Source organism: Semicossyphus pulcher, unplaced genomic scaffold (genome assembly GCF_022749685.1).
Source record: "Semicossyphus pulcher isolate SPU_LCO1_2020_fin unplaced genomic scaffold, fSemPul1.0.p SCAF_17, whole genome shotgun sequence".
NCBI lineage: Eukaryota > Metazoa > Chordata > Actinopteri > Labriformes > Labridae > Semicossyphus > Semicossyphus pulcher.
Window position 1 is genome coordinate 22720733 of NW_027211681.1, and position 144179 is coordinate 22864911.

General features: G+C 42.2%; 5 protein-coding genes across 7 annotated transcripts; 4 read left to right on the forward strand and 1 right to left on the reverse strand.

The window, feature by feature from the left end:
• Nucleotides 1-820: 820 nt before the first annotated feature.
• Nucleotides 821-11258, reverse strand: akap8l (A kinase (PRKA) anchor protein 8-like). 2 transcript variants are annotated; one of them, XM_069666112.1, is made up of 13 exons: nt 11148-11258; nt 10297-10335; nt 9657-9897; nt 6904-7507; nt 6266-6377; nt 6130-6179; nt 5016-5040; nt 4793-4898; nt 4428-4569; nt 3650-3755; nt 3430-3560; nt 3210-3305; nt 821-1929 (listed from the first exon to the last, which is right to left on the reverse strand). In XM_069666112.1, the coding sequence occupies exons 1-13, from the start codon at nt 11170-11172 to the stop codon at nt 1462-1464; spliced, it is 2145 nt and encodes a 714-aa protein (XP_069522213.1). In that variant the 5' UTR covers nt 11173-11258; the 3' UTR covers nt 821-1461. The 2 variants fall into 2 exon arrangements, with proteins under 2 accessions (XP_069522213.1, XP_069522212.1); XM_069666111.1 differs by having other exon boundaries at nt 6266-6380.
• Nucleotides 11259-22795: 11537 nt separating this feature from the next.
• LOC138595348 (zinc finger protein GLIS2-like) lies at nt 22796-57247 on the forward strand. The gene is made up of 7 exons (XM_069666725.1): nt 22796-23199; nt 41341-41529; nt 43584-43780; nt 45064-45249; nt 46857-46990; nt 49076-49194; nt 55921-57247. Exons 2-7 carry the CDS (start codon nt 41364-41366, stop codon nt 56577-56579), a joined length of 1461 nt encoding a protein of 486 aa, XP_069522826.1. The 5' UTR covers nt 22796-23199; nt 41341-41363; the 3' UTR covers nt 56580-57247.
• Nucleotides 57248-65100: 7853 nt separating this feature from the next.
• Nucleotides 65101-71449, forward strand: LOC138595009 (beta-1,3-galactosyltransferase 2-like). Its single transcript, XM_069666325.1, has 2 exons — nt 65101-65201; nt 69891-71449. The coding sequence occupies exons 1-2, from the start codon at nt 65170-65172 to the stop codon at nt 70984-70986; spliced, it is 1128 nt and encodes a 375-aa protein (XP_069522426.1). The 5' UTR covers nt 65101-65169; the 3' UTR covers nt 70987-71449.
• Nucleotides 71450-77355: 5906 nt separating this feature from the next.
• LOC138594727 (beta-1,3-galactosyltransferase 5-like) lies at nt 77356-84393 on the forward strand. 2 transcript variants are annotated; one of them, XM_069665932.1, is made up of 2 exons: nt 77356-77479; nt 81059-84393. In XM_069665932.1, the coding sequence occupies exon 2, from the start codon at nt 81064-81066 to the stop codon at nt 82069-82071; it is 1008 nt and encodes a 335-aa protein (XP_069522033.1). In that variant the 5' UTR covers nt 77356-77479; nt 81059-81063; the 3' UTR covers nt 82072-84393. The 2 variants fall into 2 exon arrangements, with proteins under 2 accessions (XP_069522033.1, XP_069522032.1); XM_069665931.1 differs by lacking the exon at nt 77356-77479 and adding an exon at nt 78999-79071.
• A 16553-nt stretch (nt 84394-100946) lies between these two features.
• Nucleotides 100947-137029, forward strand: LOC138594193 (vasorin-like). The gene is made up of 2 exons (XM_069665201.1): nt 100947-101059; nt 132232-137029. The coding sequence occupies exon 2, from the start codon at nt 132253-132255 to the stop codon at nt 134377-134379; it is 2127 nt and encodes a 708-aa protein (XP_069521302.1). The 5' UTR covers nt 100947-101059; nt 132232-132252; the 3' UTR covers nt 134380-137029.
• Nucleotides 137030-144179: the final 7150 nt, after the last annotated feature.

Consider the following 144179-nt stretch of genomic DNA (forward strand, 5'->3'; position numbering starts at 1 on the left):
TTTAATAAAAGTATTGCTGAAATTCTTTATGCTACCTGTAACTAATTGTTTTGTAGTTCATTTATTTTATGTATATAATGTAAGCTAAGATAGTTATACAACTGAAGGATCTATGCTTTTTTGAACTGATGAATAAACCCTAATTGTACATAATCATAAATATCTGTCACAAAAAACTAAATCATATTATATATTTTAGCATCATTGGACTTCTCATATTTGCAATCTTTCGCAGGCTTGTAGATACTAGTTTAACATTTCATGTTGAATGTAGGCTTGTACATATTACTTTAATTTTTAATATTTAGTGTTTAAGTGTACATAGAGAGCAAAGTTAAACCGGAGTCAAATGCCTTGTGTGTGTACATGCCTGGCCAAAAAAGCTGATTCTGACAATCAGGCATTAAGGTAAAGGCCCGAACAGTAAGGGCTGTAAAAGATTAGGCACAGGTTGAGTTAGAGCCGTGCAGAAATATTACACCTCAATCTTCAAATAATTTTGGCATTTGTTTGACGCCATCTTGTGGTCAAGCATGTTGCTAAAACCAAGGAAGCCGTTTTAAGTAGACAATTAACAGCTGCAAGCTATAAGGTAGTCAACAATATTCCCTTTTAGACTCCACCTTTGAGGTGGTTGAATTTTTAGGTTGCATTTCTTCAAAACAATCTCAGAACTTATTTTTGACACTGATGGCATCCCTTTTAATGTTTTTCTTTGTGTTATTTTGGTGTTGTTTTGCAGCCCATTGTATAATTTTGAACTTTGATGCATTAAAAAAATAATACAATTTAAAATCAATAGAAAACAGTGAAACAGTCACATATTCAACAAGTTTATTTCCTACTCAGAGTGAGACAAGATGGTTACATGTTTGATATGAATAGTCCGTACTTCTTCTATAGTCACTGTGCCATCAATCATCTTGTCGTCTCAGCTGGAGATTAAAAAGCCCACACCTGGTACCAGATTTTACCAAAAGGTTGGAAAATCATTCATGCGCCATCATCAACACTGGACAGAATGCTATGGCAAGATGTTAACTCTGATAAAAAAAACAACAACAACACAATATCTCTCAACTTTACAATAATCATGATTTCTTAAGCAACCCGAAACAAAAGAATCTAAACCAAGAAAACTTTAAACAAAAAGGCACAAGAAAATATCTTAAGAAGAAAAATTTTGGGAAATACACTTGTCTATCAACACCCTGAAAGGGAGCTGGTAGGACTACATAAGACAGTTAAATAGTGTTGTCATAACTCAAGATAGAGAATAAGAGAATTCCCCAGAGTGAAGAACTATTCCTTCAACAGAAAAATACAATAAGATAAGCTCAGAGTCAATAGAGAGTGAAATGGGGAAGGAGAAGGTAGGTTTGTTTTTTAATATGCGTCAGGCAATGAAACAGGGTTCAATGGTACTGGATGGTGGTCATCGACTGGTCCGGGCTGCAAGAGTCATTCATCATTCCCCTCTTGCTCTTCTTCAGCCTCTGCTGCCTCCACTCCTTCCTCCTCCTCGTCCTCCACCACCTCATCCCCCTCTTCTCCCAACACTCCCTCTTCGCCAATCTCATCGTGAACCACAAATCCCTCCTCCTCTTCCTCTCCAACTTCAAAACCTTCCTCCTCTTCCTGGTTCTCCTGGTTCTCCTGGCTGCCCTGCTCCTCCTCTCCCTCCATGACAGGCTCCTCCTCCATCTTTTCCTCCTCCACAGCTGCTTCTGCTGCTTCTGCCGCTTCTGTTGCTTCATCCTCGACCGCCTCTTGGCTGGTCTCTCCCTCAGCCGCCGGCTCCTCTGTAGCTGCTGCGCTGTCTGTCTGGCCGTCTGCTGTCTCACTTGTTAACTCCATCTCAGACACGTCCATCACCATGGAGTCCTCTGGGTCCTGGTCATCTTGGTTACCAGTGAATGGGTTTTCACCCTGACAATAATAGAAAGATTTGTTAGCCTCTGCATATGTGACACTTGAACTCTACATTTCTGTGCCAGAAGTTTGTGTAATGTGTTAGAAATGCATTATATTTGCTGCTGAAGAATCAATAGACAAAGACAACAAAAGTATGGATCCACGCAAAGCGTCACCGTTTCAGAAAGTTCGCCATTACACACTAAAACACACAATCAAAAGATGCTGCTGGCCCTTTTTGTAGTTTTAAAAACCCCTGTGTTGAAGTTGAAAGTCGTCGCTTGGGACAAACGCGTCAGCTAAATGAAACTGTAACGTCGTAAGTTGTGGAAAACATCAGAGTAGATAAAAGAGCAACTTCCAGGTTACAATTTTTTACTACATTAATTAAATTAATTACTCTTGTCTGAAAATGACTGTGGAAAAGGTCCTGGATTTTATATTATTTACAAGACATGAGGGCACAAACTTGGAGGAAAAAGTGTCCGTTTTCAGTATAGCTGCTAAAAAAAGGCTCTTTTTCAACATGGCGTCATATTACGTAACAAGAGGGACTCGCAGTGTCCGACTCTGCGTTAGCTCAACGTGCAGAAGTAGGTGGTAGTGAGTCTGAGTCAGATATTATTTTGGTAGTCTAACATTGCATTTCACCAGTTCTTAATATTTGCGTTTGTGCTGGTTTCACAAATTAGCTTGACTGGACATCGAGCCCACCGTTCTCCTGACAGGAAGATGAACGGAGTGAGCTTTGTGCCTGGGTGCGTTTTGTGCAGGTGAAGAGACGGGACACACAAGCACCGCTCAAACAAAGTATCAGGAAACTGACGTCACTCTCTCACACACTCCGCTGTGGCACCATAAAGCGTAGTATGGATTTACAGTTATAGAAGGCAACACGAAACACAACTGATACAAGCTGACACTCGCTCATCAGTAACTAATGGTAAGCATTAATGCTCCCACTTGCTACTTCTCTTGATTTGTTATAGCCATTGGTATGCGATTAATTTACATTGTGAGCACAACGTTAAGATATCGCTAGCCAACACCGCTCACTCATCACGACGCCTGCCCAGTTCTCCACTGGTTCTCGTCGCTCTACAGCTCAATATCTGTCTGTCTGGTTTGATGCAGACTCCAGAAGCCACTGTACTGTATTAATTCATATATTTTGTTGAAAATATAATCACTAAATCATTGTCCTACACATTGATTCACTGGTGTCTCCAACCTGCAAGTTGCTCTTTAAAGCACCTATTCAACTCAGGTGTTCAGGTTCACGACGCTACACATACCTTGAGGTAGCTCTCCAGCTTCTTTCCAATGAGTTTGTGGTTGAGGATGCTGCGAGCAACTGACAGACTGGCCCTCTTGGACTGCTCCATCATGCCCTGGAATCACACAGTTCCCACAGTCACACACAGGACAGAGTGCAAAACATCCAAATGATCATTATAGTAACATCGGCCATGGTGCAGCTGTACCAGCTAGCTCTTTGTGGCGGTCTGTACATACCTTCTTGTTGTAGTTATGGTCAGGAGACTTGATGTGTTTCTGTATCAGGTGGGGCTGCATGGGAATAAATAGGTCACATGCTGCACAGTGGGCAGCCTCCACTTTCCTCATGAAGTGTTCCATACCCAGATCTAAACAAATGAGAGAAATATTTGGAATAAGCGCTTAAACTCTCTACATGCCACTTCCTGCGCACACGTCTGCTGCAGATGCTGCTTACCTCTTGTGAGGTCCTGCTCTTTGTACACCTGGCAGATGGCAGCACTGTGGTTTTCCAGCTGGCCTACCCTCTGCTCCGTCTTCTTAAACTTATTCAGCAAATACTCCTGTAAAAGCACAAGTGTTTGATTAGTTTACACGTCCTGTAATAATAGATTTTTCAACAGTGATGCTAGTAACCCTGCTGCGTGTATATGAATGTCATCTTTGATTCTTTTGGTTATACATCATACTGAGAGTCGTTTATACCCCTTTCCCACTGAAATCAGCGCGTTGACGCAGGTTTTTCAGACCAAGGAAGACCCGCTTATAGATGCCGATTGTCTCTTTTCCCATTGCCAGTGAAGTATCCTATGGTCAGTCTCTTTTTCTGCTGCATCACAGCAGAAACAGAGACGGGTGTTGCGGTGGTGAGGTCTTTATTGTATCTGTTACTCATTCAGTCTGTGTATCAAACTCTGCGATGTTGTACGATGTTCGAGCGCTGCTCAGACGGAGACAGGCGGAATTTGTAGCCGAGATGGCGTGGAGTTGCACAAGTTACTGACGGAGCGTAGCATCGCGCCGGAAAGGTGGCGGAGATTAGCGTGTCGACCTGGGTTTTGTGTTCCCATCAATGCCGATCGGAGCCGAGGCGATAATTACCCGGGTCTACTGCAGAGTCATTGACCCGGGTCTGATTGTAGTCTTTCCCACTCAGCAAAAAAAGCCGGGTGTTAGCGGGTTTTTTGACCAGTGGGAAAGCAGCTTTAGTGTGATGGTTTAAAGGTCTCATTCACCTGTAGGAAGTCTGTAGTGGGCTTGGACAGTTGGCTGGAGAGGAACTTGAAGCTGTCCTTGTGGAATCGACTCTCAAGATGAGTTTCCATTTCCTCCTTGTAGAACGAACGGAACTTGCACACTGAACATGCAAACATCACCCTGAAAAATAAAAAGAGGTCCATCAGAAAAAAAGCACAATGTGATGAGAAGTGGATGAAACAGTCCTGTTAAGTTCCTACTAAACCATGGCTGACTGGTTGAGTGACATGGGTCAAAACAAAGACAATAAAATAATCTTGGCATAAAGAAAGACTGCAAAGAGGAGAGATGAAGGGGTCAATGTTGACCCAGGGGTTAGAAAGTATTTAGTATGTCCTCTCACCTTTCCAGGAAGCCCCTCCTCTTCCTCATTTTTGGGTGCTTGTCCTGACCTGGGGTTGAGGTCAGCTTGCTCTGTGGACTTTTCTTTTCTTCCTGTTTGGATGAAGCTAAGCACAAGAACACAAGTTAGAAACGTCGAGATGTCCATGACGGGGTTAACGGTTCAAGACGAGTACTGACAAAGCATGTCATGAAAGAAGATATGGTAGTGTGGTTGAGCTCACCTTTATCTCCCTCAGCAGCAGGTTCCTGTGAAGAACAGCATCGCATTAGTCATTGTATTTAGAAAAACTTTGTTTTGTTTTTTTAAACCAATAGGCTCAAACTTAAGTCCTTCCATTAGAACATATTGTTGATATTAAAGAAATGCCGTTTCAGCTCGACTTTAATAAAGCCCCCCTCCAGTGAAAATCAAGTGTTTAATCTTGTGAACATCTCCATGTGGTGTTCTTCATGTGCTACAAGACATATCAGGGACAACATCAGCAGTCATCTCCATGGCTGGGCCTGTCTGCTTTTAAACTGCAGTGTACCAAGGACAGGCTGAACAACACGTTTTCAGATTGGCAGGTTTGAGACGTCACAAACCTAAGGAGCCAATCTCGTTAATGGACGGGGTGACGCTATGCATATCATTATGTGTAACCTATGGCAACCACTTTGGCGATGCGCGAGCCAGCTGTAACCGTCATCGTAATTTTTGCAAACTCACTACTGACTACTAACATTAACGTTACCAATTACTACATTTCAAGGTAGGTAAGTTTCAACAAGCTGCCACTAAACGATGGCAGAGACGTGTTTTGTTTTGGGTAATTTTACAAAAGGAGAATCTGTGAGCCCTCGTTTGTGACTTCGGGATTCAAAAATCAGAGAGATGGAGGGGGCGGTTGGAAGTTTGCATAGTGGGCGGGGCCTATGCAGATTCAGGAATTTTTAATGAGGGAGAAGGAGGAGATGCCTCGGGAGGATTTTTACAAGATAATTAAACGTATTTTGCAGGAAAAAAACATCGTACTCAATTTATTTTTTAAGGCAGAGCATTTTATATGTCTTAAACATGACTGGAGCTGGTCTCTAACTGAACTACAATAAAAGTAGTGAGTCTTGCATGGAATGACACCATGGCTATTGGAGAAAAATATCTCCTCCTAATTAGCATTTCCTTTTTCATAAAAATGGTTAATTATCTCCTAAAGGATACTGTGTTTTATTCAAATTAAAGTGGTTCATTCGCAGTTTTAGATAAAACATCAAAAGTCCTACGATCTCCAATAACAGAATACTTAAAGCTTAATAGGCCACCACATGCAGACAATGAATCAGAGTTCTTCTCACCACAGCTGCAGTCTTGGGTTCACTGGCATCACCATTTTTCTCTGCTTGTTCTGTGGAAACACAATACATCAACATCCGGCCATGTTGGACCTAGAAATGTCCTGTTTATCCTTAAATTACATCACAAATAAATTACCTTGGGTAGCTTCTGACCCTGCACTCTCTGTCTTATTCATCTTTGACTCAGGTTCATCGGCGGCAGTGAGTGTCTGCTTTCTCTTCTTCTGGACGTCGCGCTGCGGTTTCACCTGCTACAGTCAACAAAATCGATTTGCTCTCAAAAAGAAACAAATGGGCAAAGCAACCAGAACAGAGCAGCAGCGCCTGAATAGACTTGATAAGTGTTCCTTCTCTGGGCATTTCCTTAACAATACTCGTATCCTTATCTTAAGAGTAACCCAGGAAAGGGGCAAAAAAAGAAAAGGAAGAAAAGAACCAAAATAAAATCCTTAAAGTAAAATCATTCAGCACCCCCACAGGTAAACAAGACAAAGAATTGGGCCGATAGAATTCTCACTTTACAGTACAAAAAGGGGAAGTTCCATGAGGCATTCTGACCATGTTAAATAGGGGCTGGGCAGACTTAAGAGGGGCAAGTGATGTGTCAAATGTGTAGGGGAATATTTGTGACAAAACGCTGAACATGGCACATAGCAGGTTCTAGCACTTTATGCTGAGTTGCCAGTTGGTTGATGATACAGAAAGGAGGGATTCAGAAAGGGCGTAACGTTTGCCCAGTGTCTGAAGAGGTCTTATTTGGCTGGAGGTACTTACTTTGTTGAGGGGTCTCTTGCGGCCTCGCTGGCGGCCGGCCCGTGGGCCCCCTCCAAAATGCCTCCCAGGAAAGTCGTGAGGGCCTTGAATGGAGCCCTGGTGGAAGCCCCCACTCTCAGGGTACATACGGTTGGACAGGAGGGAAGGGAGCTTTCCTCTACCACCTCCTGGAGAGTGGCCGCGGTGGGACTGGCCACCACTACCACTTCCCCGCCCACCTCCGCCTAATGGAGTGGGGTCAGACCTGCGGTTTCCAAACCCTCCTCCAGCTCCTCGACCCCCGGCACTTCCACCCCTTCTGGGGGAACGTCGGCCCGCTCCAGCCCATCCTCCACCTCCAGAACCTCCTCCCTGGACACTGCTGAAGGACTCCCTCATATTCTGTCGCATTTTAGCGACTCCATAGGAGGAAGAGGGGCTGTCAAAGCCTCCTCCTCCCCCTAGCCCAATTCCCCCTCCAAAGCCCGAGCTTCCTCGCTGTCCCAACAGCATGTTGTCCCCACGGCCATCGCCATAACCATAGCTACCGCCGCCAGATCTGTAGAGATCTCGGAAGGAGCTGGGGGCAGAGGTGCGCGAGTCGAATGACTCGTACTGGTCATACCTGCGGGAGGGAGGGAGAGGGTTGATAGAGAAGAGCAGAGAGCAGGGGAGGCAGGGAGGGCAGTCAGGTTTGGATTTCTCCACCTGCTTTTCCTTCTCCTCCACGGTCTTGCTTCTCCATTTTTTTTTGTCACTCCCAGCTTTATTTCAGAGACCACAATAGATCAGAAATGGATGATCCAAAAACAAGTTAACACTCTGCTTGTGGTTTTAATCTGATATTTATGGTTTTCAACATATCTTTAAATTAACAGAAACTTATCCAACCACATTCTCTGTCAAGGTCAAACAATATCCTGCAGATTTGGGGGAATACAGTTTCTTTCGAATAGACATGAACATGGTCCTTCAGAACCAGGGATGTCTTGAGACAGGTGCAAGAAGTGAAGCATCCTGGGAAGTGACCGGATTATGGTAAATACTCAAGAAAGGGGGGTAAAACATAAATTGGGCCCTTCTTCTGCGAATAGTGTTTTACAGATAACATTAAGCTAACACCTGAAAACACATCTCTCTTGCGTAACCTAAAGCCAGAACACAGGGTTAGGTCACATGGGTGATGAGAGAAACAAAATGTGTGAGAAAAATAAAGTCAACACAAAGGAAACGTTCAAAGAGTGCTACGTAAAAGCGGACTGGCCTCGTGTGCACTGACATCCATCTGAAACAAACATTGGCCTGTAATTGCACCTTCAACAAGGGGCCATGCATTCTCATTAATTCTTTTGGTTTGGAAGAATCGAAACAACATTTTCTTTCCAGCAAACAGACAAACCATGACACAGCGAATGGGGAACAATCAAAGACTCCTCTGATGCCGACACATTCAAATATAGCCCGAGAGCAACACACATCCGTTTAATCCAGAACAGGAGTTGAGGAAAACACACTTTACCAAGGCTAAGTTTAACGTGTAAGGAAAAGCCTTGGCTGGATAAACAGCCTCAGTTAGCCTACATCATCCTTCTAAAACAGTAACCACCAAGTTTCCTACCATTGGCATTGTCTAGCACAAACTCGGACCTGCCTAGACCTTTTTCATTTTCAGATTACCAATAACATTAGAAGGCCGATGCATCATTTTATATCTCGGCAAAATGTCGGTCAAGACTTTCACCGTGTTTTTTAACACATGCAACATTTATAAAGGCAACATTCAGAGTAGGGCTGGGCGATAAAATGATCAATAGAGCGATCGAGAAAAAATTTGATAACGATGAGGGCAATATGTAAAGACCCAACAGCCTATCACAGAGTTAAGATATACGATACAACAGCCAGTCAATCCGCAATTTTTAGCGTGCGAGCCAGAACCTTACATTATATCTAGCTGGCGAATTACTAGCTGTTCTAAGTCCCATCATTATCGCTTTTTAGATCTGTTGTTTTTAACTACATCTTTCACCGAATCAATGATTTAAGTTAACTGACGTTTGGAAGTTAACAGAGAAATAAGGTGGCCGTGGCTCAGCTAGCAGCCCTTGAAGCCACGCCAAAGAGCATGGAAGAAACCCTGATTTCTAATGTAAAACTGCTTTCTTGAGTGTTTTTACCGGTATTAATCACCAAGTCTGTTGGTGAGGATAATTTGGTCTCAGTAGAGATAAAAACCCTGAACAACGAACACTTGAGTCCTAAACTAAAACTAGGCTTACATTGTTAGCAGCAAGTCACCACGCAACTCCCAGACGCCTTGTGTTCGCTAAAGAGCATCAGAGAAACACTGATATTTGACATGAGACATTAGTTTTAATTACTTTACTTTAAAAGCAAAGAATACAGTATTAATGATGTGTTGTGAACAACTTCAGCGCATGATGATAAATTAGGCTATATTCAAAACTTAAACTGACTGTTTGTTCTGTCTACTGTCCTTAACAGGATAATCCTCAAAGTGGCCGCATTATCAAACAACGCATCATGATAAATAGAAATATTGTTGTTTATTAAAAAAATCGTCGTCATATTTTTTGTCATATCCCCCAGCCCTAATTCAGAAAAGGTGTTCTAAGCACATGCCACATTTAAACACTTGCTTGGTTATGTAATGTTTTAATATAAAAGAAGTGGGAAGTGTAAGTCTCTGACTGGCATAGATGTGCGGTATGTTATTAGAGTGCTGAAGCAAAAAAAGGGAAAATGTTTATTACCTGTCACCCCGAGTCCCTTTCAACCCCCCCTCCAACTGAGTGAGCATGTCCAGGCGCTGATTGATCTTTGCAATGACTGCATCTGCATGTGTGCCTGTGGATGAGAGCAGCGACGCTCCCGAGAGACCTCTCTTCATGTGGCTGTGGCCGCCGCCGCCGCCTCCTCCTCCTCCTCCATAGCCCCCGAGCCCAGACATGGAGTCCTTATAACCTCCCGAATACAGGTCAAAGCCATCAGAACCTAATATAGTGAGGATTTAGAAGATGTTAAAACAACCACCTGGCTGATGGGAAATAAAACCTGATCCTGATGATAACCAATCACTTAATGAAACAGAATGAAATCATTTCACTCTACAAAAGCAAACATGGACAACCTTTGTGTAATTAAAAATGATGTTTTTTATGCAAGTTGTAAAAGGAAACAAATTATTTTATTTATTAAGTCTCTGAAATGTGCTGAAAACACTTTGCATTATCAAAAGCAGTAGTCATTCAAAATTATCATTTATATCTGATTTTGTTTAATTAACAGTTCTGGTTTAATAATTAAAACTTGGTGTTTGGTGCAGCCTTTTAATAGAACCTCGAGTTTGGGTTTCACTTTTCAGTACAAAGGTATATTAATTAATTTCCTCACCTCTGCTGGCGGACCCTCCACCTCCCCAGCTTGAGTAACCTACAAAAGAAGAGAATACGTTGCTATAAGCTGAATGGGTCAGAGAAGCTAACGTTCAGGCTTACACAGTCAATATATTTGCCATGACTCATCTTAAATTAAGAGGTAAATTATCAAGAAAATGAACTGTAGTTAAAAAACAAACAAACTTAAATATGTGTCAGGAGATGTACGCTCTTAAACAGCAGGCCGGGGCTTGGTTTCCTTTATACTTATTAGATAATGTATCTGCTAATTCCCATTTTAATGGCTGAGCATATTGCAAACTAGAATCAAACAGCAGTTTCACAGAACAAAATAAGTTTCTGAAGCAGCTTAGTTGGGGCGGCCATTTTATTAACTAGCCTTTAAAAGTCGTGCTATTCCCACACTGACTCCATTTTAATAAAATTGGGAAGCTGACTTAGGCAAATCATTTAACACGCCCGAAAAAAAACCAACAATGGGCCACACAGCCCTGTATGTTAGCATATTAGCAAATCAAGAGTATGACGGATAAGCAAGAAACCTAGCATGCTATTTTTCCCTAAATGTTGCAAACAGGCCTGATATGACGCTAACAAATGTTCTATGCGCTCTATGTTTTTTAATATGAATTTTACCACAACAAATAGGAAAACATTTAATAACAGTCAGCTACCACTTCTTTGTTCAAGCTGCAGCCGCCTGTTGTTCCTGCAAGCTAAAAGGTGGAGCTAGCTTAAACACTGCGGCTATGTTAGCATGCGGCTAACTACTGACGGTAAATGTTTCACACCACAAGTTAGGCTATATAACGTCAGTGCAATGCATAATATATAGTCTAGGTTTACCAGAACCGTAGCCTCTGCTGTCCATGGTTTCCGTGTGCTATTCAGACAATCCGATCGAGAGAAGCAGCAATAGCTCCAGCCGCGGTTACGCCTTGAAGCAGAGTATCGCCCTGTTACAAGCGGCGAGATGAATCTACTCGGTTAGTCACGCCAAAATCACGTGACCATCGAGAGCTGCGTACGTCATACGTAAAGAACGTACGCACCACGTAAATTTAGTTGATTCTCAAATGACTCTGTCCAGGATGTAAGCAGTCTGACACGAAGTTAATTGCAGGCAAATGGATATAATGTCTGAATATAATATAATTGGCGCTCGACCTAATAACTGGAGCAATATTGGATTGGACTGAATTTATTTCGAACATGTACAAAAAGAAGCAATAAGGTTATACACAAAATAATAATACTACACAAATATAAGGCATAATGTAGACGGTCAAACACTTCAGTTTACAGATCCGTAATGCAGTGGAAGAGGTACACACTTATTTAATCCTACCCGTTCTCCATAAGTCATTCTTAAGTCATTATCCAACTTCTTTATAAACCTCACAATAATTATTTACTTTAAATTGCCTAAATATATAGTTTTAATACAAATGTATTACTAATATGTTCACATTAAATATAGAATGTAATTATGTGCATAATTATTTATTGTAATCAAAAATATAAACTCGTTATTGATGAATTTATCTATCAAATTTATATTTTACATTTTGATGATTATATTTATCAAAATATACATCTAAATGTATACTTATATACAAAATACATGAACAATTTGAAGTTCTTTATATAATTATGAATATATTATTCTATATGTGATATACGATATATGATCATATAAATGTATACATATTTACACCCACATACCAAAAGACACATACCGCCAAAGTTATTTACAAAAATAAAATAAAATAAAATAGATGGCTATTACAAATATATATATACTCTGTAAATTTGAATGAAGAAAATGAATCTCTCAAAAATACAGATTCACTTTAAATCAAATGGTACATTAAAGCATATCAATCAATCAATCATCGTAAAATTGGGACATCTTCTGGTCAATATCAAGAATTGCAGATTGTGAAATACACCTGTTTTTTTATATTTAGTTTAATACAACAGTAGGCTACGTGAAATTAACCAAATAAAGGGATGAATAGTAAATCAGACTTTGCATTCAGCATTACACAATGTGTTCCTACTGATCTGCTGCTGCTTCTGTCTGTGCTGCAGGATTCATGACCACGAGAGGGATGCAGTCATACAGCGGTTCTATCTGAAGGGCACAAGAAACAAATGAAAAACTATATATATATATATTTTACATTTGTAAAAACAATTACAATACAATTGTTTTTGATTAATGTTAAGCGAATGTTTGTACTGATCGATAGTTTCATAGGGAACCCCACTTGTGAAGCCCCTTGAGGATTTTCTGGGTTTTCCCTGCATGTCTCCTTTTCTTAAAATGTATAACATTGTTGTTATTGTTTTTATATGTTCTAAATACATAAATGAAATCAACATATATTATTTATATGAATAATAAGATTATTATGAATTGTCATTGTTTAAATAAGACCTGCTTTTTAAGTACAGCATCACTACCTCCAGAACAAAACCATGCTCTCTTTAAATACTGTACATGCTAAACTGTCTTGTATAGCAATCTGATGCATATTTAAATTTGCACTCTCCATTGCACTTTTGTCTCCTGCCTACAAGTGTTATAGTTGTGTTTTATATACATACATATGTTAATACCTTTTAATATTCAATATATATTTATAACTATGAACCTGTATGTAAAATGTTTTCATATACATTTTAGATATTATTCCAAATGTATCTCCTATGTTTAATTTATTCGTAGTCTGTATGTGGCTGTTTAATTGCCCCTGGTGGGATTGATAAAGTTGTTTCATTGATTTCCACTCACCTGTTCAGATTCCACTTTCCTGTTAGGAAGCTCAGCAGCACTGGTCAGCGGTTTCTTCTTTCTGGATTTTATTAATCATATTATTCAAATTACTATCAATTAATTTATTTGATATTTATTTGCACTGTGGCACATGTGCAAAATAATAAAAGTAACTTTATTTATATAGCACCTTTAAAAACAGAATGTTTACAAAGTGCTTTGGCAGACAAAGCAAAGGCAGGAACTCAGGAAGATAACAGAATACTTTCAACAATGAGGCCAAAGAGAGAGTATTCAAGAAATTTCAACCAAAGGCAAGAACTCATACAGCAAAGGTCAACAAGAATAAATGCAAGTAAAAAGAATAAGAATGACAAAACAGAAACAAAGGCAGTTAGAGCAGTAAGCAATGCTAATAAAGAGATACATCTAGAAATCAAAGCAATGAAAGACTATAAAAGGTTATAAAAAAGATGATAAAAAGACGACATCACATGGGAGGAAGAGAGATAAAAGGATTGGGATCAATAAAATGAATAAGAGATAAATAAAAGAGTTAAAGAATAAATCAATAAAATTAAAATAAAAGCAGTAAATGATGGTAAGAATAGGAACAGATTAATGGATAAAAAGCATTTTCAAAATGCATTAAAAAAGGTGAACATCACATAAAAGCAAGTCTGTAAAAGTGAGTTTTAAGAAGTCAATAATGTTGTATGCCGGAGTCATAATGCCAAAAAAAAAGAGCTTTTATAGCCATTTATAGCCATCACAGAAGAAGCCCAAGATAACCCTTATAATACAAGGTACTAAAGTTAAAAGCAGACTTATAATGGGAGTTCTTTAAAGATATAATCTCCAAGATTTTCATTTACATAAATGTCTGTTAAGTCACTATCTATTGCTGAATGAGGTAACAATGGTGACTGAGCCTATGGCCCACTGATGAAAGCCTTTGCATTTGCAGTATATAGTATTATTGTTGGAAAGGCTGTTGACGGAGGTCTAAGCGCCCCCTTGTGGCGCCATTGGGCAACTACACTTAAAGGCACACGGTGCCGTCATTATTATGGACTGGTGCTGTGTTCAAAATGCCGTACTATACTAGCAGTACATACTGATTTGGCCAAATATATTTATGTCGTACTGATTCGAAGAAAATCTCCAGTATGCATCGGACCAGTCTACCTCGCCTACTGTATCCCACAATGCAAAGCGCTGGAACGTCACAGCGACAGTTGAGATGACGGACAGCACAGCAGCAGCATTCCAGCAGAAGGGGGCGCTTTAGCTAAAACAGCGGCGGTTATTGTTTACTTCCGCCTGGCAGAGCATACTGCAAAATTAATTTGAAAAGCTCATATTACATACTACCATCGAATGCAGTATGCATTATATAGTACATAGTATATAGTATGTAGTAGTATATAGTATAGCATTTCGAACACAGTAGGTGTCTGTGGTGATTTAAAGCGGAGGTAGGCGGAGCTAAGCAGATGCTTTTCCGGTCTGAACACACAAAGAAAAGATGGATGACTACAGATACAACTTCAAAAATAAGTGAAAATCCAAAGAAAAATAAACAAATTTGACACTCAGATGAAGGCAAACAGACTAAAAAGGAAAGCGACCGTCAGCGAGGAAAATCAACTGGAGCCAACTGTAGACATCTGAATATCTCGGACGTATACGAATACAAATACAAATTTTATCACCATGAGGTTATGCCAAATAGAATGAAACTGAAAACTTCGAGATAATATCTTTAAATACAGGAAATGAAAGTATAAAGAATTGGATAGCGCTGACGTTCTTTTACCTGAGTGTCAGATGGAGCAGAATCCCAGCAAACAGGATCAGAAATAAAACAGCCTGTTTTAATGCATTCACTGTCATGAGTGATTTCTCTACAGCTGGAGAGAGATTGATGTGTGATGTGAGACAACAGGGCTACACGTTTGCATACAATACAAAGTGAGACAGAAAATTTGTGCTTCAACTGTAAAACTCCTTTTAAATCAAAAAATTCTGATTTCAATCCATGCTCACCTTTGACCGTGAGAGCCACCACGTCGGAGCTGATGTTTTGCGGAGTTCTGACAGCACAGGAGAAGTTTCCAGCATGCTGAAGGCTGACGGGGTCGAGAACCAGGTGTTTGTTTTGGTTAGAGGTCAGAGGTCGACTGTTCAGGTACCAAATGTAGTTTGTGGTGTCAGTTAGAGGACAGCTGGTACTGCAGGTCACTGTGACTCTCTGGCCCTCTGTCACCTCTGCAGAAGGAGTAAACGTCGCTTTTAGACCTGAATGATGGATTGAAAAGTTAAATAAACAGAAAAAAGTGTATTATTTAAACCTTTGTGTGTCTGTTGAGCACTGAATTGTTTTGCAATCATCAAAACACCTGAAACAAGTTATATTTTTATGATACTTTATAAAACAATAGAAAAATAGTATGCAGGCCTCTGTATACGATTTAACGTTCAAGTTAATAAGCTAATAATATTTGTCGTACAGGCCTCTGAATTTGCCCATACAGGGAGCAGTTATGAGTTTTAAAAGATTACATAAATGAATAAAATAAACAAAATTCTATGAAAATGATACGTTCAAAGACATGTAAGACTCTCTACATGAACTCGGCAAGATTAAATACAGGAAGCAGTGACACCTTTGGATAAGCTTGTGTGCACGATGTTGTGTGTTTTCTCTTTAAGCAGGAAACCAGACGTCTTGTACAGACACAAATAAGTGTTAATATTTCAAACATATTCTCTCCTGAAAGATAATCATGCATCACCTGTGACCACTAAAATCACTCTTGGAAGATCCCGCTCCTTCCATACTCTTCCGTATTCCTGGAATTTTAATGTGTATTCTGCTGAGTCATTCTTTGTCAGGTTCCTCATTATCAGCATATTTCGGCCTCTGGTGTCGTCTTTGAATTCCACACGGCCTGCATCCTCAGTCAAACTTTCTGCCTCTTTGTGTCTTGTCAGTTTTTTCCATGACTTGGGTTGAGACTGCCTTCCAGTGTGTGAGGATTTGCTTTCAATATTCACTGATGAACCTTCCAGCTCGCAGATTCTCCTGCTGACGTAGTTCACAGTCTCGCAATTGGTATCGCCCACACCTGAGATGTACATTAGACAAAAGACGTTCACACCTTAGCTTACCTTTAAAGTACTCTTATGCCAGAATAACAAATAAAGATAGCAGCAACATAAACAGCCACAGCAACATATCCAAGACAAAGATCAAACTAGTTTACGAGTTTGTTTAACACATCATCAAATACTCCCTGAAAGATATTTTACAATGAAAGATCTCCTCCTTCTACCTCATTAAAAATTCCTGAATCTGCATAGGCCCCGCCCCCTCCGCCATGAAAACAAAACACGTCTCTGCCATCGTTTAGCGGCAACTTGTTGAAAATTAGCTAGCTTGAAATGTAGTAATTAGTAGTAGTGACGTTAACGTCAGTTAGTACTGAGTTTGCAAAAATTACGATGACGGTTACAGCTGGCTCGCGCATCGCCGAAGTGGTTGCCATAGGTTACACATAATGATATGCAGAGCGTCAGGTTTGTGACGTCTCAAACCTGCCAATCTGAAAACGTGTTGTTCAGCCTGTCCTTGGTACACTGCAGTTTAAAAGCAGACAGGCCCAGCCATGGAGATGACTGCTGATGTTGTCCCTGATGTGGAGATGTTTACAAGGTAACAAACTTGATTTTCACTGGAGGGGGTCTTTATAAATTATGATGTAACTTGTTGTCCTCTTACCTGCTGAATAGTTATACAAAAGCCCCATTCAGTTAAACAAGACCACAGGATGGTTTATACTCACAGGCTTCATCAGAGCGCAGATCTTCGTGGCCTTTTACAGAACAGGAGACGATTACAAACCTAGCAGTTAAAAGGGTCAGTTCTGTCCTCTCGCAGTGTTCGTGCAGCTGTTTGTTAATGTACCACCTGAAGGTCATTTGAGGGTCAGCCATCGGACAGCTGGTGTTACAGGTCAGTGTGACAAAGTATTCCTTCGTCCTTTCAACATGTATTTCTGTTGGCAGATGATGAATACATTTTGAGTTACTCACTGTGATATGTTTGGGGTGAGAGGTGTGTTTGAATGTCTATGGAAATGTAACCTCTGGGGTACGTGATGGAGCAGGGCTCGTCTGCTGTCTGCTTATAAGAACACATTCTGCCTCCAGCGTAGGTCACACTGAAGCAGTTCGACGTGACAGAATCTGGACAGAAAGATCGCAAGTTATCAAGTTTTATCGAGCGCTACACCACAACCAAAGTTCTCTCGTGACACTTTACACAAGAAGCAGATCTGGAGCGAACATTTGGACACAGAGTGGCAGGAAAACTTCCTTCTAACAGGCAGGAAGCTCGAGCAGAAGCAGACATCTGCTGAGACCAGACAGGCCGAGATAGAGGGAGACTGGTGGAGACAGGCAGAAGGACAGACAGACAAGCAGGCAGACAGGCAGACACACACAGATAGACCAATAGGGCTACAGACACACGCAGACAGGCAGGCAGGCAGAAAGACAGACAGACGGACACAGGCATTACAATCATGCCATTTATATGTCAGACAGACGGATAAACAGACAGACAGACATACAAACAGACAGACAGGCAGATAGACAGGCAGGCAGAAAAACAGACAAATGGACAGACAGACAGACAGGCAGACAGACAGACAGGCAGGCAGAAAAACAGACAGGCAGACAGAAAGACAGATAGACAAAAAGATAGAATGGCAGGCAGACAGAAAGTCAGTTAGGCAGACAGACAGACAGACAGACAGGCAGTCCAATGATACTATTTACATGTCATTTATATGTCAGACAGACAGACTGACTAACAGACAGAGAGACAGACAGACAGACACAGGCAGAGAGACATAAACAAACAGAAAGAAAGACAGACAGACAGGAAATGACAGACAGACAGAGGGAGATAGAAAGACAGACAGACAGACGAACAGACAGACAGACACACACACACAGGCAGACAGACAGACATAAACAGACAGAAAGAAAGACAGACAGACAGATCGACGAACAGACAGACAGACAGACAGGGAGTTGTACACACAGCAACAGTAACAGGCTTACAGAGACAATAAAGCCGTTTTTAATGTCATAAAACTGTTTTTGTAACATCACTCACCCACTGAGACTTCAGGGGCTCTGAGATCTTCGTAGCCTTTGATAGCACAGGAGTATCTGACTGCTTCATCACTGCTGACCAGCTGTTGGTACCAGTGAGACCAGTCCTCATACAGATACTCTCTGTTCTTGTACCAGACGTAGGCTGCAGGAGTTTCAGTCAGAGGACAGCTGAGGCTACACATCAGTGTTACTGTCTGTCCCTCTGTGGCAGGAATCACCTTCACCTGCAGGTCTGACATAATGATATATAAAATAAGAAGTGATAAATGGATGTCGTACTTAAGTTACTTGCAGCCACCGTACCTGCAACATGGAGCTCCGTACTGTGGTCCCAGCAGAGCTCCGGGGTGTCAGTCGTCTCTCTGCAGCAGTAAAACTTTGCATCACTCTCTCTCAGGTCTTTGATTGTCAGAGTGAAGTTAGTCTCCCCTGACATGTACCGCACACGATCTCCGTCTGCAGGGATCTCCCTCAGAACATATGTGGAGGCATTTTTGTGCACAGTGTACCACGTCATGTTTGAAGTGGGATTTTCAGCTGAGCAGGACAGATTCACGGATGAGCCTTTTAAAACACAGATGCTTCTTTGTTGCCCCTGAACCTCTTTAAGAGAAGGAAACAAAAAGCATGGGAAGATTAGTAATGATAACGGACGTTTACTAATTATGATGATGTGATACACAGTGGGACATTTGAAGAGTGTGTTTGTGAGGTGATTTTCCAGTGCACACTTCTGTTTAATGAAGTTAACTTGTCTTCTTGTTTTCATCAGATACAGTACATAATCATACATGCAATCGTTGCGCAATCATGCGCGTAGTTTGGCATTTTATAAGGAGGGAGAAACATTAAAGCATACCTGAGATGAACAGGATGAAACCTATGAACACACATCCAACTTGTGGCCGTATCATGCTGCCGTAGTCTTTCAGCTTCTATTCGGGAAATGGATTTTATGTAAGTGTTATTTATTGACAGATTTATTAACATTATAAGAAATAAGAGTTTTTACTCACCAGTGGAAACAGGCAGGCGAAGAGGATGGAACGGATGGACAAAAAGCTTTGCTGCAAAATGTCTCCTCCCTCTTCTTCTGAAACCTTCACCATTTTCACTGCATCTTAAAGCATCTTTTAATCTCTTCAAACTCTTTCCTCTTTGACTTTTTTCTGCATCCTGTATCATAGCATTAAGTATTAATCCGTGGCATGTAGGTGTCGCAGTTATCAGATTGAGAGCTCAGTGTTGCCGAGGAAAGTTTATCTGCGTTTGCTTTGTGGTGCAGAAAGCCGAGAGGAGGAAGTCACGGCAGAATCACCAACATCAGAAACCAGTTAAGTGGCTGTTGTTGCTACTGATGAGAAATGCAGGAGCTCAAATTGGTCTCTGCATAAATTATAAAATGTGTTAGATAATTATAAATGTTTAATATTGCAATAGAAAACAAAATCTGTCAGAGAAGCAAAACATTTAGAATGATCTTTTAAATTATAAGAATGAAAGTAAATAATTAAAGCAGTGACAAAAATATTCGTGAAAGTCGATAACAAAATTGCAGTTGAAAATGCATGAGGACATGCATGAAAAATGATGAAACACAATGATTTAAGCATTAAAAACGAGAAATATTTAACCTTTGAACTCTCAGCTTCGTTGTCTGCTGGCCTCAGGCCGGAGGTACAGGTCCCTCAAAGCACGCCAGCAGGCTGAGGAACAGCTCCTTCCACCAGGCCACAGGACTTTTAAACTACACTATACATTATTATATATAAATAAGGCATCTAAGGTGAATATATTCTGCTCTAAAGGTACATTTTCTTTTTTTCCTAAAATTATTTATTTATAATTATATTTTATGTCTTTTATATTTTATATAATAATAATAACCACATTTTTTTTTATACAGTGCTTTGAGTGCGATTTTAAAGGAAGGAAGTGAGGGAGAGTTTCTGAGGTGGTGGGGGAGAGAGTTCCAGAGGGAGGGGGCAGCGATGGATATGCACCCCTTTTTAAATGGAGCCCCCCCCCCAGAACTTCACACAGTTGTACTTGTATAACCGGAGTGACAATAAAGAAATATCTTGAATCTTGAATGAAGAATCAACTAATAAATAGTTGTGACCTATGATGGAGAAATACTGATGGTATAAGTCGAGAACGCAGTTCGCTGCAACCGTCAGAGAAAACTTCCACAATATCCAACTTCCTTGATGTACCTGCTCTCACCATTTGATGTGTTCTGATTTCCCTATGACCCTCTTACTTGTCCTCCTACATCACCACAGCCCTAACGGACATTCATAGAGATGTTACAATGTTACAGTCTCATTTAGCAGACGCTTTTGTCCAAAGCGACGTACATCTGAGAGTTAATACAACACAAGCAACGATTGAGACAGGAGGGAACGAAGTCAGGAAGAGCCAACAAACAGCTTCAAGTGCGATCAGACACTGGAGCCAACAGGAAGTGTATATGGCGTTTATTTTTGGTTGTTTGAATAATCATCATCATCAGCAACATCAACAAGATCAGTTTAGTCATCATCATCATCATGAAAATCCTAGTCAGCATAAACTACATCCTCAATGGCATCATCATCAGTAGCATCAATATCATTAAGGTCAGAGGTGTTCATAAAGAGCTGGGTCTTTAGCTTCTTCTTAAAGGTGAAAGGGACTCTGCGGACCGAGTGGAGTTTGGTAGCTCGTTCCACCACTGGGGGACGACTGAGGAGAAGAGTCTAGTTAGCGAGTTAGGGCCCTGTTGTGATGGGAGTACCAGGCGCCTTTCATTGGCAGAGCGTAGTGGGCGGGACGGAGAGTAGACTCCGTCACTGGGAGCCAGTGGAGGGATATGAGCAGTGGAGTGATATGTGCTGTTTTGGGTTGATTGAGGACCAGTCGCGCTGCTGCGTTCTGGATCGTCTGCAGAGGTTTGAATGTGCATGCAGGAAGGCCTGCAGTAATCAATGTGTGATATCATGAGAGCCTGTACCAGCAGTTGTGTTGCATGCTCTCAAAAGTAGGGTCTGATCTTCCTGATGTTGTACAGGGCAAATTGATTTAGAGACATCGGCAAGGCATGACGAGATAAGTGGCGAGACTGTAGTGTTGTCTGGTGGGAGTGACAGGAAAAGCTGAGTATTGTCCGCGTAGCAATGGTATGAGAAACCATGGGAGCGGATGATTGCACCAAGTGAGGTGGTATATATTGACATAAATGAGATAAATATCTCACGTCCTTTCAACTGTTTATTTCTTCATATTCATTTACACATCAGCAAAGTACATCATGAGCTTATCAGAGCTGCACATGGATGTGATTCAGGATGTGTCAAGAGTTCAACACTGCTGTTTGTACGATGTTCTTTTTCATTCTGTTTTATGTGAAGTCAAACACTTCATTAACATCAATATTTGGCTGTAAGAAATATATTTAATATTTGGCCCTAAAAGAGATTTTAGTTAGGTTTAAATAGATGATGCAAATTAGATCACAACCTTGCAGGAAGTAGGTTCATCTGCGAAAGCAAGCAGAGATTCAAGATGTTTATTGCCACTCCAGTTATACAAGTACAGTCGTGTGAAATACTTATGCTGGGGCGCTCTGATTAGAAAGGGTAAAATATGAATATAGAGACATAAAATAGAATTTAAAAAAAATATTAATGATAAAATGGGTGAGGGTATTGCACAGGGGGTTGAAAACAACATATAAATGTGTTTTCATATTTAAATTTATTTGTAGTGTGACAAAATTATTAATTGACATATTATGATTAAAGTAGTTTATACATTTCCATCAGTTAGACAGAGTCTGCCACACTGAGCTGGTTGATTATTATTGTGTGGACTCCGCTTGTAGTTCAACACTTAGAACCACTAGAGGGCGACAGAAAGCTCACACTGAATGGGTCACACGTCAAACAGCACAAATACAGCTCAGTACGGTTAACAGAAATGGCCTCAAGCATAATTTGTCAAGATTTAACAAACATACCCTCTTAATAACCTTTTATTATCAGACTTATTCCGGACTGAACCTGCTCGTGGCCACAGTGAGTGTCTGTCTAGTGGTTAAATTCGTAAAAGAGAGAAAATTAAACAGCGTTCTCTCTTTTTTTTAATTTAACATAGCCTGCTTTGGCAACACACATACCTTTGCCATTAAGGAAATTGAAATTGTCCTTTCTCGGTGACCATTTTTCCGTTGAGAAGACGTTTAAAAGACGACTATGGCCACCGTTGAAAAGACGCGCGCACACAGCATAACAGACTATCGTGAGAGTCAACAGCTGGCGGAGGAAGCTGGATTTCTGGTATTTCTCTCTATCCTTTCCACTCCTCTAAAGTCTCTCTACGCCCCCTCGCTCTGGCCCACTCATTTCCAGTGTCTCTCCACCGCTCTCTCCCTCTCTCTCTCTCTCGCCCACTCACACAGCCTCTTCCCTCCTCACCGCCTGTGGAAGCTCAGTTGACCAGCGTCGCAACTGGGCGATGCGCCTCCAGGAGAGCCTTTATCTTTCTGCGGCGGATTTGACATTAACATCGCAGCCTAAATCCTCACAGTCTGAATGACACTTAGTTTTATCCTCTCCTCAGTGATTTCGTTAGCTAACGTCGATCTAATTTGAAGAGAAAACTAATCCCCGGACAAAGTTTTCGGTTCTGAAAACTGACCGCTCGCAGCAAACATTTTTCCTCTTGAACGATCCCCTGTGGGAGGATTTGCTTTTTCTTGTTTTATTTTGAAACCAGATAGAGACAACTGATAACTTAATCGGACATGCTACGGGAAACGCCGGACAAACTGGCATTGTTTTGAATTTCTAAACCTCAGTCTGTGTGAGTTTGAGGCTCAGAGGCATCTTCAGAGAAACTACAGCGAGCAGAGGAGGCTGTTTAACTGCCTACAGACGTTGTAAGGTAAATCTGTCATGTCTTTTTTTTTATCTCAACAAAAATATAAACTTAACAATTCCTTAATGTTCCTCTGTCTCTGGTTTTAAGTATCTGTTCTGTTTAGCGACGAAGTTGTTGCAATTAGTGGTCTTCTATCTGCTGCGATGACATCACTGGATCAATATTATTCTGATTAGATATTTTATTGGGACTTATTATTTCTACTCTTGCTCTTCATATATCCTATGATTTGAAGTATCAAGAATAACAAACGTAAAATATGCAAAACAGCCTATTTGTGTGTGTATTTGTGTATAATGTATGAAAACTGTATGCTGGGTGTAAAATTTGATGTGTTCTCGTTTACCTGTAGTTTAGAAATATCTGTTAGTGTCCATGGCTGGTATTTGAAGTTGCCACGTGTTAACTGGAGAGTCATTTTTCCACTATTAGTTTTGATTTGTATCCAATGACACCATCCAAAATTCTCCTTATGTCTGCATCTCTTAATGTGGAGCTCCACAGGGCTCAATACTGGGGCCTCTGTCAATCTCCCTTTAAACTTATGCAAAAAGCTCATTTTTTAGTGATTCGTTCAGACAAAGGGGGGAAAGAAAGAACGTAGGGATATTTTCATTGGATTGTGTTTCTTTTAAGAGAAAAAAATCCTTCAGTAATTAAGCAGAAACAGACTTTTGTCAGACTCTTCCAAGGTTGGAGAGCAATCCTTGAAGCGCCAATTGAGTCTGCCAGTTTGAGTCCAAATTTTTGGTTGGATCTGGCAATAGGAATAAGAACAACTGGGGAGATTCTGGCAACGCTGGTTTATGCACTGACGCTCCAATTCTTTTGACTACTTGTTTCCAAAAACAAAAGAACAATCCAACACCAAATGAAGAAAAGTATCCACGTCTTCTGGATTCTTTGCAAAGTGTTCGCACGAGTTACCTCTGTGAACCCTCTCAGATTAAATAAAGATGTTTTTTTCTGCTTTCAATGGGAAATTTGATAAGATGGCTTATTTCCAAATAACATCTTTCATTGCTTTATAGAAACTTGTTGGTATGAAGAGTCTTGTGACCATGTCTAATGGCAAAAGTGTTTTATTGTTGTCGTGACTGACACACACTTGAGGCTGGGTGAAAAGCCAGTTGTTAAATAGAGCAGATAGATGCAGAGAATCATACAAACGGGACAATGGTGCTAACGGGGAACTAAAATAAGGAACTATGAGGAACTAAAATAACATTGAGCATCCGTTTTGTCATCCTTGCACACCTTGTCAGTTGCCAAAGTTGCAAAAATTGGGTGAGGCCACAGCTGGTGGGGTTTTGAAGGCCTCTGACTGGTGGATAAATCGTGCTTATGTTGGAGGGAGGGTGCATGGATAGGTGTGTAAAGTGCTCAAGTTTGATGGCTTTTACTTCAAAAGGCAATGTTGGTTCTTAGTGCTTATGTGTCTTCATTCTGCCAATGTGGGTGCAAGATCAACAAAATACCCATATTGGGACATTTTGCAGTGAGAAGCACCCTATTTATGTATGTATTATCATGCTCTGATCCAATGTGGGGCCTTAGTGTATAAATTGAACACAAGGCCGCCAAGTGACTAACTTTTGTGCCTGTAAAAAACAAGGTAAACACAACAGTTGACACACCACTCCCACGCTGCTCCCACTGGAAAAACAGGGCAGGGATGAGGCCTTTGGTTCTAGTGTTTACATCACAGCAGTTTGTTCCATCAAATCCTAAAGGTCCTCCTCCTATCAGCGTCAGATCGCCAGACCTCCTCATTAGAAAAACTTCCCTTCTTCAGCTGCACAGGATTTCATGCTTCCACTGAGGCTCAAACTCTTCTGGACCCAAGAGGCAGGGCAGGATCAGGGAGGGGCCCGTGAGTGCGTCAGCTTCACTTAAACCCCGTCTTAGTTCTCCGAGATGCATCATGGTGGTCAGGGTGAAGACATTTGGAGGATGTGAGGTTTTTGTGTGGAGGCAGCGATGTTGCAGGTTGCAGGCTGCTTGCATCATGCTGCTCTCTAAAGGTTGGACCCGAAGCCGAGCAAACTCCTTTTCCTGTTGTTTTTGGGTGCGTCTGACTTACAGACCACCTCCACCCACACTGTCTGCTGCAGGGTGGGAGGGTTGCTCATATGCCATATATGACTCCTCATGTGTGTTTGTGGGGTTTTGTGTGTGTGCTTAAAAAGTCTGTATGTAAGGGGAAGTAGGGAAGTAAGGAACCAAACAATAACGATTGAGACAGAATGGCAATAAGAACAGATCGAAGAGAGTTAGAAGAAAGTGGAGGTGTGACAGTAAATGTGAAGGTAGAGTAAATAAAGGGTGAAAGGAAAGGAGGAGGGAAGAGAGGATGTGAGGAAAAAGAAGGTAAGAAAATGGAAATGGGTGGAAGAAGCAAGGTGAGGAAGTCAAAGAAATAAAGGAAGAAAGAGATTCAAATAACATTGAAAGGAAATAAGAAAGGTGTTGATTGAAAAAGGAAGTTAATCAAAAAAAGGCAGGAAAAGAATGATGGTAGGAGAGATTAGATAGGACATGAAAGAAAAGAAAAAGAAAAAAAGGAGTGAGTAAGCAAAAGCAAGGAAACAAACAATGCCAGAAAAGAGGAATGATATGAACAGAAATGAAAGAACAACGCCAGCAAAAGGAATGACAGAAGGGATAATAAAGAACGACAGAAAAAAGGAAATATGGCAGCACGAAGAAATTAAGAAAGAAATTTGGAATTAGAGAAGGGAAAAGAAAGAAAGAACGAAAGAACAAAGAATGGCAGCAAGAAGGAATAAAGAATGGAAAATTTAAGAAAGAAAAAGGGAAGAAAGGAAGGACAAACAATGGCTGCAGGAAAAAGGGATGAAGAGCAGAAAACGTATCAAAAAAAGAAGGAAAGACAGAAGGCAGGAAACGAAAGAAAGAAGGAATAAGTAAAAACAAATGGAAAAAAGAAAGAAAGGAGGGAAGTAAAACAGAAAGATTGCACACACTGATGGTGTAAAGTTGAACAGAGACGAGAAGGAGACCCCTGATGACTCTCCTCTTCCTCCTCCATCACTCCCCCCCTCCCCTCCCTCCCCTCCCTCCCTGAAGGCCCCCTGTGTGGCTGCTGGCCTCGGCCCTCTGTTGTCTCCATACTCTGCCTGCTGTTTACACATGATGGGTTGAGCGGGTTCAGCTCAGCTATAAAAGCACCACTCCCCCACTTTTCTCCCCTGCGGCAGAGGCAGGAGTCAGGAGGCCTCGTATGAGAGGAGAGGGTGGGAGGTGGCGGTTGAGGAGAAGGAGGCCTCCCTTGGTTCTCCTCTCTTTCTACTGTACATAACTCTTTTTGCCTTTATTTTCTCCTCTGCTCTCGCTTGGCTCGCCGGCGGGTTGTGGTCTCGTGTTTGGGCCCAGCCCTGGACCAGACATTCATTTTTCTCCTCTTAGTTTCTAACCGCTAACTAACCACTGGCTCCCTGCATCTCCTCCCCCCCTCCTCCCCCCCTCCTCCTCCATCTTAGGAATGTCTTATTCACCTCCTCTCTCTGTCTTCCTTCCTTCTGATTCCTACATGCTAAAAAGCTTTCAAGCATCTGCGCCAACATCTGTAAATAAACACACGAATGTGCGCACATTCTTTGCCGACACACTCCAGTCGACTCTCAGACGCGCACACACACACACTCACATTTGGACACACAAAAGGCCCCCCCATCAGTATGTGCCGACCACCTGTGAGGGTACACACACATCCATAAACCTCCCTTTCTTCTCCCTCTCTTTTCCATTATCCTCCTGAGAGCGCAGCGGCGGGGCCTTCACTTCCAAACCAAACATAGACCAAATTCCGCAAACCCCACCCCGACATCCCCCTCCATCGCTGCCTCTCTCCCCCCTTCTTATTCTCCTCTCCCCTCCGTCCCTCCCACTCGCTGCCTCTCGCTCGCTTTTCTTTTTGGTCTGTGTTTGAAGAAGGAGGCAAACTAAAAGCTGGCCTCCACAGAAAACTTTTTTTTTTACCGTAAGCAGAGAAAAAGAGGAGAAATGTATAAAGAAGAAAAGATGTCTTGGCAAGGAAGTGAATTATGAGTGAAAAGAGGGATCAAGTGCCATGGCAGATGGGCGTAGAGTCAGATGGACGTCTCCTGTGTCCCAGTGGCTCATAGAGCGAACGTCAATGGAGGGACTGTTAGCTTATTACACTCCTTCTTTCATCATTTTCTTTGATGATGTTCACCCATTGTTTGACGTCAGACTCAAAAGTACTCAAGGGCCTGTGTCCACTAGCAGCGCCTATTTTCCATACAAAACCAATGCAGTTCAACGTTTTCAGCACAAAAACGTCAGCTTCTTGTTGTCGCTACGCTCTCAGTTGCAAGTAAACTCCCGAACACTGTCCAACATGCAGAAAAACATTTATTTGCTTGCAACGTTTCGGTACTCGACCTTCATCAGGCAAACAAAACTTTTGGAACACCTCAATGTCACTTCTTCCTCACCGACCAATCAAAATCAAGAAGGAGCGGTACTCCTGATATCAACTTTGTCAACAACAATGGCGGAGGAGAAGCTAATCCATTCGTTTTCTCGGTACAGTTTCCAGGTGTGGAGCAGCTGCTAAAGCCATCACACATTTCCTTTCCCTTGTTTTTATGTTTTCTTTGTAAAATGTCACCAAATATGAAGCATACAGAGCGATTCAAAACACTTAACGGTTACTACCAAGGGAAGCGGAACTGCCGCCAGACAACTTTTGTAACCTAGCAACAGTAAGTGCCGGTGTGAAGAAATCTGAAATTGAGGTCGTGGGCGCTGCCAGCGAAAAAAACGCTGTTAGTGGACACAGGCCCTTTGCTAATTGTAATCAGGTGGTAATATTATCATATAATCAATGATTCATCTAGTCAATAAAACGAAAGAAAATAGGGAAATTGTTATTTTTGTCCATCAGAGGATCCAGAGATCCAGACATTATAGATGCAGGAACCAGCCGAGGATGCCAACCCTAACCCTGAAGCCAGTGAAGTGTAGTCCCCTGTCAATCAATCAAACCATTATTAATTTTAGCAATATTTTACTTGGTGATTTAATTGGTTAAATTCACCATATTCAGCATAAATGGTTGCATCTTTTTTGGGTAACAGTAGGCATTATAAGTCTCCCTTTGATTTTTACAAGTAAAATAAAGATATTAAATACTGCAGATTGTAGTCGATGATTGGTGGCTTTGCCATATATTTACATCCAAAACCTACATTTCTCTGCTTTAAACAATATCAGCTACATGGTTCTGAAAGATTGTTTTTATGGATAATAAATTATTGTTTAGGTGAGGCAAGGGAAACTCATGGTTAAGTCTGTGACGTTCCACTAACCACCATCTGCAGTAGAAAAGTCAGACATGTTACTACCTCAACTTCCACACCTGTACTCTTCTCCTCGCTACATGAACTTCTTTCTGCATTGGACGCATGGATGCTAGACTGTGTGCTACTGTGGCTGCTAAGCTACCTTGAAACATGCAACTCACAATTGTAACGGTATAACTGACTGTTAGCCAGTTAGCAAACTCGGCTACCCGGAGTTAAATCAACACCATGCCCAACACAGTTCTTTCTCACTGTAGTGCTGCTAACACAGATTGAAATGTTGCACTCCACTGTTTACCAAAGTTGAACGTAAATCTGTTCATCACTACAATTCCATATTATGGTATGATGCTGTGTCACATTTGAAGACATATAATGTTACAATGTGGGTGAAGTTTCAAATCTGCAGGTAAAAGTATGTCCGAGTAATCCCCAGGCTTCTCAGCTCAGTCTGCAGGCTGCTGTGAACGCCAGGTTTCAGACCGTTTTGTGACATCACAAAGTGCAGCCTCTGCAGGCTTTGAAGAGCTGGCCAATCAGAAGAAAGTGGGCTTGTAGGGGGCGGGGTATCTTAAAGGGACAGACGACTGAGTCAGAGTATTTTAAACTGTAAATTATGCTAAGCTACTCCACAGGCATCACAGAGAGAAATATGAAGCTTGAAATGAGCATTATACCCCCCCTTTAATAATTCTGATGGAGAATTGTCTCTGGTCCTTAGGGTCAAATATCTGTATTTAACTTCTGATTACTACATTAAACGTTTCATTTAAATCAACTATTTTTTCTGCTGATTCGCTTTTTAAATCCACCTGTCTCTTACGCTTCTGTTGTTCGCTTTTTGTGTCTCTCTCTCACATCTCATTTTTGATCGACTCCTTCCTCTGCCTTCAGGTGGAAAACACAACCTTGTTTGGAAAGATTTGGCCCCCAAAACTTTAGTCAAATCTAGAGACTCAGAATAAGATTACTATGTTCCCAGTATGAAGAAACCAACTTAATGAGCAACTGTTTTTAGGATTTTTGAAGGAAACTTCAAAGGATAGAAAAGCTTAAAGTTGTTTGACTCTGAAGCCCCCAGTTGAAGTTCTTTTTTTACGTGGAGACTCCCAGATACCAGCTTTACAGGACTCATAATGTCAGTTAGGATTAAAACATCATTAATTCTTCCTGCGTTACTCTCCGCTGACATTTTTCCAGCTCATTACTTTGTTATTTCATGGAGCCTTTTCCCTTTCTCTCCGTCTTTGTTTCCCTGTTTGAGAATGAGAGGAACGGCCTCCAGTACAGCTGGGATTGGTTATTATTTACTGGCTTGGCACACACACACACCCACACACACACACACATATGCAGTGGAAACAAATTGGGTGAATCTGCTCTGCACGTAGGAATGTGAGGCGCATGTGTTTGTGTGTTTTAGGTCTGGATGACAGAGCTGAGGGAATGAAAGAGGGATGAAGAGAACGAAATGAAAGAGAAAGACGAAACAGAAAGAAGAGAAGGAAAAAGAGAGGTGGAGAATGAAAAAGGGATTGATTTTTGGATGCAGGCTGCTCTTGGCCTCCTCTGTCTCGCCTGAGAATAGAGGTTAAAAACACTTCTCTCCCTCAGTCTCTCTCTCCTAGAAGTCCCCTCCTCCCTTTCTCTGTCTTTCATTTCCTAATGTTCCTTCTCTCTGTCCTTCTGCCTGTCCTCATACTTTCAATACAACCTAGATTATCTGCACTCATTCTTTTCTCCATCTTTAGTCTCTCTCTTTCCCCTCGCTCCTCAGAGGGCAGCGGCGGATGGTAGGATAAAGGAGGAGGAGGAGGGATCTGTTGCTCCGCTGATGTGAGGAATTACAGGGAGGGAAAGCAGAGAGGAGAAGTGAAGAGGTTTCTGTGTTTACCTTGTCCTGCTGCCAAACGGTGGGATGGGGATGCAAGGGATTGTGGGTGATGGTCATGAGTGAGGGTAGAATGAGGAAGAAATGAAGAGACTAGACTTTGGGTTTGGAGAGGACTTAGAGCTCTAAACAAACGATGTGTTGATTAAACTACAGTGATAAACTGTTCTGATTCAGTGCACCAAGTAGGTAAAACTGCACTTGGGATCTAAGACGGTGTAAATGATGGGAACAGTTTTTTGACCTTTAATGTCTCTTTGGGACAAATGGAAGAACAGGGTAGCTAAATTGTTCTGTCTGCCCTAAATCCTCTCCACTTGTTCAACTCCGGTCCAGTAGGTGGCGGTAAAGAAACTTTAAACTGGTTTGCTAATCGTCCAATCAGCATGAATATAAAGAACTCCATTCCCCTATCTTAGGGCTAGGTTTAAAGGGAGAACTAGTCAGTTGCAAGAAGCAAATACTGTATGTTTCAAGTGGTAATCTCAAAGTTTTGTTCTCTTTGGCGGCACATATGGCGATAAATGGTAATTGCGGGAGCACACTTCCCAGATATCCATGCAGTGCTGCATGTGTGACGTCCACGGTTGGCGCCGGTTGTAACTCTTGATTTTCCTCGCTGACGGTCGCTTTCCTTTTTAGACTGTTTGCTTCATCTGAGCGTCGAGTTTGTTTCTTTTTCTTTGGATTTTCACTTATTGTTGAAGTTGTATCTGTAGTCATCCATCTTTTCTTTGTTTGTTCAGCCATAGTAGATTACTGTTTACTCGCAACACTTGCAGAGACCCGGAAAAGCAGCCGCTTAGCTCCGCCTACCCTCTCTGGCAGACCAACCACTGCTGGCTGATGGAAAACACGTCACTAACTGGGCGCCGCTTGGGATTTTTTCCGTGAAAGTCGCCACAGACACCCAGTCTGTGATACTGCAAATGCAAAGGCTTTCATCAGTGGGCCATAGGCTCAATCACCATTGTGTTACCTCATTCGGTGATAGATAGTGACATTTATTTAAACAAAAATATTCAAGATTATCACTTCAAATAAAATAAGCATCTAAACTCAAGAATGAAGCCAAATATAATATATATTAATTAATCCTAAGACCAACTGGTTGCCAAAATATGTCAGATTGCTAAATAGTGTTGAAGAAAATGACCCTTCATATATAACTTAGTAAAGATATTCCCATTCAGTAAAATAGATGATAAACCAAAGTATGCTTTAGGGCATGGTTACCTTCTGTTGGACAAGTTGCTACAGCGGCAACCTGTCAAAGAGGATAAATGCATGGTGTTGGATATCCATCATCTTGTCCAAATGTGGCCACTTCCAAAATGCTAAACATGAGGCTTCAAAACAGTCATGTAGAAACATCCTGATGACGTCATGGTGGCTACATCTGCTTCTTATGTAGTCTATACACAGTCTACATATCTGACATATTTTCACTACTTAAAATAGTTTTGAACATGACAGCAGAAAAATTGCCGATCTTATGAAACACAAAGCAATGCTGGCATTTATGTGAGAACATGTCCAACATGCACTCTTTTTCTTTCATTGTTCAACACCTGAGGAAATACCTGCCTTTTGTCCTTAGCTAGTTGCTAACTTTGTCAGTCTGCTGTTTTGTTCTCAATAGGCGGCAATCAGTGGGCTGTAAATTGTAAAATTGAATCAATGAGCCAAAAGATGCTAAAAAGTTTGGAGGGCTAACAGGAAGTGCAGAGTAAGGTCATACCTCTGTGTGTTTTTAAAAGCCTTTTACATAACATGCGGGAATGATATCTAATGTTATTTCTAAAGTAAGCAGGGCAGCTGTAAGACATGTAAATAAGTATGATTAATGAAGTCGAGGTTCTCAGTCTAGTTTTACTCTTTGGGAAATTTATTGAAACGTTTTTTTGCTCCATGAAGGAAGCAGCCACTACAGGGAGTAATACGGTCCATGCAAACTTGCTCCAAAATGGTATCAGCGTGGTATCAGTGTGTCATGACTATACATGGTTAAGTTCTTCTTTGAGCTACAAGGAGATAAAGTGGGATGAGTTGGGTTTATCCTTTATTACAGCCCTGCTGCATCACTCCACCGACCCCAACTGATCTCGCTCCCATCGGACTCAAAATACATCTTCTGTCTCTTTTTTTGCTGTTAAGATAAATGTAGCTCTGCCTCTTACTGAGAATGTAACCATGGCTGCAGAAAACCATCCGTTTGGAGCTTCTGTCAGCAGAAAATGTATTCACAATGACTGACAACACTACCATGTGTTCAGTGTTAACATGTATCAGCAGCCCATTCTCTTTTCCAAATTGTCTAAAAATGGCAGCTTGGTCAGTGTGCATCAAAATGTGACGCTGTAGCTACCTTACTAGCATCATTTCTGGACCCTGTCCTCTCGCTTATTGTTTTGGTGTGGTGTTAAAGTCAGGTGATGTAGTTTGAAGAGCACAAAAGTCTGCTTGGGATGGGTCAGGGGCAAAGGTCAAATACAGAACTTTCATGCAGAAGACCAGTTTGCGTTTTTGACAGTTGCGGGAACACATATCACAGTCATCGATCTTTTCTTTGTTTGTAACAATGCTACAGTCTCATTTAGCAGACGCTTTTGTCCAAAGCGACGTACGTCTGAGAGTTAATACAACACAAGCAACGATCGAGACAGGAGGGAACGAAGTCAGGAAGAGCCAACAAACAGCTTCAAGTGCGACCGGACACTGGTGCTGACAGGCAGTGTATAGGGTGTTTTTTCTTTGGTTGTTTTTTTTATAATAATCAGCAGCAACATCAACAAGGTCAATATAGTCATCACATCATCATCATGAATATCCTAATCAACATCAACACCATCCTCAATGTCATCATCATCAGTAGCATCACTATCATTAAGGTCAGAGGTGTTCATAAAGAGCTGGGTCTTTAGCTTCTGCTTAAAGGTGGTTTACTCGCAACACTTGCAAAGACCGGAAAAGCAGCTCCGCCTACCCTCTCTGGCAGACCAACCACTGCTGGTGTAAGTAGAATAACAAATGAGCTAATATTTAGGAGCACATTCAGTCTTACAATGCTTACTAAGAAAGCAGTTTTTGTATAAAAACCATGCAAGCAGACAAATTGTGTTTTTATGTTAGAAAAGTTACGTCTGTGTGCTGCCAACTGTTTTTAAAACATTAGCCTTACAGTGATGCAATAATTAGTTTAGGAATGTACAGAAAGTCTGAAACGAGCATTTTATTTTTTTTTTCAGAAGAACTAAATAATCCCCGTCTTGAGAGATTACTCCCCCACTCCTCCCCTGACAGCCGCCACCACTCCCCTCCTAAATGGTAAAGACGCCAGTGTCAGTGCGTGATACGCTCTACTGGTGGCTATTGCAGACTTGCTGCGCAGAGTTGCATCACTTAGCGCTGCTGAGACATAGAGAGAGAGACAGAGAGGGAGAGGGGAAATAATGGGAAAAGTGTGAGGGGAGGAAAGGGTGGGAGCCCACGTCTGCCTTCTACAATTTCTCTCTTTGCCTCTTTTCTTCTCTCCCATTTATTGTTTTTGCTGCGTTTCACCGCCTGCTCACTCTTGAAATTTTTCTCGTCCTCAGAGAAATTCAGCCTCCTGAATGCTGGCATTGACAACACGCTGTGAATCAGACCTGACACGATATAAAACGGCGGTTCAACGCTCACAAGCTGTGAACAGTGACAGTAAATTTCCTCTGGCTGCCGTGGAGGCAGAAACCACCTAACTGCAGTGGCGGTGGTTTTGTTTTTGTGACTTTGAAACGTGATATGGTCATTATACTGTTTTGGATGATCTTTGAAAGCTTGGGCCTAAACAAAAACATGATCTGTCATTTAAAAGGCACTTGGAGGTCAATAAGAAAAGGAGAACTTGTGTTTTTTGTCCTGTGAAAAATGTTTTGCCTCCAAGAACAACAGAATACGTTGTTTGTTTTCTCCGCCTAACCACAGTCTGTGATAAGAGGAACCTCCTGCTGTTTACTCCGTGCTTCGTAACCCCTCTGTATGTCCTTAAAATGCCTCTCTGCTCAATGCAAACCACTCGCTCTTCTTGCTTTTGTCCATTGAAAGGTTTGCTGTTCAAACAGGTGTTCAGTGTCAACCAATTCCAGCCATTTCCCATGAACGCACCTCAGCCTCTCTCCTCCTGTCTGTGCCTACAAGTCACGGAAACAAAGCCTCCTGTCATCCTCGCGGTTGCAGGGGCATTGCGTAAGACCATATAAGGACGTGGGATGGAAAGATCAAAGGATGTAACCCCTAAAAGAACTGGCCTGACATCATTTTTGGAGTGGTGGACCATCTTATGTCGGTCCTCCCTCCCACTGAAATCAATTCTCTTTCTTCAAAAACCCCCTAAAATACCTACTTTTAAGCAGTTCATTCACCAACCAGACTTATGCTTTGAAAAACTTGAGACACTGTGTCCTCATTTTCTTTTTTTTAATTCAGTGGACTTCTCATTTTATGTAATAACATCTGTGCAAGAGGAAGCAATATACCCTGAAGTGAAGAATAACTTCTTATGAAGCTCAGTGTTTCTGCTACGACAAAAAGACGAAAAAAAGGGAGTCCAAAAACATGCTCTGGAGAATAAAAAAATGGGAGAGAAGAAAAAGGAGTGGGAGGTGCAGAAGGCAGAGTATAGAGGGGAGGAGAACAGGAGAGGTATGCTCTGTTGGAGGACTAGGAGAGGAAAACCACAGGAAGGAGTGAGAGGGAGGGAAGTAAAGAGAGAGAGGGAGAGAAAGAGTAGGAAAAAAACATATCAGGGAGGGAGGGAGAGGCCACATCAGGGCGCTGTGGAAGCAAAGGTTTCCTGTGAGAGGGGGAAAGACTCCTGTGTGTGTTAATGTACGTGACACCCGAGGGGGGCATGCATACATATGGGATGTAAGTGTGTACAGTTTAACACATAATTGTTGTTTAACTTTTGGTATGTTTCTGTAAGAATGTTTCATAAGTTAGTACAGTGTGCACAAAGGAGCTCTAGTGCAGGTTATGCAATTAATAGTAATGGTTAAGAGTAGGGGGGGTTAGGGTCCTGGGAATGCATTTTGTAAACAAGGGTCCCCACAAGTGTAGAAAGACAAACACGTGTGTGTCTGTGCAAACTATATCTTAGATGTATTTATGCACTATCCAATCCAAAGAATAAATGCACATGTATTGTGTATGTGTGTGTGTGTGTGTGTTTGTATTTCTATCTTTGTGAGGACCAGTATAAGTTTCAATGAGGACACTCCTGCATTGTGAGGACATTTAAGCAGGTCGTCACTACTTTGAAAGACCATTTGAAGTTAATGTCTTGGTTTAAGGGTTAGACTATAATAAGGTGCGGGGTAAGGGTTGGGATGTAGGCAATTAGTTTTGATGATAAGTAAGGGGGCTAAGGAATCGTAACAAGGGTCCTCACAAGTACAGAAAGACAAACACGTGTGTGTCTGTGCTAACTACTTCTTGCATATGTGTAGAAGATAACTACATCTTACATATATTTAGATTATGCACTCTCCAATCTGAAGTATAAATGCACATGTATTACGTTTGTGTGTGCGTGTTCATATTTCTATCTTTGTGAGGACCAGTTTAAGTATCAAACAGTTGTAATGAGGACACTCCTGCATTGTGAGGACATTTAAGCAGGTCACCACTACTTTGAAAGACTGTTTGAAGTCTTGGTTTTAAGGTTTAGATTAGAATAGGTTTGGGGTAATGGTTGGAATTGAGGCATTCAGTTAGGATGATTATTAAGGGGGCTAAGGAATGCATTATGGTAACAAGAGTCCTCACAAGTACAGAAAGACACGTGTATGTCTGTGCCAACTACTTTTTACATATGTGTAGAAAATATACATATGTGTCGGTATGCACAAGTACATAATGTTTTTGTGCAAGCGTGTGAATAGTCAAAGTATGTGTTTTGCTAGGCAGTAGGGGATCCATAAGAGGGTCCGGGCATACTGCCCAAACGCAGGTCATTGAGGGAAAAGAGAGGGAGGAGCTGCTGGAGGTGGGGGCTCACGTGTGGTTATGAGATTCGAGCATGCTTGCTGGTGTGACTTCAGTCTGCTTGCGTGCCTGCATACATATGGTCTTGTGTGTGCGTGCCGTCACAATACCTCCAAATAAATGCGAGTGTGTGTGAGAGAAGTCAGCGAGGTTGCAGTGGAATGTGAAACCAGTGTGGCGAGGTAGCTGGCAGGCGGGCAGAGGGACCTAAACACTGACTTCATTGTGGTTTAGCCTCTGCCTCATATTATGTCGGGGGATCCTGTCGGTGATTGTGGAAGAATCTGTGGTGACAGCAAGTTTAGAAGTTAAAGAGGTGTACATGTAGCTGGAGAGTTGCCAGTTTGAATCCCAGACTGTGTTTAGAAATCCAGGCAGTGAAAGTAAATTAAGAATGCACTTACTGCCAGCTATCATTAAAGGGCCATATGGTGAGACACCCAAAGGAGCTTTTGCCGTTATGTCACAAATCTACTTGATACCCACGTCTGGCACGATTTAGGAGTTCCTGGAGGCAAAGACTCGCTAAATATAAAACAAATGGCCTGAAAACCAGATACCTGAGAACGTTTTTCTTTCGTTTTGGGTGCAAGGTTTCAAGTAAAAATCAAAAACTGCACAATGGATTTGTTTCCAACTGGAGTTAAAAGAGTTTGACCATTTTAGAAATATGTGCACTTAGTTTCTTGCTGAGAGTTGGATGGGAGATCGATACCGCTCGCATGTCTATGTGTAACATGGAGCCAAAACCACGAAGTGATTAGTTTAGATAATCTGTGGCCGAACTTAAAGCTGCACCTTTATCAACTCCCCTGTGGCAGAACTATTAAGACTTGGGTATGCACCTTTGGAGAAATCAGCGAGAGTAAGAAGAGATTTTTCAGGTATCCAATAAAAAAATCCTAAACCTTTGCTTCAGGCCTCCCTGAAAAACCACTCCCCCAAAAACAATATGCACTGCTTGAATACTGCCTTTCCTCTGCGATTCTTTCACGACTCCAGCTGGCTAGCTTTTGAAAGACTAATCGTGCACTTCCAAGGGAATAGTGTGCACAGGCAGGTAGTTGCGTAGACAGACAAGTGGGCCATCCAATTATTGCATGAGGGGTGAATGAAATGTTTGGACGGGCTCATTACCGGCAAGCCAGAGCAACAAATACCAGTATAATAAGTTGGAATTGGCAGCAATATCCGTTATTGTCAGGTGTAATTTACAGTGGCCAACAAGGGCAATCGCGCTGCACACGGTTTACATTAGAAGAAACAGGCTGCAAATTCAGTCTAAAACAAATGCAAATTAAATTAATGTGCTGCAAAAGGCCGAAACAAACATATTAACATCCGACGTGATGCAAATACAGACATGAGAACAGAAATACGCTACAAATCCAATCCACTCAACTGAAGTGCTCCAGACCTGTAGGAGCGCTCGGTGTAACAGCTTAAAGCTAGAGCTAAGTGTTAGCTACCATTAGCTATGGATCTAAGTTAGCTGTGCGGCTAGCAATACGATCAGCTGCCTGAGCACTCTGAGTGTGTTAGAATTCTCTCCTTAAACTGCCCCTGTGCTAGTTAGAGGAGTTAACACCATCACTTCACTGTGTTCAGAGCCTGACAATGGTCTAAAAATAGCGCTACCTGCACGGCTAATGCCAGGTAGCTTACAGAAGCTACACTAAGCAGTGGTTACTTTAGCAAAGCTATCTGTCGATCTGCAGCACGTGTTTTTTGGGTTTGTGTGTGTTTGACTTTGCATTGTTTCTCTATTTGCAGCGTGTTTGAAGTCAATGCATTTGTTTGGTGTTTTGCAGCCCGAGCGTTTCAATCGTTGCATTCGTTAGAGACTCCTGCATGTGCATCGTTTCTGAATTTGCAGCCTGTTTCTTCCAATGCAAACTGTTTGGGCCGTTGCAGCACAATTGCCCTCGTCTGCCACCGGACTATTTCCTACTAAAGAAGCTTCTGCCAAGTATATTCCAAGAAATATTTACTTAAAGATGGTAATTGAAGCTAGAGTGACTTGCAGAGACTATCTTAAAAAAAATAGATGTGGTTAGAGGATATGCCAGCCAGCTCTCTGGTGTGAATTAACAAGCGTGTTCCTTCAAGCATAAATTCACACGTTTGGTCCACTTCACTGAAAAGTTTCTCCCTTTTGCTTCCCTCCTGTGAGATTATTTTCCTTTGAAGCAGATATCTGGGTCTTGAGTCATTCGGTCTAACAAGAACTCATGAGTTGAGTCATAGAGCAGGGTAGCTTTTTATCTCATGCCTCAGCCAGGGTGTCATACCACGACGGGTGGAAAACTACTGCAAAATTTTGTGTAGAGCCTGACCACAGAAATGTAGAGGATCAGAATAACAAACCCACATCATAATGTTTTTCAGATTTTCTCTTCTACAGGAACTGAGCAACAACTAAAATTCACAAAAGAGGATTAATTTGTCTCAGATTGACTGAACTGGTCCAAGAATACTCGGAGGACAGGACAACAGCTTAATCTAGGCTCTTATGTGAAGGGGAAAAAGGTCTATAGTTTCATTTAGGTTCACATTAACATGGTTTTAATTATAACTTCTTTATAAATTAAACTTACCTTCAAGATGTTATCTTGAAGATTTCAGTTTCGTTCTCTTTGGCGCCTCTAACAGCGATGAATGGTAATTGCAGGAGTGCACTTCCCAATTTAACCAGACGTCCACGGTTGGCTCCGGTTGTAACTCTTGATTTTCCTCGCTGACGGTCGCTTTCCTTTTCAGACTGTTTGCCTTCATCTGAGCGTCCAATTCTTCTTCTTTGGTTTTTCACTTATTTTTGAAGTTGTATCTGTAGTCATCCATCTTTTCTTTGTTTGTTCAGCCATAGTAGATTACTGTTTACTTGCAGCACTTGCAGAGACCGGAAAAGCAGCCGCTTAGCTCCGCTTTCCCTCTCTGGCAGACCAACCACTGCTGGCTGATGGAAAACACGTCACTAACTGGGCGCCGCTTGGGATTTTTTCCGTGAAAGTCGCCACAGACACCCAGTCTGTAATACTGCAAATGCAAAGGCTTTCATCAGTGGGCCATAGGCTCAATCACCATTGTGTTACCTCATTCGGCGATAGATAGAGACTTAACAGACATTTATTTAAATGAAAATCTTCGAGATCATCACTTTAAATTAATTCGATACATCATCATACATCTGTTTTATAGGGGTCGAACAGTGTAATCATAGTGTACACATTAGTTGCTGAACAGATTTTGGTTGACTTAGATTACTTATGCCTATCCTACCTACGATCTGCATTTGCTGGTTTTACTTGATTTCTAATTTTTGATATTATTTCAATATTTTATTCTCTTCAAACAGAGTTTTATCTTCCTTTTTATTTTGCCTACACTGTATTAGTATTTGTATTTTCTGCTGCCTTGGGAAGCACTTTGTAACTTGGACTTTGAAAGGTGCTTTATAATTGAATATAGTTGTTTATGTAAAACATATATTTTAGTCAGAACATGTCACTTGATTATATTTTTTATTTGTGACTGTTTCAAAATTACCTTTAATTGTTATTTCTCCAATAGTAACTACTTAAATATTAATGTTGTTGTTAATTTGTTATAGTGCTTACTGTAGTAGAAGCTTACTGGTATTCATTCTCCCTTCCCCCCTGCCAATTTTCATGAGGATGGTTTCGTGCAAAATTTGTTAGTTATTATGAATTTATTTTATTTTATTTTATTTTTTTCAAGTTATTTGAATGCGCAATTTAGAATTTAAATGTGTTGTAGAAGGAAATCTGTGGCTGACACAAGCAGTCACTTTGAGGTATTCACTCTGCTTTAACCACAGCAGCCACACAGGCTTCCTGTGGTTCATTGTGTCTATAAACCACATTATTTGAATAATGACTTAACAGGATCCAAGTGTAGTTGTGACTCATGTTACTGGAGTCAATATATAATAGCTGAGAAGCCAAACTGATTGTTAGAACAGCAAACAAGTAAATTACGTTTCAGCTGTCACAAGGCAACAACATTTTTCATAGACAAGATATGGATGCAGTCGTCTGTTTGCTCGAGTTTTTCCTTAAGCTGCTTCAGACTGAACTCTGCGTTGCACTGAGTCTGTGGCAGACAGGTGCAAAGTTAAGTTACTGATTACAATGTAGCAGGCGTGTTATGACCCAACTTGACCAGTTCACTGTGAGGACAGGGAAGGATTTTTGCAGTTAACAGACACTATCAGAGGGGATAGAGAGAGAGAGAGAGAGAGAGAGAGAAAGAGAATTGTCACCCAACATGCGGTTGACCTCAACCTTTTGGAGCGTTAAGCGTCATTGTTTTGGTTTGATGGCCCACAATGGCCTCACTGCTCTAATTATCACAATTGCGAATCGTACCAAAATCATTGGACGGACACACTCAGCATTCGGCGGCACAAGTTACAGATATTTCTCTTATATGTGTGTGTGTGTGTGTTTGGGGGGGTGGTATTATGCTTCATATTTCCCTCTGTGATACCTGTGGAGTAGCTTTTTCTCACACTGGGCCCCTTTGCAGGCCCTCGTACAGCCTCTGCCTGAAACGACTCGGTTAGCTCTGTCCCTTTAAGAAAACCCTGCCCCAACAAGCCCACTTTCTTCTGATTGGCCAGCTCTGCACTTTGTGATGTCACATGTAGAAAAAACTGTGTGAAACCTGGCATTCACAGCAGCCTGCAGACTGAGCTGAGAAGCCTGGGGATTACTCCAACATACATACTACCCACGTTTAGTTTAGACATCCAACATTGTAAAATTATATATATGTCTTAAAACGTGAAACATCATAGTACCCCCTCTTTAATTATTTTTGAAACTTGACTGCATGGTGGTTCTCTCTTCTCAGGTGGGCTGAATTAACCTGCAGCCATGCTGTCCCTGGACGAGCCGCTGGACTTGAAGCTTCCCTCAGGACGGTCAGATGGTCCAGTGAGATTAGGAAAGAGGGCTTATCCTTCCTCTATCTGTGCCCCCCTCAGCGCCACGAGACCACGCCTCATATGCACGACGTTTCCGTCTCCACCTTCCTCCCCAGGTAAGCTGTAACCGAGAAGGCTAAACATGGTCTTCTTCTCAACTGACCCCAGCTTCTCCAGTCTACATGCTGAAGTGTCGTTGGGCAAGACACTGAACCCTCCAATTCCTCCCCTCCCCCCGAGGCATAGCCTGCTGTGTGAGTGCGTGTGAATGATTTACTGATCAGTGATGTGAGTGAAAGGGTGAATGTGACATGTCGTTTAATTTACCATTTACCATTCCTCTCTTCCACACGACGTGTCTTTGCTGATGGCATGTTGCAGTGATTAAGACTATGATAATGCAATAGTATATTAAGTGGATTCCGTGTTCTCAGTTTGCCAGTAACTTAATATTGTAAATCCAATGAATGGCAGCCCTCTTCTCTCCTCAGAGACAGACATTGTCCAGACATTTGTCAGGCTCATAACAAGGAGAGCATGACCACAACATGTCCTCAACGACACACGAAATGAACTGTATAACTTCATACTTCACAGCCTCGGTGCTTAAAGTGGCAACTCGCCCCTGGAAAAAGCCGCTGTCAGTGAAAGCTGGTGTTCTCTGTAATCAATAGAAGCATAATATTTTAAATTAGCGCCATAGCTGTGGCAAAAGTTGTACAAACTGCCCATTCTACGTTCCTACAACACCCAACATGCATTGCGCCCCTCCCTTAGAGAGGAATGGCCCAGCGAGAGATGCTAGTGTTAAATACTACAATTTTCCAGTCCAGGACATTGATTGCTGCAGGCATCAGCTCAGAGCGGTACAAAATCTAAAACACGATGAGAATATACCGGTGGATCGTCTAAGAAATCTTCAGGTCTGCAGTCTACATTTCAAACCTGATGATTTTGACCGAGTCATGACATCGGAGGCGGCCGTCCTAGACTGAGGAAGTGTAGTTTAGCTAGCTCCCTGGCCTCCGCTAAAGATGACGTGTTTTACGTAGTCTGGCGGAGGTTTTCCAGGGCCCATTGGAGAAGCGGATAGCGTCCTCCAAAAGGCACAGAGCGACATTGCATTTTTTTCCTACCATAATGGCATTAGCTCCCCATAACAGCATGATAGGACTGAGGTTGAAAATCAGCAAACTGGCCCTTTAATAGAGAGCAGAATGTAATGTGTTTAATGATGCCCTTCAACTCTCTCATTTGTGCACTTTCTGTGTTCCACTTTGGTTCTGTGAATCTAAATGTGTTAACGGTCCCAAATGGTACAAGGACACCATGGGTTCTTAAAGTATTTACCAACAAGCCAAACAACCACATGGGTCTTTAAGGTTCAAAGGGGTTCTATGCCCCGTCTAGGGGGGTCAGGACACAACATGAAAACGGCTGATTTCCCTCGAGGCCCAAGCAGCCACAGACATACAAACTTTAGGGTGAATTTAAGGCCAACATAACAAACAAAACATTTCTAAATGATAGGTAATCAAACTAACCCGACACTTACCTCCCTAACTAACAAAACAGGAGAAAATGTGGTTAAATAAACTGGCAATGCACCCCTACTTCTACTAACAGGACTATCAATGTACCTGCTCCAAACAAAGGATTGTGTGGTAGGTTGAGAGAGGAGGGAGATGGGTTCTTCCCCTTGGGCTGCACCGAAGCCATCTTGGTGAGCTGGAAGTCGATCCCCCAATCTCCTCCTGGGGCTGGCACACACCTATTTACATAGTAAAACACACACAGACACATCTAACGCAGACAGTTTGATCAAAGTAAACAGGACAGACGTCTAATTACAACCTACAGTCGTAACAGCGGCCTTTCTGAAATGAGTGACTCTACCGATGGCAAACAGAAATGTTAACCCTTTGGGACTCAAAAGGCATCAACACAACTTGGTTTAAAAAAAGAGATTGTGGTTTGGGATGGATATGTATGCTACTTACAGGTTATGTTTTATATAAGTTATATGTAACATAACTTTGACTTTAAAACTCGACCTATCGCTCTTTATACTAGTTACACCCCTTGTCCTTAAATGTTTTGTCTTTAGCACAAAAAGCTTTGATGAACCCAAATACACCACCTATGTAACATCATCCTGTTTTGACTCTAGATTCTCAGTCCTCCTCCCAAGAACGACCCGGGTCCTGCTTCAGCCCTCCAGCCATGGACCTCAGCCTGTCGCCTTCCTCCCGTCACGCCTCCTCTCTCTCCCCATCTCCTTCCTCCCCCTCTTCTCTATCACCATCCTCACCCCTCCTCGAGTCGCCTAACAGCAGCAGCAGCCCTCAGCCACATCTATTCTCGAGGGTGAGTCCAGACGTCCGCACAGTGGAGCCACACCAACAAATGCTGCTTTTCTAATTAGACAGCGTATCATTGGTTACATCTTAAACAAAAGCTACAATTGCATTTGTAATTTTAAAGCCAATTTAAGATTTGATTTCCAAGACTGAACTCCCATATTAGCGAATATTTCTGTGCAGGTGTGTAACTTCATGTCAGCAGTTAATCCTGTTCACGAACAAAGTCTTCTCAGAATAATCCAGCCAGCCGCTGATTGTGGCTGAATGTGCTCCGCTCTTCCTACAGGACTGAATTAAATTGGGATCCTTGGAGTGAATCTAATTTTTAGGTGCCGAGTCTGCACACAGCTGTCCAGTGACTCTGTCTAAATCAAATTCTAACCCCGCTTGAATGGTAAAACATGAAACACACAGCTCCTTTGTTAGAACGTCAAATCTTCCCTCTTGGCCCAGACTCATCTATTATCTCAGAAAGTACCCATTTTAAAAAGTCTTACACATCAAAAGTGGAGTCTGACACCCTCGTTATGTCCTCCAGAGATACTTTAATGATGTCTTTGAAACTGTGCAGCAGCCCTTTGACTAGAATAATTCACGTCAGCGAGTGGGGTGAATTTTTATTCCAGTTTTAAACATGCAGAACTTCAGACTATCTACACCTTCAGTCATCCATCAATCCCTGCAGAACAAGTCGTTTTCTTTAAGACTGTGGTATTTAGCCAAGCAGGGTAGCACTGAAGCAAAATTGTCAATATGACCCAGATTGTGAAGCTGTACTAACAAAAATAATCCTTAAAGTAAGTAGTATTTTTTTGTACAGCTTCCTTTTTTTTTCTTTCTTCTACCGTTGATAAATGATTGCTCTTTTCTTTAAGGTCGAAGGTGAGGTTCCACAGGGTAGAGCTCTAGGCCCAGTCCTTTTCTCATTCTCATTCATATGTCTAAGGCGACACCATGAACGGTGTCGCCTTAGACATATGAATTGACGTATGTTTTAACTGATATCCAAATATTATTCTGCCATTTTCCTGCTTAGATGTCATGAAATAAACAGCCTTGCCTTTTTTAAATGGGCTCTTTGTATAAGTGCTGGATATTTTTTTTTTTTTTTGCAGCCTTCCTATCAAAAATCCCTTCTATCTTTAAATCACAAGTCAGAGGATGACATAGACTGTTTTCCCACATGGCTTCTTATAATGGCAGTCTGAATGATGTTACATTAAGACAGCTTTATATTATCTTCCTTGGTTGATCTCACCGTTCTCTATCCTCCCCCTCATCCTTCAGGAACAAGCGCGTCATCGAGTTGTGGAGGGCGGAGTTTCACCGCAGGGTTATCCCTTTTATCTGCCGATTGGAAGCCCACCTAGGGCGTACAGCTTCCCCTCCTCCATGTTCCTCGCTCAAAGCCGAGACAAGCAAGTTTCACCAGAGCCCTCATTGGACGGTCAGCTGGCCTGCAGATGGATGAAGGTGAACATATATGTTTGAAGAACAACCCAAAGTGCATCAGATGTCACCTGAACCCTGCTACTTTATGTCCAAAACTGTACACATTCTGGTCTGAGGTTTTTAACACATTCTCCTACATTTGTAAAATTAAAAAAAAGGGTAGACCCATATTCTGTCGTCGCAACATTTGGTGTTGTTCCTAGCAACAGCGGGATACCCACACATCAATCAGATCTAATGTCATTCTCAACAAATCACCCACTCCTCCATCTCATTCATGCTGGGTTTGTGAAGTTATGTCAGATATACAGTCCAGAGCTCCTCGACAAGATTCACAAAGATTATTATGCTAACAAATTTGATGCAAACACTTTAGATTAGTAGGTCCCTGCATCTCTACCCCAACCTTTTCCCACCCTCAATTTGTTCCTTGCCTTTATTTGTTTGTTGTATTGACACTGCAAATGCTAGTAATTTGTGTGTGGAAGGTGGGTTGATGTACTGGATTTCTACTGTGAGAAAAAAAGACTGCAGCTATTACTCCGGCCACTAGGTGGTGCTGATGACAAAGATACATGAGACAGATGCATGTTCCTAAAATAATTTTAACACTTTATTCATAATTTTATTAACTTAAAGCCGAAAAATCCAGAATATTTTAGTGTTTCTCAGAATTTTTAACACCACAGGAATGTTGTAACAATGTGCCCCATAATAGTCGAGTAGCTCATAATTAGAAATTAGAAAAGTAAGGACAGGGGCAATAAGTTTCCAAAAAGTTGCCATAGCAGATCATCATTTTAACTCAAGATTTAAACTCACTTTGGACAAAATCGTCTTCTAAATGAAATTGTACCATTGTAACATTCTACGCTTAATCCGAAAGGCAGCTGGACTTGGTTGAAGTTCTTGAAGACGTTTCACCTCTCCTCCGAAAGGCTTCTTCAGTTCTAACTGAGTGTTAAAGGTGCTTTTTGACCAAAAGTACCAGGAACTTTTAGTTCCAGGAACTTTTCAAGGACCTCAATGGTTCCTGTGGCCCATTGTTGTCTGTGTTTCCACAGTGGCCTAAAGTCCCGGGAAGATTATGCAAATCAGGCCTGGTGAGTTGTTAGCATGAGCTGTGAACCCAGTAATGCTGAGAGTTGTTAGTACCCACTTGTGTTGATGGGTCGTCCTGAGAGTGATCTCGGCTGTTTGGGCAGAGCTGTTGTCTTAGGCCTATATTTCTCGCTCTGTCCACCAGTCAGTTAGAAGCCTGTTGGATGAGAGGTGAAACATCTTCGAGAACTTCAACCAAGCCCAGTTGCCTTTTGGATTAAGCGCAGAATTACCATGACCTGGATGACTGAGAACATTCACAGACACATTGTAACATAAACTGGTTCCGTTCAGTATAGTTGCCATGTTAGTGAAACCTCAATATATGCAGTAACTCTCTTATTAATTTGACCTTCATTAAGAATTGTACCAGAAACAAAAAGCTCAAGAAAAGTTAAAGACATTCTGGAACATTTAAATTAATAGAAATAACACAAAATCTTGTTGTCAAATTATAAAACATGCATCATGTGAGGAGCGACTGCTTGAGAGTATGACCTCTCTCACTCTCCCTCTCTGTCCTCTAGTGCCACCTGCTGTTCGACTCGCTGCAGGACTTGGTGGACCACATCAACGACTTCCACGTCAAGCCTGAGAAGGATTCTGGGTACTGCTGCCAGTGGGAGGGCTGTGCTCGTAATGGAAGGGGCTTCAATGCCAGGTATGTTTACATCATCAACACAGTGCACCTCTTTTAGATAATCCTCATGCAAATATCCAGCTTGGACCGGTGTTAAAGATCAACCGTCTTCCAAAGAAGTCGTATATCTACTGACTAGCTTATGTTGCCTTTAGTAAATACACTTCAAAAAAATTGGTTGAAAAAATACATTTTTCAAGCTGTTTTTTGCTGTATTTTTAATGTCAAGATAAACTAGATTAAATCATCATCTACCTTTTGCCTGCGTTCCCCTGTACGTAACTTAAACGTTGTTAAAATGAATTACTTTGATTTCATATCATGCTTTTTCTTCATCTTTATACCGACTACTACAATAATAATCCTCAGAATTTCATGGTTTACTTTTTGACTGCTACATTTTAACATCATTGAAATATTGTAAATGCTTTGCCCTTAAATCTATCCTAAAATAACTTCTCTTTTTGGAAACGTTTGGATCTTCACCAACTTGCAAACAAAGTTCAGAAGGATAATGACCATGCACAGAAGTTTGAATAAGGATTAAACACACACAGGCTTACCGGGATGGTTTTAAGGCTTTTTAAAGGCTTAAAGCTTCTGTTTGTTGTTTTATCTTTTGTCATGTGCTTTTTGTCTTTCAAATCTTCTGTAACTTAAAACGCCAAAAGGTTTGTTGAAACTAAACACTCAGATATATTAGAGCCAAACACTCCACTTCATCCAGTGCAAAAGTAGTTTCAAATCTGAAATACGAATGGTTTGGATACAGAACACAAAACAGGACATTTCTCCAAGCATCAATTTTTAAACCATGTAAATGATCCCAGGCTGCTTTGGAAGGTTTGCATTGTCTTTTGAACCATGAGCTGCGGCGGTAGACACAGTAGAACAAGACTAGGTCAAAACCGAGTACATGGCTGACTGCATCAGATCAATGTGCGCTTTTGTGGGCAACACTGGAAGCGTGGTGTGAGCCTGACGGCAGCGGGACGTGTTCATTTTCATTTAAAATGCATAAAAACAGATGAGTCTTCACAATGCTGGCGTGACACGTACGTATGTCGCGCGACTCACGCGCCGAAAATATAGAGACTAGAGCTGTGTCGGAATACAGGGGCTGCAGCCTTCGGAGGACGGATTTGAAGGCCAATTGCGTCACTGAAGCTGAAGGCTGTCCTAGTTCGAAGGCTCCTTCAGATGCGTCCGACAAATGCCTCCTCCATTTCCCCAGCCGCGAAGGATCCATCGCGTGCATCCTTTGCGGCCCACTGTATCCCGAGAAGCATTGCATGCCACATTCAAAAATGTAAAAGTTTTTGGTTTCAACTCAATCGAATGGCCAGTGTTACACATGTTTAAGAAGACTAAAGTTAAATTATCTTTAAAATAAGAGGTAAACTTACGTGACGTTAGCTATGCTAGCTAGTTAGCCTGCTAGCTACCTGTTGCTAGGTGACAGGAGCGGCGTTTGGTGACGCAAGTCTCACTTCAGTTCGGCTTTAACGGTCTACACTGGCTCTGAATGGAGCATCCTCCGTTGACCGCCTCCTTCTAAGGCTGCAGCCCGTGGATTGGGACACAGCTTAGGAGCCTCGACTATTTTTACGCGCGCGGTTCTCGGTAAAAATACACGGTGGAAATGAACTGTGATGAGTATTATTGATCTCTGACAGCAATAGTAACATCTCTTAGTGTAGTAAAAGTCACAGGCATGGAGAGTAAAGTAGGTCAACACTTCTGGTATGCTTTTTCAATGTAAAAGCCCGATCTGGAACTCTGACTCCCCTTGTTTGTGCACAATACTTTTATTTTGAAGTGTTTGCCGGGTCGTTGTTGTTATTTTTTTTGTACTTTATTTGGCTCTGAAAGTACCGTCACTCACTCGCTGACTTCAGACAGCCACATACAGACCCATGTGTAGGGCTGACTGTCGGTACTTGAAATGTCACTTTTCTAGTTGCGTCATACGGTAACACAACAGGTTCTACTTCAAATATCAGCAGCAACAAGAAAGAGACCGAACGTTTCAAAAAGGGCATACTGTGTGTGTGTGTGTGTGTGTATTCAACAAACATAATTTGTGTGATGTCCTTTGTTTTGTAGGTATAAAATGCTGATTCACATCCGCACCCACACCAACGAGAAGCCGCACCATTGTCCCACCTGTAACAAGAGCTTCTCACGCCTGGAGAACCTGAAGATACACACGCGCTCACACACAGGTGAGTTCACAATGAAAGACAATGCAACCAAGCAACTTTCAGTAACATGATAACTCCATTGTTGTCAAAAAAGAAATGCATCAGGTTCACGGGGTAATATGTGTAGCAGATTAGCCGCACATGTGATGTCTTGCTGCTGTAACTGCTCCCAAGAAGAGAGAAACATTTGCTACAACACTACAAGATGTTCTTTTGTGCACCTGCAGTCTATTCAGAGTGCTGCTGCAAGGGTAACAAAGTCTCACATCTCTCCCATACTTAGATCCCTTCACTTGCTTCCTGTTGCATTTAGAATCCAGTTCAAAATACTCATTCTCACTCACAGATCCCTTCATGGTCAGGCCCCAGAATATGTGGCTGAACTTATTCACCAATGGCGATTTTAGGGGGTGGCACGGGGTGGCCATGGCATTGTTGAAATGTCACTTTTATGGTGTCAAACTTTGTGGTCTGGTAAGTAAAGAGGACACACCTACAGGAAAGAAGAGTTATGCAGTCCTGTTTTCAAGGGCTTACCTCGTGTTAGAGACTCTGGTTTTTGTGGGCATTAGACAACTGACATTAAGCTGGATTTCATTCAGTCAGACATGACTCAAGAAATCTGCAGATTAAGTTGAATTAAATCAGTTAAAATCAATCAAATATAGAATCTATATCCTTGCAGGAAGTTAATTTCAGTGGAAAAAATATATACGCTTAACATCTCTGCAGTTTCAGTACTCGCCCAGTGACCTGTCTCACTCAGTCTTGTATTTGAGACATTAAAACAGGACGAGGAACATGGCAGGATGCTCTCATCAGGAAAGCTAAATATAAAGCAAACAATGGCGATTTTAGGGAGATCAAGTCCCAAAACGTGAGCGGAGCAGGAATACGAGGGCGTATGTTGGGATTCACTGCAGCTCCAATATTGGAACGTGTTCATTTATGGACTTTAAACTGACTCTTCAAAATGGCAACTCCAAATCCTTCAACCTACTAGCTATCAATAATTACGTTATAGTTATTAAGTCAATTATTAATCAGAGTCTATATTGATAGTCTAGTATACTTTATGAGACGGAGGTAATTAGATGGTTGTTTTCTTAACTTTAAGTGGTGCCCCATACAGAGGTGATTTAATGTAGATTAAATCATTTATATAATTAAAAAATATTTTTAATAATTGTTAATTTCTATTAATAGCCATTTTTAATACCTCCCTTTACTTACAGAATCTGACTTAGAGGCATAGTCGGGTCCCAACACATGTGAACGCCTCACGTGGCCCGTGAGTGCTCACAAACACGTACAGTGAACTTATACAGGGAGAGAAGGCAGGGACGGTTGTTACAGTGACAGCTCAAAAGCCTCTTATTAATAAGTAAGAGGAGAGTCTGAGCATGTGACAGGATGCAACAGTTATTTCTATATGTTGTCATTTATTAAAAGATCCAAACATGAACTCTGTAATCAGGCTGTCATCATGATAATTTAATGAATTACAGCAATTACAGCATTTGTATAGGAACTATTTTGTACCAAACCTAACAGCTGTTTACAGACTGGGCGGGCACAGAGTGTGCTAAAACACAAGAGGCACGAGATGGGTTCGCAAAATCATAAAAATATGTAATAATAAATATCAGTGTATATGATAGAAGAGTGCCATTAAAATGAGCCAGAAGACAATAAATGTGGGCTTTTAAGGGCCACCCCCTAGCTGGTTACTTTTCCCCAATGGCTGAATACTGCATATGTTTGTGGAAAGCCCCTAATAATATGAATATTCTACAATGTTATGTACTATTCATTTAAATCATAACTTTTCTTATACTCTTCATAATAGTTTTTGTGAAAGAAAATGCATAGCCAGCTGCGACGAGGTGGTGCTTTTCACGACTAACGTGCATACAACTTTTGGTTTTGGTGTGACACCCCAAGATTTTCTGTGGCCATCTCCGGCCACGCCCAGGAAACAAATCCTGGAGGCACCACTGTTCACCCCTACCTGTGAACTCGCCCCCTCAGGTCCAACATGCTCAATTTGCTTTCTGTTCCACGCACCAACTTTAAGTCCCGCGGTGATGGAGCTTTTCAGGCCATAGCACCCAAACAATGCTCTGCCCACATCCTTGTGGTTTGCTAAATCTGTTGATGTCAAATGTTTAGACAGACATTTGACTAATCAACCCATGTATTGTTATTGTACTGTGTATTTTATTATTTCTTGTATCTGGGATTGATGTTTTAAAATTTGTACGCTTTTATTTCTGTGGCTTATTTGGTCATTGTATCTGTCATGTTTTATATCTCTGTATGTGATGCCAATGTAAAGCACTTTGTGACCTATGTCTGTCAAAAGTGCTATATAAATAAGCTTTACTTACTTACTTATTATTAACCGACCTTAAAGTTATAATCTCGAAGATCCCAGTTTCGTTGTCTTTGGCGGCACCTATGGCGATAAACGGTAATTGCAGGAGCACACTTCCCAGATACCCAGACAGTGCTGCATGTGTGACGTCCACGGTTGGCTCCGGTTGTAACTCTTGATTTTCCTCGCTGACGGTCGCTTTCCTTTTTAGACTGTTTGCTTCATCTGAGCGTCGAATTTGTTTTCTTTTCTTTGGATTTTCACTCATTTTTGAAGTTGTATCTGTGGTCATCCATCTTTTCTTTGTTTGTTCAGCCATAGTAGATTACTGTTTACTCGCAACACTTTAAAATTAATTTGATCAAACAATGTAATCATAGTGTACACATTAGTTGCTGAACAGATTTTGGTTGACTTAAATTACTTATGCCTATCCTACCTACGATCTGCATTTGCTGATTTGACTTGATTTCAAATTTTTGATATTATTTCAATATTTTATTCTCTTCAAACAGAGTTTTATCTTCCTTTTTATTTTGCCTACACTGTATTAGTATTTGTATTCTTCTTAAAACCTGATGACTTCATGGCTCGTCTGTTATGCTGCCTTGGGGAAGCACTTTGTAACTTTGACTTTGAAAGGTGCTTCATATATATATGTATTAGTCAGAACATGTCACTTGATTATATTTTTTATTTATGATTGTTGCAAAATTACCTTTAATTGTTATTTCTCCAATAGTAACTACTTAAATATTAATGTTGTTGTTAATTTGTTATAGTGCTTACTGTAGTAGAAGCTTACTGGTATTCATTCTCCCTTCCCCCCTGCCAATTTTCATGAGGATGGTTTCATGAGAAATTTGCACGAATGTAAAGTTATTTGATCCAAGTGTAGTTGTGACTCATGTTACTGGAGTCAATATATAATAGCTGAGAAGCCAAACTGATTATTAGAACAGCAAACAAGTAAATTACAGTTCAGCTGTCACAAGGCAACGACATTTTTCATAGACCAGATACGGATGCAGTCGTCTGTTTGCTCGAGTTTTTCCTTATGCTGGCTCAGACTGAACTCTGCATTGCACTGAGTCTGTGGCAGACAGGTGCAATGCAATTACATTACAATGTAGCAGGCGTGTTATGACCCAACTTGACCAGTTCACTGTGAGGACAGGGAAGGATTTTTGCAGTTAACAGACACTATCAGAGGGGATAGAGAGAGAGAGAGAGAGAGAGAGAGAGAGAGAGAGAGAAAGAGAGAGAGAGAGAATTGTCACCCAACATGCGGTTGACCTCAACTTTTTGGAGCGTTAAGCGTCACTGTTTTGGTTTGATGGCCCACAATGGCAGTAGCTGACACAAAATGAAAGTCACCACAGACAGCCAGTCTGTAATACTGCAAATGCAAAGGCTTTCATCAGTGGGCCACAGGCTCAATCACCACCGTGTTACCTCATTCAGCGATAGATAGAGACTTAACAGACATTTATTTACATGAAAATCTTCCACATTATCACTTTAAGCAACTTTAAAAGTGAAACAGTGGAACCTAGGCCCTCTGCTAAGAAGATAAGATACAATAATCATGACTATTGTTTTAAAGAAAGGTTTGTCCTTGAAGAAGCCCGCGACATCACAGAGCTGAGCTGTGTTTCTACTGTTAGACACAACGTAACTCTTACCCAACTTTGCTATCATCTCTGTGTCAATAGCAAGGTCACTCGCTGTGTTAGATAAAGTTGGAATCAAGGAGGCAGGTTACCTCCGGCACAACTTCACCAAGTCAGGTCTTTTTTTTAGACTGCAGAGGAAATCAAATGAAACATGACCAAAACTAAATACTGAGCCTGGACCTTTATTTGTCTCAACAACTCCCTTTGCTTTATATCTAGCTTTCATGATGTGCTTGAGAGCATGAAGACATGAGAGCATCCTGCCATGTTCCTCGTCCTGTTTTAATGTCTCAAAACAAGACTGAGTGAGACAGGTCACTGGGCGAGTACTGAAACTGCAGAGATGTTAAGCGTATATATTTTTTCCACTGAAATTAACTTCCTGCAGGGATATAGATTCTATATTTGATTGATTTTAACTGATTTAATTCAACTTAATCTGCAGATTTCTTGAGTCATGTCTGAAATGAAATCCAGCTTAATGTCAGTTGTCTAATGCCCACAAAAACACGAGTCTCTAACAGGAGGAAACGCTTGAAAACAGGACTGCATAACTCTTCTTTCCTGTAGGTGTGTCCTCTTCTCTTACCAGACCACAATGTTTGACACCATAAAAGTTACATTTCAACAATGCTATAAAGAAACCTTCATTGCAACATGAGCATGATCGAGTCTTTACAGCTTGAAAGATCCTTGTGAAAGTAATAAAAGTACATTCCTGCAGTTACCTCGGCTCAGCTTGTGCAAATACATCTTTCACAACATGCGGTGAATAAAACAGGAAGCCCGGCGACCTTAGCGCGACTTAGATGACCTAGTATGGGGCAACCAAGATTGCTGCCACTGATGTGGTAGTTGTGCGTTACTAAATCATGTCATGCCAAACATCAGTGCATGGTGTTGGAGGTTGGAACTAGCTACATAGCTTAGCAGCCTGACCTACATCATAGGTTTATATGATGGGCAGTAGCCTTCAGAGGCATCTTGGTCTGCGCCCCCTTGATAAAACGAGGTTTCAGAGGTTTTTTAGAAATGCTCTGGTGATGCCGGGCTCGGGGAAGACTGCACACGCTGTACATTTGTTCGTAGTTCAAATCTCTCTCCTTCTCTAAGGGACGGTCTGAGTTCAGCTGCGATAAAGCTGGGAAGCAGTTTCCTGGTACATGTATCCTTTGTTATTGCAGTGTTGTTTTAGTTTCCAATTTTCTTTACACGTAAAATGTACAATATGTTAAAAGTTTTGATCAACTAAAATGTAATTGACAAAACAATCTCATCCGTGATCATTTCAGTGTTCTGGAGCTTTTCATCATATCTCATGATCCCTATCAGACAGTTTGTCCTTTTGTAATTGATTTAACTTTTTTCTTGGCAAAAAGCAGCGTAGCATTCTCCTGCTATAGTGGTATTCTCCTCAAATTGCACCTTTAAGAGCTTCTAAAGGTCATCTGTGGCGCTCTTGTTTGACATAATTCTAAGAAAATACCCCCTGTAAAGTCTTATCTCGGCCCGGGGACAGCACATTTCAAACATAAATCCCACATTACAAACTGGTCTTTTATTATCTTTCTTCTTTTCGTTCTTGTTAAACTTTCACTTCATGGAAGTGTGACACCAAGTGTCTGATTTATCACGCTGTAGTCCTCGTGAAGCAGAGACACAGGATTAATCCTCAGGGATCATTCACTTTGTCCATTTTAAAAGTTTGAAGAAAAGTGACAAGTTAACAAGATTCCTTCGTCTGCTGCAGATAATTTAAAGACATGGCAACTATTTGCCACATTGCTAACCGAATTTAAATGACGCATCTCAAACTTAAAATATGATAACACAACTGTTGCACCCAGCCCTGAGGCGAGGGTTGAAGAAAGGGGCGGGTGCGAAGCCTTGCTAACTGACATGCATGAGCATAAATCACGGTCACACGCACAGAAATACAGACAGATCGTGTCTTTATTTACTCAGTAAGGAGACTGCATCGAAGTTTTTATCCGACGAGAGGGAGAGACGGCCTTTTTTTGTATTATAGTATGATGTGTTTTAAAGCCTTATTATGATGCAGAATGGACGTGACCAACAGGAATTCATTTTAGAATCATGGTGGGTCAACAACAGTCTTGAAAATATTATATATAGTAAAAACAAATGCAAGATGCGAAGCCTGGGTTGCCAGATCCAAGGTTTTCCAGTGGAATTGGGCTACTTTTGAAGTGTTGCTGAGCAAGGCCCTTTAGAGGCGCACTGCACGAGGCCTTTGCACGTTTTCTTCTGTGAAATAAGCATGTGACCTGTTTTGAACCTGCCCTGAATTGGAATTGAGAATCATTCAGAACCAGAAGTGATAAGCAGAATCCAAACAATACCCAACCCTACCTGAGGCAACTCTGTGGAGCTAAACACAGGCTGAGAGGTAGCATCATGCCAAAAGCCTTTTCTCTTATCCTGCCATTCAAGTTTCCGATCACTTCACTCTCAGGCAAAGTGCACCTCATCCAGCAATCTGAGGTTTATCACCAGTGCAAAGCCAGAGAAGTGCAGATGAGGGAAGAGGGACAAACAGCAGGAACAAATCTGGAACACAACATATATTCCTTCTCTTACACCTGCAGTAACCAGTCTGCTCTGCCTTTGTTTGTTTTTTACTGTAATAATCAAATAATGGTCTTCTTTCTTTTGTCCTTTTTCCTCTTCTAGGAGAGAAACCCTACATCTGTCCTTACGAAGGCTGCAGCAAACGTTACTCCAACTCTAGCGACCGCTTCAAACACACACGCACGCACTACGTAGACAAGCCCTATTACTGCAAGATGGCAGGCTGCCTGAAGCGCTACACCGATCCCAGCTCGCTACGTAAGCACATCAAGGCCCATGGGCACTTTGTTGCCCAGGAGCAAGGCGCTCCGAGCAGGCTGGGGGCGGGGACAGGCCTCCCCGGGCACCAGAGCACAGCTGAACTGCCACCTGTAGGCGGGACCCACATCATCATCCCCAGCGTGGCTGCAGCTCTTCTCGGGGGCCTCGGGACGTCTTTGCCTCTTTCTGCTTTCTGCCATGCCAGAGCTCTGGGCCACCACGGGGCGCAGCTCTTCTCTATGGGGGGAGGAGGTGGCTTCTCTGACTCTCCTCTGTTACACTTTGGACTTTCAGCTGCATCCATGTTGGGCCTGGGAGCTCTGGGAGGACTGGGACGGATGGCAGGGAAGGACACGGAAGGCGGGGAGGAAAATGAGGACGGAGAGGAGGGGGAGGTGCTGAACTTGTCTGCAGGGGTGGGGTCCAGACGAAGCGACTCTTTGTCCTGGGTGGTTGTTCCCCCGAGGGCACTCCTCCTCAAACCGGCTGTTGTCAGCTAGGATGTGCACTCAGCAAAGTCTGTTTGTGTCCCTGTTTGCATGAACGTTTGCATTTAGTGCTTGGTGTGTGTTCAGAGACAAACATGATGAGAGAGTGTGTGTGTGTGTGTGTGTGTGTGTGTGTGTGTGTGTGTGTGTGTGTGTGTGTGTGTGTGTGTGTGTGTGTGTGTGTGTGTTTAAGGGATCTAAGGTCACTGTTACCTGCAGAGCCATAAAAAGCACTTCAGTCATTCCAGCCCACAAACAACTGAAGACAGACTGACAGGAGTGCAGACGTCTTTGTGTTGAGTGTATAAATCCTTAACAAGACCGTTGAGTGGTTGCACATTGCATGTTTTAGCTGTTTTACACTTTAAAGGGTCAGTTCACCCAAAGTACAAGGAAAACAAGTATCCAGCCATGCAGATCCATTTTTATCTTCTTACATTACAAGCATTTAAAAGTTCAGTTTTAAAAGGATTAATTCTTTCAACTTGCCTAATACTTTGTGACTTTAAAGTTATAATCTTGAAGATCTCTGTATCGTTCTCTTTGGCGGCACCTATGGTGATAAACGGTAATTGCGGGAGCACACTTCCCAGATATCCAGACAGTGTTGCATGTGTGACGTCCACGGTTGGCTCTGGTTGTAACTCTTGATTTTCCTGGCTGACGGTCGCTTTCCTTTTTAGACTGTTTGCTTCATCTGAGCGTCGAATTTGTTTCTTTTTCTTTGGATTTTCACTTATTTTTGAAGTTGTATCTGTAGTCATCCATCTTTTCTTTGTTTGTTCAGCCATAGTAGATTACTGTTTACTCGCAACACTTGCAGAGAGCGGAAAAGCAGCCGCTTAGCTCCGCCTACCCTCTCTGGCAGACCAACCACTGCTGGGTGATGGAAAACGCGTCACTAACTGGGCCATAGGCTCAATCACCATTGTGTTACCTCATTCGGTGATAGACAGTGACTTAACAGACATTTATTTCATCCAGATTATCACTTTAACCTCCGCTATTCTTTGTGTTACGTATTCAAAATTAAACGTAAGCATGGTAACATGCTAAACTAAGACCGCATATAAGGTGAACATCAGCCTTTCCTCATTGTGAGCATGTTATCATGCTGATGTTAGTGCTTCATTACAAAAGTAGTGGCTGATGTTTTGGAGGTTAATATTTCAAACCATCTATCTGCATGGCTTAGTACTGGAGGAGTGAGCAAATACGAGTGTTTGGGTGTACTGACCTTTCTCATATTCCTTTATTCTCTTGTTTATCTGCACTTTGACTTCATGGTCAAAGACATGACAATCACCTGTATTAGACTTACAAAACCAGGTTACGAATAGAGCCGATGCACTAACCATTTTCTAGTTTCTATGTTCGACAACACCCACTGGCTGCTTTATTGGACCCATTTCTTACTTATAAATGAATATGGAGAAAAGCAGGACTTTGGGGAGCAACGAGAGTCAGTCCATTCACAGTAATTTAGTGTAACATTAAAGAAATACGTTTCAGACTTCTTCGAGATGTTACAATATCTTTTCCTTCAGGCAGTTTAGAGCTTGTGTAATTACAGAGTTGTACTTCAAACTATGACATTACTCATTTACATTATTGACTCCCATAAAATTCACAAAACCTTTAGAGGAAGAGAGTAGACTTTATCGTACCTGAGGTGATATTAGTTTGGGGCACACTGCTGCAGCCTGTTGCTTCTCTGTTATGTTTCGTCTTCTATGTAGAACGCACGGAGGGGGTGAAGTCGTTCCACCTCTGAGCCGGCATCAGAGGTACTAACAAAGCCGAAACGGCGTCAGTGTATATTGCAAGGCAGAATGGCGCAATGTGTGCGTATTTAAAGCGTGCGCTGTTTGTTCACAACCTCGTCGCGTTTTGCTTGGTCCAATGTGGTGGCATGAGGACGGAGCTTCGTTACGGCGCTGAAGTGGAACCACAGTGTAAAAGAGGCGAGAGTAGGACTGAATAAAGCACCTTTCCCACTGGTCAAAAAACCCGCTAACACCCGGCTTTTTTGCTTAGTGGGAAAGGCTACAATCAGCATTCAGACCCGGGTAATTATTGCCTCCGCCCCGATCGGCAGTTATGGGAACACAAAACCCGGGCCCTTTCCGGTGCGATGCTATGACATGCATTGAAGTCCCGGCCGCTGTCACATAAATACAGAAGAACGACACACAAATGCGGATACGTTCTTTGTTTCTTGCAAGATGCAGCAACACTGGCAAGACAGCTTATTCTTCTGGCAATGGGAAAAGAGACAATCGGCATTTATTAGCGGGTCTTCCCGGGTCTGAAAGACCAGCGTCATTGGCTAATTTTGTTGGGAAAGTGTTTACAACAAGGACAATTATGAATATTTTTATTATGAATTTCTGATCCATTTCCCTAAGTTGAGAAAAGCCGTTTAAAAATCACCCACATCATCACAAGGCACAGTCTTTGGGCCGAGCAGGAAGTTGCAGCCCAGCCAGTGGAAATAAAAACTCCTTTGCATATCCGTTGGGCTATAAACCTGGATTAAACCCGGAGATATAAACCTTTTTAGGGTGTCCGAGAGGCACTTTTTATCTGACCGAAGAGCCGCCATCTTTGAGTATGTAGGTTTCGTAATACTCTAATACATACACCGAATGACGCGCATTACTAGTAGTTATTTCAGATGATCTCAGTGAGGACCAGCTACTCTTTTGTTTGATTAAAAAAACAGCTCGACTCAGATAGTTTTGGACTATATCAACACTACAACGTGTGACGAACACTTTAACCCACACGGAGCTCTCTGTCTAACTATGTGACTCTTTAAAGTCGCAAGACATAAGAAAAAAAAAACTGTGTTGACGCAACTGAATGTAGGTTTAAGGCTGACTTCTTTGCTTTCAGTTTATCTTAAGTTAATCATAACTCTATAAATCATCCCAAGACAACGATCTAACCAGGATCAGCCCTGCCTTTTAGACAACAGCAACTGAGGACTGCATTCACATAGGAACAAAAGTAGACAAAGGTGTGTATTAGGCAACCGTGAGTACACATTTGCTTTAGATGATATCTCTTGAGGATTTTTGAAGTGTGAATGTTTGACAACGGCCACATGAGGCCTGTATCTGTGATGGTTTACCTTGTATTCTTGTTTGCACTTTGATTTATCCTAATCAGTATTTCGAAGGTGTCTAAGTGCCTTGTGTTTCAACTGAAATATATCACACAATATATAGAAAATATTAACACAAATGTAAAGTGTATAAATGTACTTTTCATTACATGTTATGAAGCTGAAAGTTAATAACTTGACAACAGATGTGATTTGTGCATCAGGGCCACTGCAACACTTTTCCAGGACGTCACCAGTGGTGACGAGGACAATGACTCGATGTCAATAAAGAGACAAATGTCAACACAAAGCGTCGGGCTGGTTGGGGTCTGGTTTCAATACATCCCATACTGAGTGTCTACATGTGGTCCAACTTGTTTTTTCAACTGCCTGTAGAGTTTACAGATGAGTTACTTTTCAGTAATCCAAACTGAAAAGTTCAAAAGAACAAAGTTTAAAACAAAGTGTATCAATGATAAAAGAGAGGATTTACAACAAAAAGTGTTAAATTACGATCACATGTAAAGTAAGCATTAGGTTTTTCATTTCACTGCTTTTCGTTAGCCTGAGAAATATGTGTAAGAACTTCATCCAAGTCCAGTGGCCCTTTTCGATTATGCTCAGAAACACCTGAACTGAAATGACTGAGACGAGTGCAACCCTCTCACAGCAGTCTGTGAAATAGTCACAAAGATGTCAAATATAGAATTTTATTCATGAACACAAATGTCCCTTTTTGACCTCAGTGAACTCGATTTAGGAAAACATCCTTTAGGAAGCCGGATGATGAAGGACATATAGAGCCACAAAGTTCATTGTGGGCGTTTCACACAAGTACAAGACCGGAGTTTGAGTCCTGAACGGGAGCAACAGTGTCAACATACAAAGTGTCTTACATAAGTAAAGTGTTTTTTTAGGGTTACATTTCTGGTTCGATTTCTACGGAAGAGGATTAGGGCCACTGGAAAAAAAAAATTAAGGTCCAATAGAATTTTTTTTTTTTTTTATTAGGAGAAAAAAAAGTCAGAATTCTGACTTTAATCTCAAAATTTGGACTTTTTTTCTAAGGTCCAATACAATTTTTTTTATTTTTTTTATTCTGAGATTCAAGTCAGAATTCTGACTTGAATCTCAGAATTCGGACTTTTTTTCTCCAAATAAATTTTTATTTTTATTTTTTATTGGACCTTAATTTTTTTTTTTTTTTCAGTGGCCCAAATCCTCTTCCGTAGATTTCTATAGTTTCTGGTCCAGATGTGATTTAATTTAACAGCTAGATAATTTGGGAAATATACCTATGAGTGGTTCAATTGGTGGTTAAATAAAAAAGATTATTACCAGTGCACAAAAGAAACCTGATATATAAGGCTTTGCATAGATTCTCTGTGTACCCACACAATAAACACACCTTCAGGGTTACTGTTTTGACAGGATTCTCTTGGTTGGTGGGACAGTAGTGAAAGTACCGGAGCAGCAGCTGAAGAGGATGGAGGAACTTTAAATAATTTCATAGACCCAGAATATAGACACACATGAGATCGCAGTTGTCCTTAAGTCCTTGTATAAGAATTATGGATGAAACTATTTGGTTGTTTGCCTAAATAATAGAAGGTAATTAAATAGTTGGTTGTTTGAAGAGTTTAAATTAGAACATAATGATCATACTTAAGGGACTCTAATTTTAAAGGCACTTTGACTTCTCCGCTTTTTACTTTGTTTACTTACCAAATTGAGTTACTGATCTCATACATGGCGACGCCTTTGAGTTTGACCGCACGAGTACGTGCAGATAGGTTCGTCATTCAAATCGTGGTTACAGGTGAAGGTAGACAATGTACCTTTTTTATGCAGGAACAAAGTTACTTCCTCTCAAAACTCTGTGTGCTTGTGTTGATGTCTAAATGGTGTTTTTTAACGGTTTACTGTACCCTCCAGACAAAGAGACAGCTGTCAGACTGTTTGCAGGTGAATTTTCTGAATATGAAACTAGAAATGATATGGTCATAGAAATGTTTCAAAGACTCCTGAGAGCTGCTGCTTTATAATCGGAGGATTGTGAACAGGAATATGTAATGTTGGCACCTTTATAAACTAATCTTTTCCACATTTAAATAAAATGTGAATGTGTCAAAATAAGAAGGCCAATGATCACATATTTAGACTTTGGACAGCAGCTTGTTGCTTATTTTTCCTTCCGGGGTTTGTTAAGATGTCTACGGAGAAGTTCCCCACTTCAGCAGCAAAGACAACAAAGCATAAACAAGACTGAGAGACTGATCTTTGGCACAGTGGCACTTTTAGCTAATGCTAACATCAACATACTCACAACGACAATGCTAACTATTTCTGAAAAGTGGGTACAGCAATGACCATGTAACTATTTTAGTTTAGTGCGTTATCATGCTAACTATCATGCTATCATGCTCCCTGACGGTCGCTTTCCTTTTCAGACTGTTTGCCTTCATCTGAGCGTCGAATTTGTTTCTTTTTCTTTGGATTTTCACTTATTTTTGAAGTTGTATCTGTAGTCATCAATCTTTTCTTTGTTTGTTCAGCCATAGTAGATTACTGTTTACTCGCAACACTTGCAGAGAGCGGAAAAGCAGCCGCTTAGCTCCGCCTACCCTCTCTGGCCGACCAACCACTGCTGAGTGATGGAAAACGCGTCACTAACTGGGCGCCGCTTGTGATTTTTTTCTACGAATGTCGCACCAGACACCCAGTCTGTAATACTGCAAATGCTAGTTTTTTAGAGGCTAAAACATGATCTATACTGCACCTGAGCTACACACAACACTACAATAGATCAGGAATGGAACCCAACATACATGTGGGAGAGCATATTAAAGCCAGGCGTAAAGAGTATTTTGAAAATCAACTTATTTGCTGAGAATTAGGTCTGGGAACCTTTTCTACATCGACTCTTTTCTAGCTGTCTGGCAAATGTTCCTGTCTAAGATAATAGCAAGCCAGGCTAGCTGTTTCTACTATTTAAGTACCAGTTCCTGCATTATGTAATAGTTGAAGCAGGATAAAATACCTGTTATTACATATTGAGGTGACAGCACTGTGTAAACTGGACATAATTTGAACAGCATAGGAAGTTATGGTCACTCAGGCAAAAACTGAGACAAACCTGATGTGATTCAAACAGTCCAGCTTATGTTGATTCCCTCAGGTGACCTTTGGAGGCACACGACTGTACCACATACTGTCAAATCAACCCAAATGAATAAATTACCTGTCATCAAGATTTGATAAATCTGAAATGAATTTGACGATCAATGTCCGTGACACCAGGGAGCTCATTTTTACCAAGCTTAAACAACATATTTAGCCTAACCGATTAACAGACATTAGAGAACAGCTAACGTAAGCAGTCAACATCTTCCTAGCTAATGATACTGTTAGCTAGTGTTAGCTAACAAATATATAAAGATCTGCACACCAGGAAGCTCCCTTAAAGGGTTTGATTCAGCACAAAGTGACATTTCGAGCCAACATGCTCTTCCTAGTGTTAGCTACACAATACTACAGGAAAGCCACACGTTACCAGCTAATAGTCTGCTAACAGTTATGGATTAGTTGAATGCTAATGTTAGCTGTTGTGACTTAGCTAGGTAGCAAATGAGTTACCTAAAATGTTGAGTTATATTTAATCTCACTATCCATTGTCTTTTTAGTTGGTCAATTGACCCTTCGCTAAGTCCCCCGCTTATCCCACTTTTTCATTTTAAAGCGCATCAGGATATTGCTCGCATATTGTGGGCTTGATCCATACACTGGACAGCAAAACTCTCTACAAGTTTGCCACAAACCAAGGGGTGGTAAAATAAAGGTTGTGCCGATATCAACGGTGGTTGTAGCGAAGGCCAGACAGGATCGCAAGCGGAGATCAGTTGACTGTCAACACACAGGGAGCAGGTAAGGTAAGGAAGGGTGTATTCCAAGTCCTACGTGATTTAGTGACCAACCATGATTAGGTAGTAAACTAAGTAGTAAACCTCATAAAAGAGAAAATCCAATGTTGCGTTACCCTAGCAAAACGAAGGGAAATGGCTTTTTTAATTTTTAATCCATGACACCCCACTCTAAACTTTGAGGATATCTGCTGTCGGACTTGAAGATTCCATTTGCACACCGTTTTGACATTTCTCCTCATTCTGAAAGGTGGACAGGCCTCCTGCGCCTAGTTACGGTTGCTAACGTAGGATTGGACAGTGGCTGTTCAAGGGAGGGGCTTAGCGAATGGTCAATTGGGAAGCTGTGAAATAAAGTTTTGTCGACTTCAGAGGAAAATGGCTGCCATGTGAACTTGGTGAATTAAACAATTTATCTCTTGTCAGCTAAACATTTGAGGATAGAATCATTTCACTGAATTTGGTGGTAAAAAAACAGAATCAATCTACAGTTCTTATTCATTGCAGCTCTGTTGTAACGGTGCGTTCCATTTGTACTCGGAAGTCGGAATTCCGAGTTCCCAGACAGAAATTTCAGCCAAGCCCGACTTCATAATCAAAGATGGCTGCTCCGTGCATCAACATGAAAGCTGTAGTATTAACTGTTTATTATCACTTCTGTCTGGTGTCTCATTAAATCGCTCCAGTACATACAGTACTGTCCAATTTCTAGCTGTGGACATGTTGTGGATATTTGCATATTTGTTTTGTAGTTGTCTGTATTCCGAGAGAGCAAGCACAACAACTGTTTTACTGGAGGGGTCCATATCTTGGTTTTCCGACTTGTTGTACTACAGGGTTGCCAGGTCTGTGTGACAAAACCAGCCCAATGGCAAATCAAAACCAGCCCAATACTAGAACTCAAAATGTACCCCTGTCAAACCATATACACTGCTTTTAAAGTCTAACAGCATTGCCATAACCCTGTGCTGAACGCGGTCCACTCGGGTGTGACGTCATTCCCCGTTCTGAGGTAATTTGAACCTGCACACAGGTAGCCTCGGGCACATGCGCACGTGTAAACTTGAATCATTAAGTGTGGTCTTTCCAGTTTCAACATAAACAAGAACGTATCTTCTCCCTTCTGCATAATTACAGTGGTAGAGCCCCTTCCTCCTCTCTCGCACAGCCCAATCATCAAGAGCCCATGCAATAAATGCTCAGACCACAGTTGAGCGGTGGTGGTGGAAGGATGAGCTGGTTTTAATTGTGGGTAACAAATCCACTCCAGGTTTTTCTTTTTTTTCTTCTTTCTGAGCTTTTGTCATTGTCATATTCTCCCTGTAAGTGTGAGTTTGAGCGTGTGTGTGTGTGTGTGTGTGTGTGTGTGTGTGTGTGTGTGCCTTGCTCGCGCGACAAGGACTCAAGATACGACATAAGGTGGAAAGCCCTCCCTTCCCTCCCTCCCTCTCCCTCTTACGCTCTCTCGTTCTTTCTGGTGAGAAAAATATTTGAAGCTTGACAGTTAACCAAGTTAATGATGTTACTTCGGTGAAGAGTTAAGAAAGTCAAGTTAAGAAGTCTCGCTGCTGTCATGGGGGCTCCAGGCGTGAATGGGAACAGGAGGTAAGAGCTTAATCATTTAATTCCTTTCAAACTAAAAGAAAACTTAACTCTCGCGCAGACAATCGGGGTGTTTCATCTTTTGTCTTAAAATAAGCGTAACGCACAGATCACTCTCAATCGAACTGAGCGGATTATAAAGAGTAACGCTACACGACACATGGCAATGAGTACAGTAGCCTACCCATTAGCAGAGAAATAACCTTCATCCTGATTGATTAAAATAGACCATTTTTGGATTTGCTTATCAGCTGACCGCAAAGTCTGAGTAGACCTATGGCAACGGGCATTTTAATTTCCGGTTATCGGAAAAATTTAAAAACCTTGGGAACAGACTGTAATTACCAAGTGCGTATCACAGAGGCGCACACCGGTTCACCTGCTCGCCTTTGCAGAGCAGAGAACTGAAGCGGGTAGCCTACAATAAACATGTGGTTAACCTGATTGATAGGACCATGAAGTTCACACCCAGGCAGTCAATTGTGTTAACTCCAGTTTCACCTGAAAAGCTCTTGTGTTCCAGCAGTTGTTGAATAATGAATGATAATGATTTATATTGTTAAGCTTTAGTCTGTATTATAAATCCTCTGTGGCATAACGCTCAACGGTTGCCCCACAGTCGCAGGTGGAAGGCCACTTTCTTTCACTACCGTTAAAATATGTTATATAAAGTCAAACATAAAGGTGCATTTTACAGTCACATTATATTATTCTCATCATAAATAGAAAATAGATAGAGGAAGCTGTTAATGATGTGTTTGATGTTGTTAAATTAAGTCTTACACTTTTTTCTGCCCACACCTTTAACAAGTTAATCCAGTTCTCATTATGACATAAGAATAGAATTTGCTTTTTTGGTTCCTGTTGGCCTCCATGACAATCAACCTGTACACTGTATGTGCAATAGAGCCTCCGAGTTCTCATCATACAATTTGGATAATGACCGCTTCATTATATTTGAGTCCTATATACATAGGATCAGGTTTCATTCATGCACGATAACTTTTAAATTAACATTTTTAAGTGAGTGAGACAGATGACTGTTAAAGAAAGCAGGATGAGAATTTTTTGTTGAAAACCACCACTTCACACCTAAAGTCTGTTTGTTTGGTCCGAATTTAAGACCAAATTGTTACAAAGTTGCATTTTGCCTCGAGTTTGGTTTGTGTTCACACAGCAGCTTTTACCAGCGGACCAAATGTTTTGATGCGCGGGGAAAAGAGAGCACACTGGTCAATCACACTCAACATGATCGCGGACTTTAATGTTTTGTTGTCTGAGTTTTTTTACTCTTAACCGACATTGTTCCACAGTTTAATCAGTTCCATTAACCTTAATTTTTCACTGAACAGTTTGAACACCTCCGTGTATTTCCACAAGCATTTCTGAACTTTTTTGGTCAGCTCATATTTTTATTTCCTCATTTCCCCCCCCCCACATCTGTCCTCTACTCATCTCGCTGCGCGTCTCTGCAAATGTCGTAAACATACTGCAATGCACAGTTTTATAGTTTGTTTCCTGTATCTGGAACTACTTTAAGTCTGTTTACGTTCTCACCAGAATCAAACCGGAAATTGTTTAGAAAACAGACCGAGACCCCGTCTTTTCTAGCGGACGGTCCGGTTGTTTGGTCCGCATTAGAGTTTCAGTCCAGTGTTCACACCACCTAAACGAACCACACCGAGGGGACATCGGTCTTCTCTTTGCTGGTTCAGCCAAAGTAGATTACCGTTTCCTCACAATGCTTACAGAAACCGGAAGTGCAGCCGCTTAGCTCCACCTACCCTCCCTGACAGACCAACCACTGCTGGGTGATGGAAAACGTGTCACTAACTGGGCGCTGCTTGTGATTTCTTCCGCGGATGTCACCACAGACACCCAGTCCATAACAGTTCAATATACTGCAAATGCAAAGCCTTTCATCAGTGGCCATAGGCTCAATCACCATTGTGTTACCTCATTCGATGATACATTTAAATGAAAATCTTTGAGATTGTTACTTTAAGCATGGACATGACAAAATCAGCAAAGAGTTAGGAGGCACAGCTTTGTCCACAGGGGGTGTCAAAATCAGCACAAACCGGCAGCTCCTCATAGAAGTGATGCTTAATCCCATATTCACTCTAGTAGGCTAATCAAAATACCAAAATACACTGATATGCAGTAAAATTTTGTGGCATCGCTGTCTGGGGCCCCATGTGTTCATTTGCTTATTTATCATGGAGTATTTGTTTAATGCTTGGCCAAACAAATACTGCATAAATACCAGGTAGGGTGATACGCCCTAACCTTGTCTTTAGTTTCTTTATGAAGGTGATCAAAAATGACCCAGAAAAAAATACTTCTGGGTAAAACGTTTTTACTCCAAGTCAGCCAGTTTAACCGGGGGTTACTGATAAACACTCATATTCACTACAGAAATTAACGTCACATCTACTTCATATTAGTTGCAGTGGCGGCCTTTAACGCAATTTCCGCCAACCGCCCGCGCCAACACACACACGTCCTCCTCCCCCTGCTGTAACATAAACCCAACGCACCCCTCCTCAGGTGCTTCCCAATTAAATCACACAACAAACACCTGCTCGGTTTACCTCCGACAATCACCGCTGAGCTCCCACTCCCAAACAATGCTGCTCAAACTTATATGAACTAAACTAACTTTCAAACTAAACAGCCCAAACTTAACTCATGGCGGTTTACGTTGACTCCGCGACGCGTGCTGTCCAGCCCACGGGCCCAGCTGCTCCCCCTGCCCGGGTTATGGCACTCACCCGGCGGCACTTCTTCGTGTCAGCTCTCCGCTTCAGGCGCGCGCTCAAGGCGGAGGTCGGCGTCCTTTTGTCCATGCTGTCCGCGTCTCCGCTGGGGTCACGGAGAATCTTGGGGTTATTCTCCGCCGACGTGAAGGGGATCACTGCACATCAGTAAGACTTAAGGCCGCAGGTTGTTTCCTCCGTGTAAACTCTGCTGCAGGTGTTTGTTGGAAGCAGGTGTCTAGGCTTGGTTTGTTTGTCAGTATAACCTGCTAGCAAGTAGTCTGCACCTGGGCTCATCATGCTGCTGCATTCTGCTTTTGTTTTGCCTAGGTTGTTGTCAGTTTGATTAAATCACAAAATAGCTCAGTAAGTAGGAAAAACTCATCCAATAATCGTGTGATAGCCTACAGGTTAAATAATCGTATTCTTAAATTTCAATGTGTGAAATTACTCACGTTATCTTTAGCCTGTTTACAGGCTAACTATCCTGTCAGTCGGAAAACTTACAAAAAATGTTAATCTTAACCCAGAGTTCAGGATGACCTCTTCAAATGTCTTACTTAAACCCAAATATTCAATTAACTATAATGTTAGAACCAATAAAGTCTAACTGAGAACATGTAAACACCATTTGATTTGCATTTTTGCTTTTAAAACAACAAAACTAATTGTTACAATCAAAATAGTTGCTTACTCATTTATGTACAGAATGAATAGACGATACCATGATACCATGTCCTGTTTAACATGTTTAAAATGATTGACTTGTTCTAATTAAGGTTTGTGTGCACTGTGTGGCTGTATTATGTCCAGGCAGTGACAGTGGTTATTTTATTTCCATGTGCATTACAGCTAAATAAACATTAGAATAATTTAATTAACTTTATATAATAATAATAAACGGCTAAAGTGTTGGATCTATAGTGAAAGATGAAAGTAAACATCCTGAAATCCTTAACCATGCATGTAACCAAAAGCCTTCTGATGTAGATTGGTCAACACCACTTGGACTAGAAATGGAAAGAAGAACGAGAGAGGTGAAAAAGATGGTGGTGCTGTGAAACAGACGTTTGTAGCTTTGACCTGCTGTTTAGCTCCCCAACATGGTCATCAGTTGGAGCAGCAGCGTTTCAGACACACAGCTCCTAAAGGTTTGCAAATTGTGTTAGAAATCAAACGCAACTGAGTCATAACTGAGAAATCTGAACACACAAACCTGAAGCACAATTTTAAGATCTAGTGCACTGCGCGAGCAGGAATATCATAACACGCACCACTGCCTGAAAAAAATAGATTTTACTTAAGAATCAAAGTGATTCTGTGATAGTTGTCTGTGCATTGCAAACAAGAACGGGTTATGGCTGCTCACTGCGCACTGAATTCAAGTGGTGACAGCACAATCGGGAAAATGAGCTTCTGACTGGGAAAGTTCATGTCAAAGCTTCCTCAAGTCAGAAAGTTGAAGAAAAAATTGGTACTGACTTGCCGAGTTAACCTCGACTTATTTCCACAGAAACATGGTGGAAAATACGCGTTACCTTTTTTATTGATTCACAACTTTCAAATAATTTTTTAGGCTCATTTGTAATACGATATTCGGTCGTAACCGTTTGTTGCTGTCCATGTAGAGTGACCCAGATTAGTTCTGAACAATAAAAAATACAACCCATCTTCTTTGTAGAGTCCATGTTGTTTCCATATTACAACTTAAAGCTCTCAAACATGCCGAAGTCGGAAATACGACTACCAAACTCACTAAATGAGACCATCCAAGGAGAACATGAGTGCAGGATGAGCATACTTTAGATGCTGCCAGTTTACAAAAATGTAGTTATTTGACAATTCACTCATTGACTCCATTGAACATTATACTTCCTCTTGTTATCCCCAGTGCATTGTTACAAGTTTAACTTTGCCTTTGTTGTCTTTTCAGATTCTTCAGTTATAGTCCTGGTCATCAGACGAACCGTGGGTTTCGCTACTGGTTCCAGTTCCTCCTCCTGTTTTGTTTGGCACTCTTCGTCTTCTTTTTCATTGTGTCTGACAGCTCTCTGTCATGGTTGGACAGCTACCAGCTGGTTTTCAATCGGACCAGACAGATTTCTCTGTTTCCTCCTTATCTCAAAGCTGCACCAAAAGCAATCCTCACAACCACTCCCTTACCGTCCACTGCAGCACCAACAGGTCTTCGGTACCACCAAGGGCACCCAAGCAACTACCAGTACATTATAGATAACCCAGAGGTGTGCAAGAACCAGTCCCCTTTCTTGGTATTGATGGTTCCAGTAGAACCAGATAACCTGGCAGCTCGGGATGCTATCCGGCAGACTTGGGGCAAAGAGAGACTGATTCAGGACAAGGTGGTGCTTACCCTGTTCATGCTGGGATCCTCTGTAAGAGGCGATGTTGAGCAGCAGCAGGAGAAGCTCAAACAGGAGAACCTGCAGCACAATGACCTGATCCAGAGTAACTTCATGGACACGTACAATAATCTGACCATCAAAACCATGGTGATCATGGACTGGCTGGCCACACACTGTAAGACAGCAGCGTACAGCATGAAGGTCGACTCTGATATGTTCCTGAACATTGACAATTTAGTGATCATGCTAAAGAAGCCGGACATCCCTAAGACGAATTACCTAACAGGGATGCTCATGTGGAACAGGCCAGTAGTGCGGTCGAAGGGCTCCAAGTGGTACGTCTCTGAGGAGCTGTACCCAGAACCAAATTACCCGACCTACACACTAGGCATGGGATACATCTTCTCCACCGATCTTCCTGAGAAATATGTGGAGGTGTCAAAATCGATCACACCCTTCAACATAGAGGACGCTTATATTGGAATGTGCATGAAAAAGCTTGGTCTTAACCCCTCATCACCACCAAATCCCTCCCAATTCCAGGCCTATAACCAAAAGTATGATCGCTGTTCCTTCTCCAAGGTCATCACGTACATTCTCGGGTCCTCGAAACAGCTGGTGGACTACTGGACAGACTTGAAGAAACCAGGAGCACCTTGTACATGACAATGATGACCGCAGATTCAGTGAAAACTCACCTGGGTTGAAGGGGTTGGGTGGCAGGGAAGTGGGAGATTAAATTATTCACAAACATCTTCTGTTTTGGTGTCTTATCCTCATGCCATTGTCATTTGGGGAATTTTAATCTTATTTTGAAGAACTACTGTGTAGAAAAGGTAAAAAGAAGCCATGTTTTGACTTGTGTGTATTTCTAACTCCTCAGGGTTTAATCAACACATAATTATAAAGTGAATGTTTACTTGTCTGGAAGTTAATTAAAAATGTGAATGATTTGAATTGAAGGTACCCTGAGGAGCTCTTGACCGCTAATGTTTGTTAGAGCAGGCCTCTAAGTTAAGAAAGATGCAAGTGATATGAAAAGCTTTCTCGTGGTACCTTTTTGAGTAATGGAAGAAAAGAAACATTGACCTCAGGCAGAAAGGTTTAAAAGTCTATTTTAATGTATTTTGCTGATGAATGTACTTTTTCAAATTTAAATAAATAAAAACAAATTAAACTATTGAAGACGCTTCTGAAAGGAATTTGTTCAACATGGCACAAAAACCTATTAATTTTTCCTTTTTTCAATTTACGACTTTGTCTTTGAATTTCATTAGTTTTAAACATCTTAAAAGTCTGACCCTGTTTCTCAAGACATGTTTGTTGATTAATCGGTGACTCTAAAATTGCCTGTAAGTGTGAGTCATTTGTGTGAGTATGAGGTCGCCTGTCTCTGTTCGTCAGCCCTGTGATTCACCTGCCATCAGTCCAGGGTGTAACCCCGCCTCTCGCCCAGTGACAGCTGGGATAGAAGACAAGAAGCCGTTTTTCTCTGCCATTTTTTTCTGTCGTTTAAATGTGTGCTATTTTAGCTTCAATGTTGTACGATGAGAGCAGATGGAGACGCGTCGTCCATCTATACATACAGTCACTGCTTAGAACATGAACAGCTCTTGGAACAGCTTGGCGTTTTATGGCCTGCTCCTTCAAAACTACAGCAAATCTCATGATTGTATCCCGTCACATGACTGTATATAAAGATGGCGTCTCCATTTCTTCTTATTGTACGAAAGTGAAGCCAAAAGAGATCGGCTGGTGGAGCCACCCTTCAGGTACCCAAAACGCACATTTAACTTATGACCTATACTGCAGGCCATCAGCAGGGGGCGTTTGAGATGTTTTGGCTTTCCAATTGGGGTGTTGTGTCATCCATCTTTTATATGGTCTATGATCCTAACAGAAAAATATCTCTTTAGCCTCCATATCGTCGTAAAGGTCTAACTTGACGTTCAGTCTGGTTTTGAAAGACAAAAGCTGTGGGACAGGTTTAAAGCGATGGGAGGATGAGGATGGTGAGAGCAGTTAGATCAGTCTGAAATAAGATATCAGACGAGCCTGGAAGACGAAGATTTATGATCTTTGCAGTGACAGCTTTTAGTGTAAGTGGGCCGTCAACTGTGTCCTTTGAGATACTCTGCATGCCTAGGAGAGGAAAATGACAAGATGACAATGATCAGCTCAAAGTTTTTCCTCTACTGTCAGGCCGACCGCCCCGCCTCTGTCCTCCCCCTCATCTGTTTGTGTCTCTTATCAACAGAACTTCACCCACATCGTAAACACTTCTCTGTGAGCTTAAACTGGTTTGGGCCGTAGGAGCTGTCACGAAATTCTTATGAAGAGCTGCTTTTTGTCATCACTCATTCAGGAACGGCTCAGAGGTACAAGTTTGTTAGTCGTCACCTTCAGTCGTCACTGGTGTGATGGCTTTACAGTCAGAGGGAGTGTGTTGAAAATGTCACTGCGGGATCTTGAGTGGAAACTTACTGTTCATGTGTCATTTTTATTTTTAAAGAACAGTTCCCAAACGTTCATTTCATGAGTGATTCAGGGGAGCTTATACATGCTGAGCTGTCTTACATTAAAACAACTGAAGGCTTGTAACACACCACTTAATCTAATAGTACATGACATGCAGATTACCGTGTCAGGAATGTGAGGATCACTGTTTATCCCTCCTGACTGTCTCTGATAAAACGCCTAAGAAATATCAGATGGAACAACACGTTGACACTTCCCTCACATTTACAAAGAAAAAAACTGAAACAGAATCAATCAGTTTTTATTAAAATAGCTCCTAAAAATCCATCCAACCATTATCTATACCGCTGGGGCTGGAGCCTATCCCAACTGTCATTTTGGGCGAAAGGCGGGGTACACCCTGGACCGGTCGCCAGTCAGTCACAGGGCTGACACATAGAGACAGACAACCTTTCGCACTCACACACACCTACAGGAAATTTAGAGTCACCAATGAACCTGACAAGCATGTCTTTGGACTGTGGGAGGAAGCCGGAGACCCCGGAGAGAAACTCCGCACAGAAAGGCCAACTTTGTCCAAACCGGGGTTTGAACCAGAGACCTTCTAGCGCTAACCACTGCACCACTGTCACAGCCGGCTCCTAATAATGTTATTAAAAAATAATCTAGGATGTCATTTACTTTATTATCTGACTCAACTCTAGGCCTGCATGTTATGAGAAAAATCTGAAATGCGCGATAACGATATGAAGTGTACGGAGCCCCGCAGTGGCCATGGAATAAAAAAATTATAATAAAACAAGCACATGATTTATCATCTTATGCGCATGAAATGTTATTTCGGGCACACGAGACTATGTCGTGCATACAAAGTAGTAAAATGTATGCGCGTTGAATTTTTTTATTTATTCCATGGGCATGCTGGGGCTCCGTAATAACGATATGAAGTGTAACTGATAAATAAACAAAAAAGAGTGCATATTAACTGCAACTCTATCTGCTCCTCTGCATGTTTTACACAATCCCTGTGTTTGCCTGAATCATAAATAAATCAAAAAAGCTGTTTTGTTTTGTTTTGTTTCACCACTAAATTGATAAAAAATGAATCTGATAGCAGCTTGGGCTTCATCTGATCGAACGAAAATGGCGTGGAAGCACGGCCGTTACACCCAGGGCTGCTTCTAATAGGTCAAACCTTCACATGCCTGGTGAGTTGGCATGGCTTGTTGTTGTTTTTTTGGCTTTTTATGCCTTTATTTTTTGGAGAGAGGACAGTGGATAGTGGCGGAAATGGGGGAAGAGAGAGTGGGGATGACACGTGGCAAAGGGCCGAGGGCGGAAGTTGAACCCGGGGCCGCCGAATCGAGGACTATAGCCTCTGTATATGGTCGCCAGTTTAACCACTGAGCTAAACCGGCGCCTGGCTGGTGATTATTGTGAAAACAATGAAATTACAATTTATTGTGCAGCCCTACTCAACACTTATTTACAGACATTATTTAACAAGTTTGTTTTTTAAAATAATTATATTAACATTATTTTAGATGACAGACTTATGTACTTTATTGATCCCAAAGTGGGAAATTGTGGCATTACAGCAGCAGGTTATAAAAGCGAATAGAGCACAGGAGAAAATAGATACAGTAAAGTAAAATTACTGAACGGAACATACAGTAAAACCCAGGAATTATTACAGCAATAATAAATAATAACCTCAACTATATTAAATATAAAATATAAAAATATATCTGAAAAACAAACATATTTAAGTAAATCTAAAATATAAAACTAACATATATCTAGAATGTAAACGTACATTACAGGGAGGTATAGGTGTTAAAGTGCCGTACAGTCTTCAGGGTTGTAAATGTGCCGTCACAGTGATGAAGTGGTTTAAATGTTCATGATGAATCATATGCAAACTTCAGCAGGAGCAGAACAAAGTTCAGTTTGAACAAGAGAGACATCAGGATGTGCGTTTCCTGCTCGACAGAGGTGAGCTGATGTACAGAGTTGTTACATTTCAGAACTACCTCCTTTTTATGTTCCTCTCTTTTTATTTCCTGTTTCATCATCTACTGCTGTCCGTTTTTATCTACTGTCTGTTTGCTCTTCCGCGAAGCATGCACTGAGCTGCATACTTTATGTATGAAAGGTGCTATGTAAATAAAGCTGAGTTGAGAGTTATTGCCTTGGGCAGGAAAGATTTCCTGTATCTGTCCTTGTGACAGGTGCTCCGCTGTCCGTCTAGCAGGTGGTAGAGAGGCTGGTCAGGGTTATCTATGGTGGATAACTGGTCAGCATCCTCCTCCCTGCCACCTCAGTAAATGAGTCCAGTTTGCCGCCAGTGACGGAGCCGGCTATCAGTTTAAGTTACAAGAGTCCTTTTAAAACTATGCAAAAACATTACAAAGTGAGGTCCAACGCTGGATAGAGTTCACATGTCGAAATACAAAATACTTTATAAGCTCTGTTGGGTAAAGAGAGGGAGTCAAAACTAAACTATTGGTACTATTGCATTAAGAACGGGGTTTTTATGTACTTTTCACTTTTATCTCATGTGTAGATGTTGGTTATGTTTAATATACTGCAGCATATGTGCATATGCTAATACCTGTCAGATGGGGCATAAAATGTAAACCTTTATTAAACTCAGCTTGGGTATTTCAGGACACCTGTTACAGACATCAGCCTCTTGTTTATGACCAAATAGTCATTACATTGTTAAAAGAGCTTTAATGAAGTTTTACTGACCTGAATGAGTTGTATTAAATATCTGTTTTCTTGTGTTCATGACTAGAACATTACATTGAACACAGTGTGACATCTAGTGGTGATAAAAGGCTACTGCAGTAAAACGCCTGTTACAGTTGACGTATGTCTGAAAACTGACTTTAAATTAATTTAATATGGTATGGATTGGTGTGAATTAGATATTATTTGCACATTATTTACTGTACAATTCAAACCAAAAGGCAGACAAATCCCTTTATACCCCTTTTAGCAGACCCAAGAAGCTGGTGAGGAAGCCCCCTTGCGGTTGGGCTGGGACACTCTGGACACAGTGGCTGAGAGGAGGATGAAGGACGAAATGACTTGGACGACCCCTCTCAGCCTTTCCATGATGAGCTGAGGCAGATGGGCAGCTCATTCAGCCAGCGCATCATCCCACCCAGGTGCAGAACTTTGTGCCCACTGCCGTCAGACTGCAGCAGTGGAAGCTACAGCAGACTGTCATCATGCTGAAGAGACACACGCTCACACACACACACGCGCACACACACGCACACACACACGCACGCACGCACACACACACACACACACACACACACACACACACACACACACACACACACACACACACACACAGTGTTTGTCAGACTCAGGACTTACACTTTATTAACTCTTTGTTGGTCTGATCTACTTATACGTATACTTGCTATATACTGTTATATCTACTATACTGTACTTACTACTTACTTCCATATTATACTGCACTTTATATTGTATTAGTATTACTACTGCTGTTATATAGTGTCTCTATATTATATACTATATTATATTATAGTATTCTGTATGTATATGTTCATATTATATTCTACAAAAGTACCGCACACCAGCAGATTACATCTGATATTCTGGCTTTGCTGCTGTAATATTCGTTATTACATTATTGTTATAAATATGTTAAAATTAGTATTGACACCACATACTGTATATTATATCATACTATTATACTATATAATTGCAATTTTACCTTTATATTACATTTTGACTATTGACTTAATATTCTGTATCATAAAACATATACATACTGTAATATACCACACTGCATTTAATTGCCACTTTTATACTGCACCTTATATTGTACTGTATGTTATACCAACCTCATATCCCTGTATTATCTCATACTGCTAAAATGTTGCTGCTATTACTCGTACATGTCACTTTATCCCATAACTGTCACTTTAACTTGTCAGTTACTCCTACTTGTAAACCAGCTGTATACCTCTTATTTTTATTTTATTTATTTGATCTATTCTTATTTTTACACTTACTTGCTATTTGTCTTTGTGCTGCTGCAACGATCAATAAAGGATTATCTTATCTTATTGCAGTTAGCTGCAATCATCCAACCTGCAGGCCTACGTACTGTATGTACGGCATTTAGTGATGTCTTGTTTTGTATTTTCCCTTTATCCACATTTGTGTTCTAAAATAATGACAATTGAAAACATTAAGACTGTGGCTAATGTTTTTTTTTTCTTATCAATGAACCTAAAAATAATAACTTTCTCAAATAGGGCTAATAGAAATATGTTAGTGTTTAAAATATCAGAAAAATTAGAAGAAAGGAAAATGCTAAATGTTAAAAACTACTACAAAATAAATACTTTATTTAGGCTGTCTAGAAGATTTCACAAATACAGGCAGGTTCGTGTTAACTGCTGATTGGGTGTATTAATCGTTCCTACCTTTACACGGTCTATGAGTGCAGCGAAGTGAGGATAAAGAGGGCGTGGCTCAGTCAGTCAGGTGAAGGAGAGCTGTAACAATGGCTGCCGGGGCCCGTCAGTTTATATCTGCGGGTCATTAGTCTATTGGGTCATTACTCCCCCGGCAGTTACAACACAAGATTACACAGACAGGGAGTGTTTCAAGGAGAGACGCGAACAGAGAGGTAAGGAAAGTGTACAGGAAAAATAGTTTCCAAAATTGCCTTTGTTTGCTTGTTCGCGTGCGCGCAAAGTTAGACCCGTACATCTGCACTGCATACCTTGACGTTACTCTGTAATTCGGAATTTATTTACTGAAGCAAAGAGAGGAATATTTTTGCTCAGCTTGTGCCCCTGCTCTCTCTCCTGCTTTTGTTCGCTAGAAATAACCTCATCATTTTAGTCCTCATCAATTTCTACAGAGCAACAATAGAAGCATTCTTTCAGGAAGCACGAGCTCCTGGTGTGGTTTGGCAACATTACAGCACAGGACCATACACTTATAAAGAGGACGGTAAAAACTGCTTGGTAAGTCATTGGATCACTACTGCCACTGGTAGGCTACAGCAGGGGATCTCAAACTTCTTGGGGCCAGGGAAAACATTAAGCATATGCTTACAACCATTTGCACTCTTTGCCAGTGGAAATGTTTGTACTCTAAAACTGTAAATACTTCAGACGAGAGATGTACGATATTATCGTTATCAATATCTGCCGATGATGGCTTGAAAATAACATATCGGCATTGGCAGATATGTCATTTTTCTGCCTTTCTGATATTTTCCACAGACAAAACAACACTTAATATACAGGAAATGTTACAGTTTTATTCGAAAGAAAATGTTACATACAATTAAATATGGCATTTTGTACATAACCTAAGTTGAAGTAGTTTTCTTTTATTGCCCAGTGAATGTGGACATTTTAAAAAGCACCCACCGTACTACAGTGAGGGTAGACATGATATCAGTTCCACTAGATGGGAGATTTGATGTTCTAAAATAACATGTGCCTAATATTTCGGTATCGAAATCAGCAAAAAGGGGTTGGAAAATATCGGCATATCAGATATCGGCAAAAAATCCAATATCGTGCATCCCTACTTCAGACCTGTTTCAGAGTGATAAACAGAAAAACATTTCAATTTGCATGCAGTTTTAAATGATACAGCACAATTTTATAATTCATTATAAATTTGTTGTATTTATTTCGTGGACCCCCAGGCTATGGTTCGCAGACCCCACTTTGAGAACCACTGGTTTAGATAACTTCAGAGGCAACTAGTCAAAATTGTTCAAATGTAAAAACTAACACTGTTGGACCCCTGTTTTTATTAAAGATATATTAAGAAAATTAAACAGAGATTCAGGAGAGTATTACACAGTAGCTATATATTTAATCCACCTCATCGAATAGGTGTATTTATATGCAGACTATAATAAAGTTGCACTTAACTTGTCAAAGTAACAAAACTTGTTGGTAGGTCTCTAAAGAAAGCTGTTACTTCTGCTTAATAGAAGTAGATGAACATGCATTTGCAAGAGTTGAACTCTGTCTAAACTTGAAGCCTCTGCCTGCATGCTGTCATTATCAGCAGAGTGGGCAGAGGAAGGGGGCGGAGCTAAGACTGACTTGTTAAATAAACAGGAAGTCAGTGCCCCTATGCTCCCCTGTGTTCATAGCGAGGAGCTGCTCTGGTGGAGTGTTGGTGATGATTAGCTTGAGCTGCTGTCACATTTCAGGTGTCACATGTTATGTGTGGAGTGGAAAAAGCACAGTGAGTATGATATGAGAGAGAAGAGCTGAAAGAGGTTCCTGCGACAGGACTGAGAAACTACTTCCTGAAATTAACATCATGGCAATGTTTCACTTCCTTAGCTTCAGGCTAAAGAAATGTACGTCTCTCCCTTTCTGAAGTTTGATGTTTAATTATTCAGATTGTTAGTTTTCTTACTTTAGCGGGCTGTGTTGACTGCCCCTGTGTAACTTAATCAAATTAAGTGTACCAGATCTCAGTGAAATGAGCAACAAGTGGCCGCTTTGATCGTTGTTGTTGTGTTTAGTGGTGACATGATGTGTAGAATGCCCGCGGCTACTTCTGTGCTGCAGCTTGTTATCTGCATGGTAACAAGTATTCATACGGGTCAGCCTCTCTGTTATTAATGAGCAACGTTACAGTTCAAGGCTGACTGATAGAGTTTCTCTCCAGTTGGTTCGTTACACATATTACCGGTAAAGTACAGAAATAACACTTTGATATGTTTCTAAGTAAAGCTGCTGTGGGATTTCAGTGAACTACTATATTAGTTCCACTTAAGGGCTGTATGTGTACCTGCTTGTTGCTGCTATTCTGTGTTTTTATTACATCTACACTTGGTTCGTATCAAACACATGCAGGTTGAAAGAAGTGGATTTAGTGTCCTGGCCAAAAAAAGAGAGGTACCTTAAACCTTCTTTCTCGTACCAGCAGGGGGCAGCTCTGCTTGCTGCAAAAAGAAATCCAAATGTATGTAAAGTCATGAAAAGAAAGGAGTCTTCATGACGTTATGATCTCACTCTCTATAGTTTCAAGTCTTCTTTAATACATGATGTTCAGTTTTGTAAATTATGGTCTCATTTAGAGTAAAATAGACAATAAAGCAGGATAGGCTTGGAAAAAGCCGCTGTCAGTCAAAGCTGGTGTTCTCTGTAATCAATAGAAGCAATAACATTTGAAATTGGCGTCATAGCTGTTTAAAAAGTTGTACAAACAGCTCGTGGTTTCGCTCATTCTACATTCCTACAACACCCAGCATGCATTGCGCCCCTCTCTCTGAGGCCCAGCGAGAGACACTGGAGTGAAATACTACAGTTTCGCTGCAGGCAACGGCTCAGAGCGGTACAGAATCCAAAATACGACGAGAATATGTCGTCTAAAAAAACTTCAGGTCTGCAGTCTACATTTCAAACCTGATGATTTTGAATGAGACATGACATCGGAGGTGTCCTAGATTCAGGAAGTGTAGTTAAGCGAGCTAGCTGGAGGTTTTCCAGGGCCCATTGGAGAAGCGGATAGCGTCCTCTAAAGGCACAGAGCGAATTGCATTTTTTTTGTACCATAAAGGCATTAGCTGACCGTAACAGCATGATAGGACTGAGGTTGAAAATCTGCAAACTGGTCCTTTAAGTTCAGGCCTACCTTGGGTTTTATAAGACTCCGCCACGGCATCCTCTCGATCAGGATAGAGGTTTAACAATGTGTTGCATCATTCTAATCTATACATGGTCACTTCTTTCTCCAAAAAACAAGATGTAGACAGCCAAAACCAACGTTTCAGCAGAGGGGCAGCTGTGGCTCAGTGGTAAAGTCGGTTGTCTTTTAATCAGAAGGTTGGTGGTTTGATCCCCAGCTCCCTCAGTCCCTCCCTCAGTGTGTGTGAATGTGACATGTGGCAGTACAGTCCATTTACCATTTACAGCAGCACTGTCCACTGCTTTTACACAGTCTGTGGTTTCAACTCGCATACACCGGGAGAGGGTCATACTGCATCTATGAATAAGCTTTGTACAGGTGTTTGTGTTTCGACAGTGTAACATTTTGCTTCTGTTGTTAAAAGGATATGATGGTATCAGTATCCATACTACACTATCATAAGCATTATATTGACACCTTTTTTGCATTGGATTTCTATACCTTTCCCCCCCTGTTATTGTGAACTGTTAAATGTTGTGTTGCTGTGTTTGTGCTGCTCTCATGTGATAATGGAAGTTTCTTTTCTGTGTAGAGTAAATGGAGAACTGGAGGAGTCACTTAAAACGCATCCTCATCTTCATCCTGGGAGTGGTGCCAATCTTCCTCATCTACCACAGCTACCTCAACTATGACAGGAAGTCAGAGAGCTTTGACATTCCCTATGTTGATCCGGGGCCGTATCATGTCGCCTATCCACGCAACTACAAATTCATCATGGACGACACTCCGACGTGTAAAACCACGACTCCTTTCCTGGTTCTCATGGTTCCGGTCGCACCCCGGGACGTGGCGGCTCGAGACGCCATCAGGAAGACGTGGGGCAGTGAGAGGCTGGTTCTGGGTCAGCTGGTGGAGACTGTTTTCATAGTGGGCCTGCTGGGAGGAGCTGACGCTGAGCAGCAGCAGGAGAAGCTCAGGCAGGAGAACCAGCAGCACCACGACCTGATCCAGAGTAACTTCCAGGACAGCTACTACAATCTGACCATCAAGACGATGATGATGCTGGAGTGGCTGAATGCTCACTGCGTCAAAGCCTCCTACGTCTTAAAGATCGACTCGGATATATTACTCCACGTGCAGAATTTGGTCAAACTGTTGCTTGATCCAAAGACGGCCAAGCAGAACTACATGACGGGTTTGGTGTGGTGGCACAGCCCTGTTTTAAGAGACCCGTCTAACAAGTTCTACATGCCGAAAGAAGTGATCGCTGAGCCCGAGTACCCGCCATATCCTCTGGGCATGGCCTACGTCATGTCCTTGGACCTGCCCGGGAAGATCCTGGGGGTCTCGCCTCAGATTAAACCGGTCAATATTGAAGACGTCTATCTGGCTATGTGCCTGAAACGCCTGGGCATCTCCCCCACAGACCCTCCTGAGAAGACAATGTTTCTTGTGGATCCCAAGCATCCCCTGAGCGGCTGCAGCCTCTCCAAAGTGATCGCAGTGACGACAACAAGCGTCCAACAGATGACGGGTTACTGGGAGAGGAGCCGACAGCCAGACGCTAAATGCTCAACTTCATCAGGTTTACCAAAACTGGAGTAAGACTGTTGGTAGGGTGTGCCTTTAAGTTTATATTTGGACCAAAGAAGTGATACTGTGAAAACCTAAACCTGACAAATACTTAGAATAAATCATAATGCAGCATATTTATTATGTTTTATCACGTTGTGCCTTGGTCCAACAGAGTTTTCTTGTATAAAAGACTGAATGATTTGAACTACATGTTAGTTCACAGGCCTTAAAGTCTCATAAGCTCCTGAGCCGTATCCGCTCTCAGGCAGATTAAAAAATATGCTGGATCCTGATTTATAATTTTAAATATTATTGTGTATTAAGAAAAAGATATGAAACATGTTCACACATCCTCCCTCTGTCTAAAGAATTATTAACTTAATTCAAATTTCTAAGGCACCCGTTTTATTTCGTGCCAATTCTGTCCCACCTGTGTCAGCTAGAATTGAAACGGGAGCGTTATGGCACCTAAATAATTAAAAACTGAAATTAAAATCAAATTGTGGCCAATTTGATAGATTGAAATCGTGTTTGTTGGAACTTTATGCACCACAAAAAGCACAACATAAGCAGACATTAAAGTGACTTTAAGGTCAGACTGCATCATAACATCATTTTCTTCTTTATCTTATAAAGGGCCAGCTGACTTCAAAGCCTTTACTGTTTAGGTTTATCAGATTACTGACAAAAATGTATTACCGTACATTTTAGAATGTCTCCTTAACAATATGCTGCAGTGCTGTTTTGTGTTTTCCTCTCTGTTTTAAGCGAGGAAACTTGATTGTTGCTAACGCTTCGTCACGGACATGCACCGTCATGATCGCCATTGCAGCCGCCGCCCTCACAGTGATCAACGTTACCGTAGGCTGCCAGCTACCGCTAGCTACAGCACCGGTAGCTCGCAGGATTGCAAACTCGACACAGTTAAAACAGATGGTAGGCTGTAAATTGTGTGTGTTTTGAATGTGATTTGAATGAAAATTAATTGAAATAGGGAGGAAACGTTTTTATTAATAAATGGCTATAGAAAACCCTTTTCCCTCTGGTATTCCCCCAAAACAGCCTGCGTCTTATATTCCAGACTTTACAGTCATACATACAAGGTTTTTGCCCCTGAGCCGCAGGTTTGACCTGTACTTACATCCATAAGGTCGTTCTATCTATGCTCCCCAGACATTTAGCATTATTAGTGGAGTTCAAAGTGAACAATAATGAAACCAGCAACAGAGTAGGGTTACTCAAAGTTTCTCATATTCATATTGAACTTGGAAGACTCGCGCACTCATTCCTGTGAGATACTTTAAAGTCGTATTAGTTAATATTATTGATAATATATGTGACTATCTTTTTGTGCGGGTGTGAGATTGCTTTCTGTAACCGAAGTGTCTTCTTTAGATGAAGTCGATAAGTATTTTGTCTAACGTCTCTCTTAAAAAGAGACATTCTGTCAATGTGACTGCTGGAATTAAGTTCAACTAAATGTGCATTAAATGAGCCCTATTTATATTTTATAAGTTTTCTCTGCAAAGTCTTCAACTGGACATGAAGAAAAATGCTCACACTGTGGTACAATACTCCTGTAGTATTTATTTGCGACTGAAATGATCCTCTGCGTCAACATGGAGACTGCACCTGTACTAAAGAGTTGCTTAGTTAAATACAGTGTTTGATGATAGGGTGGGACTAACCCTGTAAGTGTATGCTGATAAGTGTAGACTAACCATAAAGTTTAAACCACATCAAGGATCCAATCATGGTGTCTTTCTAAAAGTTAATTAAGTTTGGGGGACAGAACAAACTGTCATTAATTAATCTATCACCACTCCTGTCAGCCGTGTTGTAATATGAGCGTCGTTCATAGACCTGTGTTGTGTTGTTTCATTTGTAAATGAATACTTCAGGTGACAGAGCACCTCCTCGGTCTCTCTCGCTCAGCTGTTCAGTTGTAGTAACTCCTTGTTCCAGTAGAGGGCAGGCTAACATCACTTAAAATCTGCTGGATCTAAGTGTCGGGGTTTCTCAGGGAAAATTGCGTGTAATTATTCTGCTTTGTGAAAGACAATGTTTGTTTGTATCGCCTTCATGACTCTTCCTAGACGAGAGCAACTGCTGTACAGACTTTCTATCTGTGATGTGTCCTTATCTATCTGAATAGCATAACTCTAATACAGCTGGCAATATTAAAAACTGATGAGGTTTGTGAAGAAATGACTTTGATTGAATCTTCTTAACGTGCCAGAAGTGTCACTAAAAGCTTAAGTTTGCACTCTGAGAGATTTATCTGAAGGAAAACCAAAATGTTTCTGTTGTACCTGTGCTCTGTGTTTTAAATCATTGTCAATAAAAGTGTAACTAGTGTATCAGTGGTGTCCTCAGTGTATGAAACCAATAAGCAGATAACATCTGAGAGCAAAAAAGCACAAAAGATAGAATTCTCCTCAACTACTGGCGGGCCTTCCTGCATGCACATTCAAACCTCTGCAGACGATCCACCACGCAGCAGAGCGACTGGTCTTCAATCTACCCAAAACGGCACACGTCACTCCACTGCTCATATCCCTCCACTGGCTCCCAGTCGCCGCTCGCATCAAATTCAAACCCTGTTTCTCGCTTACAAAACAGCAACAAAAACGGCTCCTGCCTACCTGGTACAATTTCGACACAATTTCAGGTCGCCAAGGTAACAACTTGTCAATCAGGGGTAACCATGCATTGTAGTTTATCCTGATAAATCAAGTTGGGGCATTTTCTTAAACTGTTTCTTGAGCCAGCAGAGTCGCCCCCTGCTGGCAAAGAATGCAGGTTTAAGTCATTTTTACACTGTCTTCTCTTTTTATACCAAAAGTCTACGCCCGCTTTTTTTTCTCCAGTTTATGATCTTAATTTAGGAAAGAAAAGCCAGTGAGGACGGTGACCTCACGCTGGCTCACTGTCTGTTCCTCTCTGGCGTGAACGGTCTCATCCTCTCCCATGTGTTCTCATTCATCTCCAGCTGTCTATGATCTGTTCGCCTTCTGTCAGATAAGGGAGGAACCCCGAAGTCAAAGGCCCTGCTCTCCCTTTCCCTGCTGACGGCAGCCTGCATAAATCACAAACATGCTGAAAACCCAAACCCTGCATCCACACGTTAGTCACTGTTGTGCTGCCACAGATCTTCTTCAGTGGTTACGGCATAAATCAATGTTGGTACTATCCACTGTGCAAAAGGACAATGTTTGCACCTGGGAAATACAAAGTTCTGTGATTTAGCATGAGTGTATCTTCTTCCTACTTTTTCAGACGTACATATTTTCTCTCCTACTTCCTTTCTGTGCACACCAGACACCGTGTTTGGATGTGTGTCTGCTGCGTCTGAGTTAGTAGACCCATTTATTGTCTCGCTATTTCAGGTGTCAACACAAAACCTTCACAGAGATTACACAGATGCTCCAATTTGTACACACACACACACACACACACACACACACTCGAAACTGCAGAGGAAATTGCTCGTCTTCGTCCGCCCTTTGATGCTCTCAGACGGGATTGAGTTGATGGATTCTCGTGTTATTTATCGTGTGTAATGTCTGAGCATGTGTGTGTAGCAGCAGGTCGGGGAGGGGCTGTTATTTATGTTCCTCTCTTTAAACAAAGGATTGTCTCACTGATTCGGTTCAGGACAACAGAAAGTTGTGGTTCAAGTCTGAGACCGGAGTTATAAAAACATGTCCCATGTACAAAATAAAGAAGCAGGGACAGATTTCAGGAGACTGAAAGACAAAAACACCTGACTCTTAAACGCAAATTAACAGTATAACCTTCATTTGGCTGTCAAAAGGACTACATTCAACAAGTACAAAACGTGTACAGAAACATACCATGAACCCCAGTTTTCTCCAGTCTGACTCGCAGGCCAGGTGTTGCTGTAATGTAACCCGCCCCCCCTGTCTCTCTGCCCCCTGCAGACCGGCTGTCCTCTCTGTCACCCTGAGAAAACAGAGAGCACTGCAGGGTCATAAACTTCAGCTGGTCCTGTTTTGGTCACACACATACATGCACACACACTAACATATCTTTATCTCTAGATGTACCCTGAGGTGGAACAGCGGTCTTAAACTACGCCAAATCTCAGAGACATGTAGGTTTCTGTGTGAGCTCATCAGAGCAGCTACTTCTATTGATGAGGACACTCAGGAAAATAAATAGGATTTATTAAGACAGTGTCTCCTCCAAATGATCACACTGGTTAAGTAAAGTAAAGCTTTTTTTTTGGCTAAGTATCTTAAAAACTTACCAAGACTGCAAAAGCGCTCCTTAGCTTGTTAGCATCTTTAGCTTGTTTTGTTCTTGTGTCCCACAGCTTCATTTTTTGGGTTCAGTTTAGGGGCTGAACACTCTGATAAACTCACTTTACTGTAGCCGACTTGTTCAGCCCTAAATGATAGACACACAGTGTTAGCATCAGCATCAAAGTAGGCTACTAGCTAACATGACTATTATAGTGGAGCATTTAGCAGCTAAAGAGACAGATGTTTCCCTCTGGAGTTCCTCTAGAGTTCCTCTGTCTCTTTGCATTTAACCAATACGATTTTATCAGCCATAACATTATAACCACTGACAGGTGAAGTGAATAAAAGTCATTATCTCTTAATAATGGCCCTTGTCAGTGGGTGGGATATGTTAGGCAGCATAATGGCAGCAGGAAAAATGGGCAGGCGTGGATGTGAGCGACTTTGACAAGGGCCAAACTGTGATGGTTGGACTGGGTCAGAGCATCTCCAAACTGTAGCTCTTGCGGGGTGTTCCCGGTCTGCAGTGGTCAGTACCTACCAGTAGCAGTCCAAGAAAGGAAAACCAGTGAACCAGCGACAGGGTCATGGGCGGCCAAGGCTCACAGATGCACATGGAGAGCGAAGGCTGGCCAACAGAAGAGCTACCGCAGCTCTTATTACTGAAGAAGTTAATGCTGGTTCTGATAGAAAGATGTCAGAACACACAGAGCACCGCAGTTTGTCGTGTACGGGGCCGCGTAGAAGCAGACCGGTCAGGGTGCCGATGCTGACCCCAACAGGGCTCAACAAAGAGCTCAAGGTGTTGACTTGGCCTCCAAACTCCCAATCCAACTGAGCGTCTGTGGGATGTGCTGGACAAACAAGTTCGATCCACGGAGGCCCCACCTGGCAACTTACAGGACTTACAGGACCTGCTGCTCACGTCTTGGTGCCAGATACCTCAGCACACCTTCAGAGGTCTAGTGGCGACCATGCCTCGAGAGGTCAGGGCTCGGAAAAAGGGGGACCTACACAATATAAGGCAGTATATTGGCTACAATATTGGCTGATTGTGTATATTTAAAGGAGGTAATAAAATGTCCCTTGTGTTTTAAAAGTTTTATCTCATCTTGACCTGAGATAGAGCTCAAAGAAGAGCACTTACCTGCTGTCGGGTTGCCAGAACCCTACTCCAAATAAACGTTAAATGTCCGGCACATCTACCAGTTTTGTCCCATCTCCCTGTCACACACACACACACACACACACATACACATACACACACACACACACATGAACAAAGCATAAATGTAAAAGTAAGCCAGACTTGGTGGTGATTTAGGGCCACCAGACAGTGGAGGGAAGAGGCCGGACTCTGGGTCTGTTACTACCTCTCTCCATTCAGCGGCACATAAATAACCACACAGCCTCACAGTGACAAGATGAGAGCAAAAAGAGAGAGAGAGAGAGAGAGGGAGGGAGGGAGGGAGAGAGGGAGAGAGGGAGGGAGAAGATGGTGTCATTTGATGATCAGAGAGAAAAAGCAGGAGAGCAGATAGAAAGACGACAGGTGTGGGAAATGAGAGGAGTGCAGACATCCTGCTGGTCTCAGGTCGAGGTCAAAAACTGTTCCTTTACCTTACAGACAGGAGAGACTGAGAGACAAATGAGGCACTTTACAGTGTATTAAAGCCCCCCTCCAGTGAAAATCCAGTGTTTAACCTTGTAAACATCTCCATGTGGTGTTCTTCATGTGCTATAAGACATATCAGGGACAACATCAGCAGTCATCTCCATGGCTGGGCCTGTCTGCTTTTAAACTGCAGTGTACCAAGGACAGGCTGAACAACACGCTTTCAGATTGGCAGGTTTGAGACGTCACAAACCTAAGGAGCCAATCCCGTTAATGGACGTGGTGACGCTATGCATATCATTATGTGTAACCTATGGCAACCACTTGGGCGATGCTCGAGCCAGCTGTAACCGTCATCGTAATGTTTGCAAACTCACTACTGACTACTAACGTTAACGTTACTACTGCTAATTACTACATTTCAAGCTAGCTTAGTTTCAGCCCGGCTCTCTTCAAAGAGCTGTAACTCCCAACACTATGGTGAATGTTTTCAGCAACAGTCACAAAACGCATCCCTCCAAAAGGACTCCAAATTCCAGCAGGCTGCAGACGCGGTGTAAGTTATCGCTCAGTCATTTTGTCTCCTTTTTCTCTTGTGCGCTCTCTTCTGAACCGACAGAACACGGTCACCCTGCATCAGAGCAGCCCTCGAGTTTACAATGTTCAAAAATGCTATGAACTCAATTTAGACTAAATAAGTTGATGTAACTAACTGTAATCAATTACAAACTAAAGTGTTCCAAAACTTAGTGCCACTCAAAATGAGTAAGAACCACAATAATCATTTTTGAGTTGCTGCTAATTCATTGGGATGAAGTTAACTTCATTTATTAAGAGACTGTGCACAGTGCACTGATTACTTTACAAAGGAACATTGTTTTTTACGGACAATACATTTGTTGTTGTTAAATATGAGGCTGTTCTCTAAATTATTCTTAACTGTGGCCTGGGCTGCACGGTGGTGCAGTGGTTAGCGCTGTTGCCTCACAGCTAGCACTGGTTCAAACCCCGGTTTGGGCAAGGTGGGCCTTTCTGTGCGGAGTTTGCATGTTCTCCTCGTGCATGTGTGGGTTCCCTCCGGGGTCTCTGGCTTCCTCCCACAGTCCAAAGACATGCTTGTTAGGTTAATTGGTGACTCTTAATTGCCCATAAGTGTGGGTGTGAAAAGTTGTCTGTCTCTATGTGTCGGCCCTGTGTTTGACTGGCAACCAGTCCAGGGTGTACCCCGCCCTTCGCCCAAGGATAGGCTCCAGCCCCCCGCGACCCTGAACAGAATGTAATGGTCTAGATGATGGATGTATGAAGCCTATAAGTTTAGCCAAAAGAAGTAGTTGACTTAAAGTTTATTTATTGGTTCTTTGATATTTGTTCATGTCATTATTCATGGAAAATATTTCTTGTTGTTGCGTCTCCTGAAATTATTCAAATACTTATTTTAATTGTAATATTTTGAGGTTTGAACTGTTAGCAGGATAAACAAAACAAGTATTGTTAAAGTCTCTTTGGGCTCTAATTTTGACAGCATTTCCCACTATTTTCAGATTTTTTACAACCAAACAATCGATCAATTAACTGAGAAAATAATCAGCTAAATAATCCGTCATAAACCCACCAAAGTAATTAGTTGCAGTCTGATACAAAACAGTTAAACCGGCTCCAACTCAGCCAACAGCATCTGATAAAAAACATGTTTTTATATTAATACACAAGTTAAAAAAATAATCTAATGATCCATCACATAATAGTAGATTTATTTTACTTAGTATTTCTACAGGGTGGTTTTAATAGTTTAACTTAATCCAAGGCTCTGAACACTTTCATTACAGACACACAGTCTTCAGAGCAAGCAGTCACAACATGCGTCTGAACTGCAGCTTTCACAGGTTTGTTTCAGCACGGGCTTTTAAACCCTCCGTGATCTATAAATAGCCTCCCGAGCAGCCTCGTCAAACTCCCCCCTCCGACTCTGTTATGTTGTTAACATCTCTGAACACTGCTGTTTTCCTTCCCTTTACATTTTGTCAAATTCCTCTCGACCACAAGGACCCCCGCCACCCAGGTTCTCACGATCCCTGTCAGAGAGGAGCTGTGAGAACCAGCAGCACCCCCCGGCTGCCGGAGGCCTCACGCTGCGGTCCGCTCCCTCAACGCACGCGCTCAGACGCAAACAAAAACACACACAAACATGTCACAATTCACCGTGTGTTGTATACACAGAGAATCAAACAAGCGCACATACCGGCACGTATGACCTCCTTCTGCAGATTTCTTTTAAACGTCCTCTTTATAAACAAACACAGCTGCTGAGGCTGCTCTGCTGCAGAAGCATCAGGCTGCCTGTGTTTGTGCTCATCATGTAATCAGAGTATGTGTGGAGTCATTTTCAATAGAGTGTCATTCAGAAGTAATTGCAGCAGTGGTGATAATAACACTAATAGTAGCTGTTGCAGCAGTGGCAATTAGCAGAAGCTCTCAGTACATGTAGAGTAGTTACTCACAGGTGGTGTCATTGGCGATGTGGCCCTAACTTGGCAGCGACATATTTGAGGGGTCAACAGCAGCTTCAGCTTGTACAGCAGTTTCATTATCTGCAAAGGCTCTGTTTTATGACATCTTACACTAGAATTTAAATGTGGCTACGAGCACACTTTTATTTTGAAGTTCTTTGTTTCACATGCAACTTAATCTGTGCTGTTAAAAGCTGTGTCACAATCCAGCGGCTGCAGCGTCGGAGGCCGAATTTGAAGGCCGACTGTGTCACAGAAGCGCGTCGAAGGCTGTCCCAATTCGAAGGCTCCTTCAGATGCGGCCAACAAATGTGTCCTCCGTTTCCCCGGCTGCAAAGGATCCATCAGGTGCATCCTTCGCTGCCCATCGTATCACGAGATGCATTGCGCGCCAATTCAAACGAAACGGCGGACTTTTAAAAGGCCGAGGAATACACTTTAAAATGTGTTTGGTTTCAACTCAATCGAATCGCCAGTGTTACTAAACTAAACTAAAGGGCCCTTGAAAAAAATTATCTTTAAAATAAGAAGTTAACTAAACGCAACGTTAGTTATGCTAGCTAGTTAGCCCGCTAGCTACCTGTTGCTAGGCAACAGGAGCGGTGTTTGGTGACGCAACGGCAGACCAGACCGTCTCATTTCAGTTCGGCTTTAACGGTCTAACCAGGCTATGAATGGAGCATCCTCCGTGGAGGCTGCAGCTCGTGGATTGGGACACAGCTAATGTGTTAATGAGCAGTGAGTTTATACAGTTAAGCAAACAGGTCAGTAGGTACTGATCTGTGCATGTACAGACCTGATGGTTGTACAGCAGCAAGTCTTTGAGTCTTTACTAATAAAACATGTTTTGGACCTTTTTACAAGTCGTGGTGGCACAGAATCAGGTGCCTGTCTGCAGAAATACTGCAATGAAAAGTCAGTTAATCCTTTGTCCTCTTGAACAAATCCAGTGTGAAGTGGTTTGACAGTCGCACAGTTTCAGACCTGTCAGAGACCAGACGTCAAGTTAATAGATTTACTTTTTTTAACTTCACAGAACCAGGCTTGGGGAGTAACGGAATATGAGTAACGGTGTTACGTTATTAGGACACAAAAAAGGCAACTGTACTCTGTTACAGTTACAGAAAAAAGAGGTAATTAGATTACAGATACGTCCATTAAAAATGGGGATTACTAGCAGGATTAAAACTTTAAAACACATTTTAAAATGAAGAGGATATAATAACCCAAAGGACAAAACTAACCCACCTAGCTAACCCACATGCTACACATTCCCTGCCACCGCAAGATATTGTGGTTTCACGTGTTTGATGTGAGACTGTTGATTTCTTTGAGTGCGTCTTGGTTTTATAAACAGAAGAAAAAAAAGGGAAAAATAAGCAATGAAAGGCACAGGTGGTCACTGAATGGTTTGATCAGTTTGAAAATGATGTGACTCATAAAGTGTCGTGTGTCACAGCGCCCTCTACCTCCATGATGTAAACACTGAATGAGAGAATACCTCTTAGAAGGATGGAGCTCCTTCTCCGCATCAAGGAGAAGTTGAGCTACCATGACTCCTAGTCCTGACCTTATGGTGACACTGTTTCTTTAATTAGTCGACAACCTTTAATGATAATGCTCTGACCTTTTTGTAACCCACTAATTATATGTTTTTTCAGTTGTTGCAGCATCGACCGGTTTAATGGAATCTAACCCCACCTGGTCCTGTGGGTGTGTTAACTACTGTAAAAGTATTTAATGTGCCTGCATCAAAACTATTATAATCGTTCTGTTAAGACTGGAGTTTGGAGCTAGCGTGCAGGCTTAATTATTGACAGATGTTGGACCAACTATTCATCAAATTAACCTTTATTTAAATAATTTCAGAATACAGAGATACGTTGAGTCGATCCATCTCCTGTCTTTTGTAACTTCACTGTTTTTAACCGCTGTCTTTCTGTCTGCTATGGCTCCGTCTGACCGCAGCTCATTAGCGGCGCTGATGACTGTGAGCGGCGTCTGCTGTGAGAAACGTCATCAACATCTGTTTGTGGTCACACGGGGAGGTTGAAGGCCATGTGAAAACAAAACAACAACGCTGGCGTGGCTCACAACTGCAGAGTCTGGAGCGAGGAGCAAACATGCGTTCCCATGTCTGCGTCGACGCCCCCTCCCTCCCCCCTGTTGTTTTCCCTCCCTCCCTTCTTCCCACTCGTCCTTAAATCTCTCTTTCTGTTCCTTTATTACCATTTTCCTTTCACTTTCTCCCCCAATGCCTCCCTCTCCTTGCTCCTATCATCTCTTATCCCTCCTGTCGTCACTCCCTCTGCCTCTTTTCTTTCCTGCTCCTCCTCTCCACTTTCTCCTCCCAAAGCATCACTCCCTTCTCGTCTCTGTCAGAGATAAGATGAGGTACACTGTAGCAGTTTGGTGGCCACCAAGCATCTGCTTCCCTGAAGTGCTCATAGCCATCACACAGAATCCCCAGAATCGGCACGGTTGCTCTTCAGCAGCCAAAGTTGAGGTCTGTTCTCTACGGCGTCCCTCTGATGTGTGATATGTTATTTTTTTTTAGGTTAAAGGGTTTTCTTGGCACATCCCAGGGTGACAGTAGCTTAGGTTTGCCAGTCCAGATCAGACCAGTCAGTGCAGTCCGGACTGGTAGCTGGAGAGCTGCCAGTTCATGTCCTGCGGCACATCCGAGGTGCCGTTAAGAACGAGAATCCCCTAACTTTTGAAGGCACCTGACTATGTGACCCTTTGCGAGAGAGGGCAAGCTCGATTGTGTTAGCAGTAGCTTGCCACAGCATGTCCGGTAGCTACCAGAAGCTAGCTGTGGAACTGCAGGTAGCTACCGTGACCTGCCAGGACCTGCCAGGAGAACAACAGGTTGCTGCAGTGACATGCCAGATCTGCTGTGGCAGTTCTGGTGGCTATTTGGCTATTATTAATTCTAGTAGCTACCAGAACTGATATTAGAGCTAACAATAGTCTGGTAGCTATCAAAAGTACAGCGCAGATCTGGCAGGTCTCGGTAGCTACCTGCAGTTCCCCTGGCAGGTTATGGTAGCAACTTGCAGTGCCATTTGCAGGTCCCAGCAGCCACTGCCACTACAGATCTGCCACTTTTGATAGATAGATTGATTTGGATTATTAGCTCTGACATTAGTTCTGGTTGCTACCAGGATGAATAATAAACTGATAGTAGTCCGATAGCCACCAGAACTGCCATGACAGATCTGGCAGATCAGCTACCTGCAGTTACCAGTTAGCCACCGGATGTGCTGCGGCAAGCTAGCGCCAACACAATTGAGCTAGCCCTTGCTGCCCTTTGCTCTCACATCTCTCCATACATTGATGCATGAGGGTAGATTCTGTTTGCTGTTTGTGTTCCTGGTCTGTGTTTGTAATAAAAGGAACTAAATTTCCTCCTTGAGGGATTAATAAAATACCTCCTCCTCTTTTTCATTTCCCAAGAATCTCCTCTTGTTCTCTTGAAGTTCTCTTTGACTATGTCTTTAATTTCAGTCTTCTTCACTTTCTTTTTTTTAAAGATGATTTTTATGGCCATTTTTTTTCCTTTTATTGATAGGACAGCCGAAGAAAGACAGGGAATGCTGGGAGTAGAGAGAGGGGGGATGACGTGCAGCAAAGGGCCGAGGACGGGAGTCGAGCCTGCGGCTGCTGCGTCGAGGTCTGTAGCCTCTGCATATTGGACGCCTGCTCTATCAACTGAGCTAAACCAGCGCCCCCACAACCATATCAAGTCCTCCAGAAACCAGTCCAGAAAAAGAAAGTAAGAAACAATCTTCCTTTGTTTTAGGAGGCCCCTCAAAAGTCTCCTTAAGCAAGACACTGAACCTCAGTCGCTCCCCTTAGTCAAACCAGCACCTTGCATGATAGCTTTGCTGCCTTCAGTTTGAGTGCAAATAATGCCGTATACTGAGACCAGGTATCTTTTAGAGAGAATATCTTTCCATGGTTTACGTAACAACTCTATTTTCCTCTACAGACTGTTTGTCAGTGACCTGAAATGAACCTCGTTAAGATGAGATGATCAAACTTATACTTACGTACAATATTACAGGAGACTCTCATACTGCACACACAACACCCTGTCCGTTTGTGTGCGTGTGTGTGTGTGTGTGTGTGTGTGTGTGCGTGTGTGTGTGTGTGTGTGTGGCTGTCACAGGGTACAGGTGGTAACTTCATCATCAGCAGAGAAAAGTTCTATTAATACACCAGCATCTGAGAGGGTCACCACACTTACACACACATTTGTAGAGAGAGAGAGAGGGAGAAAAGATGACACAGACATATGGAGAAAGAAAAAACAACTGCATCTTTATGATGTGACCCAGTGTCCCGAATTTCCATGAAGGCAGAGAGAAGCAAACGCACAGAGTCAGAGAGAGAAAGGGGAATAAAAGCAGACATGGCCGCTGTAGTCGTCTTCCCTTGGCGCTCCTGGCTCCGGACCAAACAGCGAGTCTGACTGGCTCCCCTGGGGAGAGTAACTCCAGGCTTAAATTCCTTTGTGTTATTTCATGTTTTCCTCTCTGCCACAACAATTCCTCCCTGAAACTCTGTGTACCAGCCCTCATTAAAGGATATCTGCCAGTGTGTGCAATGCTGCACAAGAGCACGCAGACGGGTTGCATGCACTCACATAAACACACACAAGCATGCAGACTGAAGTGTACAAGCACACACACAGGTAAACACTCTCTGTGTTCCCGTCTTATTTACATTCCTGTAGAGCAACAAGTCGAGCAGTTTGGGGAGTTCTGGGCGGACTGGAAGAGAGAAGCGAGGGTCTTACACGGACAGGAGTCATTTCCGCTGCGTTGGGGAGGTCTGTGAAGGGTCAAGCCTTCCCCAGCCTCGGCTGTGTGAATCACATAAACACTCAGTGAAACACTCCCACTCTGCAGCCCTCCTCTGGCGCTCACGCTGCGGGAGCCACACTCAGTTATTTACACACCAATTTATACTGTGCATTCTGCTTTTTGTGCATTGACAGTTAAGTCCTGCATGACTTTAAACATACGGACTCTGTAGGGATCTAGAAGTGGAACAAACACAAACCCCACTCGCCTTGAAATAATATAACTAGCCACTTAAGATTTTGCAGCACTGAACCAAAATCTGACTTGCTATTCCCTCATCCTTCAAACTCTACGCCCCTTTAAGTTTAAAGTGCAGGTTTTCTGTCAACTATCTGAAGTATTAACCCTAACTGAAGATAACCCGGTGACATCGTCAGGGTTATTGTCTTACGTCAGAAAACACAGAGCAGCAGAAGACATCACACAGCTGTATTTACAGGCTCAGCAGCACTCGCAAGGATGAGTTCAATATCCATCATATGTAAAGTCGTACCTCTGTGAACTTTAAAGTTATATTTCTGTTCATGTAATAATAAAAAACAGAGAATATACCACTGTGTTTTGCCTACAAAAGTTACCGTCAACATCATTAGGAGGAGATATAAAACAAACATATTAAAAAAGAACTTTATGTGAAATATGTGTATAATTCTAGGATGTGAAACACCTCCAAGTCCATGAAATATTACATTAGAACATGACTCTACTATTTTACAAAGCAAGGATATTTAGACCTGATGGTGACCCAAGAGAAAGAGTCAAAGGATCAATCAAAGCCAGCAGGATTCATCCTCCAGGGACCATGAATGTAAGCGCAACATTTCAAGGTAAGAGCTCCAAAAGTTGTGCCTGGACCGTCGACCACATAAGACACACTGACACATACCTGAAGCAGTCACCAGCCACCTCTTGTGTTTCATCATTATTCATTAGTTTTTAGTGGTATTCTGACAATATTGATTAAATAAATGATTAAATTATCACATCTGAGATCCCTGGCCGCCCCTCTGTGAGCTGTATTGATTTCTTCCCATGAGAAAATCCCACGTTAGTGTTTCGTTGTAAAGCAGCAGATCAAACAGGAGAGCGGAGGATCGGGGCTGTTGTGTTTGTCTTCTCGCACTCCTGTCAAAATCTGTTCCTCTTTCTCAGCCTCGCGAGTACACACACACACACACACACTGACACACACACAAACACACGTAAAACAAAGCAGCCCTTTAACAGGCCTGATCCCACAGCACAGCTGGCCTTGTTCAGGGAGGTGGGATCACTGATTGTACCACGTACAGTAGATGGAGAGTGAAGGTTCAATGATCAACATTAATGTACCTGATTCCCTTAAAGGTACAGTACATGATTTTGCTATGGTCTCTAGTGTACCCTTGGCTCACTGTTAGTCAGTGATCTCCTCTTCAGTAACACACTGTAAATAGCAAATCATCTGCAAACCTGCAGCTCAGAGCGATAAACGTTCTGTCACACTGTGAATAAACTAACATGGAGATGGTGGCTGTACTAATGGTCTCATATTCTGTAATAAACCAAGGCCAAGATTTTCTAACTAGTTTATTGGGTACATCTAAAGAGGGATAAAACTGTGCTCAGACCAAAAGCAAAGCAAATGTCTGCCTTGTGTTATCCACTCCAGCTTCAATCTATTAAAAATCTTTTTCATGTATTAATCCAACTGTGGAGGCAACTAAATGTGTGCAGCAATCGAGACCAAGACAAATTTTCCTACAGGGAAAATAAAGTATATCGTATCATATCGTATCGTATCGTATCTATTGCACGGTACGGTATGGTATCAAATAGTAACGTATAGCATCGTATCAAATCATATCAAATTGTATGGTATGGTACGGTATCAAATCATATCGTGTTGAATTATATCGTATGGTATCAAATTGTATTAAATCGTATCGTATTGTATCAAATCGTTTTTTGTTCGTATCGTATCGTATTGTATCGTATCAAATCGTATCGTATCTAATCGTATCTAATCGTATCGTGACTAATCATATCTAATCGTATCTAATCGTATCAAATCGTATCTAATCGTATCGTATTGTATTTTATCAAATAATATCTAACCGTAACTTATCAAATTGAATCATTGAATCGTACGGTGTGGAATAGAATCATATGGTATCGTATTGTATCAAATCAAAATTTGAGTTTTTTGCTGCGTAGCTGCACTTTGCAGGTGGTGAAAACGGGTCAGTCACATTGTTGTTTGCACCTCTGCATGATATAATGAACTGCAATAAAATAGCTTATAGTTAGGGAGTTCTTACAGACCATTCTAATTAAATGTGGTGAATACTACCCTTATGAAGCTTATAACGCCAAATTTTTGTTCAAACTGTTTTTGCAGCAGATATGGTTGTGCTGTGGTGAGTATACAGGGACAGTCAGGTATGACTGGCACCAACACACCTGTAAAACTGCAGCTTGTACTGTCATTAGTAAAGGTCAACTTTCATGGAGATGATTAATGTGTTATGATGTCATGTCGGCCAATCAGATCGCTTCTTATGTCTGTAAAAAAAAATATGTGATTGTGTAACATCCTAAGCTGAGAAGTAAACACACAGTAAATCAAGTTCTCAACCGCCGTCAGCCGACTGTTGCTCTAATAAATGTACGAACGTGATGATACTGACTTCATGTGCTGGTTGAATTTCAGAATCTGTAATCCAGATAAAATGTTTCACGAAATTCTTCTAGAAAAAGGTTTTTAAACACAATTTAACACATCGCCTTTGGCTTTGGTGAGTCATGTAGATGCAAGATTTCATGGGGCCAGTGTTCACACATGTTCTGACTTGTCTGACTGACTGTCTCATGTTGGACTCTCAGATGTCTTGTGGTGTTTATGTGTTTGGCTGACTGGCTGCAGTATAGGTCATAAAGCCCGCCTCCTCCATGGTAACAGATGGGACATGAGTTGAGAGGGGACCTAAAACAAAAACAATCACTACACTCATTGAAGCTTCCATATCAGTGAACGTCTGCTTCTGCTGTTGAATGCGCCGACATGAGGGATCTTTGCTGTTTTATCGGTAAGTAAAACGTGTTTCAGGTAGCGGAAGTGGTTACGCCGGCTCTGGCTCCAAATGACGTCACCAGGTCAAGATGGCAGTGCCCACCTGGGGGGTATTTTGGCTTCATATAAGTACAATGAGAGGTGGTGGAAACGCGTCGTTCATCTTTTTACACAGTCTATAGTGTGTACTGGTTAGTAACACTGTCAGTGATGCTGTTAAACACATTCGACCAGGCTTTGGGCTTCATGGTGAAAACGATGAGCGTCTCAGGTTTCAGTGTGTCTGTGAACACGCAGCAGCTCAGCCCTGCAGTTTTTAGTGTCTCAGCTCACAGCTCATTCACAGCTTTAGGTGACGGGAGGAAGCATTTGGTTAGTGGTGCACCTGCAGTTACTTTCCCAAGACTGTGTATAAATACACAGGCTTTAAATGGGTGAACTTCTGTGACACCGTTGGCACGGGGTTTATTTATAAGAGCAAAGCAGATGAAAAGCAGGAGGTATTTGAGTTTCCTGTTTGAGTTTCATTGACTGTGTATGAGTTTCATCTGTAATGTTGTTAACAGATGTTTTTGGGAAACAACAGATCTATAAGCAGGTTTGGTGTCGAGCTCAGTTCAACAGAAACGCTCACTCTTGTTGAAAGTATTAATTCAGGATCAGATCCAAATAAAAATGACATTTTCTAACTTTTAATCAGAAAAAAAGAAAGATTGCTTTATTGGATTTGGTTTATTTAGCTTCATTGAGGCTAAATGCCAGTATACATGGCTTGTAATCTAACAGGTACAGTACATAGCAAGTATTGTGAATTATTTTTGCACTCATTAAACGCTAAAATTCTAAGGTTGTCTTGTAAGTGAGAAAGAAAGAAGGAAAACGCATCTTCTTTTTTGTAACAGAACTGCTGGCTTTCAGACCTCAACCTCTGTCTCCTAATACCCATAAACCCTTGTGTTATAAGGTCATTTCCTGTCGTTGATTAGGGATTACTCTCGCACTTGTAACAAACTCCCCGCAGTGAGCTTGGAGGGAAACATGATTGCATTTTCAGGCATCTTTTCTGTGGTTCTGTTTGAGTTTGAAATGCAGCGCTCTCACCTGGAAAATAAACTAAACGTAAAGCTGCTCAGCTCAGTGTTTTGCCACTTTGGATAGCAGCCTCTGCTATGTTTGTGAAAGGGTGACATGTGGTGTAAAAGCGCTTTGAGTGGTCAGACTTCTTTGACTAGGGTGACCCAACTGGGGCACTGACTTTTGCAGGGGTGGCATGAAGTATGTATCCACAGACACATGCAAATGAATAGCATTCAATTAACCCGTCCTTCCTGCTTAATTCTTTAAGGACTCAAACAGAAGATGTGTGGTCAGAGTAACAATTTAAAGTACTAAAGGAAATGTGCCACATTGAAATGGAAAGAAAACTACTAGCGGCCTGTTGCAACACAGCCCAAATGGTTGATTTTAACACAAGTCCCGCCTCTGACAAGGCAAATAGCCAATTCTAGCTCTGGATCCGCCCCTGGATCTGAAGACCAGAATGCTACGCAACTGCAGTCTGCTTACCATAATAGCTTTATAATATGATAATATGCCATAAGTATGTTAATGGTTTGTTGGACTGCCCCCTAGTGGCAGAAAACAAATCAACCAATCCTGCTGTAAACATATTAGCTCCTGTGAGGAGTTTTTATCTGGTTATGAGACAAACTGAAGTTAATTCTAATGACTCTATATGAGCTACAAAAGCAAACCAGACCATCAGCGACAAGATTGATTATTTCTATATAGTTATTTTTAATGCCTGAAACTGCTAGCGGGGGGCACTGTAACTGTAACTGTAACGCTGCCTTTGTTTACATTTTCCAGGCAAAATTTAAAGTGAGTGATACATATGAAAGCTAAGCTAAGCTAAGCCCATTTTTTTTGGTTAAAAACCACCACTTCACCATGTACAGGAAAAAATCAGCACAGAGATAAGAGGTACGGCTTTGTCCACAGGGGGCGCCAAAATCAACACACACCGAAAGTTCCTCACAGCAGCTTTAAAACGCGGCTTAAACACTTCAAGTGTCTTTGAACACAACACCGAATGCCTGAAAAACTGATGCAACTTGTGCCAAACAATTATTAAACAAAGAAATTAAAATATATTTAAAATCAAGGGAGAAGGAAAGATTGCAGAATCAGGAGAAGGCCTGGAGAAATAAGGTTGTTATCGTAGTCTCAGTTAAATTAAGTCACATAAGGTTGTAAAAAGCATTTTGCAATAATGTGTAGATTTCATCTTTCAGTCAGAGGAGCACAATAAAGCGCCTCTCCTGCTGTGTATATATTTTACAGGTGCAGGCTGTCCCAGGGACGCGCACGGCCGCGCGCTCCGTCTCGACACGGTCCCTCCCACTTCCCTCAGCTTGTTTAACTACTCGCCTCCTTCGCTTCAATGAGCGCTATTGTTGAGAAGTCTGTGCGCTCCTGAACGCTGGCGGACCGGGTCTCCAAGTCTGACAGACGGAGCGGAGCGAGCGCGCTGCACTGACACAAGTTTTGGCGAGGACGATCACTTTGCTGGGGTGTAGAAGTGAAGAAGTTTTGAACGAGTTTTTTTCGCCTTTGCGCTGAAAGACACGCCGACAAAGTGGATAAAAAGTTTGGGTAGAAGCTGTCCAAGCGCATTCCGGCGGACTTTGGATTACTGTAACAAGGTAAGCGTCTCCTGCGCTTTCTCACACTTTAACTGGGATGTCTGGACTCACGTTACGGTGCAGACATGAATGGCTGATTAGATCAATATCTCTGCATGCTCCTCAGTAGAAATTAAAGTGATTGTATACCTTCTACATTAGACAAACCCTCCTCGTGTGCGAAGTCTCTCAGATGCTGTGTTATCGATTAAAAGCACACAGTTAATCGGTTATTCTGTAACCGCTGACACACTGAGAAGCCCTCATAATTGATCCAGCCATCAGCTCCCTTTAGTGCCTAACTTACCCAGCGTGCTCCACATGTGAAAGCGTCCCTTGTGGCCGGTATCCTCGCATTCCTGTCCCCGGCGCTCGGGTCACTATCTCGGGTCAGGATCAGCCGTCAGAGACGCGCTCTCTCAGAGGGAGGCTCGGACAGCAGAGACACTGAGAGGAGTGTTTCCTGCGGAGAAATGTGGAAACAGGATTAGCTCTTATCGTGGCCGCTGCCTCAGACCGTGTTTGTGTCGAATGTATCGGATTAGAGGACGTTATCTTCTCTCACTCGTGGCTGTTTGTTTTCACCTCCGATTACAGACTTTAATCTGCGTGATTGGCTGCTGATCCCCGGAGACAAATCACGATACTCCCGCTGGGATTAATGTGGCACTTTATGATGTCTGCATGTAGTTTTACCTCTGCAAGTGCAGCTTCTGTGTGAGATTAGGTTTGCACTAATGTTAATTTAGGAAACTATAGTAATGCAATAGATGTTATTTGTTTTGAGCGAACGATTATGTTAACCTCTTTATTATTCAATAAATCAGTTAATCGATTAGAATTCACATTAAAACGATTAATCTCTTTGCTTCAGTCAAGTTTCAAGCAGACATGTTAAACTTTTTCTGCTTCTTCAATGTCAGAGATTTGTTTGTTTTTCTCTGATTGATCGTGTAAATTAAACATCTCTGGCTTTTTAACTGTTGGTTATATAAAGTTAAACATAACAAAGGGGCATTTATTGCTGTTTATGACATTTAATAGCAATGAATGAAGGCGACATTAATAAAATGAATCACAATGAAAGCAATAGTTGCAACAGAAGCTTCTTATAAACTGTCTGTAAGTGCTGATGTTGAACGAATGATTAGTCAGCTGATTCAATTTTCATAACAAATGACTATTTAAGGTGTTAATCATGAGTAAAAAGACAAACGCCTGCAGCTTTGTGCATCTTAATGGAGGGATTGATGCTTTTTTATGTTTTATATCACAATAAATTATATAATTTGGAGCTTTAGACTCTTGGTGGAACAAAACAAAGAAACTGAAGACGCCACGTTCAGCGCTGAGATGTTGTGACAGGCAGATTTCACTGTTGTCCTTTATTTCCAAGATGAAAAACACGGTTTCATAAGAATAATAAACGAGACATTAACCAGTTATGACATAAAAATCTCTAAGCTGAAGCTCAAGCTGTGATATTCGCATGTGAACGTTCAGTCCTTGTTTAGAAACATGATGTTTTTGCTAAGAGAAGAATAAGAATAGTGGGCAATCGTGCAGTTACAGTGTTATCACATCACAGGTAGAAAAGAAGACGCCATATAAACTTCATATAAACCTTCACTCTGGTTATACATGAGCAGTGTGTTAGGGAGAGTTTGTCTTGCACAGCTTCAGAGAAATCTAACTCTGAGCAGTGATATGCCGACATGAGCTGCTGTCTTCACCTCACTTTGCACCCTGCTGCCTTCACTGTCCGTGGGCTCCGTGGGGAGTTTTGAACCACAATAAGAGCTCTGCAAATTAATATTGGTTGGCGAGCGGGAGGAGAGACAAACGCAGCGTGGAGTATGAGTATGGGAAAAGCAAAGAAAGGTGCAGACGGAGCGATGGGCCGAGGTGCGTACGGCGGAGCCGGAGAGCAAAGCAAACATTCCTGACTCGGTGTCTCAGCAATTTAATTAAGGTTTTTGTGAGATGCTGCAGCGAGCACCTCGAGGTGAAGGCTTAACCCCGCTTCCCTCCCCCGCTTCCAACTTGGACTAATCCCGAGGGTCAGCTAATAAGTGCTCGGGTCATGCCACCATGACAACTAAATAGGGGTGAGCTCGAAGGAAAGCTCCCCAATCAGGGAGTTAATAACCCCATGAAGGAAGTTAAGAGGTACAAGGTGAGGAGGATGGAGCCCTGTGTGTGTGTGTGTGTGTGTGTGTGTGTGTGTGTGGATGAGATTTCAGTTGTTATCAGCCTCACCAACTTAAAGCCCCTCCTCTTAGTGGGGTTTAAGTGTGCCCTGTGGTGCTCTGATGTTACACACACACACACACACACACACCCTCCCTTCGGGTCACATCTCGGTCACTGTACCGCTGCTCGGGTAGATTTTTAAAGGGAAATAAAATCAGTGACACAACTGCTGTTTTTACTTTCCGACACTCGTAATTGGGGTCCCACTTCCTGAAACACACGGCGCACTGAAGGCAACATTTTCCTTGGCTTTCAGGGACAAAACAAACGTTTCCCTGCTGTTTCTGTCTTGCCTGTTTTTGCCGTTCTGCGCCTCCTTCCCCGTCCTCCACATCCACTGTGTTTTAAACGACCAGCTGTGACACTTTTACCACAGCAGAGAGGCTCGTCTCCAGCCTCACCCTCTCCTCTTGTTGGATCTGTTTCCCATCTTGGTTTTCTGCTCTTACAGCCTGTATTTTCTGTGTCAGACTCACTCAGATCCCATCACCAGACGTAGCATTGGTATTGGATGATTCTGCAAAACACTGGGTTACATTCAAGGACCAGTGCAAATGTTTGTTGCAATACCTGCACATGGCAACTATTGTATGATAGGTTGGAAAGATCGTGGATGTGGGAAAGGTTACTGAAAAACTCAGAGATAGCATATGAGGTAAGAAGAAACAGCAAGCAATAAGTGTTGTAGCTAAAAGGCAGACTTATTCTACATGTTAGCTTTGGGCTGTAAAGTGATAATCTTAAAGAGATTCATTTCAATAAATGTCTGTTAAGTCACTATCACCGACTGAGGTAACACAATGGTGATTGAGCCCATGGCCTGCTGATGAAAGCCTTTGAATTTGCAGTGTTACAGACTGGCTGTCTGTGGCGACTTTCACGGAAAAAATCACAAGCGGCGCCCAGTTAGTGACATGTTTTCCATCAGCCAGCAGTGGTTGGTCTGCCAGAGAGGGTAGGCGGAGCTAAGCGGCTGTTTTTCTGGTCTCTGCAAGTGTAAACAGTAATCTACTATGGCTGAACAAACAAAGAAAAGATGGATGACTACAGATACAACTTCAAAAATAAGTGAAAATCCAAAGAAAAAGAAACAAATTGTGGGTTTCCTTCGAAAGATTGCGGAAATCTTTAGAAAGGTGCTGACTTCTTCTTTCAGATGAAGCCACTCTCAATGTGTCAAAGAGCTGTTTGAGATGAGGAGGCAGTAACGGTATTATCTAAAGGAGCTCTGCTTCACTTCATAAACAGCATTAACTGGACTTATGTTGTTGATTTTCTTTTGCTGGCTGCAGAAGCACTTTCAAAAACAAAATCATTTAAAGCCACATGTGTGAAATCTGAACATTTTGCACATTGGCGCCCCCGGTGGTATTATGAAGAATGACGCAGCTATAAGGGCCAAGATAACACGGAGATGGAGGGACATTTTCAAGTGGATTGTTTAGGTTTTTTCAAATTCTTAGGCTATTGAAAGATGTTATAATCAAATGAAATCCCTTACATAGGGAGCGCTGGTTTAGCTCAGCGGTTAAATCACGCCTCCCATATGCAGAGGCCACAGTCCTCGATGCAGTGGAGACTTTAAAGAAGGGAAATTTCTTATACCGCTTTAATTTTCCTCGCTTTGTCAATATGCCTTTATTCAACCCCAGTTCAGCTCGGCTTCACATTTCACTTTTCAAACACCAAATCAATCTGCACACAAAGAAGCGTGAGGGTTTTCCATCCGTCCCTCCTCCTGCCGTTGTGCAGATGTGTGCCGGTGGGGCGGGCCGGGCTGCTTGTCGGCTCATTTGGGAGCGTTTAAGGAAGCGGGGACCACGCAGATGGAGCGGACGTCCAGCGTCAGGCCTCTGACTGCTGATAAATCATCCCGCTCAGTGCAGTCATTAAGCGGCTCGGGCCGACCTGCAGCTCTGCAGACATGCTGAAACCATTTACAGTAACACGCTGGGTCGATAATGTATGCTGACGCTTTGTTTCCCTGCGCCATTGTTGCTCCGGCGTTTTTTCCTTATTATCCAAACCAACAGACCGTGTTTAGACGTGCAGATAGGATCACTTTTATTACTGATTTATACTTTTAAATTTAGATCAAAATTGCCAAGATCGCTCTGGCGAGGTCTTTAGTCCGACTAACAGTTCAAAACATAAAGACAGCCACTTTCAAATCAAATTACATTTCAGAGGCTGGAAACAGAGATTATAAATTTCTGCTTAATTGGGGGAGAGTATATATAATAATTGGCCTCTTCTCACATCCTTTAGATTTGCCTTCTACAGCCTCACATCCAGATCTCGCCTAGAGGAACGTGAACTTTCTAAACATGCTATTATTTAAATAAACAGTAAGCATATTGCTAATATGGTGTCAGTTTTCAGCACATAAAAAGACTGGCATTACGTCTTTACAAGGTTCCTTGACACCTGAGGAATCCTCGACTCCAACCTCCACCAGGCTGAGACTTAACAGGCTCACCAGAGGGGAACCTCCACCTTCCTAGAACCCAGCCGCACCCCCCCCTCGCCCCTGTCCACCCCCAGGGGAGGGTTTAGGGGTTGCTACTCCTTTACTAACCCATGAAGCGTGTCTCTAAGCACCTTCCCCCCTCATCCTCGCGGTGTGTTGTATAAACATGGCGGTTCAGTAGGAAGGTAAAGAGCGTGACACATATAGACTCCTCGTAACATTCCTCTGCGGTACCAGGAGGCACCGGGACAGAGAGATGCCTCAGCAGCAGCTCTGTGCTCAGATTACCCAACGCAGACATACCAGGCTGAGATTATAATCCTGATATCAGCCGGTCTTCCCTCAGTTTATAACCCTTATGAAGCTTCCTAAGGGAGTTTTGGGAAGGGAACTTTTGCAAGGAGTTAAGAGCAGTATGTTTGCTGGAAGACAAGTTAAAAGCAGGTAATCAAAAGACAAAAGGAGTTGTCTTGATGCTCAAAGGAGGACCACTCACATTTTTAGTCTCTATTTCTTTGCATAATGCAGGTGTACTAACACGTGAATTAAATGTTATACTTCCAAAATCTTGACGTGCAGGACAACTTTGCATTTATCTTTTATTAATTTTACTCAGAGGTTATAGACGACACAAGATGCTTTACTGAAGTCAGTTTTAATAAAAGTCTGACTTACTCTGTGTCTCTCCAAAGCCTGATATCTGTGGCCAGCTTCCAAGCAAGCATTAGCTACCTGGCTACAAAGCAGTCTGTCCCTGCAGCTTGAATGTCTGGAGTCAAGTTAGCTAAAGTAGTCTTCAGTCATCCTCATGCTTAACCTCAACCTTTGCTTGCAAATTAGAATGAAATTAAATGGATAATGTGCCAAGGCATAGTGTCACTAAAGTATGTTTTACAGGGCTTAAAGATGAAGAAATATTGGCTCTTATTCTGTGTAAAGAATGCTAATGCATTAAATCAGATATGTTGAATTTATCTTGTCGGATAAGATCCCAAAATACAACCTACTTCAAAGACCAGCTCCAGTCATGTTTTCAGACACATAAAATGCTCTGCTTGAAATAATAAATTGCGTCTGATGTTTTTTCTGCAAAATACGTTTAATTACCTTGTAAAAATCCTCCCAAGGCGTCTCCTCCTTCTCCCTCACTAAAAACTCCTGAATCTGCATAGGCCCCGCCCACTATTTAAATCTCCAACCGCCCCCTTCATCGCGAAAACAAAACACGTCTCTGCCAGCGTTTAGTGACAACTTGTTGAAACTTAGCTAGCTTGAAATGTAGTAATTAGTAACGTTAATGTTAGTAGTCAGTAGTGATTTTGCAAAAATTACGATGATGGTTACAGCTGGCTCGCGCATCGCCCAAGTGGTTGCCATAGGTTACACATAATGATATGCATAGCGTCACCCCGTCCATTAACGGGATTGGCTCCTTAGGTTTGTGACCTCTCAAACCTGCCGATCTGAAAACGTGTTGTTCAGCCTGTCCTTGGTACACTGCAGTTTAAAAGCAGACAGGCCCAGCCATGGAGATGACTGCTCATGTAGTCCCTGATATGTCTTGTAGCACATGAAGAACACCACATGGAGATGTTTACAAGGTTAAACACTTGATGTTCACGGGTCTTTAACATTAAGATTTGTCTCTTAATAAAACAGCATATCTTCTATAAAGTTAATAATAGATCAAAACAAACGTGTAAAACAGGTATCAAACATTTTTCTTGCCGTGTGAGGATCCAGAGACGCAGAGACTGTACACACATAAAGATTTTATATTCTGATTTGACACCTTATCTGTCTGAAGACTACACATCCTTCCTCCTCCATCCTGCAGCCACCACTACCTGAGGGCGAGGGAAGTGTCTGTATGTGAGCTGGTGTGGGGGGGTGGGTGTGGTAGATTAGGGGAACCCCACCCTCCAGCCCCCTTTTTCTGAGCCCTTCTCTTTTGTATCCTGAGGGCACATAGTCTGGATATACACACACTCTTTCATCCCCATTCAACGGCCCTCATTCCCCTACACACACACACACACACACACACACACACACACACACACACACACACACACACACACACACACACACACACACACACACACAGTGGCCTGAGGGCTGCAGGGCCCCACAAAGCACTTCAAAGCGCGGAGGTCTGGATATGTGGTGAACAAGTCGAAGACACAACAGGTGAAGACAGAAGCCGTTTGATGAGCAGAGGGAAACGGGCCGTGTTGGTTACCGTGGACGTGTGCACCGAGGTCCACGCTCGTGTCGTATGTGTCAGGACGTGTGAGGAGTCGTTGAGACACAGTCGCCTCAGGTGGAGGTTTGGGGGAATGTGTTGGTGCTTCTGTGTGTCTGCGTTCAGGTGCACGTGTAGTGTCACGTTCCTCTTTACTCTCCTATTGTTGTGCAGTCGACATGCAAAGCTTCAAGTGTTTGGATTGTAACTCTTTAAATTGTTGTTCTGGTTGATCGAAATGCAGAGTAAAGGAAGAGTTTGCAGTTTATTTTGATGCATTCCTGTTTAAATTCTCTTTTTATCCTGGCAACAGTGTGAGATTTTCTTTGCTTTCTGTCACCATTCTCAGTTTCATTGCATCAGATTTAGACTTGTATGTGTGGGCGAGTAGCAACAGAGAGGGCATAAAGGTTGAAATTCAAGACTCCAGTTGGTGTTCAGAGATAAATGATCATTAACAGGTGTGAACCTTTAATTTGAAGATTCCTCTCTTTCTTAAATTACAGAGTACGTCGTGTTTTATTGAGTTGATGAGACAAGATGTGTAATTGAGCCTAATGGACTGAAAGGAGCCACAGCGCAGGTATATCAGCCAAACTAACTGTCGGGCTGGCTGAATCACAGCTCTGTCTGCAGGCGTGGCACCACACTCGTTCCTCTACAAATTAACCCGGGAAATCAGAACTGACTGGACTTGTTTGGTCAGACAATTACTGTTTGTGCTAAGGTGATGATAAGTTAAGCTTTAAGAGTATTTGCTGCAACAATAGTTGCTGTTTGTGTTCCTGCATGCGCTGCGTTACCATACTGAGGTTGTGTAGTAACACCATGCAGACTATTATTATGAACATTTCCATGAATTAGCTTGCATTGTGCAATAACTCACTTGATTTCTTTAACAACTGGAAGTTAGGGGAGGACTTCTTGCAGACATTGATTGGCGTTTAAAGTAGTCAATAACGCTGAATATGAGAACATTCAAACAATAACAAAGTGGTGACCCATAGCTGCTAGCTTGTAGGTCCTGTGCATCATGGAGTAAGAACAAATTGGAGAGTGTGTCATTGATGTAAAATTTCCAGGTAATGACTCTAAAATATCGTTAAAATACCCACAAAATGACTTTTCGTCGTTGGTAGGCCGAACACTTGCGTATAGGTGTCAATAAGTGCTTGTTTCCTGCCCAGGGACTGCAAATTAGCTTATAGCTAACTCTGGTACAGCTAAGACGATGTGCATTGTCCCTGTCAAAAATAAATAAATAAACATGTAATTTAAAAAACCTTTAACATCTATTTTGATTTGATAGAATGTTCAACTGACACTCCTTTATAAGTTTTTATAGCCAGACTGCTGAAAAGATCAGAAACATACACATCTACAAATCCAACATCCATCATGCTAACCTGACAACAAAAAGCTAACTGCTAGATGGAGCAGGATCGAGATATAAAATTTACTCTCTTGTTTCTCTTCTCTCGATCACACACACACATGCGTACACAATCAAAGCGTCTTCCTTGGAGGCCTCGCTGCAGCTGGCAGGGGATTAAGAGGTCAGGAGTCAAAGGCGGAGAACCAGTCAACCCCCAGACCGCGACATGAAACTGACGCAGCAGAAGAAACACAGGCAGAGAGAGGAGAGAGAGTGCTGAATCAGAGAAAAACGTACAGTTCAGATTACTAAAATATGAACACGTCTGCCCTACTGAGCGACTGCATTGTCTGGTTCACCATTTTTCCATTTGGCCCGAAGCCGACCGTCTGATGGTGCTGGGACCACCTCGGAGAAACAAACAGATCAATCAGCATGTTCGGGCTTGTGCAAGAAATTCAACTGTTGCTCACTTGTTTATCACAATGAGTGCAGGTTAAGGTCACGATTTCAACACTGTGAAGCGCTCTTAATGTCAGAGATCTTGTCAGGCTTTTGTACAGGTGCAAAAAAGGAGTGCCAGAATCATCATTGTAAATGTAGGGGGAGATTTAGCACTGTAAAATATGCATAATCAATAAGTTTTTTGTCACGCAATATTTAAGTAAAGGAAGTATTTGTTTGCATGCCATTTAGGAAAAGGCAGATTTAACTTCATATTGTACTGTAACACACAAGCTGACATTTCTCTGCAATGAGGACATCTGTGTCCACTGCTGCAACAACGAGTCAACTGGCGGTAAACTTAATGGGTGAATATTAAAAAAAATTAAAGTTATAATCTCGAAGATCTCAGTTTCGTTCTCTTTGGCGGCACCTATGGCGATAAACAGTACAGAGTAACTGCAGGAGCACACTTCCCAGATATCCAGACAGTGTCTCATGTGTGACGTCCACGGTTGGCTCCGGTTGTAACTCTTGTTTTTCCTCACTGACGGTCGCTTTGCTTTTTAGACTGTTTGCTTCATCTGAGCGTCGAGTTTGTTTCTTTTTCTTTAGATTTTCACTTATTTTTGAAGTTGTATCTGTAGTCATCGATCTTTTCTTTGTTTGTTCAGCCATTGTAGATTATTGTTTACTCACAACGCTCGCAGAGACCAGAAAAGCAGCCGCTTAGCTCCGCCTACCCTCTCTGACAGACCAACCACTGCTGGCTGATGGAAAACACGTCACTAACTGGGCGCCGCTTGTGATGTTTCCGCAAATGACGCCATAATACTGCAAAGGCTTTGATCTCATGTCATTTGGCGATAGATAGCGACTTTACAGACATTTATTTAAATGAAAATCACTTTAAGGCGACGGGCTAAATCTTCCACATAATTCAAAGCATCCAGATGAAACTGCTGTGAAAGTGAGGGTGTTTCTGTAAATTAAATGGCATTGTCTGGCGCTGCAGTAAAGGCACAGCTTTGTATTTCATTGTTGTGGGTGACTTGTGGGCAATGTTCTGTTGGCTGTAAAACCAGAGCTGAAATATTACAATATGTAGAAAGGCGAGAATAATTATACCAAGCAAACAACAGAAAACTTCAAAAGGCTGTGAATGTTCGGTATCAACTTATTAAAGTTTTTGCTGTAAGGCGCACATTGTTCCCTCATCATTCACACTTGGCATGTTTGTGGGGTGAAGGACTCGCCTCGGCAGAATCTGAGCTTCTAATGCACAGGAACAACAGCTTTTATTGTGGTCATGTTGTGAGCATTAGGGTTAAAAGCCCAAAAGACACTAACAGACAAATCAGGTTTATCTGGTGAAATGATTCTCCTTACAATAGATTAACCGTCCATCTGGCTCACTAACAAAACCCTTTGTTTGACTTAGTGCCGTGTCAGATGAAGCATATCTGTTGTCCAAATTGCTGTACACTTGACTCGGCACTTCACACATCCTCTGCCCACTGAACCCAGCGTAGCTAACTGTCGCTGTGGGCGAGCCTGTGGTTTTTTTAATTTGGACATGTTGTTCACAGATGAGAAGCGAAAAGCTGCTTCAAAGGGACTGGAAGCGGATCAAAAGTTATGCTGCAGCAGCTTTTTAATCCACACGGGCAGGGAGAGGAGTGGATAGTAGAAGTGTGTGTTGTGTGTGCATGCTAGTGTTAGCAGGTTGTTTTAGAGAAGATAGCTAACACAGACAGCATGATACAAGACAGTATTATCGTATAGTATATGTTAATAAGGTTGATTTATGAAATGTAAGGAGCCCAGCAACTGTAGAGGCTGACATTTTGGATATAATCTTGTGCCCTTTAACTGAAATGACACAGTTGTTGCTAGTTTGGTCAGTTAGCTAGAAGTTAGCAGCAAGCTAGCAGCTGTTTTTCATAGTTCAGGTTCCCTAAAATTGTTGAATGAATTATTTCACATAAATTGCTTTAAGTATTAACATTAATTCTCTACAGTTGTAGTGCTACATTAAGAAGCTACATTTGTTGCTACCGGTTTAGCGCTCTTTTGCTAGCTAGCTGCAGCATGCTACTTTGTAAATACAGAACAAAATAAACAGTGAAACTTTAAAATCCAGTTTTTGGATGATATCAATAGTTTTACAGGGCCAATAGATTCTTTTGTGTCTTATAAAAGAAATGCTTTCACATGTTAGCTGCCAAAAACAATGTTAAAACAAACATCACAGGTTAAATTATTTGCATCAGTTATTAACTTAAGCAATAAACTTTACCTAATTAGAGGATACAAGTTGTACTCTGATACCTGCTGAACTCTTTATTAAAGTTTAACCAAAAAAAGACGGTGTTTATTTCTCTGTGTCTGTAATCTTAGCGATGGCCTCTAGCTAAATCAAGACTCTTTATAAACACAGACAGGCCAATGCAGGTCCAAGACAAGCAGTCAGCAGGTCAGTCGGCTGCAGGAACGCTGCTCCGTACCTCTGCCGGGCCAAAACACACCAGACTGTTACTCTCATCAGAACAGATGGGACGAGTTAAACAAACAGAGGTTGCAGAGATTGATGGAGCAATTTCACAGCTTCATAGCACAAAATGAACGTAATACATCTGTGTTGGGTTTGATTAAGTTGTTGGTCTGTTCAGAGACGTCTGGCCTTCCCCAAACTCCCTGCTCATTAAAATTTGACTGCTGCAATCGCTCAAAGGGGTAGAAAGGTTTATGTGTGTGCACGTGTGAAGACTCCAACAAAACAGGTTGCAATTCTATTGGATTGGTAATGATTACTGATTACCAGATGCACCATTAACAGAACTTGTTGCTTTATTTGGATTTTTGTTATATAAATGTCTGCCTCATTAGAGTGAGTCACAACCTGGCTGGGACAGATAGGACTTATTAAATGGAGTGCAGTCTGTCAGCCAAAGGGCAACAACACATCAGGGATGGTGTGCAGGACAGCTGGGTAAGCAAACAGCAGCGGACACAAAGTAGAAACTGTAAGTTCGCTCAGTGATGTCCCTACAGTTGATCAAACATACAGTATTTTCATAAGTGGCAGCTTGAGGAACAGCTGAGCCTATAGAGTCCTTTGTCTTAACCGTCTGTGAGGCTCATATGCTCTTTCACAATGTGTTTCCAGTAAATGCTTGCTGTGTCCAAACCATCAAAGAGGCAACACCAACATATATGCTGAGTTAAATTAAGTGGAAACCACATGATCTCGGGCCACAAGAACTAACTGTGAAATTCCCTTTTATGTGCTGAAGCAGAAGTTATTACACATGGAGTTCTGATCTGAATCTGAAGGGCATTGCTGACTAAATATTTCCTGGATTATATTAGAGTGAGACTAATCTCTATTTACAGATTCTACACAGAAATGTAGAACCTGTAGGCAGGGACGTGGATGTTAGGGAAGTGTTCTGGTTTCCGTTTGTGCTACGCTTGTAGCACCAGGTCACTGGTTCAAACCCCGGCTTGGACAAAGTGGGCCTTTCTGTGTGGAGTTTACATGTTCTCCTCGTACATGCGTGGGTTCTCTCCGGGGTCTCTGGCTTCCTCCCACAGTCCAAAGACATGCTCGTTAGGTTCATTGGTGACTCTAAATTGCCCATAGGTGTGGGTGTGAGTGCGAAAGTTTGTCCGTCTCTATGTGTTAGCCCTGTGATTGACTGGCGACCAGTCCATGGTGTACCCCGCCTTTCGCCCAATGACAGCTGGGATTGGCTCCAGCCCCCCGCGACCCTGAACAGAATAAGCGGTACAGATAATGGATGGATGGATAAATTCCCTTGAAGCTGTTTAGATTTCCCGACTTCCTCTAATGCATCAGATCGATCCGACCTCCATTCAACACACAAGTCCTTTAAAAGTAGTTTTCTTCTCCTCTTGAGGTCAGACCTGACAAAGCTTGCATTTTTACTTTTAACTCATCTGCATCATGATGTTAAAATTTCAGCAAACTTAAGACCCGTTAAAGTCAATCACAAGAAAAATTGGTTCTTTTTCTGTAAACAATGCAGCACGTGGAAAAGGAAGTCTTGACTGGAAGTCGTTTATCGCTAACCGCTGGCTACACGCCCGACATGTTCAGCGTTCTCCCCAGCAGCTATATCGTCATCAGACTATAGCCGATGGGATCAGAGATTGGAGTGAGACTAACAAAAGAGGAACATTGTGTAAAATACGTTTGAAATCCTGAGGTTCTGAAGAAAACAGGCCTGAAATGACCGGAGAGACTAAATTTGCTGAAATGTGTTAACATCAAGTAGCTTCCTTTTTGTTAAAGTGGAATAACAACACATTCATGAAGAGGGATCTTCTGTTTTAGGATTAGAAGTCGTAGCTCTTTTTCTGATTGATGAAAAAGTGTGTTACTTTTGTGCATACATCTGCAAACCAACTCCCAGTTGTTTTGGACAAAGCTAATTGGTTCAGAGACATCTAGTTGCCGTCAGCTGCGATTAACACGGCCGGACTGCACATGCTCAGAAGCCTTCACCGTGGTTGTTTTTCCTGTATTGCTGAGCTCACTTTCAGTAAGTCTCTGACTATTTAACACTCACATATCTTCCCATGAAATTGAACAAAGCAGATGTTATCTTTAAAGGAGCACGACATTGCTTTCACTGGACCGTTTTGGCTCATTTAAGACTCATTTAAGTAAAAAGAAATACTTCAAAGATTCAAATGATGTCAAACTGTTTGCATGATGATTGGAAAACTACTTGGCTAGCATTCTGTCCCGCTCTGCTGCCTACTTCTTTTTATGTTAAACTCAACGTTCAAACCAGTAATGACTCAAAAACAGTTCAAAACAGGGCGTGCATTATTTATGCTATCAGTGCAAAAATCAAATAAGGTCACTCGTGGCTTCTGTGGGAGTGTGTGTGTGTTTGTGTGTGTGTATACCCCATCCATCCACACAAGCACAACATCATTTTTCTCCCCATTTCCTCTCCAAACTTCCCAACAAGCCTCGGGGCTTTTTTTCAGAGTCGTGTGTCAGCGCCTGCTCTGCAGTGGAGCGTGCGGTCGCCATTCCTTCACATTTCCTTCCCCCTGTGCTCGACATGGAGGGCAGTGAGGCTTACAGGATACTTTTACACACTTTTTTACATGTTGTTAATCATTATGAAGCATTGCATTGGGCTTTGAAACAAGCTGCATTACTTCTTGAAAAACAATATTTGTATTACCTATTTCACTGTCACCATAAAGTTAATTTATGGTCAACAGTCTAGTAAATAGTTGTGATGTCATACTGTATTGACCTTGTGGATTTTTTGACACCTGAAACCGTCAGACTTTTGGTTTTCTTCCACCAGCAGCAAGTTCCAGTTTAAACTCCGTCTGCTAGCAAGCTCAGCTGGCAAAGTTCAATCGCTGTACTACTTGGATGACATTACATTAACCATTTTGTTAGATATGTTTAAGCTAATGTTAATGCTAACGACATCTTTTATCTACTACTCTTTTTGATGGTACATTAACTGCCCTTTTATTACAGCTTTGATTGAGTAGAAGCAAGGTAGCTCGGTAGTCAACTGGTGCGGATAATAATATATATGAAATCAAAAAACTTGTTTACTCTGTTATCATCTTCAGCTGTAACTTTAACTTTTTAAGACGTACAGTTAATCACAACGGTTTGACTGAACTGGTGTTTCTGCTGTGCTAACGTCTTTGATGAATCAGATCTACCCAACAGATTTATCTCAACACACTGGGTTAAGCCCTTTAGCATGACCATAATCAACTGAACTTTCTTACTGATCTGTTGTAATAATTTTAAACCACAGATGCTGATCATAAAATCATAGTTTCACTGTTAAAGCTCAGGCAAGTTAATTCAAAATCAGAGCATTGGCTTGCTAGCCTCAGTGCTCAACAGTATCGTTGTAACGTTAGCTTAGCTAGCTCCTCCCCTTTCAGACGCTGAATCCAGAGCGGATTTTTGCACGTTTGCCTTCCACAGATAGAAATCTTCTCCACTGTTTATCCTCCCTGTTTTCTTTTTTTGTGTGTAGCTATATGATGCTAATTTTTTCTACCTGGAAGTTATAGTAAAGAAACATTGCGACCTGTAATACCTAACCTTAGCAACCGGAGCTAATGTGTTGCTAATGCATCTTTCTCAGTAACAGTTTGATTACAGTTGGTATTCACTCATTTTACTTTCACACGTGGACTTTATTCTTATGATTGGATTAATGATTGTTTTGTACCTCCTATGGAAACTAAATAACAGTTAGACATTAGCTTCTTGACTTGAAGGCCAATGTAACTTCTTCAAGAGCTAACAGCTAGTTGGCGAGTTGTCAATCTTTTTTATGTTTTGTTCCAAGTATTTTTACGATAGAGTTTATTTAGCGCTTAAATCTCACTGTATTTGGAAGCAAGTTTAAGTTAAAGCGGAGTACATTCATTAGCACACAGTCCTGTTACATCCATCAGTACTACTATGAACCCAAAATTAAGCTAAGAATCGTCTCTTCTCTACACTTAAGTATCAAAACAAAAGAGAAAGATGAATCCTCTAAATCTAGGGGCTGAAAAAAACCATCCCACCTAAAAGAAAACAAACACAAGGAGCAAGACAGAGCGTTAACGTGACCTTTGACCCTATTCAGCTAAATCACTACAGGGGTAATTTGAGCTGCTTTCTCTGCAGCAGTACAGTTACAAGCTCAGACAGCTTACCATGTAGATTAGACTCACAGTCACGTTACTAAGGACTGTTTCATTTCTGAGTTGAATGTTCACAAGTTGGATGTTTGTCGCTGCTGATAGTGAGGCAAACAGAGGGAGAGAGAGAGAGCCTGGTTTCTGTCTTGATTAATGCTCTGTTGACGAGATAAGCACACTGATGTGTGTGTGTGTGTGTGTGTGATGTCATCAGTGGTCTGAACCCATGCTGCTTTGTGAGTTTAGGTAAACATCAACTGTTAAAATGTCCTCACTTTTAGATGTTTTTGTCTGTGCATTGGTGAAAGAGTTTTCTTAAGACAGGTAGAGCGCGCTGCACAAACTTAACACGATTGCACTGTGAAAGCTGATTTTCTGGCTGTAAAACGCTGCTCAAACAGCACAGGGCGAACGCTGTCCAAACTACAATTAGTTCCATATTTCCCCTCCCAGCAGAGTCGGCCTCCCAGGACACATTTTACGTGTGTGCAGCCGCTCTCACCCTGTGAAAGTAACGGCCGGGATCAGGTCTGGTCTTGTAAACTTGACTGAGCAGACGTCCAGTCACGGCCACAAAGGGTTAAAAAAAATCAGATTTGTCTGTTCCTGCGTAAAATGCTGCCTTTGTTTCTGGGTCGTGAACCAGCCGAGGTCACTGGCTTTAACCGAGCCAAACAAACACACACGCAGTTCAGTTTGCACTAATTGATTCTCCTTTCCAGCAGGGGACAAGAATGAGAGCGTTTGTGTGCGAGTGTGTGTTAGTGTGTGTGTGTTTACTTTAAGGGATCTGTCAGGAGTTTAAGTAAATAGATAAGTGACAAAGTAAACACCCGACCCACACACACACACACACACACAGTAACACAACTTCCTACAACAGGGTTCCGTTCTAAACACACACATTAACTGTTTGTGCCTCAAATTAAAAGCTTTTTCTGCGTTCATAATCTTCTCAAGGTGAACCCTTTCACCAATTATAATCCAATTACAAGTTAGTGTGTGCATGTGTGTGCGTGTGTGTCCGTAATGGCAGCTCTTCTAGAAGTCTCTCGCAGCAGTAAATCCGTCCACACTCTCTGACCTAACACTCGGTTAATGAGGTGATCCAGCAGCAGGGGACGGTTGGCAGAGGTCTTTTGTGTGTGTGTGTGTGTGTGTGTGTGTGTGCGTGTGTGTGCATCTTGTCAGGGGTTTAAGTGTGTGCAGCAGAGGCAGCGTTCATGGTGTGAAGGTACGTTGGCATGAGACAAATACGATCTGGAGGTGTGGGATTGTAAATAACAGCACTGATTGTTGGTGATTTTCCAGTTTGAATCGACCCCGCCTGTAAATTTCCAGCACTAATTACTTAGTAGGTTTTGGTGATGACAGAAGTCCCATGATAACACCAAGCTGTGCAGAGAGCATGCAGTTTGTAGAGGCTGTGGCGAGTCTGAAATATGCTCTGAGCACTTTTCTTAACTGATATTTCATGAACTGCTTTTTGTTTTCTGACCAAGAACTGCTTTTAAAACATTCTTTCACATTTGCTTTGATGTAATTTGAAAAGTCCCACATACCCCAAAGTATTCTGCAAGAAAACATGTTGTTAAAGCATGCAGTAATGTTGCATACATTTTCCATTTCCGTGACACTGTCCAAAACTCTAATAAATACCAGAGGCATGCACAAATAAAGTACATTTGTCAGAATACATGTTTGGAAGGCCCATGTCTGTTCTCTTCTGTGATAGGTTGTTTCCTCACTGAGACTAAGTGCAAAGGTCACAGCTCTGTCTGCATCAAACACGCTTCAAATTTCCAAAATAAAATCCTTTTCTCACTGTGTTAACATGAAATCGCTGCAAGCCAAGTATTCATAGCAATATCGGACCAATAACCTCCCAATACAGGAAGTAGTGTAGAATGTATGGGTCATGGTGGGTGCTGGATGAGCATAATGGACCCAACTGTTGTGCAGGAGAGCTGAGTTTGCACGTTGTCACAGATCTAGCTTAACCATATCTTATTCGCCATAACTACAATGTTTGGCTCCTGCAGCAAACAGCTTAGTGAAGAGAGTTAACAGTGAGTTTGGCAGAGTGATTATGTAACTATGACCCCCTTCCCACTGAAATTAGAATGTTGATGCAGGTTTTTCAGACCTGGGAAGACTGCTTATAGATGCCGATTGTCTCTTTTCCCATTGCCAGTGAAGTAAACTCTGTCAGTCTCTTTTCTGCTGCGTCACCGTCTGACATCACAAACGCGCCGGAGACAGGGTTAGTGAACATTGAAGATGTTACGGTGGTTAGGTCTTTATTGTATCTATTACTCATTCAGTCTGTGCATCAAACTCGGAGTCGACAAATTTGGAACGATGTTCGAGCGCTGCTCGGACGGAGACGGGTGGAATTTGTTGCTGAGGAGTCGCAGAAGTTACCAACTGAGCATAGCATCGCGCCGGAAAGGGGGCAGAGATTAGCATGTCGACACAGGTTTTGTATTCCTATCGATGCTGATCGGAGCCGAGGCGATAATTACATTTGACCCGGGTCTGAACACTGATTGTAACCTTGTGAATGTGCAGTTTAAGGTAAAGTTTGTCATTAACCTGCAGTCTGCAACATTTTCAGATCTGCAGCCGATCATGTCTCTTCTGTGCTTCCTAAAACAGTCTGAATGCTGGACCAGGTGTATTTGCCGTGTGCAGATACTGTGAAAAACAACCAACAAAAAAATAATGTGGTACCTAAGCCAAGGTTTCATACGCGATCTAATGTTTGATATAGATGTTTGAGAGAGTCTTGAGTTCGGTTTGGTTTTTAAATCTCAAACCTTTAAGTAACCGTAGTCTTGACGTAACGACCAAATCATGATAACTCCTGTTTAGTTTTGTCTTTCCTACTAACCTTCTTTAGTTTCAACTAGAAATAAAAGTATAAAATGGCATGGTATTTAACAGTGAGAGAGATCAATCAGATCCAGAACTATTGGCGAAGTGTTTGCATTAAAGCACAGATAAGCTGTCTGGTACAGTATCTGTCTAGACTTGTACAAGCTGGAAGGGAGGCGTCTACCTCCCCCTGTCTTCCCCCCACAGTCCAGCCCATCCTGTACCCCGCCAGAGGCCACACTCTGCTAACTGACAGCTGGGCTTAACAAGCGTGAAGGGGCCCCTTTTGGGTAAGAGTCCCACAGGTGATCATCAGTCAGTGATCAGGCCTGGAGGAGAGAGGGAGGGAAGCAGGAGATAAAGGACTGATGAGCGGTGACAAGTGAGGATTGTTGGATTGGAAAGCTGCAGTGTGCAACAATGAGATGGTGATGAAGGGATGCACGAGGAAAAGAAAGGGGCTGGAAAGTTTACAGCGAGGAAAACAAAACAGACGGAAACTTATGTGAACTTCTGCTGGAAAATATTTACAGCTTCAGTCGGCATCTCCGCTTCAGGGTAGATGCGGTTTCCAGATGTAAACAGCTCATTAAGATGAGCGGCAAGTGATGGCAGAGCAGGAGATGACAGATTCTCATTATACAACTCACTGTTTCAAGGTGAAAGGTTTGATTGCTTTAGCCTTTTATTTGAGAGTCAGGTTAATCTATAGTTACCCACAAGAGTAGTTTCCTCTGTACTTAAACTCTTTATCAACTCCAGCATGCACATTTGGGTTTTCCTAACACGAGTGCAACTTTTGCCATAACTTTCAGACTCTGTGTTCTAACTTCTCTCATTTTTAAGGTAGTAATAATAAAGTAAAGTTCTATAGAGATTCTAAAATGTACACAGAAAAGAAGCTTAAGTAACTTGAGGATTTGTTGCTTCCCTGGGAGGATTAAACGAATTTGTTCAGCAGCAAAAAGGGAGGGAAAGAAAAGAGTTTGACAGTGTTGTTTTTATTGCCAGTTGCCCGCTGGCACACCTGTGCGAAGGCGAGTACGGGTGACATGCTAATTTTCAACTGTTGACAGACGGAACAGGCTCAGAGCCAGTGAAGTGTGCAGACACACACACGCACGCACACGCCCTTTCCTTTTGGACTGTTCTGGAGAGACGCTGCTGCAGAAGGACGGCGCCTCGTCGCTGGCGTTCAAACTTGCATCACCTCAGTGGAAAAACCGTTGTGCCTAACTCTGCCACAAGTAAATACCAAACCACTTAGTGTTCTGTCCTCTGTGGACGTTATGTTTGCACAATCAAAAGGTGGACAACTAGCAGTGTAATTTTTATGTGCATGAGCATTCATTAAATATTGACTGATTCTTATGAGACAGACAAACATACGATGACACAGGATGAGTCAGAACACGCTGCTATCATAGTGTGTCCCTTTAAAGAGCTTATTCGACGTATTAACCTGAAGGCTTGTTGTACGGTGCTTTGGTTTATGGATAACAGGATTCATTACAGCTGCAGAGGCTGCTAACAGTTTGTAGCCACAACTAGCAGTAAAAGGAAGCAATACACCAATAAAAGGGGAGAAGAAGAAAACCACATGTCTATGTTGCCAAGGGAGGTTAACTAAATGTTCCACGAGGTATGTATTACACACATTTGTTAGGCTTAAAGGATAAACTGGAACACATTCTGTGTCCTGGTGAAAAAGCATTGAATTTTCATTTAAACAAGACGTATCGAGCTAAGGCAGTATTCAATTGGCATAAGGACTTAAGCTGAGTAACAGTTAGAAGTGTTGGCTCGACAAGCCGTGGATGATAATGTGGTGTTACACTGCCCAGAAGTCGATAGTTATACTTCCAGTCTAAATGCGTCCTGATGCTTTAGCTCGGGAAAAAATGGACGCCTACAGCAAACCAATGATTGTGTGGGAAGTCAAGCATCTTCAGAGGAAGCTGCAGCAACTCATTTAACTGATAAGTGCACTTGAAAAGGTCAGAACCGCATGCTCGCAACGATCAGCAGGAGCAACTCAGCTCAATGGAAATGGTAACTCCTCTTACTCCTCACTTAATGTCCACGTATATACAACTTTATGACCTTGAAGGCTAAACCATGTTTAACTGAGCCCTCTAACAATGAACATTTTGACTTGTTAGGTGGCAACCTCAACAACAGCTCTGTTAGTCTAAACCCAGACTTCCACTTGTTGCGTGTCTGTTGTGTAACAGCCACGGAGCAGTCTGCCGTTCGTCAACACCCACTGGCTGTGTTTTCAGTGCGCAGCACGGAGCAGCATCATTGGACAGCTGGAGCCGCGAGACCAAGGAGTTCCCGCGGTAATAACAGACTCACACGTGATTGTGCGAGATAATACGATATATGTGCTATAAAAACAATTACAAACACATGTGAGGTTATCGTTGAGTATTTTATATGTACGGAGTATTTTATCCTGAAAATTTATCGGATGTTTTAATGTGGTTACGGTGTCTGATTTCCCGTCTCGATCGTGCTATTTGATGCGCAGTGCTCCGGCATCCAGCAGAAAAAGAAGCCCTGCGTATCTCCGGACTGCCGGAGCTGTGACGCAGCAGAGACGTGGAGCAGGTGGAAGCACCCTCATTGACTCAAGTAAAACTGCTCAGCTGCCGTAATGAAGCAGACACGGACTGAACAAGCATCTGGTGGAATTTAGCTGTAAGGTGCGCCGGTAACCCAGTGAGCCAGCAGGCACGATACCAGAGCCCTGCCACTGAAATACCAAAACGGAATGCAGCAATTAATGGTGATATTAGTTTCACCTGCCTCATCAGCCAAACCGTGCGCTGATGATGACTCAGAGACAGAAGAAGCACACAGAGAGAGACATGCTCTCATGTCAGGAACTTATCACTGCAGTTCTGTTTGGATCGACTTCAGCAGGAAACCTAAAGTAGGCCTGTTGGCTTCCGCCCACAAACTCCTCGAGCGAAACGCAGCTTCGAACAGGCTGGATCTGGCATTTTTCTGGTGAGGGGTTGATCCCCTTACAGCCAAGTTTTCAAAACACACAGGTAAATGGAAACTGAGGTCCGACAAGCAGCAACAGCACACCTTAATGTCCCTTTGCATTTCTATCATAGCAGCAGCAGCGGCATTGCTGGCATCTCTGCCATACCTGAGCCAAACAGCCAAACACCCAGGCGTCGCTATGGCTGCCAAGGGCGCCGTCAAACGATGATGGATTGTTAGCCGTAAATCCACACCGTTTGGTGCAATCATTATATTTTATACGATAATCTCCCGACAATAGAGTAACTGCAGAGGGTTACTGGGTTAAGCTGAGGTTACTGAACGTCCTGCTGATGCTCTCTACAACACTCTCAATGAACACATCTTTTAATTTATGCCTTCTGTTTGCACTTTACTCCAACAAAAAGTTAACTTCGCTTTTAAAACAGTACTAGTTATAACAAGTAGTTTGTAATCTCTGAACCCATCAGCTTGCAATTGAAGACAATTTAACTGCTGGGGAAGATGGACAATGTTTCAGGGTCTCCACCATAGCCAGCATCAGGCCCAGACTTCCTCTTCTCGCACCGGTCATTGTTACAGGCAGACTAGCAACTTCTGGCAGCTAAGAGACGACATCTACACCCGGATTGTTATCTGCCTTCACATGCAGACATCTATTTATTGAGATTAATAAAAAGCTCAATAGTCTACAGGCGAAAGCTGTGGTCTACTTCTTTTGCTCTTCAAATGTTTTCCTTCATGCAACCAAAGTCAACTCCGCCTCATGATTGGAGACTAAACGGAAACCTTCCTATTCTCTATGATTTTGTTTTCATTCATTCATAGACATCTGCTCAAAACTATTTCTATATATACTCTGTCTAGATCTGAAACCAGCTGTTCTAACAAGCATACACATGGTAGTAGACTTCGACCCTGACCTCTGACCTCTGACTTCTACACAGAGGCTAAAGAAACTCTGAACTGTATGTGAAGCTACTTTTGGCTATGACAAAGAAGCTATCTGTTCAGCATGCAGTTATCTCTATTGGAAACCGGAAGAGGGAGTTTTACTGTAGCTGCAAAAAGGAGGAAACATCACACACTGAGTCATTGTGGAATTTGTTCCAGAGCTGACGCGACCTTATAAGAGGACAATATTAGGAGAGATATCAAGGCACAGAGAATTAGCTTCCAGTAGATCTCAAGAGACATGCTGGAGACAGACTGGTCCATTGTGTTTAGTGTGCAGTCCTGCTGTCGGCTCACTGTGAACTAAAGTAAGGACCACACCGAGCACCAATCACTGCTTCTTCTGCATCTATCTTTAAAAAAGAGAATTACACTGTTCTATGGTTCTGTTTTGTGCTGTTTACGTTGGCCTAACATCGTCCTCACGAGTCTCCCTCCGTCCTAATATAGACGTATCACAGTTGTCAGCGCCCAGTCTAGACAGCAGTTGTCACCACGCAGGTGTTTACTGCAGCAGAGGAGACGATTAAGGTTCTGAGGATGTCTCTCAGTCTCTGTTTAGCTCGTGTCGTTTTGCTGCTCAACACTAAACAGCCGATAATATTACTTTTATTGAGACATTGAACAAAAGACAAGAAAAAATGGCTTTGAAAGACTTTTCTTTCTGTGGCAGCCGCATTACTTTTGTTAAAAAGATGAATAATTAAAGTTTTTCTCATCAGCCTTTTCTGTACTTTGTCTCAGGTGCTAATCTAAAGATGGTTTTTATTTTACCTTTATTTTACCAGGAAGTCATTTGGCATTAAAATCTCTTTATACAAGGGAGACCTGGTCAAGACAGTTTAAAGTAAAGATATAAAGAAATACACGAGACACAGAGCGCAGACAACTGCATTTCTCACTTACATGGACTTTTGAAACAGCCTTATTTTTTCCAGGGGGACAAAATTTAGCTCTGCATAATATTCCAGACATAAATGCAGGGTGCAAAGTAGGACAATTGATGGAGCACAAAGGGGGTTAAAGGTCAGGATTTGTCAAAACATCTTTATCCTGACTTACACAGTTTGCTTTCATTTGCCGCCTTGTATTTTTCACAGCTCCAAAGTGCGGTTTAAAAACGAACTAGACAAATCACACCTGTACATCTCTTTTATAAACTTTAACTGCTCACACGATGGCTTTTGGGGCGAAGAGATTTAAGATTGAAGTCGTTAAACTGATTTTACTGAAGTTCTTCAGGCATGAGGTAACAGGATATTCCACTTTGGGGAGTTTCGGGGGTGTGGGAGTGGAGGTAGCGTTTGTGCCACAAACTCACGTCCCCCAAAGTATGAAGTAATCTCCCTGTGCACCAACTTCCTAACACAATTTATGACCCCCCGGCTTCTTTGTACCTTCAGTCCAGATTTTACTGTCCGTTCTCCTCCCCTTACCTCTCCCAGTGCCTCCACCTCTTCCTCACCCTGTTTCCTTAAAGTGGTAATCCTGGAAATCCTGACTACTTTTGGATTTGATGTAAATCTGTATGTCCTTTTCTTTGAATTTGTGTCATTTGGTTTTCAGTTAAGGTAGAGCTGCTCAATATTGGGATCTAAATTTCTTCACCCACTTCTCCGTCAACTTGGTTTAGGCTGAGCTAAGCATCTCTTCTGCATCCATCTGCAGAAGAAAGCAGTGTTGTGACCAAGTCATCTTTGTTCAAGTCTCAAGCAAGTCTCGAGTCATTTTTTCTTGGGCAAGTCAAGTCGAGTCCTTAGTTAAGGCAAGTCAACTCCCGAGTCAAGTCACTTTTTTTCCACCCAAGATCCGGCACTCTTACCTGTAGTATCCGGTCTTTATAAAGAGAAAAGACAAGGTGTTAGCTGTCTCGTCTAATAATGATATTATTGGCCAATTTATATAACCTGTTCAAAAAGTATGACAGTGAATTGTATCTTTATTATCTTGGCACAGACGCAGCCATGATGATGGTCTGGTCTGAGACCGTATTGAGTAGTGCCGAGTACGACTGATGAGGCTTCTCTTTGGGGGCTTTGATGTTGCGTGTTGCCATAGCGAGGAGTTTGACTGACAGCCAGTCCTCCGATCATGACAATCACATACCAAGCTTTTTGAGTCGTCCAATCATGATTCCCAGTTTGTGCTGCGTACATACTTGATAGTTAGACAGAAACGTGACAACATTGAATTGTATCATTTTATATTTAACAGCTAACATTCAAACTTATGAACACAAGCAAGTCATCCGAGTCATCAAGTCAAGTCAAGTCTCAAGTCATTTTTTTTTTTGTCAAATCAAGTCGCAAGTCATCAAAAAAAGGTGACTCGGGTCGACTCAAGTCCAAGTCACCAAGTGTCAAGGAAGAGGAAGAGAGTAAATTATCATCAGTTGTCCCTCAGCTATAACCCCTATTCTTTAGGGGCCGACATAAGGCTTCAACAGTACAACCTGGTGGAGACTTTCATCCAAAGTGACATGATGTGTAATCTGTTATTGGAGAGTGGAAACATGATACCTGTACCTTTATAACGAATCCAACAGCCAAATGTCTCCTCCCTTTGCTGCTCTTTCACCAAAGGCTCTGTGGTTGTTGTTGTCATCAGTATTTCAGTTTCCCCTGGTGACCTCTTTAATTATATACTGCTAAAAACTGGCACCAAGTGTGAATAAATGATGCTATCAGTCCTCCCCACCTGGCAAGATTTAACCACAGGAGTGATTCTGCTCCGCTTTGATGTGTCGTACTCACCCCTCGTAGGAATGAAGAACAAAAACAATTTGTGAAATGATAAAAGACGACGTTTAATGTTGTGCTGCTGCAGAAGCACTGCTTATTTAATATGTTTGATAGTGACCTGGACATTGAGATGGCAATTCAGCGAGAGTGTGGAAAGCCACAATGTTACATAATGAGCCTGAAAAGATTAATCTGTTAATCCAGTTGGAGTCGTAGTACAGCAGGAGTCCATCGTCCAGTTGGACTCAGACCAGTGGAAGCTTCAAGAGACCGACCAAAATAATATCATAGCTATGTGTTAGCAGACGTCATCCTTGAATATTCTTGAATAATAGTAAGAAACAGCGGTTGTGCTTGAACATGTTTTTACTATAGCTCTTCAAATACAGACGCTTGGTCTGTGGCCCTACGCTTCAAAATATGACGATCTGGGAACTACTTTTGTAACAGTTTGGAACATGCACGGCTCCCCTGTCAAGGTAAAATTGCTTTATCCAGTTAGACTTTCAAAATAAAGAAGTCGAGTTAGACACAATGCAATCTCAGATGCCATCGGCTATAGTCTGAGAACGATAAAGCCTCAACGGTGAACATGCTGAGTGTGTAGCTAGCGGTTAGCGATAAACGACTTCCAGTCAAGACTTCCTTTTCCGACTTGACTTCGCCGAAATTTCAACATCATGATGCAGATCAGTAAAAAGTCAAAATGAAGCTTTGTCAGGTCCGACCTCAAGAGGAGAAGAAAACTCGAGGTCGGATCGATCATGAGGTCAAGTCGGGAAATCTGAACGCTGAACGGCTTTCGTGACACCGCTCAGAGAATTGATCTCAAGTTGAATTTTAGATCTAGAACAGATTGTTAGCTGAACTTGCTGCAGGTGTCTGTTTATAGAGATTAACAAGAGGCTAAATTGTGTCAGAAAGCAGCTGATGGGAGCAGTGATGTCTTTACGGTGGATGACGTTCCGCCTGCTTTTACTCTCCTCACGGACTGTTTTTCCTGCATACGCCGCAGACTGCTGATACGTGATTGGTACAAGCGTATAAAAACAGAAACCAGAACACTTGCCATCCCTAACATCCACCTCCCTGCCTACAGATTCTACATTTCTATGTACATTTCTATGGCTTTCGTAAACCTCTCTTCACCTCAGTTTGAGAGAACATACAACAGTCATATCTGGCTTCTGTCATGCACTTTAAGTTTAGAGGAATCAGACTTTGTTTACTGCAGATTGTGGATGAATAGAAGCGGTCATCATGCAGCTACCAGCTATTAGGACGAAACATTTCTCTTCTGTCCCGCTCAGTTTACCTCTCACACTCACTGTAAGTCCCCCTCTCTCTCTCTACCTTCCTCTTATCGCGGGGGAGGACAAAGGTTTATGTGGGCCTTTCATTCTGTCTCACAGTGAGAGATGGCTGCAGTGGATTGTGGGTAACAGAATCCAGCTGTGTTGCCGGCTCTGTGTTTGTGTGTGTGTCTCTGTTGGTGTGAACATGTGCAGGAATGTGTGTGTGTGTTGGTGGCTGCGTGCCGTGCAGCTCCGCAGGTCTTGGGTGCGCGTTGACCTGCTTCGCGTCAGTCTGACAGCAGTGTTTCTCTTTCATCATGCGCCCTTATCTGCACTCGTACAAATAGCAGAGGATCGACTGTGCGCCGTGAAGTCTTAGCAGCAAAGACTCTGTCACTTTTAATTATGAGTCTCTGAAAGAGCAAAGAGGACTGGTTTTGCAAGCCGAAGTTATGTGATTGTACTGTAACGCAGCAAGAAACTGCTCTCCATGTTTTGACTGCTCTGTTTAATATGGTACACGGCAGGTTCTTGGCTTCACGATGTGGGCACCCGGTCAGTATCAAACATGAGCAGAGGGCCAAGACGTTAAAAAAAAGAGAAGTACTTAGACGAGGCACGCACAGATGGAGTGCTTCTCATCTTTTCTTGAAGATTTTTTTCTCCACCACTTAACCTGTCAGTCCTTTGAAAAGCTAACCTTCAAATTCCACAGGATCCGTCTCCGGCACGTTCCGTGTGCGCCGCGACCTCCGGAGTCGATCGCGCCCATTCAAGTCAATGCTCGTGATTCCACAGCACGCGCCGCGGTCCGTCTCCAGAAGCGCCTCTCCGCTCTGCACCGCTAAAGATACACGCCGGGTCTATTTTTGACGGAGGCCGCTGTAAGCACGCGTCAAGCTGAACAGAGCAGATCGTTCCAAACAGGAAGTCACACACGAAAACAGCATACAGCATCCGGTAATTTCAAAATTAAACACCACGTAGGAGGTGCAAACTGAACTGTTGTTTGTGTGTTGCTCTGTTTAACATTGATGGTATCGGGTGATTTCGCAATTCTCGTGCGATCTTGTGATCTCGCGAATCCCACCCTGTGCTGCGGATCAGACACGCTTCCTGTGGGAGAGGTCTCGCGCTGTCTGACGGACCAGAACCGTGGCGCAGACGGAACGCGCCGGATCCTGTGGGATTGAGGCGTAATGTGAAGCAGCCGTGACTGACGTTAACATAATCTATGCTTTCCTGCAAAAGTAGTGTTTCTGCTCTGCTTATTTGGCGTTTTATATAGTTGAACTTAACGGCAGCCAACAACAAGCATGTCACAAACTACATACAAGTAAGTCCAACAACTGGACTTACATACACATGTACCACTAATCATTATTTTACCACACCATTACTACTAACATGCTTATTCCTATGCTATAAAGCACAATACCAATGGTGAAACATTTTCAAAAACAAGCTTAGAAAATAAAACCCTAATGATGCAAAGCATACTTAGGTTGTAGGTTATGAAAAAATTGATAACATTTGGGGAGAAGTGTCTTTGGTCTCTGTCCCTGTGTGTCAGCCGTGTGATTGGCTGGCGATTAGTCCATGGTGTAACCCCGCCTCTCGCCCAGTGACAGCTGTGATAGGCTCCAGTCCCCCTGTGACTCCCATTAGGATAAGCGGTATAGATAATGGATGGATGTCTTTGGATTCCCGACATAACTTTAATATATATAGCATTTAAAAACATAGTTAAAGACATTTCAAGAGGCAAAGCATAAAGAGGTCAGGACCTGCTAAAGCCTCCTCCAACATGGATGCTTTAGCAGGACAAATGCTTGCCTTCATGGAAGTTTGAATGGTTTTCCTCCATGGTTGAAGGTGTGTCTACCTCACGGCCCTGCTGCATGTAGTAGAGAGGTGTTTTTGACTTGCCGAGAGGCTGCAAGCTGTCAGAAAGGGTTTACCTGCAGTGCAAGTTCAGACGCAGGCTTTTGTAGCAGCAAAGCCACAAGACCACATACACACTGTTTACTCTGGATCTGAAAAGGCAGACACTTGTTTCACCAGAGAAAACAACCACACTGTTTGAGTCGTGAAGCGAAGCCTTCATGTTTCGCAGGATTAGTTTGTCTTTCCCTCTCTGACTCTGACACACAATGATTCTTTCATTCATATTCCATTCATTCCGTTCCTTCTCTGTCATCAAATTATTCACTTAGCCAGCATGCCAGCAGCAGCACCCTTAAAGGAATGACAGGCAGCTCTCATTATAAGACTGTTCTATATAGAGTAAGTGGCTGCACACAAAGAAAGATCCGGTTATGGAGCAGAGCGTCTTTAAGCGCCGCTCAAACAAAAGCAGACATACGCCATCGTGTCATAGCAGTGAAACTTTGTCCTCTGTGGAGTATGTGGGCAGATTAAAGACAGCTTCATCGTGTGCATCGAGGTCTGCATTGCTGTTTGTGTTAGCTTCATGTCTTAGTGAGAAGTATGCTGATGATAACCGCTCTTTTTGTTGCAGCTGATTTGACAGAGTGGTTTGGTGACTTAAGGAACGTGATGCCAGACATGTTTTGAATTAGCTGCTCTGTAGTCATACTTTCACGAGTCACCCTGGCACATCCACTTGTCCCTTACTTACTAGAAAAGATGGCTCACATAAAAACAGATTCTGCACATCAAATATTAAAGGGCCTCCTTTCAAAATTGGGCTTTTCTATTGTTACAGTTCTTCACATTCATCTGCTGAATGATGTTTCTCTGTACTATTGTCAGTTACACATGTCAGGAATTTCCCCCCTAGAAGATTTTCCCGCCATTTTCAACTTTGGCCCAGACAGTGTACCAACAAGTGTCAACAGAAACAAAGTGTTATTGGAAAGTGATTTCTAAAACCTCAAATCTGACTTCACTATGTGGTTCCCAACAAGACAGGGCAGATTGGGAGAGATTTCTCCGTCACTCAAAACCCACTCTTCTTTCCTCTTTTTTTTTTATAATCCTTTGTTAGTGCCAGTATGTGGTAGTAGAAATTACTATAAAACAAAGAAAACAATAGAAACAGTTGAGTACTAGTAGTCACAGAAGAACCAAATAAATATGGTGTATTGACTTACTGTTTAGTTTGTCATGTAACGGGTGCGGTTGGGTGATTTGTTGCATTCCATTTGTACTCGGAAGTCGGAATTTCCGAGTTCCCAGTCGGAAATTTCAACTGGAACGCCCCCTGAGGTCGGATTTTTCAACTCAGAAAGTCGGAGGAGCCTCACCAACCCCGACGTAATATCTCCGTGCATCAACTGTAAATAAAAGCTGGAGTATTACCGGTTTATTATCACTTCTGTCTTATTTGTGTCTCATTAAATCAGCCGTACTCACAGTACTGTCCAACTTCTATCTGTGGACATGTTGTGGACCTCATATTTGCTCTGTAGTTGACTTACTTACCATAGACTGTTCTGGAAAGCGGTCAACTCGGGTGGGACGTCATTCCCAGTTTTGAATACCGACTTCCGAGGTAAATGGAACGTACCATTAGGTCTGTGCCACTAAAGTCCTAGCAAAAGATAGTTGGCTTTGGCAAGTCTCAAATTTGCTTCTGAAAACACTTAAAGCGCCTATTTTTATTCAGATTAAAATAACTTTCTTTGCTCTCCAGTTCTTAACTTTGTGCTTCAGACAGATTTTGAGGAAATTCCTTCAAGCTGACAGGTACCAACCGTGCATGTTAAAACAGAGGGGGAAATGGAGGAGACAGAGGGCAGAAAGGGAACGGAGGCATGTGGCTGGAGCTGCACTCTTGACTTTAATAAAACATCTTAGGTTTCCTGTCAATTTCCACCTCAGGAGCCTCGGAAAGGGCGGTAGTGCAAGAGTGTACTAACACAAACCAGGTCAGAGTGGAGAGAGAAGGAGGGATACAGATGGGAGAGGGGTTTATATAGAGCCTTGTACTGTATTTTATGCAAAGTGTTGCAATGTATTCTAAGTATTTATTACACAAAGTGGGTACTACTCTCACTTTAGCCCAAGGCACCAAAACTAAACACTGTTATAGCAATTGCATGTGCCCACTCATTCACTCTTTGATCTCAATTAGTTGATGGATTGTTAGTCACTGCAAGTAACCAAGCTCCGTTCTCCCTCTTTCAAACACATAAATGATCTCATCCACACAAATGCGTACCTTCAAACAGGCCCCCTAGCCCCCCAATTTCCTGCGTTCCAGTACCTGTGTTTTTGGAAATATGATTCAGTAAATATGTCAAAGGAAGTGATCGAGTGTGTTGGTAAATGTCAACACACTTTCAGCATATTTGGGTGTGTTTGTATGAAGTAGCCATGTGGTGCTTTGGGTGTTCAGCTAAATTACTACAGACTGGGCTTCACGGGCAAAAGACTGTGACATAAACACCGACAAGAGGCTGAATGGCTTTCTCATTTACGCCAGGAAGGGGTCACCCTGGGTGGGCTGTATGAAGCAGTTGTCTTGGCCTGTTGGTTCAGATCCCTGGGGTGTCTGCTCATCAAGGATACAAAAAAGTGAATTCGCTATGATGGAGCAGTCAGTGTTGATCAATGATTCAATGATCGTTTGTTACAGGACAGATCAGTTGTAGAATTTTAATGCGCATTGTTTGTTTATGTGTATGTGGAAGCTAAGGTTTCTTGATTGGGCTAAATTGTTCTTCTATCCCTTCCATTGTGCTGTCGTGTTGTGTAAGTCCGTGTACTTGAATGTGCACTTACTAGGAAATTGGTAATTCTCAACAACCATTTTTTCTCTCTCTCTTATGTCTTTCAGAGTTTAAGGCCGGACGTCACCATGTTGCCTTACTTCCTGCTCTTATTCCTACCAATGGGTCTGGTGTTATCCTCTGACTGTCCAGTAGACTGTGCTTGCCACGTCCAGGACTCCATATTCTGCAATCAGCGACGCTCCAGCACCGTGCCCCGTGTGCCCACCACCACCCAAAATCTCTACATCTTCGAGAATGGCATTGACACTTTGTCTCAAGATGACTTCAAAGGCCTGGGGGAGTTGGAGATGCTAGACCTGAGCCAAAATGAGCTGACAGAGATTCCAGATGATGTGTTTGAGATGCTCTCAAAGCTGAAGAACTTGGACCTTTCCTCTAACCAAATTACCCATATCTCCAAAGGCTCTTTCTCTGGGTTGGTCCAGCTGGAACGGCTGTATCTTCATGCAAACCGCATTCAAAGCATCCACTTGGAAGCTTTTGAGGGTTTAGAGATGCTACTGGAACTCAAGCTTCAGGGGAACCAGCTCAGCTCCCTGCCATCCCTTCATTTTCCCAGGCTTCTGCTTTTAGACGTAAGCCACAACAACATCCCAACCCTGGGACCCTCAGATCTTCAGACTCCGCACTTGGAGGCCCTCAAGATTTCCTCTCTTGGGCTTACTTCTGTTGATGAGGATCTCATAGCGTCATTGGGGAACCTCCATGAGCTCGACATCTCCACAAACCAGTTAACTGAGGTGCCCCAGGCTCTAAAGCAGAACTCCCTCAAGGGGCTGATCAAGCTCAGCCTGGCTACCAACCCATTGGGCGAGCTCAGAATGGATGATTTCCAGAAACTGACTGCCCTTCAAGACCTGGATCTTAGTGGACTTAATCTCCAGGGATTTCCTGAGAGTTTCTTCAAGACCTTCCCAAGGTTGGTACAACTTACAGCAGCTGAGAACCCATTCAACTGCTTGTGTCCATTAGCCTGGTTCCCTGTCTGGCTAAGAGAGAAGGGCGTAGATCTTGGGAGGCCTGAGGAAACCAGGTGTCACTTCCCTCTGGTTAATGCTGGGAAGAAGCTTTCAGCACTAGAGCACAAAGATTTCGGATGTCCACCTTCCACAACAGTGCGGATTGGCTCACCCATTGGAAGTACTCCGGTTCCCCAGATTCCCACCACATCACCAGAAACCACCCATACCAATGCTATTCCTCCCCCTTATCCGCCTAGTGAGGGAACTGTGTCCTCAAAAACAGACAGCTATGGCCTACCACCTCATCCTCCTGTCTCACCAAGCTCTACCAGTGGTGAATATGAGCCACATATCTGCCCACCAAACATCTGCCTCAACGGGGGCACTTGTAATTTTGACCCATTGGGTCAACTCAGCTGTCTATGCCCCTCAGGAACCTTTGGTCTCTACTGTGAAAATGTGGATGAGGTTCCTGAGCCACCAAAAAGTTCAACAACAGAAGTTTCGATAGTTGTCCCTGTGGTTCCCATTGAACTTGATGCCATCAGCTCACGGCAGGTGACCTCCACATCTATCCTTGTTGACCTGCACCGCTTCATCGAAACACGACCCCACATCCGTGGCATCAGATTGACCTATCGTAACCTCTCAGGACCTGACCGCCGCCCCATTATTCTGAGTGTACCAGCATCCTACCCTGAGTACACTTTGCGTGGTTTGAGACCCAACTGCACCTACTCAGTCTGTGCCAGTCCCCTGGGTGAGAGAGTCAACTCTAGGTCCAACAGCTCTGTGGAAACAGGGTGGTGTACAGAGGCTCGCACCGCTGGAGTTCCACTAACATCCTTAGAGCCCAGAGTAGAGACACAGAGCCCACTGACATACACTCTCATCCCTGCACTGGCTGCCCTGGCCCTGGTGCTTGGGTTGGCTGTGGTGGCAGGGACAATCATCTGTGTGCGAAAGAAGAGGCAGGCCAAGTCAGGAATAGAGCTGGAGCTGGGCCCAGCTGATTCTGATCCTATGGAACTGGAGGGGATAAAAGTTGGCTTGGAGAATGGGGGAAACGGTACACTATCCCACAAACAGCCTGAGACTGACCTCTGTCACACTCCTCAGGCTCCCCCATCCTCGCTACAAAATGGGGCTTTGGACTATGAGGTACCCCTGATGCAAGGACACTGCCCATCTAATAACAATTTAACATCCCTAAAGCCATCGTATTTCTAAGATGCAATCAAATCTTTCTTGGGAATGATTTTCTAAAGATTGGGCTTGCCCATTCGGACTTGTGAGGTCCTACTATGGCTCACATAGTGTTTAAAAAAATCTAATTTTCATTCCAATTTCAGATATCCAAAATTTGAAAAGTGGCACTTACTATCCTTTGTTGTGCAAATAACACTACAGACTGGATTGTCAATTTAAGAGGTACTGAATGATGAATTTAAGATTACAGCATATTGGAAATGTGCTAAACCACTGTGGGACAAGGATCAGGATGTGGTTTAAAGTCATCCAGCAGAGTTAATGATGGTAAAACCAACTAAGTGATTAAACCAAGTGCAATCGACTTCAGTCTCAGTAGCAGACTGAAAACGGAAGTGCCTTTTTGCATTGACACAACTGTAACCGATGGCTCATCTTTATTTAAACTCTTGTAGACTGTGTAAATGAGCTGTAATCCTGTTGCTGGATTTGTGAGATACAGTATGGAAATACAGTATGGAGGGATACTCAGCCGGAGGAAGTGACAGTGGCTTAAATGAAAACAGTGGTGCAGAGTTGCGATGCCCGGACCACACGTCCTGGTACAAAATGGGTTTTGACCAACTCCAACTGCTCCATGGGAATTATAAAGAAGTTGCACTGAAAAGAAGTATGTCTTTTCCTTTCCAGTGTCATAGTCACAAACTGCCACAAGATTATTGGTCGCATAAGGAAAATGCAAAAACAAAAAAACGTTGAATAAACTCTCGGCAATAGTAGGTAATAGTTGATGGCCATTAAAGCTGTCTAAACTTCGTGATTAGCTGTTGACATTAGCTAATCTAAAACAAAACAAGTTTCTTCACATGTGGATTTGGATTCTTCAGTGTCAGCTGTCCACCGTTATTCTCTCCACACATCCAAAAGCTTTTGGCTCAGTGGAGGATAAATTTGCTGTGAAAGAAAAATGGACTGAATAAAGAGCCATTAAGAATGGACTTTGCCTGCATTGTTCTGTGCCGTGACGGGAAAGTTTTGTCTAGCTTACTTTATGATATTCTGTTTTTGTCATGTGTTTTTTTTTTCTGTTGATGTCCATTCAGTATTGCTATTGTGTGCTGAAACATTATGAATTGTTTTTCCTTACAAAAGGCTGCCTAAGTCATCATGGATTCTACAATTGTCTATTTGCAGAGAGATAACATATAGCCAACTCTTTCAGGAGCTTCCTGCAGTGAGTGCCGAAGTAAATACTAATTTAGGTTCTAGAGACCAGCCCTAAAAGCAACCAACAATAATCTAGATTAGAGGGATAAAATAAAAACTAATTTTATACCTTATAAAGAATGCTTTTGTTTGTCAAGATATGTCTTAGGAACTCACCAAGTGAATGTAACAGTCAAGTGTCAGACACTTTATTCTCTGTGCCAGGTCTGCCAGCGCTACATAAGGAAAGCCACAGACTGTTTTTGACCTCCAAAGCTCCTAAAAAAAAACAGTCTTCAAAAGCCTTTTGCCACAGAAGCCACCCCTATAAAGCAGCACACGCGTGCAGAGAAAAGAAAGCAACATCAAAGAGCAATTTGCTGTGACTTTCAGGCACTAGTTTCCTCTTGCCACTGACCGTATCAACCCTGAGATATGGTGAAGACGGTGTCCCCCTGTAGCTTTGTGTGCTTTCCCTTGCTGCCTTTCTGTGCCTCCACTCTAAGCACACAGCGTGGTCAACAAGGATTATGGGTTTGTATGTTTGGAGACTGTTTGCTTGTTTACGGCCAACCAGACTGTGAAATGTTCAGGCGAAATGCACTGTTTTGTGTATTTGTTCCCTTTTTACTTTCTGGGTCAGGAAATGCCACAAGCTTTTAGTGTTACATTTGTTTTTTTATATCTTTTCCCTTCATGAGAATGAATTTTATATTGGAGAGTATTACAGGTTTACAGAGACTTGCCGTAGCGGCATTGGTGCCGAGCCTTACTGACATCTTGTTGTGTCATATTACATGCTGATGTGTATTCCAAGAACATAAAGGGCCTTTAATTTTCCTCATAAGACATTGCATTATAATACATTACAAAGTGAAGATGAAGAAACATGAAATGTAATGTAATCAATTGAGTCTGGTTGAAAGAAAGACCTGTCTCGATTGTTAGTTATCCAACAGCCCTAAGCTTGGATGACTGGGTGTTATCAGTGACTTTGTTCAGGTGTGTGTGTGTGTGTGTGTGTGTATGTGTGTGCCTGTGTTTTTTTACTGAAACTCCTACAGTACATTGTCTGCTTTTTAATTGAGTCCATGCACTACACTCCAGCCCTGTCCAAAATCAACTTCTTTGGCTCCACTCCTTTCTTCATTTTGTCCGTTTTCCAGTATAAACACAGACACAGATGCTCATATATCTGCTCTCTCTCTCTCTCTCTCTCTCTCAGTATATCAACTGGAAGTCTCTCTGCGTTGCTTTGGACAGTAGGCAGGAAATGTTTGAAATATTTTCAACATGCTCGTAACAGAACCTTCCCTGTTTATCGGGACTTTTGTCCTTTTTTTCTTATTGTTTTTGACGTTTGTCAATTATGTTGTTGTGTACATGTTTGCCAGAAAATAATGCTGGGAAAAGAACAGTATTAAAAAGACTTAATTTTAAATCCTCTGTGATTTTGTGTCTCATTAAAAATGGTGTTGGTGTAACGGGTGTGATCTTGCGTTGTGTTGTGTTGTGTCGTTTAAAAGTATCACAGACGAGGATTCCCGGTTCGGTTGTTTATTCTAGTGATGGACAAACAAGGCAATCACTGGAATGTTCTTGAACATGCATTCAGGATGAAGCTCTTACATCGGTAAGTTAAACTGGGAAGCCAATAATATAAATCACAATATATGTACCTGGTGATGGACAAACAAGGCAATCACTGGAATGTTCTCTAACATACAATCAGGATGAAGCTAGAGATATAGAAACACTCATGTTAACACACATACACGCAGCTTAGCAAGCGGCTAACTTAGCTAACAACACAGCATACATGCTAATGTCTGTAGAACAAATATAGTGAATATTAGGGATGCACGATATTATTGGCACGTTATCGGTATCGGCCTATTGGCTTAAAAAGGAACTATCAGATATCGGCCAACACGCCGATATCCGCCGATATAATTAACCGATAAAATAATGGGCTGCTGCGACCACGGCGTGAAGAAGACCTGCGCACGTGTGTCTACCTGCAGCATGAGAGAGTTAGAAGCCAAAATGTGGTGTGGAAGTGTTTCAAAGTGTCCGAAATAGATAGCAAAACTGCTATTTGCAATGCTCAGCTTCGGTGATGTGAGGAGGAGCCAAGGCAAAGTCTTTCAACACTACAAACTTGATTAACCATCTCAAGACCCGTCACCCCGACCGTTGTAACAAATGTGGTAAGAGTGTCACTATTATACTGTACGCTAATTCCAATACAGAAGAGATTTGATGATCTCTGCAATTAGGTGTGCGGGAAAAAAATATTGGTATCGGTAATCAGCTAAATGAGTTGTAAAATATCGGCATATCGGATATCGGCAAAAAATCCAATATCGTTCATCCCTAGTGAATATGCAAGTTTACAAATGCGTGTACGTCTTTGTCCATGTCTCCACTACTTTATGCATTGATATGAAAACATCTGCACAATGCCGTAGACATGACCTACCTCTTACATCGCTAAGTTAAACTGGGAAGAACGTAGGGTAAGTCCGTCCCTAGTGGACAACCACGCAAATATTTTTAAAGTGACAGAACACTGAACCAAAATATGTATAAATACATAAACATAATACTTAGATCTGGTGGCATGGCAAGTGTAAGCATAATTAACCATGTTACATTGGCTTCAAGTTTAAGTCACTTTTTAATGGTTTTATAAGCATTAATGTACATTTCCATGTGCTCAATAGTGACGGCTTTGGAAGTTTTCCTTTTTCCTTGTGGATTTGAGGAATTCAAACCTTTTTGAGGCCAAAAGTCGGTTCTGACTGTGCAGAGATGTGCGATACGAAAAAGACTAAAAGCTTTTCCAGAAGCTGATTACACACAGCCTGTATCTCTCAGTGCTTCATTACACCCATAAACACACACAAGCACCAACCTCAACCACAACATGATTACTTTGTGACGTTAAGGTGGTTTGTGGACGGAGGTCATGTTCCGTGTTTTCCGCTAATAGCCAAGAACAGATGTCAGTGGAAAGTATTACGAAGTAACAGAATTTCCGAGTAACAGACGTCATAGCGCTCTGCTGCTTTTTGATAGTGCATGTTTCCTTGTTGACTCAGCATCTTTCTCAAAGTAAGTTGCAACGAGAAGTGGATCAGGGTCCAAGCTAACTGTGAGGAAAACACAAAACAACTTCCAACGGCAGAAAAAAAAGATTTCTCTCACTTTCTCTAATGGATAATTCAGCCCTTGGGTTGTGTCACTGCTCTGTATCCATGGCGAACAAATAGAAACACTGGTGACCGCAGTGATCAGGTATGTGTGCTCTGACATAAAATAACAAAGTGCAGTCAAACCGAGCATGCTACGGCTTTATAACCTCACACAGAAGACCTGTCTGACAAGAATTATTTAGTTAACGTGCCTTTTAAATGGTCAGAGCGGGAAAAAGCACAGGTGTATCTAATTACATTAATTAAGGTAATCTGTCTTTTAAGTGTCCAACTGAGCTCTGACAGTGAGTCAGCATGTGGAGATGTAAGAGCCCTGGAAGGACACACCTGGATGGCATGGAGCCATTATGTTTCTAATTACACCTCTTCCTTTCCTGCTAATTAACCTCTCTGCTGTACAAATCTCAGTGGGTGGAGCTTTTCCGAGCAAATATGCCCGATCTCTGTTAATATGTGAAGAATTCACTTTGTCATTAAATGGTCCCCGCCACAAAGCCCTCGTGCAGCGTTGCTCTATTCATGAGCTTTAAGATGTGGAGTCAACGTGGACATCCAAAGAATTGATTGTGTTTAAATGACAAGTTAATCATCTTTTCCGGTGACTTGTGATCAGGGTTAATCCTAATTAATAACTTAAAAATTGATCTAGGTTACTCTATTTGGGCAGCAACAAACTGATAAAACACAAGTTATAAAAAAACATGTAGCTTTATTTTTGAGGTTGGTATGAGCCCCTTTTACGCTGCCAGTTCAAGGCCGGATTATTACGTCTCTGTTATGCCTCAACTTTTACACAAAATGTACAGAGGGCGGAATGGTGGGGCGAAGTCGTCCCGCCTCTGAGCCAGCATCAGAGGTAGTAACAGAGGTGTAACAGAGGCAAAACGGCATCAGTGTTAACGGTGGAGCCTTGCAGGGACACAATGTAAAGTAGTGTGACGTTCGCGAACGATCCGATTCTTTTGAGTCGTAGGTGAGAGCCGTTGTTTTTATAGTTGTGCCCAATATCTTGACAAGGGGGAATATAGTGCAGACACGGGGCGGCTGTGGCTCAGTGGTAGAGTTGGTCATCTTTTCAATCAGAAGTACAGTGGTTCAATCCCCAGCTCCCTCAAGTCTAGATGAACCACTGGACCACAAATTTCTCCTGGTGGCAGAGACAACGTGTATGAATGTGATTGACAGTTGAGCACTTAAGGCAGCCTTTGCCATCAGTGTATGAATGTGTGTGTGAATGGGGGAATGTGACATGTAGCCTAAAAGCAGCTTTGAGTGGTCGCAAAGACTACCCTATATACCATTTACATGTTGGCGAGTCTGAAAAAAAAGAACGATGAACGACTCTTGGAAAGGAACGGAGCCAAAAGATCCGGCTCCCTTCAAAGAGCCGTAATTCCCAACACTACTGTAAAGACACCTACTGGGGTGGCTTTATGCCGACGTTGCTTAGTGCAATGTAAAATGGCAAAGGCGGAGCTTCATTACAGCGATGTGGCGGAGCCGCAATGTAAAAAGGGCCAGAGATTGGTACTACTGTCTCTCAATGCACAGCTCAGCAGTAATAAATGCACAATGGTATCATGTCACTGGCAATAGTTTTTTCTTTTTGTTTGAGTTCACTTTCTGTACCAACTGTAGTTGTGCTTTTGTAGGTAACTCTGTTTCTGGACGCAGTAAAAAAGAAAAAGAAATAAAAACTCGCCCTGCTTGCTTTGATGAGGTAAACACAGAAGGAAGGACACTACACTCGGTCTAAATCAGTCACAGTTCAACGGTCGAACAGCCCAGAAAACAGCAGAAAGTCGACGCAGAAACAAAACCAGCTAATTGTAGATCCAAAGAACAGATTATACGCTTTCACTTACTAATGAAAAAGAGATTAACTGCAGCAGCCGCTGTGGTTCGGAGGGAGAGTTTTTTGGATCATCATTGGGAATTCCACAGAAAATTACTGGGGGGGGTTAAACATTTTTGTTTTGTTGCTCTGTGTGTTTGCTAAAACAAGAACCACTTTCGAAGGGTGGGGCCTTAGACGGCAAAGTATAACTGTAGCAGCAACTAAAGACAGATTTCTTTTTAAGGATTCAGACAAACAGTGTAAACAAAGGTCAGTATAGCGCTTATAAAATGTCAAACATAGAGCAGACGGCTATAAAAAGGAACTGAAATTCAGCCCTTTGAGCTTGTTTCGACTGCCTGGAGAAGTTGACTCTTAGGATGAGTTTTTTTGTTAAAAGAAATGAGTGAGAATTTCTTTCGCATTCACTTTCTACTGCAAATAAATCTGAGGGAAATGACCAGCTGCCTCTTAGGTTCCATCATACATAGGTGTATGCCTTAACTGTGGTCTTAAAGGGATAGTTTGGATTTTTGGACACCAAGTTGTATGAAATACTGCAAAGCTATTAGCTTAAAGTTTTGTCCGGTTCTGAACGTAGAATAAGTAGTTCCGGTGAGATGTCATGAAACCAAAAAGTTTTACCCTACAAAAACAACACGCACACAATGGTGATCCATTTCAACACAAAATCATCGTCCTACAGTTTCATATAATGCGCCGTTCTTTTGGCACTACTTTCTCCCTTGACAAATCCAGTATCACTACGCCTGAGGCAGGCCAAACTCACAGCAGGGACTGATCTCCTCAGCAGCTTATCATTGATTTCAGGTAGACGTGTAAAGTAAGAGAAAAAAGAGTAGTTTTTTTGTATAACATATGTCAGTAGAACTGACATTAAATCAAAGATGGCACGTTTTCTTCCTTGTTTGTAAGCTAGAGTGCTGCAGCATCTCTGTGCTCAGAGCTGCCCCTAGTGGCTGGAGGTAGCTATAGTCATGGCCACTACTGTTTTGGAAGGGTACAATGTAGTGCCAAATCAAACAGAACTTCCCATACACAGAAAAGACAAATGTAGTCTTTTGACAGAAATATGATTTCATTCATGGTTCATCATTTTGCACATTTCTTGCTTTGGATACAGGCAACAGTACATTTAGTGCAGTGAAACTTCAACAGTTTCAGGCATGAAGGCAGTCGGCTGTTGTTCCACAATCACAAAAAACATTGACAAGACTTCGCAACACATTCACAGTCCGAGACAATCATTTAAAACTGTCTGGTTGCAGCGTTTTCAAAGGTTGCTTCTCTTTTCTTAAATCTGTTGTTTTGCCTGCCAACACGCCTCATGTCAACACATACACAACGTACACTGGAGCCGTCAGAGTCCCAAACCCCAACTTCACAGCCCATCACCCTCATTAGCCCCAAAATGTGCTTCTCATTAAGCGACCTGCCTCGTCAGACTGCTGCAGGGCGCTGAGAGAAAAGAAAGAGACAGAGAGAGAAAGAGAAAGAAGGCAGCAGAGCAGAGGGAGAGGTTTGATTTATCCGAACAATCTGGTTGTAATGAAAGCAGCCGGGGCCTTGCTGGGGGGCGGGGAGACGGAGAGAGCGTGGAGGAGAGAGCGGGGAGGAAGGAGTGAATGGGGTGAGATCCAACTGCAGACAGATTGTTGGAGCTGATAATGGTTTAAACGGACCCTACAAGCCTCTTAACCCCCCCGGCTCAGTGTGTGTGTGCGGACATACTTCTGAACTTAGCGTAGAACAACCATGAATTCCATATGCAACCTATTCGTGCTGCAGTATATCTTCCTATCAATGCTGACATACCTGTGTGAGTCTTAAGGGTCAGTGAGAGATAGTGAGGGAGTGTTTACTGCCGCTGCTCGCACCCTAAAAGCATGCTTTATGTCCTTGGTGCATTTGGAAGAGCGAATTCTGGCACAGAGCGTTTGCAGCCCTCGGTTACAGTGCTTATGATTATTTAAGAATCCACTAAACCTTTTGGCACTTATTCCTAACACAGATCTATGATCCTTAACCGGGATGCATTCCTAATCTTTAAAGGAGGTTTTGAAATGAAGTTTTATGTCCTGGTTTCTTATCTTGGACCGAGTTCCAGAGAGTCCTCCAACGACAGATCCAATGCCCTAATATGCAGGAAATATTCTGTCTGCGCCACAACTGTTGATCACTGCTGGAAAATGTGTCAGCTTATGACTTTAAGGTCGTGCTATACAGATCACGGATTGGGGAGGAAATAAGTACTCAGGGGAAAGAAAACATTTTGAGTTGAGATGACTAAGCTAAGGGGACCTTCGTTGTCATGGTTACAATAATGATTTCTCTGTAAGGCTGAAGATATTTTAACAAAGTGTTCTGTTGCGCACGATAGCTGCCCTGCGTCTGTCTGGAGCGTCGGCCGTGCACGTCCTCAAAAGTTGACAAGATTTGTTACGCACATGAACAGTAGGGGCAGTGTGGAGGCAGAAGGGATGTGACGAGGTTAACACAGCAGGGACAACAATGGCAGAAAGTTCTGGAGACAAGCGGATCCTCTCCAAATGTATTTATAAAGCACATTTAAAAACAACGGTTGACCAAAGTGCTCTACAGTCAAATGTAAACAAACATAAAAACAACACAGTAAAACACTAAGACCAATTTAAAGACAACAGGACAATAAAAAAAGTGACCAATAGAAAAGAAAAGGAATAAAAATGTACCTCTCATGCAGAGCCAAAAGCTGAGGAATAAAAGGTTTGATTTAAAAACAGGCAGTGTGGGGGACAGCCGAACATGAGGAGGCAGAGCGCTCGGTCACCTCGGAGCTTCAACTTTGACCTTGGGACACCCAGAAGCAACTGGTCTGTAGATCTGAGTGTCCTTGATAAAGGAGAGGTAGGTTGGAGCAAGCCCATTTAACGTTTTGATAGACTAAGTCTGCATTTATCCACACCTGTACGATGTGTCATTGCCACTGCACAGCGACAAACATACCTGACAAAACAGCTGGAGACAGATAAGTTCCATTTTAGAAGTCGAAACCTGCAAAACTAAATGGAAACAAGTCTGGGGCCGTTACGTCCGTGCACAGAGGAACATGTTGGAGAAACAGAGCGGGGACTGTGCCGATGTTTTGTCCACCGGTCATCAGTCGCCTGAGCTGGCTCCGGCATTTTGTCAGTCCCCGGGCCACTGAGAATACAGGATGAACATAATAGTAACCTCCTCAAGTGTCGCTGTGTCTGTTCTTTACATCCCGCACATCAGGTAGTTGCATACGGCCTGAAGTGTGCCCTCTAGAGGTATCCTCTAGTAACACGCGTAGAGCATAGACAATAATGTGAACAATTACATTCACGACGCAGACAGTTTGCAAACGCAAGGTTAAAAAGCAAGTATATCTCCAGCCTTAGAGAACAACTGTGGTCGTTTAAAAAAGAAAAAGAAGGCAATACTCAGTGTCAGTTGTAAACAGGAAACAGAGAGTGCTCCTGCTTGGAGAAACTGTCATCTTATCAAAACCTACTTTAAAGTAATAATCTCAAACT

Coding starts and splice junctions, on each gene's coding strand:
- akap8l (XM_069666111.1), bottom strand. CDS start 11,172: ATGGACAGCAGAGGCTACGGTTCTG. Junction 6,381..6,903: donor GCAAGAGACCCCTCAACAAA/GTAAGTACCTCC, acceptor TGTTGACTGTAG/CAGGTGAAACCGCAGCGCGA. Junction 6,180..6,265: donor AGGGTCAGAAGCTACCCAAG/GTAATTTATTTG, acceptor GTGTTTCCACAG/AACAAGCAGAGAAAAATGGT.
- LOC138595348 (XM_069666725.1), top strand. CDS start 41,364: ATGCTGTCCCTGGACGAGCCGCTGGACTTGAAGCTTCCCTCAGGACGG. Junction 41,530..43,583: donor GTCTCCACCTTCCTCCCCAG/GTAAGCTGTAAC, acceptor TTTTGACTCTAG/ATTCTCAGTCCTCCTCCCAA. Junction 45,250..46,856: donor TGGCCTGCAGATGGATGAAG/GTGAACATATAT, acceptor TCTGTCCTCTAG/TGCCACCTGCTGTTCGACTC.
- LOC138595009 (XM_069666325.1), top strand. CDS start 65,170: ATGGGGGCTCCAGGCGTGAATGGGAACAGGAG. Junction 65,202..69,890: donor GGCGTGAATGGGAACAGGAG/GTAAGAGCTTAA, acceptor TTGTCTTTTCAG/ATTCTTCAGTTATAGTCCTG.
- LOC138594727 (XM_069665932.1), top strand. CDS start 81,064: ATGGAGAACTGGAGGAGTCACTTAAAACGCATCCTCATCTTCATCCTG.
- LOC138594193 (XM_069665201.1), top strand. CDS start 132,253: ATGTTGCCTTACTTCCTGCTCTTATTCCTACCAATGGGTCTGGTGTTA.